The sequence below is a fragment of the Schistocerca serialis genome, chromosome 10 (genome assembly GCF_023864345.2).
Source record: "Schistocerca serialis cubense isolate TAMUIC-IGC-003099 chromosome 10, iqSchSeri2.2, whole genome shotgun sequence".
Lineage (NCBI taxonomy): Eukaryota > Metazoa > Arthropoda > Insecta > Orthoptera > Acrididae > Schistocerca > Schistocerca serialis.
In genome coordinates this window covers 158,474,182-158,618,360 of record NC_064647.1, presented here as the reverse complement: position 1 = coordinate 158,618,360, position 144,179 = coordinate 158,474,182, and the positions used below count along the sequence as shown (strand labels likewise).

Here is a 144,179-nt window from a genome sequence, read left to right as displayed (position 1 = left end):
ACAAATCAGAGTTTGATCCATAAACAACATATGATGCCAATCCTGGGATGGCCATTCTGTAAGAAACACAACTGCATGACATAGCAGAGTGATGTGGAACTTTTGTGAACATTTGTTGGCGATTATAGGTCATGCACCAGCAGATATCTCACAAAGTTATTGCCATTGCAGTCCCAACTTGAAGACATACATTGTCCCTTAGCCGGGTTCTTCCTGCAAATAAAACAATAAATCCAGACAATAGCTGTACTCTTTCTTGAGACATATACACTGTTCCTAGCTATAATACTTGCCTTGTTGGGTTAGCCGTACAACATAACGTTATAACTCTTTATGAGTAGATTACGACAGGGTTTTAAATTGGGACAATAATTATAGGAAATACTGAAAATCAGACTTTTGTTGCTCCTGCAAGTTGTTAGATAGGCAGCCTGCAGTTGGTAATTCAGTGACTGTTTTAGCCATTTAGTAATATACACTCCTGGAAATGGAAAATAGAACACATTGACACCGGTGTGTCAGACCCACCATACTTGTTCCGGACACTGCGAGAGGGCTGTACAAGCAATGATCACACGCACGGCACAGCGGACACACCAGGAACCGCGGTGTTGGCCGTCGAATGGCGCTAGCTGCGCAGCATTTGTGCACCGCCGCCGTCAGTGTCAGCCAGTTTGCCGTGGCATACGGAGCTCCATCGCAGTCTTTAGCACTGGTAGCATGCCGCGACAGCGTGGACGTGAACCGTATGTGCAGTTGACGGACTTTGAGCGAGGGCGTATAGCGGGCATGCGGGAGGCCGGGTGGACGTACCGCCGAATTGCTCAACACGTGGGGCGTGAGGTCTCCACAGTACATAGATGTTGTCGCCAGTGGTCGGCGGAAGGTGCACGTGCCCGTCGACCTGGGACGGGACCGCAGCGACGCACGGATGCACGCCAAGACCGTAGGATCCTACGCTGTGCCGTAGGGGACCGCACCGCCACTTCCCAGCAAATTAGGGACACTGTTGCTCCTGGGGTATCGGCGAGGACGATTCGCAACTGTCTCCATGAAGCTGGGCTACGGTCCCGCACACCGTTAGGCCGTCTTCCGCTCACGCCCCAACATCGTGCAGCCCGCCTCCAGTGGTGTCGCGACAGGCGTGAATGGAGGGACGAATGGAGACGTGTCGTCTTCAGCGATGAGAGTCGCTTCTGCCTTGGTGCCAATGATGGTCGTATGCGTGTTTGGCGCCGTGCAGGTGAGCGCCACGATCAGGACTGCATACGACCGAGGCACACAGGGCCAACACCCGGCATCATGGTGTGGGGAGCGATCTCCTACACTGGCCTTACACCACTGGTGATCGTCGAGGGGACACTGAATAGTGCACGGTATATCCAAACCGTCATCGAACCCATCGTTCTACCATTCCTAGACCGGCAAGGGAACTTGCTGTTCCAACAGGACAATGCACGTCCGCATGAATCCCGTGCCACCCAACGTGCTCTAAAAGGTGTACGTCAACTACCCTGGCCAGCAAGATCTCCGGATCTGTCCCCCATTGAGCATGTTTGGGACTGGATGAAGCGTCGTCTCACGCGGTCTGCACGTCCAGCACGAACGCTGGTCCAACTGAGGCGCCAGGTGGAAATGGCTTGGCAAGCCGTTCCGCAGGACTACATCCAGCATCTCTACGATCGTCTCCATGGGAGAATAGCAGCCTGCATTGCTGCGAGAGGTGGATATACACTGTACTAGTGCCGACATTGTGCATGCTCTGTTGCCTGTGTCTATGTGCCTGTGGTTCTGTCAGTGTGATCATGTGATGTATCTGACCCCAGGAATGTGTCAATAAAGTTTCCCCTTCCTGGGACAATGAATTCACGGTGTTCTTATTTCAATTTCCAGGAGTGTAGATACTACAGATGTTAAAAATAGTTCTTTTAGTTCAGCTTCTTTGTAGAGCCAACAGAAAGTGCAATACTAAAAATAGTTCATTCATGTATACAATATTTAGCAATCTAGTTAGTAAATATGTAGAATTTTAGTACTGTGTTGGAATAAATATGATCAAATCTCTCTCTTAATTGTGCATGGGCGTTTGTTACAACCATTGTGGGATATTTGTTGTTCTCTCATTCTTATGTCATTTGGGTTATGTTTTATACTTACGGTTGTGGGAGAACTCTTCACTCTCTATACCTTAGTCAGATATCAACAGTTTTGCTGTGGATAACAATATCTGGATTCAATGGGGTTTGTGTCACTGTACACTTTCACTTATGTATCTGAGATGAAATTAGGACACCAACACTTGTAAATCTCTTTAGTAACCAGATAACTTTATTTTTGTGCTGTGTTATCTTGGAAATTATATTTAAATTCATTGATAAAGTAGTGCCGCTAACTTTTTGTCTTGTGATAGAATTTTCATGAAGCCAGAAGATAATTCTTCATTTTATGCCGGCCAAAAATACACTAACATGTAACTTGCCCATCAGTGAATCAAGTAAATGAAAAAAATTCAATTTTGTGATTGAGGGTGTGTGCATTTTAGCAAATACAGTTAATTTGTATTTCAAACTAATGCCATCACTATCACAGTAATGCAAAAACATTATTGATAAATAGTGTTCAAACTTGCATGATGTGGCTAGGTATATGTGCCCAAAATGTTCTCATCCCTTAGCAAATAGATTTTCTGCCCTCCTCTTCTACCCACCTACAACCTATAATGCAATGACAGGTGTGTGTGACCAGATATATATTGTAATATTTTGACAAGGGTACGTCATTTAGACATGTCAGATTTCCATGTCTTTCATGTTTATGCCTGACAGTAATAGCTATAAAACCAAAGTTGTGATAGTGTGAAATGAATGAATATTAACCCTGTGACATTGTATTTAAATACCTTACTGATTCCTTTGAAATCATGTTTAGTAAATAGTAGCTAGTATTGTTGTTTTTAAATATCAGCTAGTATGATTGTTGGCTTTGGTAGATCTCATAACAGTTTTCAAAATTTAGAGCAACACCACAATTTCTACAGTGCTGTGCACTTTAACTCCTTTTTCTATCCTGCAATAACTCGTCATTTGATGCTATTGGATTAAAACATACAGTCAAATGGCAGAAATTGCATCAAAAACAGAAAAAATGCTGCATGACTGTGGCCACCAATGATGGAAAAATCATGAATAGTTTCTGTTGGTATTTTTGTCCTGCCTATCTCCATTAGGGGGCTCCCACCCACTCTTCCCCGTACCATTCATGAATAGTGTGGGGAAGAACCCACTGTTGACAAACCGTGGTGTGAGCTCTAATTTCTTTGATTGTCTTATCATGGTCATTTCATGAGACATACATATAAGGATTACTATGTTACCTGATGCCTCCTACAATGTACACCCTCAGAATTTCAACAGAAAACATCTCTGTGTCACACACGCTGCCTCTCTTGTAGCATCTGTTACTAGAGTTTCAAGAGCGTCTGTGTAGTGCCCTCACTCTTACTAAACAACACAGTGACAAGACATGTTGCTCTTTCTTAGCTCTTCTTTGCCTTCTATTAATCCAGTGTGGTAAATAAGGATTTCAGACTACTGAGCAGTATTCAAGAATTGTCTAACAAGTGTTTTATATGCCACGTCTTTCATGGATATATTGTTCCTATGAATCACAGCCTAGTGTCTGCTTTTTGTGCTATTTGTTTTGCGTGGTCATTCCAGTTTGGGTTGTGTCGGACAATTATTTCCAGTATTTGATGGTTATTACTGTTATTACTGTTTTCAGTGACTTTCCAGGAACAGAAGATCAAAAAGTAATGGATCGCTTTTGCATAACGTGTTACATTTATTTATGTACAAGGTCAGCTGTCTGTCGGTCATCTGCTGGTCCTGCATTTTGCTACTTGTACAGTGTTCAACCTTCTTATATGCAACAGCATCATCTGTGAGCAGCCTCAAGGAGCTTTTGACATCATCCACTAGATTGTTTATCTACATTGTATGGCCTTATAATATGCCGTTGTGGTACTCCAAAAATTATCTTTACATTTTTCGATTTTGTGCTATTAAGAACAGTGTACTTTGTTCCATCTGCTAGGAAGCCCTGAATCTCCTCAGAAAATCTTGTTTGAAACTTCGTAAGTTCATATTTTATGCACTAAATGATAGTGTGCAACTTTGTCGAATGCCTTCTGAAGTCGAGGATCGCAGCATCAACCTGTGTGCCATTGTCTGTGGTGCTCCTAATTCCATGGATGAAAAGAACAAGCTGGGTTTTACAAGATCTCTGTTTATGGGGTCCATATTGATTTTCATAGTAGAGAATTTTGTTCTCCAAAGACATCATAATGGATCATGAAACATGTTAGATACTTCTTTAACAAGTTGATGCCAGTGATCTAGGCCTATAATTACGTTCATCTTCCCAACAACCATTTTTGAAAATGTTAATGACCAGGTTTATATTTTCTCCCATTTGCTGTGCTCCATTGCTTCAGTCGTCTAAAATAAATTGCTGTTAGAAATGGAGCAAGTCTCACAGGCATCTCATCTGGTCTGATGCCTGAGTGAGTTTTGAACCACTGAAAACACTTCTATTGAACATAATTGTTGCATATGCTAATAACAGCCAAGCGAATCGGACATAGATGTTGCTACCTAGATAGGGGGCAGCACATGGAAGTTTGGCTACAGCAGCACTTTCTGGATGCAGAGCTGATCATTGTTTCATACATTGCCTAATGCATCTATTTGGGCTGGGATTACCCAAGCAGCCTGCTTCATTCTCTGCTGGATATTTCTGAAGTCTCCTTCTGTTGCTTTAAGATTTGTCTCTGTCAAGAAACACATTATTGTAGAAGTAAAAATTAGTTTCTGACGTTGAAGCTTCTCTGTCAGTTAATAGATATTACAAATCCCGAGATATGGTTTTTTTTTCTACAATAGTTAATGATCTGATTTTAGTAACCAATTCCAAAGGGCACTGTCACTTTCTTTGGGTTTGGAAGAACTATCAGTTTTAAGTCTTGTTGAAACATAAGACTAGCTTTCCATCTGCTGGTGTAAATGGCTTAAAACTGTTGCTTTCTTTTTCCAGCACACATGCCAGGCAGCAACTAGAACAGAATATTTTTCCAGACAGCCCATTGCCAACTTGGAATGTAGTTTCTAATAGACTCATAAATTCATGCACATAATCCATAAACTGTGTTTTGTTAGCTCCAAGTTGTAAGATAGAGATCATACACCATGTCATTTGGTGGGGACATTTGCCATTTTTCCCTTTTTATAGATGTTGGAACTTACCTTTGTGGATGGCAGTCAGTGGACAGTCTGTTCGTGCCAAAAATTATTATGAAAATTTGTTGATCACTGGTTCTCAAGGGTTCTTCAGGCTGGATCATCAAGGCTTCATGTAAAAGTTCTGTTAGCAATGTAAGTGTAGTGCAAAAGTGTTGTGAAGAGCAACTTTCTTGGTTTGGATTATTTAACCTATATATGATGTTTTTAAAATTACTTTGTAAAGCAATCCCTTAAAGGAATATTAAAGTACAAATATATGTTGCTGTACTGCAATTTCAGTAGAATGCTAGAGGAGGCACCGAAAATGATTGTGACATTATTTGGAGCTTTCCTGAACAAAATAATTTTGAGTATTAGGCCTCATTATTATAGACACTAAAACAATTAAATTACTGAAATTTTGATTAACTTTGCAGTGGTCTTCTTCAGTGTGCTTAGTGCTGGATACTGGTGAATGTCTTCCCCTATATACTGTCTGTTTCAGTTATTAGTGGCTACTGATGTCATATATCTGGGATGTCATTGGACAATTTGAAAGCTGGTTGCTATTAAGGGGAATAGTGTATGGTAGGCTATTGCCCATGGTGCTCTGGTAGGAGGTTTGTATGCAACTCCCAAAGCAACATTTCATGTAAGTGGATGTAACAACAGAGACATACAAATAGTTATAAGGTGCAGTGATACAGAAACTCTTCCTTTTGCTCACTTATATTATGCGAGAGTCATTAGCGACCATGTAGGCAATGTTCTGTCGTGGAGGAATTAAACCCATATTGCATTGTGGTGTTCAGATCTGAAATCTATTGAGGCCCATGAAGGATCCTAGAGACACTCTTCACGCTGCAGGCATCTACGAACTTGAAAGTGAATGCAGTGAAGTTTGTTTTGTGAAATTGGGAGACCTATTAGCATTCACATTTCATAGCTTGAATGTTACATACGACTGGGGCAGCGGAACAGATCAGCTGTAGTTGGACACCACCAGGAAGGTGGCCATCATGTCAGTTTAAAGAGCCTCGCGTGCATGCTTGGCAGCCATAGACGTAGCAGCCTAAAATGAGGGGAGGTTATCAAAATAATTAAATGCTCTAACAGCATGAACAGAGAGGATGGCTACAACTTACCTACAGCCTGCCTGCCAATGATTCCAGCAGAAGCAGACAAGATGTGTTCGCCAGCCAGCAGCACCACTTGACCCTGGCTTAAAATCATAAACAGTGGCTACTAGATAAACAGCTGTGTCTCTTCACTGAAGGAAAATACGAGGGTGGTTTGAAACATTCTCTGAATGGAATAGAAAAAATTACTTAAATCACTGAAACTTTTTTAGTTTTCAATGTAATCTCCTTGTAGATTAGTGCACTTGGTCCAACGATGTTCCAGTGCCTTGATCCCATCTCCATGATTTACTTCCATGCCTGCAAAATAGTTGTCAACTCCAGCTATCAGTTCTTAGTTTGGAGTGAATCTTCATCCACGAAGAAAAATTTTCAGTTTTGGGAAGAGATGGAAGTCTGACAGAGCCATACGAGGTGAATAAGGCGAGTGTGGCAACAATTCATACCATAGTTCGCGTAATTTTGCCATGGCGACGGCACGTGTGTGCAGGCACGCATAAGGAGCCGTGGCACCCATCTTACAGATAATTTTTTCATTTCTAATTCTTCAGATAAAATGTGATATGCCCTTTTAGATGACATCTGGCAAGCGGGAGCAATTTCACGCACTTTCAATCGGTGATCCTCCACGTCCATTTTGTGTACTTTCGCAATGATTTCTGGAGTAGTGACACCTCTTGGCCGACCTCTGTGCGGATCATTGTCTAAGCTCTCCCAACCAAATTTAAATTCATTTGTCCACTTGGCAACAGTGGAATATGAAGGAGCAGAGTCCCCAAGTATATTCTGGAAATCGGCGTGAATGTCCTTTGCTGCTATACCTTTCTTAACGAAGTACTTAATCACAGCTCGAATCTTGACACTCCCACCCCCACCCCTCCATCCTCACTATGCAGGAACAACAACAGAGCCACATCTCTTCCAAGACGCCACAGCTCTGTTCCAAGAGCAATGACATGGCATGTGTTTACAGTTAACAGTCCATGAATATCACGTGAACAACTCATTGCGCTAGCGCTGATCTCTCTTGGTGATGCCGAGAACTTTTCAAACCACCCTCGTACTTCCACTGGGTACCAGCTGCTGATTTCCTGTTGCCATGCCTCAACCATTCCCCCCCCCCCCCCCTCCCCCCCCATAATCTTCAAATTGTCCAGTGATGTCCCAGCCATGTGACATCAGTAGCCAGCAGATAACTGAACTAGACAGCATGGAGGGGAAGACTTTCACCAGTATCCAGCAGTTAACTGCCTTGAAGAGAACTGCTGCAAACTCAGTTGAAACATCAGCAGTGGTGATGTAATTTAATACTCAAAATTATTTTATGCAAAATGACAGTGGCCATTTAACCCTATGAACATGTATCCTTTGGAAGAAGAATGGTAAAAAATTCCCTTGAAAACGATTCAGGACCTTCATTTATCCATTCTGATATGTCTGGAAGCTGTTTTAAATGATAAATTTACTTACACTGTATTAGATGTGGTAATATAGTGTGTTTTTGGTGTTTCCATATTTTTGTCCAGATCCTATGATGTAATTATATGTAATTTATTTGGTTAGTGATTCCAACGACTTTGCTTTCCCTGAAAAATCTTCACAACATTGAAAAATCCTGCAGTATGCAATGAACCAAACGTACTATGAAAACACAGAGTAATACAACAGCCCATAGAAGAAGTACATACACAGTTACATTTTTGCCATTGCTGTAGGAACAGCTCAGCAAAGCACCACAGTGTCGCACTTCCATTGCATTCGGTGAACTCGTACACCAGGTGCCTATTGTCAAACTATTCCTCAACAACCCTACCTGTAGTACTGCTGTGTGTCACTGTTAATGAACAACTAACACTACAGGAAAAACAAACCCAAAAGAGAACTGTCCAGTGTTGATGTTAAACATCCCTTTGTCTCAACACATACTGATCGTACAGAAATAAATGAGGTATTGGTAGGAAGGTCTTTTAACTGGCTTCTGACATTATGTACCAATGTTGCACCAAAGCTTACTATATGTGGAAGATTGTAACATAAGGGACTTTTTAACTACCACAGGCAAAAGGGCATCATGGATGACCAGCATTATACCTATATTTTATGTAGCTAACTCACTAATTACGGAAAGGAAACCCCTTTGTCTTATTACAAGTACCAAGGACTCATTAACTGGATAATTTGTATACAGCATTGTTGTAGATAATAACTGTGGCCACTGCCATAGTCCACCATCTCTTTCTGTTGTACAAACAGACTTTTCTAAACTAATATACATTCTGAAATGACAAACATATTTGTCATTGTCACCTCGAATTGTGATTTATTTAGTGCTGCTATGGTCTAAAGTGCTTACATAGAGTATGAAGTGCAATTAAAATCTCAGAATACAGTTAGAGAGACCTTAGTTACATGCCAGGTATTAAGCGAACACTATGTTCTAATCTATACATTCACATTTATATAAACTTTTGGATTTTATATTCGTATTTCTCATTAAACTTCTCTTCTGCCTCAGGAAACATAAATATTAAGATTGAAAGTTAGAAAGTATAAGCATTTGATGACAGTCGTATACCGTCATGAGCAGTAAATTACACTTATTTACTTGTTTTTTTTATTTATTTTATATTTTTTGCTCATTAATTATTGACACCGGGAAGACTACTGTAATACCACAGATAAACTTAAACATCACATCATCTGACCCAAGCATACCTTTTCAGTTGACAAGGAGACAATTGCTTATCAAGATTGAATATGCTATCACTATAAACAAGTCACAAGGACAAAAGCTTCAAAGAGTAGGACTGTATTTACCAAATCCCACCTTTACACTCGGACAGTTGTCTGTAGCCTTCTCAAAGGTAACTAAATCAACTGATATTTTTGTAGCCCTAAAAAATAAAAAATAAAAAGTAAAAAAAAAAGAAATCGAAAAGTACATGAATATTACATTCTTACATCAGATACCCTTTACACAGAAGCATTATAAAGCTCTGTAAAGAATTTTGTTCAAAATTATGGGCATGGAAATGTACAGGCTGTTTGGAAATGCCCGTTACAAAATTACAGGACTTGCAGAGGGGAATTAACATGCAATAGTGTGCATTGGAACCCATGTCCAGACGTGTACCATTTCCTTAGTACAACCATTTGAAAACATGATGGTAACACGTCCACTTTTACAAGTAATTGAATATAATAGAGGGAAACATTCCACATAGGAAAAATATATCTCAAAACAAAGATGATGTGACTTACCAAACGAAGGCACTGGCACGTCGATAGACACACAAACATGCACACAAAATTCTAGCTTTCGCAACCAACGGTTGCTTCGTCAGGAAAGAGGGAAGGAGAGGGAAAGACAAAAGGATGTGGGTTTTAAGGGAGAGAGTAAGGAGTCATTCCAATCCCGGGAGCGGAAAGACTTACCTTAGGGGGAAAAAAGGACGGGTATACACTTGCGCGCGTGCACACGCACACACACACACACACACACACACACACACACACACACACACACACACACACACACATCCATCCACACATATACAGACACAAGCAGACATATTCAAAGGCAAAGGGTTTGGGCAGAGATGTCAATCGAGGCGGAAGTGCAGAGGCAAAGATGTTGTTGAATGTCAGGTGAGGTATGAGTGGCGGCAACTTGAAATTAGCGGAGATTGAGGCCTGGTGGATAACGGGAAGAGAGGATATATTGAAGAGCAAGTTCCCATCTCCGGAGTTAGGATAAGTTGGTGTTAGTGGGAAGTATCCAGATAACCAGGACGGTGTAACACTGTGCCAAGATGTGCTGGCCGTGCACCAAGGCATGTTTAGCCACAGGGTAATCATCATTACCAACAAACACTGTCTGCCTGTGTCCATTGATGCGAATGGACAGTTTGTTGCTGGTCATTCCCACATAGAATGCGTCACAGTGTAGGCAGGTCAGTTGGTAAATAACGTGGGTGCTTTCACACGTGGCTCTGCCTTTGATTGTGTACACCTTCCGGGTTACAGGACTGGAGTAGGTGGTGGTGGGAGGGTGCATGGGACAGGTTTTACACCTTCATGAAATCCTCCCCACTCCACCAAGAGTGTCTTTCCGCCGTCCACCTAACCTTCATAACCTCTTAGTTCATCCCTATGAAATCCCCAAACCACCTTTCCTACCCTCTGGCTCCTACCCTTGTAACTGCCCCTGGTGTAAAACCTGTCCCATGCACCCTCCCACCACCACCACCACCTACTCCAGTCCTGTAACCCGGAAGGTGTACACAATCAAAGACAGAGCCACGTGTGAAAGCACTCACGTGATTTACCAACTGACCTGCCTACACTGTGATGCATTCTATGTGGGAATGACCAGCAACAAACTGTCCATTCGCATCAATGGACACAGGCAGACAGTGTTTGTTGGTAATGAGGATCACCCTGTGGCTAAACATGCCTTGGTGCACGGCCAGCACATCTTGGCACAGTGTTACACCGTCCTGGTTATCTGGATACTTCCCACTAACACCAACCTATCCGAACTCTGGAGATGGAAACTTGCTCTTCAATATATCCTCTCTTCCCGTTATCCACCAGGCCTCAATCTCCACTAATTTCAAGTTGCCGCCACTCATACCTCACCTGTCATTCAACAACATCTTTGCCTCTGCACTTCTGCCTCGACGTGTGTGTGTGTGTGTGTGTGTGTGTGTGTGTGTGTGTGTGTGTGTGTGTGTGTGTGTGTGTGTGTGTGTGTGTGTGTGTGTGTGTGTGTGTGTGAGGGAGAGATTCTAGCTTTCGCAACCAACGGTTGCTTCGTCAGGAAAGAGGGAAGGAGAGGGAAAGACAAAAGAATGTGGGTTTTAAGGGAGAGAGTAAGGAGTCATTCCAATCCCGGGAGCGGAAAGACTTACCTTAGGGGCGCGCGAGAGTGTATACCCGTCCTTTTTTCCCCCTAAGGTAAGTCTTTCTGCTCCCGGGATTGGAATGACTCCTTACCCTCTCCCTTAAAATCCACATCCTTTCGTCTTTCCCTCTCCTTCCCTCTATACTGACGAAGCAACCGTTGGTTGCAAAAGCTAGAATTTTGTGTGTATGTTTGTGTTTGTTTGTGTGTCTATCGACATGCCAGCGCCTTCGTTTGGTAAGTCACATCATCTTTGTTTTTACAAGTAATTGGTTAGACATAACCCAGTACATCACTTGTTAAACAATTCCAATAATTAATAGATGAAGGAGTTGCTTCTGTATGTGTTGACAAGCATGGTAAAGTACAGCCTCTTCCAATTTGGGTGTGCTGCATATCCTAGGAGCACCACACTCGTGCCTGCTGACAGTGATGGTACCCTTTGTCAAAGCTATTGTGTAATTGTGGCAAAATGGGTATGCCATGGAATCCGACATAGTGCAGAACTATTTTGATAAACGCGATGAGCGCATTACTGTGAGCTTTGCCATGCAGATGATCATGTTGGTGTATTCTGCAAATGTGTACTCAACTTTGTTGGTCTAATGCTCATAGACAGGTGAATGAGGCTCAAACAAGTTCAGAGAGGTAGGATAGTTGTCAAATGACATCAGCCAATCCAATGTAACCAGCCCCCATAAATTGATGATAATTATTTCAGTGTTCTTGCATGTTTGATCATGTTTTCTCTTCATTCCCACAACTACCGTTATCCCAGTGACTACACTTGTTCCAAATATGTCGTTATTTAGATCTGTAAAAGTGCAAAAATTTCACACAGGGTCCTCTGGTGCGGGGTTAAATGCAAAGAGTAAAGTTGATGTCACTGATGTGTGAATGATCTGAACAAATTTATTCCCAAACTAGACACAAAGCACATACTGCTAACATATGCACCATTGTACAAATGCAAATGATGCTAGAAAATCAGATGAAATGCAGTTACTCTGTAATGAACTGCCAGAAACTACACCTCCCTTGTACTAATCCTCAGAAAATATCTCTGAAGAGCCTCTGAAATTTTGTCAGATTTCAGGTTCTCCCGGTATTGCTGACTAGCCGCATTGCCTGGTGTTCCCCAGGGTATTGAATATCAGTCACACATGTGTTGTTACCTTTTGCGATAAGTACTGTATCTCAATGTGTTTCTGGAGAATTTGTGTTATATTGTGTTATGTGTTACATTGTTTCAGCTCAATTTTCCCCTTTTTCAAGTAGGACTGTGTTTGAGTATGACTCGAACTGTTCGAAGTGTTAATGTTACATTTCAGGAAGTCTTGGATTCTGTTTTGATTGGCCCGTGATCTAGACACTTGTGTTGGTAGTGCATCGACAACTTGCTTCAGCATTTGTGTAAAATTGTGGATTTTAATAATAAAAATAGCTGTGAAATGTGGACTAAAATATTTGTAAGGTATGTGTCGTGTGGAGCAATGGCAAATAATCAATAAATAAAAGTTTGCAATCGTGTTTGTCAAATTCTTGGGCTTTCACTTATCTTGCGATCTAGTGATGTCTGATGGTACTATCTCCAAGATAAGTATTGCCACTGTAACAACCTTTCCCCTTTGTATATATTACATACATATATGTTTAAAGTCGGATTACAAAATCTTTAGTAGACAGTTATCTTCTTCTTGTCTTGAAGGTAAAGTGTGCAAAATTTCGTAAAGATTGGAATAAAACTATAGATTTGTATGAATTACAAACAGCCAGACACTCTTCTTTGTACATATAGATAAACGTTTGAATTTACAGTTTAAAACATCATTTCTGAAAATTTTGCTTTTCTGCATACAGAACTGGCACCTCCGCCAGGTCTTCGTGACATTCTGAAGAAAGAAGGACCGGAGGGTTTTGCCAAGCACGTCCGTCAGCACAAGGGGCTCCTGCTCATGGACACAACATTCCGTGATGCCCACCAGTCCCTACTGGCAACTCGTGTACGGTCGCACGACTTGCTGCGCATCTCTCCGTATGTGGCCCATCGTTTCTCTCCGCTTTTTGCAACTGAGAACTGGGGCGGGGCTACCTTCGACGTGGCGCTCCGCTTCCTGCACGAGTGCCCCTGGGAGAGGTTACAGGACATGAGAGCTGCCATGCCTAACATACCTTTCCAAATGTTACTGCGAGGTGCCAATGCAGTTGGGTACACAAACTATCCAGACAATGTTGTGTACAAGTAAGTTACAGAATGAAATTTGATAGTACTTCATAGTAATAAAGTGAACCCTCCAAGCCAATAGTTCCTGTGCTTATGCCAAAACTACTGTACTTTACACTGCCAGTGGTAAAGGGATGTGACATTGTATTTAAACTGCTACTTTACAGGTCTTATTTAAAGATAATATCTGCAGGATTTGTGAACAGTAAACCTTAATAATGTTTCAAATATAAGTTATAAGTTAAAATGAACTTCTAGTTGAGTAAATATAAAATGCTCTTCAAATCAATCCTACACTACAGTGTCTCACTGCGAGCTTTCAGCAGTTCTGTTCTGAGAAGTGGTGTGAAGAAGAAATGGCTCTCTTATTCTTTCGAATTTTGGTTAGCTGGCACCTGCATAAAACGCAGACTAGCGTAGGCATATAAGGCATTCATGGTAAAGACATGTTTACTGGTTCAGGCCTAAGAGTTAATTTGAAGCAGCCGTAGGAAAACCAGAACAAAAGGGAACTGAAGCATTTGAGATGAGGTGCTGCACAGGAATGTTAAAAATCGGGTGGATTGGACAAGGAATCGGAAGATTCTCTGTGGAATCTGTGAAGAAAGGAACATATGAAAAACACTGCCAAGATGAGAGTATGGTATGACGTCTCTTAAGGTATAACCTCCAAGGTACTAGAGGAAACTGTAGGGATAGACAGAGATTAGAATACATCCGGCAAATAATTGAGGATGTGGGGTACAAGTGCTACTCTGAAGTGAAGCGGCTAATACAGGAGAAAAATTCATCACAGGAAACATGAAGCTAGTCAGAAGACTGATAATGCAAAGAGACAGAGGGACAGGGGAGGGGGGGAAGGCGGCTTTGTCCAAAAGGTTAAATATTTTAGCAGTCTTTTTCATTTTAGCATTCAGCATCTAATGTATCCTTCCCACAATGTTGTTATTCTTTTCTGTCTAGCTGTATAACAACTGAGTCAACAAGTGGATTAACTGATCAAGAAGTTGAGTTCAGTGTGTTACCCCCTTCGACACATCTCTCATTGTGTTTATATATTGCCAAAAGTGTTGGCTTATTTTGGATATTTTCAATCTCTTCTTGTCATATGGAATTATCTTGTGGGGTACTACACCTAAAATAAATAGTGTGCATTCGGCAGAAAACAGTATGTCTTGCAGAAGCCTTTGTAAGGATCTTCTAGTTCTTACATTTAATTCCCAATCATTTACTCGGTAATTTGTTTTGTTGCTGATAGTAAAAATCAGTTTCAACTGAACTCAGGTGTAAACACTCACAATATGAAACGCAAAACAATTTTCGTGTAGACTTAGCCTCCTGCTCTAAGATTCAAGTTATGTACTCTGGTGGTAAGGTTTCAACAAAACCCTTAAGCAACAAGTGGAAAATTGTGACCTTTTCAAAACAAAATTAAGTATTGGAAAGTTCTGTTAGCTACATAGTAAGTACCTGTGTTTGCTGTAAACTGTATGACAAGTAGTAATGTACTGTAAACAGACTTCTAAAAGGTGCATATTTTCTTTAAAAAATGGTGTTGTGATCAAGTAAATATTAAACTGCCAGTACTAGATAAAGAGCAGCTGTTTAGTGTAACTAAGGAGAAAGTAACTCTTTCCAAAAAGTGGCAGTGCTCTTTCTAATGTACTTGGTTAAATTTAGCTCTGAATAGATTAAGCAGTATTGCTCTATTGTTAATAGAGTATTCAGTATTTGTCTTTTGTAAATGAATGCTTCACCTTGCTCCACATTCCTGAAGGTTTCCCCTTTTGATGACATATATGGAACACAGTGAATGAGGCACGGATCATTAAAACCATACCCAGCAATCACCATATGAAGTAAAAAGTTACATAGCACATGGGGTAGATCAAGGTGTTTAGTGCAATATTTAATCCTCAAGGTGAGAGACTATTTGCAGTTCTATAATTCTAATACCTTGTGCAATATGTTTCAAAAGTGTGCATAAAAATTCAGTGGTCATATCTTGGGTTCTGTTGGCCACAGAGTTAAGAGGTCAAATGTTTTGGATAGCTCTGGTTAGCAAACATTTGTATATCTTTAGGAAGAATGGGCATACTCTAGCTATCCCACAGCACAGGCTCAAAATTGAAACATCAGATGCTTCTTGCAGCCCAGGCAAACTGAGCAAATTAGTTGGTTCTTTTGCATTAGTTGGTGTCTAGGGTGAGCCTTACACAGCTTTCAAAAGACTGTGTCTTTATGGGTGGTTGCTGAGAAAACACTGAAAACCATAATTTTTTGGTACCAAAAGTTCCAGTTGTGGGGATGGCCACTTCTATAATTTCTGTTTGTGGCAAGCTTTTGCCATATGTTCTTAAGACGATGTTACCAGGGAACTTTGAAACATATTTCAGTGTCATTATCTATTACTGAGATCCAGACATTTATAGTTACCATGCTTATTTCTGTAAAACATGCACGTAAAATTCAGCGTGAAAGTGTAAATGTAGTTTTAACTGATGTACTGAACACATAGCAAGAGTTCTGGGATAACTGAAAGGATTCTGCGGTCACCAAACTATGTTTTAGTCACTATTTTTTCACCAATAAAACTTTGATGATGTATCGTCTATTTATAATGGGCACTTCACAACTATCGGACTGTCTTGATGTGGAAGTTAATCAATGGGGTCACCTGATGATGTGAGCACCTTACAAAAAATTGTTTTTTTTGTACAAAATGCTTTATATTTGCAAATCAAACACCACATTTTTCCCCCATATACTGTAGGTGTAGCATATAAATGTTGTGCATTTCTACATAAAGTATTCTAAAGTGAACTTGCATGGGATGGGAGATGATTTTGAGTTAATCTTATATTATGCATACTTTTTTGCTTAAATGGTTCAAAGTATATAAATAGCTGCCAAAACTTTACTGACTTACGGAACTCATTTTATATAACCAGCACACCCTGATGTAACAGGGAAAAGAAGGGACCAGCTGGAAAAAAAGAAAATGCTACTGTCTGAGCCCAATAAAGGCGAGTGTGTTCTGGAATGAGGTGCCTCAATCCTCATTCCACCTCTGTCACTCAGAGAGGAGATTGACAGTGGCAGTAAAAGAGAGGTAGAAATGGGTGGAAGTAGAAGCAGTGGGAACAAAAGAGGGAGATGAGTGGAGACCATACATGTGCTTGGATGTGTCGGATGCTTTTGACATCAAAAAAGTTGCCACTTTCCCTCATCATATTGAAGTTTACTGGTTTAGGGGTCAAAACCATTTACAGGGACACGTCTGGAGTAGTAGTAGTATTGGTTGAAGAGAAAGACAGCAGACTGTGAGAGATAAAGGAAGAGACAATGGAAGTAGGAGAGAAAAAGAATGGGACAAACAAAACAGCAGTAGGATAGAGAGACAGTGAAAGGGCCAGGTGGAGGAGACGGTGGTAAGGAAGAGCGAGAGAAAAGGATGAAAACAGTGACAGTGAAAGACACAGATAAGAGAAATTGCCATTAGGAGAAAAAGGAGACAGTTGGAGAGAGACATACAGACAGTGGCATTGGGAGGGAGAATGTTGAGAATGAATGCTTCACTGCAAAGAGGGACTTGGTAAAAGCATTTAGAATGTTCTGTGTTAAAAGAGTGTGAACTTGTTCGCATGTCAAAAGTTTTGTGAGAAAGGCAGAATGAGGATTGAGGCAGCTGGTTTCACTCTTTTCAGTCGGTCTTTTACAGAGGAGTGTATTTGCCTTTTTGTGTGCTGACAGGAGCATTTCAGCTGGTTGACATATACTTAATCTCTACCGTTATGTCATATGTAAAAGGTGGGCTGCCATAAGTTTCTGACCCCCTTCTCAGCAGTCTAAATTGTTATGACATCGACATTGTTTTGCTCAGGTTGCTGAGTAACAAATGAAATAAATTTTTCGTGTGTGAACTGTAGTCTACTTAGCGGCATAACAACAGTGTACGTGGCGGCATAACAACAGTGTATCACCTGTTATAATGGTTTGGTGTAGATATGGTGCATTACTTTTTGTGTCCTTTGCAGGTTCTGTGAGATTTCTGTCCAGAATGGCATGGATATTTTCCGTGTGTTTGATTCCCTCAATTACCTCCCAAATCTGATCTTGGGAATGGATGCAGTGGGGAAGGCCGGTGGTGTCATAGAAGCTGCGATTAGCTACACAGGTGATGTCTCAGACCCGAACCGCACGAAGTACAACCTGGATTACTACCTCAAGCTGTCAGACGAACTTGTCAAAGCGGGGACACACATACTGTCAATAAAGGTAGGTGTAGCAGTTTTTCTTCTCAGCTCTTCAGTCTCCTCATTTGATACGTAGTAGAATAGTGAGATTTAGAAGTACGATGAGCGCTTTGTATCATAAATTCAGTTGTCAACACACTATGCTTTGGAAATTAATTAACTTTTGCTCTGAATTTGAAACATTTCTTTTGTCCATCCTAGGAGCTTTTGTGGCGAATACGTGAAATCATAGCAACGTGTTGTGTGCCAGACAAGTTACGGAGTGTACTGCTCCGCAAACTTGCTCAGAAGCACTTATTAGCTGACCCTACTTCATCTTTAGTGCTACTATATTATTAAATAAGTTACAAAAGGGTCATCAGCCTTGCTCAGACCCATGAGACATTCTTTAAAAATTTGTATTGTTCTAAAGTATAGTTAAAGTCCTGTATCTGTATAGCTACTTTCTGAAAGATTCAGAAATCTGACTACCGGACTGGCGTATTATACTGCTAACAGGCCTACAGAGCCTTAATCTGGCTTCTAGACTTCCTCTGACAAGCTCCATAACAAGATAACAGTTCAAAGTCAACACAGTAAAGATGCTCAGCAACACTGCACTAAAGTTTCTGTAGGAACAAATGGAATAAATTGGTTTTAGTTTAAGCTTGCTGGGCTCATTTTGTTCGCTGACAACTTCCATCTTGACTCCATGACCTAGTTTGAGATGTGTGCGTACTTAGCACATGCACATTTGTGAAATTTCAACGCACACCTAGAAAACTAGAACTAACTCTAACAGAATTCGGGACCTACAGGTTGATATTGGCAGTGCACTTGACTGATTACTGAGGATTACTCTCCCTCTATTTAAAATACCGTCTTCACCTTGCAGTGCATGTGGTCACTCCCTACAAACCCAGAGAGAGCTATTGGCCAACTTTTCAGTCGTTCGAGTTCTGAGCAGCTCCAGAGAACTCTGTTTTTAGCCTTTTCAGCCAGTCAACTTCAGCAACAGAATTCAGCACTTCTGTTGAACTTTTTCTGTCTCCGCTAGCACACTCTTCAGCAAAGAGCTGCTTCCTCTGGGGCTTTTCAAAGCTTACTTGAAACAGTTCCTGGACAACGCCAAATCACTGGTTCTTGAACTGAACATAGTAGATAGGCTTATGAAAAGACTGGCCAGATATCTCCAGGCTGGACAAAAGCCTCTTTCCCATAGATACCGGAAACTGGCTCTGGTGTACACTGGTGTGGCCAGGAAGTGGAATGTTACAAATTATCTGAAATTAGTCGCAGATTGTTTCACAGATAGTTTGGCTTCTTTCTTAGTAATGGTGGTGGTGGTGGTGGTGGTGGTGGTGGTGGTGGTGGTGGTGGTGGTGAGAAAAGAAAATAAGACAATGACTTTCTCACCCATACCACATACCACCCAAGGCGCACGCACTCTGTCACAGTGAGTGAGTGAGTGAGTGAGTGAGTGAGAGAGAGAGAGAGAGAGAGAGAGAGAGAGAGAGAGAGAGAGAGAGAGAGAGAGTGTAAAATTTTCCAAATTGTATAATTAACAAGTTATTCTAGTAAAAGTAGACTTTTTGATTTTTTGGAATAATCAGAAAAATCTGGGCTAGAAAAATACGGCACTGAATTTTGATTATAATCACTACGTAAGACTGGAACTTCCTAGTTTGCAAAAATTTTGAATACAAATAAATTTTGAATACAAATAAATTTTGAAACACATAGGCTTTTAGAAAAACTAAGATGTTTATTGGAAAAGGGAGAATGAGGGCTTAAGTGGCTATTTCACTTTAGAAACAAACAGCAATTTGCTTACTGGATACTTCAACTTCACATGATTTAAAATATGAATTGTAAATCATGAGTATTCTTTTAAATAAAAGATTTGCATAATAACTGAATGTACTGCTATATTCAGTGGTCTGGAAACTATCCTGTGAACAATAACTGTAATAAAATAAAGCAGAAATCATAAGTTATTTTGTATAATTGTCATACATGCGCTATTAACAAAATTAGAACAAGTAAACAGTACAAAATAATATTGTCAGGAGTGGTATAACAAGTAGGGTAGTCCTACCTTGCTGTGTTAAAAGTAGAAGAACCTGTTGAAATTTTTGTGTATTTCATAAGCTACTCTCTAGCCATTGGTATGCTTGCTCCCTTTGGCTTGCAGTTTCACTCCATTTAATATATAGTGTGGGTACGAGAATCTCTATTCATTGTGACATCAGTCCAATAAGTACTGTCAGTGGCTGTAAAAGTACATTTGTATGGTTACAGGACATGGCAGGACTTCTCAAACCCTCTGCAGCCAAGCTCCTAGTAACTGCATTACGTGATCGACACCCCGATGTGCCGATCCACATCCACACGCACGACACTGCCGGAGCGGGAGTGGCTTCAATGCTGGAGTGTGCAAAAGCGGGTGCAGATGTAGTGGATGTTGCCGTGGACTCCATGTCCGGAATGACGTCACAGCCGAGCATGGGTGCCATAGTAGCTGCACTACAAGGCAGTGACCTGGACACGGGTAAGTGTTATCGTTGTACAATCTGAAAATACATTATACGGGTGTATGCTCATTAAATAAGTAACATACACGTTGGCAGTATTGAGGACTGGACAGTGCAGCAGTAGTGAACATGTGGGTTGCTATTGAAAGTGTGAAGAGAGTATTTTGATTCCTGTATAGCATACTCTGCTGTTAAGTATAAGTAAAGTGAGCTACAAATGGTGTTAACAGATATCATGTTGTGTGACAGTTAAACATAGAAGTTTGCACATTCCATGTCAGAAGTGTCACATGAAAGGAATGTTGTGCTTTAAGTGAAGGATGTGGGCTGTTAAATGAATTGTACTGCAATTGTACATCACCAGGGTGGTCAGACTGTGTTTTCACTCTGTCTATTAAAAATATCAGAGCCAGTGTCGATATTCTTATTGTATTGGTTATATTGAAAACAAGACATTTATGTTTGTTAGCCATTTATACTAGATCGGCATCTGTATGAATTGACAGCAATCAGTTCATTAATGTGCACATTTGTGTTCTACCATTTCCCAAAACCTGTGACAGGCAGATATTTAAGTCTTTAAATTGTATGCTGGTATATGATCCCTTCCCTCCCTTATTCTAATCACATCTGATTTTATTCTCATGAGGAGGTCCTGTGGGAATAAAAAAAATGTCAAGCGCCTAGGGCCTCCCATCGGGTAGACTGTTCGCCTGGAGCAAGTCTTTCAATTTGACGCCACTTCGGCGACTTGCACATCGATGATGATTAGGACAACACAACACCCAGTCCCTAAGCGGAAAAAATCTCCGACCCAGCCAGGAATCAAACCCAATCCCTTAGGATTGACATTGTCACGCTGACCACTCAGCTACTGGGGGCGGACCCTGTGGGAATGATATAACAGGACATAACACTTGGAATATGTTCTGAAGAGCCACGGATATCCCACAAAGGACATCTAAAGTGGCTAAGGGAGCGAACCGGAAAGTCTCGTGGACATTTTGGCTGGTAAACAGTGTGGTGGTGGGGCCAGCCACACTGCACTTGTCAGACAGGCGGTGTCAATGGGTGACGCTGGTGGCGGGTGGCTTTTGCAGCAGGGAGGTGACGCCGATGGTGTGTAATGGGCTCACGTGTTCCGTGGACCTCAGCAACGACATGGATGCATCACACAGTTTCTTCGTGTCTCAGTAGCCGGCTGCGAGTTAGCAGGCAGCGATGGAGAAGCTGGGCTGGCTGTGAACGCAAATGGGGCCGCCACGTGTGGAATATGAGCACGCACTGTGAGGCACAGTTCGGTGTACTCGGCGTGCCTGTATTGGTGTGACAGGCAGGCAGTAGACTGTGTCCTGGGCGCTGGAATGAACAAAAATTGTGTCTGGAACGGCATCATAGAAGATGCACTGCAGCATCCAGGCTTCTCTCGCAGTGGAATAGCAGTGGCGAATACTGACCAACCACACATCACCAAACATAAGCCAGAAGTAAATGGCAGCCCTATGACCCGAGCGGTGAAAACAAATCCCACTCCTGATGCCAAAGTACATGTGCAGGAAGAGGGAAGGAGGTTGTTGCATCTGACTTATGATGACAATGTACAAGAGGTTGAGCGGTCAGGACTTATGAGCAGGCATTCAGGGCAGATGTTAAATGACAAAACAGGAAGTTTGGTCAAAGAAAGAGAATACATATTTTGGTGTATGGAATATGAAGGGAACACTTAGGGAGAAAGTTACCAGGTGTAGGCCAGTCTAGAAGGTTGAACAATTAAATAAAGTTGGTAACAGGAGGGGAGGGGTATCATGTTAGGTTGCATTGGTGCTGGTGATGGGATGCAGAACCAGAGGCTACGCCTTCCCAAAAAGTTAAGATCTGGATTACAAGAGAGAGAAGCAACCGTGTTCTGCTCTGCCGAGCCCTCCAGCATCCACACACATGACCTGTATCCCCCCCCCCCCCCCCCCCCACACACACACACACTATTGGCTAAAACTGGTGGGGTGGGTTCGCAAGCAATTTCAGCAAAGGGCTGAGGGTCTCTCATGTCAGCTGCTTTAATTGGGCAGAACTGTCTTGATTCTGAAAGGCAGGCAACTTGTCATGTAGGCACAGCCGAAGTTGCTCTGAAAGAAAACTTGCAAAGATTTCACTGGAGCCTTTGAAGTAATTTTTTAAAACCAATTTCCTAAATACTTGTTGACTGGGTGATCTTGTGGCTGGAGAGTACAATAGTGGGAACAAGTGTTGTTCAATGATGAGTTGAAATTTAGTCTGTGATCACCTGATGGTACAGAGACGGTCTGGAGAAGGCCTTTTTAGGATGGTTCTGTGATGGTGTGGGCAGGAATCAGTATGACTGCAAAGATGGATTTGGTCTCTGTGAAGCATGGGTGACTACCAGCACACATCAGTATGAGGAGGGAATCCTTTGAAGCAGGTTGTGGCTCTCACTCCCTTTGTTGGTGATAGTCTTACACTAACACATGACAATGCACTAATGGCCACCCACATGTTGCAAGAATTGTTAAAGGGTTCTTGGATGAAGCGGAGATTTGTACTATGGCTTGGCCTGCTCAGAGCCCTAATTTGAATCCTGTTGAGAGCATGTATGGGACCAGATGGTGAGAAAGAACCTTCAGCACTATTCAGAGATGCTACAGGTCCTGCAGGAGATCCTCCCTAAAAAATGGCAGACGATTCCCCAAGAGGACATTGCAGCATCAATCAGGAGCATTCCTAAAAAGTTAGATGCCAAAATTGGTGCAAGAGGAGGTGATACATGCTTTTGAAGATGTCGAGAGCTGTGTGGAGTGAAGTGTGTAGTGCAGAAAAGCAAAACAGATGTGAAAAATGCTGAATGGCAATAACACACCACCTCCAATAAGGCCATGCGTTTGCAAAGCATGGCACTGTTCAAATCAATTGTCAGGTTGAAGAAAGCTTTGGACATACAGGTACCAAAATGTTTAAAAAACACTAATTTCAGTGGTGGATGTAGCTTTGGATAATTTAGGTATAAAAAAAAGTTTGAGACATGCTACAAGAGACATCCCATTCTGCCTGTCTCTCCCCTTTTCATTCCAAGCATGCTGAAACACCCAACTACATCCACCTAGGAAACAATGAACATAACAAGCATATGATACTGAAAAGAATAACTGTTTTGCATTGGCTGACACAGACCTCTTGACTCACTGAAACGTCAATTGCTACCTTATTTTAAGGAATGTGATAGTAATTAATTAATATTGTAATATTAATTGTGTTATTTTGTTTCCTTAATTAATTGTCATTTTTCCCCTCTTCTATGCAGGTCTTGATTTGAGTAATGTGAGCGAGTACTCTGCTTACTGGGAGCAGACACGTACACTCTACGGACCGTTCGAGTGTGCGACAACCATGAAATCGGGGAATGCAGATGTGTATTTGAATGAGATCCCTGGTGGACAGTACACGAATTTGCAGTTCCAGGCCTACTCTCTTGGCCTTGGAGATTTCTTTGAAGATGTCAAGAAGGCCTACAGGGAAGCCAATATGCTTTTAGGAGATATTATTAAGGTGAGAGTAGAGAACAATCTGTGACTTCATTCTATTCAGTCTTAGTTGTCCCTCTTCTCCTACCTGCATATATTTAGTTGTTCACTAGATCTAAGTTTAGATTGAAGGTATATCACGATAATATGAGGGTTGGAACTTAAATAGTGGCAACTATTTATTCACAACCGATACAAGAGTTACATGCTTGCACCTGTTACTGTCCTTCAAAGTAGTCACCAGCATTGTGCAGAACCGGTTGCCAGTGATGTGGAAGGTGTAGTATACCGTTAGCAGAGCTTGTTCTGTTGATGGTGCGAATGGAGCGGTCTAAAGTTGTGGTGATTCTTGTGTACAACTGTGGTGGTGTTATCCTAATGCACTACGTTCCTCCACAGCAGACCTTCAATGCACAGCATTACTGTTCGTTTTTGTAGCACCACCTGCGACCAGCTTTGTGAAAGAAGCAGCAACTCTCTCTGCGCAACTCGCCCATCATTTTGCACGACAATGCACGGGCACGTACAGCGCAAGCTGTGACGGCTCTGTTCGATCGATGGGACTGGGAAGTACTGTACGATCCACTATACTCCCCGGGCTTGAGTCCTTGTGACTTTGATTTGATTCCGAAGATGAAGGGACCACTTCCTGGCATTCGTTTCAGAACTGTTCCAGAGATTCGACAGGCAGTAGGCAGCTCCATTCGCACCATCAACAGAACAAGCTCTGCTAATGGTATACTACGCCTTACAAATAGCTGGCAACAGGTTCTACACAACGCTGGTGATTACTTTGAATGACAGTAACAGGTGCAAACATGTAACTCTTTTGTATCAGTTGTGAATAAATAGTTGCCACTATTTTAGTCCCAACCCTCGTATTAAAGTGATGTAGTGGAGTCACAAGGTCATTATGGGAAGTTATAGTTTAGTGAGGAATGGAAACCATGGGAGTTACATGCTGTTTCAGCCCTTAATGTTGATATTGATCTCTTAACCTCTTAGTCTGTTGTTTTTTAGCTTACTATGGGATAGTGGCCAAGTTTCAAATTCTAAAATTAAAATAGTGAAGAGACAGTGATATCCCCAAGATGTGAACAACTTGCTTCTCAAAAGGATTGTGGTGTTTTGATATAACCCTTTAAGTAGTTGTAATCAATTTGTGTAGTCCAAAGATCAGAGGAGACCTTGAGGGGAGTAAGAGGGACACCACTGAACATTTTAATTTCCACTGTCTATACTTTTACAAATAAATTCATAAAACTTTGTCAGCATGACCACGAAGGATTCAGGATCCACACTCATAGCAGTGGAAGTTCAAAAACATAACAAAATAAATTTTTTTGCATGTGAAATTTCATCATTTTTTCTCTTACTATTGGCTGTATTTGCTGCTATTGGTACACTTTTCTTCATAAGTAAGAGAGATTCTTCGATGAATTTTACACAGCATACAAACCATACTTACAGGTGTATGAAACTCTAAAATTTTCCAAATCTATTAAAATCTGAGTTTTTTTTCTAAACATGAAGTTTAAAATGTAAAAGCTCATTCATTGAAGAATCTGCCTTACTTAAATTAAAAAAAAAAAAAAAGCGTACCATAGCAACAAATGCAGCCAATAATAAGTAAAACAGATGAAATTTCATATGCAAAAAAATTTATATTGTTACGTTTTTGAACTTCCACTGCTATGAGTGTGATTCCTGAATCCTACCTGGTCATGCTGACAAAGTTTTATGACTATATTTGTAAAAGTATAGACAGTAGAAATTACAGTGTCCTGTGGTGGCTCTCCTGCACAAAGTTGGCCTATTTGATGTTCTACTCCCCTTAAGTAGTCATTGAGTGTACATAATAGTTTACGTAACTTTCTGTGGGTCGTAGAAAACTGAACTAATCAAAGCTTTGAGACTACATTAAAAAGGTCATCCAAGACTGGTGGCAGGTAAGTGAAGCAACGATAAACTCAAAACTTTCTAGGGCAGTTGCTGTTGTATCATTGACACTAGACAGACAAAGTAACCCATAGAGTGAGTTAACCATGGACTAAAACTATATGAAAAAGCTCCACATTATATTGGCATGAAATTTATAAACAAAACCTGGAAGGAAAAGTGTGACCCAAATCTCAAAAACATTGAAGACCTGGAAACGTATGAAAAGTAAATCCTCCTATAGTGTAAAAGATTTCTTTTATAATAACCATGTAAAATAGTTTGTCTAAGAGTCTAACACCGTATGTGGTGTCTCATAGATTTGTTTAAAATGAGAACTGTGTAAAAGAGTATCTGTCTGAAGAAAGAACAACGTATGTTACACTAGCAACCTTAAATCAACATTATTAGCCTGTCCCAAATCACCTATGTCACCAACTTTGAATCTATGAGGCATGGTATGTGATAATGAAAAGTCTGAACTGATTAGATTTACAATAAATTTTGATAAATATTTGTATTCTGTAAATTCAAATGTGTGCTAATATCGGAAGGACTTGCATACAGATATTACATATACATGCTATCCCAGGAGGAATGGTCAGTATTCAGGTATATGAAAGGCATGATCATTTGGAGCAAAAAAGTGTAATAAACATTGGCTCTAGAATGCATAACTAGAGAGCTATGAGCTCTTGTTCATCTTCACTACTGTGAAACATGTCTCAGCTGACCAAGTGCTCATAAATCTTAAGGTATGTGTTTTAAAGCCTATGTTTAATAGGCTTTTTGGCTTCGAGTGATCATTCCTGCCATGTCCTTGAATATTTATCATTTGACCTGGAACCCCCTGTATTCATTACTTTTGATCATAATTACCATGGCAGTTGAAAGATGTGGTGTCAGTAGCACAGTGTACCAGGTTTACCCCATCACTTTTGGAAAAAACGGGCCACCGATTGTTGAACCATCCCCCCTCTTACATTGTTGTACAGATGACACATTACATCCCAGTCTAGTTATCCTAGTATTAAGGTGGAAACACTGAACTACATTAACTACTAAAATTTGACTTACATTGTTTCTAAAGTAAAGGAAGTCCATTCCTTGTGTCAAAGTACAAAAAACTAATTTGTTAACCAACTTGTGAAGTTATTAGAGACTTGTGCTTCCATTTGAAACTAAAGAATGGGTAACATAATTTCAATTTCACAGGTTACACCGTCATCGAAAGTGGTTGGTGACTTGGCGCAGTTCATGGTACAGAATAAACTGACTGCGAAGCAGGTGGAGGAGAAGGCTGAGGAGCTGAGTTTCCCCAAATCTGTTGTGGAGTTCTTGCAGGGCTCTATTGGAGAGCCCCATGGGGGATTCCCTGAACCTTTCAGGTCAAAGGTGAACTACTCATTCCTTTTTGTACATTTGGACAGTAAAGTATTTTAGTTGTCATTCCTGCGAGTACACCATAAAAACTTCAGTGAAGTTTTATAAATATGAACTATCAAATAGATCCTTATTTAAAGATTTTAATTGCTAAAAGTATGCAGTTTTAATATTCAAGCAATGGAAAATCCAGGATGGAATAATGATAGTATTATAAAAAAAGATAGATCCCTACTCACCATATAGTGTAAACACATGCACGCGCGCGCGCGCGCGCGCGCGCACACACACACACACACACACACACACACACAAATACAAAATATCTTTTGCAAAAGCAGAATCTATGAAAAAATAAAAAAATACTCTAAATTTCATTAGTACAGGTTATGGAAAAATTAAGAGTCAGTCAGTTTAAAAATCTTGGCAGTAAAGCAGAAGGACGAGGCTAATAAACACATGCAAGGAATATGGAAATGGTCTTTCAGTTAACTAAAGATGAGTTCAGTAAGAGATCTATCACTTCTCAAGTAATGTTACGCCACTATGTCACAGTAATAAAACTGTAATGTTTCTATGCAACCAAATGCCTGCACATTCACCAAGATGGGAGAAATAGAAGACATGGAAATCATAAGAAAAATATTGGGGCAAGTAATACACCACAGCAGTACAGGAACAGGTGCAATTGTAGAAGAAAATTGAACTACTAGATGTAATGTGAGGAAATATACAATTATGTTTTTGACCATGTGGTCCAGATGAATGAAAACCAGATATGAAAGAGAAGTTTTGAACATGTCGACCACAAAAAAATCTCCCTGGTGCAAGTGCCTCCAAGAAATCAGAAGTAATCTGAAAGTGATGAAGATTGAAAAACACAAAATTCTGAATAAAGAAAAGATTCAAAAGAAGGGTTTTTATTCTTGTCTACTGAGAAAACCATAAAATAAATTGAGAGCAAAGTGGTCAGCAGTTTAGAAACAGTAGCATTGTTATCGAATGGAAAAATTATTGGAAAATTGGAAATTAAATCAGAAGTAATTACTTATGTGCTCCATAGGAGGCCCAAATCGACGTGATGATGATGATGATGATTAGTTAAAATCAGAACTAAACTTTCAACACCGCTACCCTCTTGTGTGTTAAGTGTTTAGTGCAGTATTTTAATTGAGCAACTGTTTCTTTGCAAAATGTTACATACAATCTGGCAACATTTCTTTTAATCATAACATGCAAACTTCTAACTTGCTCTTCACTTACAAGAAAGATACCATGAGAAAAAGAAATAAATCACGTCAAAAATGTGCAGCAGTGAACAAATTAGTAATTATGTGAACAAGGAGGTGACAAAGTGGTAAAAACAAAGCCAGTAAGTTTTGTTACATGAAAGAGAAAAGAGTCACTTACAAAAAAGGGAAACTTTGAGACTACAGTCCACCGAAATAAGATGTCTAACAGCTTTTTAGTGGTGCATTAGGGAAGGCATTATAAGGAAGAAGATTTGACTTAAGTTCTTATTTGTAATAACTGCACATTGTAGAAGATGGATGGCAGTTCTAGCAAGCCCAAAGCCAATTGGAGAAGTGTTAAAAGGTTTGCATGCTCTTTGAACACAGCCTAAATTGGCTGTGGGCTGGAGCAGGATTACTACCTGTTTTCCACAAATGAAGTAGTGCTCAGTTATTACAAATGAGATCTCAGGTCCAGACTGTGGCTGCGGAGATAGGAGTTCAACCACTAAACTTGTCAGCCAACTTTTGAGCCATCAACTTTGAGTAGCATGCAGATATCAAGTTTTTGACAGCAGGGGTCCACAAAGACAAAGCTAATAGTGGGCTCTGTGAAAGGTTTCCTATTACAGCTCTTGTTGGATGATAATGACTATTTTTTTCCCAACAGGTTCTGAAGGGAATGCCACGAGTCGAGGGCCGTCCAGGAGCAAGCCTTCCACCGATGGATCTCGACTCTCTCAAATCAAAACTGAAGGAGAAGTTCCCAGATATCAATGACAATGATGTCATGAGTGCTGCCTTGTATCCTCAGGTCACTGAAGATTACCTCAAGTTCCGGAAACAGTTTGGCCCAGTTGACAAACTGGATACTCGAATTTTCCTCACTGGTCCAAAAGTTGGTGAAGAGTTTGAGGTAAGTGTCCAATTTTCAGAGAGCTAACTTAGTATATCTTACAAGGTGAATAGTTTCGGATTACGAAATAGCTCAAATTGTATGTATATTGTAGGAAAGTTCTTGTAGAATGTCAATATTTTTGATTATGCTCTTGAGGATGTGAAGAAATATGTATAGCATGCCTTGGCCCTGAGTCCAGATCATGAAGATTTCATCAATGAGCCTGAACCAGGCTAGGAGTTGGGAGTTTGGGGAGGCTAGGATGGTTTCCTCTAAAAGGCCCATAAACAAATTGGCAAAGGTGGGTGCCATGCAGATACCCATGGCTGTGCTGCTGATTTGTTTGTAAGCCTTCCTTTCAAAGGAAAGGTAGTTGTGGGCCAGGATGTATTTAATAATGTGTATAAGGGAGGAGTTAGCTGGTTTGGAGTCTGAAGGACATTAGGAGATTCTTTTCTCCCATCTGCTTCACCTGGTCCTCCTCTACGTTCCTGGATGTTGACCTCCACTCTCGATTGCTTCATCCACACCTCTATCCACATTAAACCCACTAATCACCAACAGTGCTTGAATTTCTACAACTGCCATCTCTTCCACGGCAAAAAATCCCTCTTACATAGCCTAGCCATCCATGGATGACACGTCTGCAGTAACGAGAACTACTATGCTCTGTATGCTGAAGGCCTCACAAAGGCCTTCACAGGCAGGCTTGAACTTGGCACATCTTGGCTGTAACTTTTACTGGTCTGCGATCCTAAGGCCTACAGAATGCTGGCTAAGTTCTGAAAATGCATCCCAGCGAGAGTATAACGAGAGTATAACGAGAGTGCCTCATGCCACTCACCTCCTACCCACCACACAAATATCTTCCGTGGACCAAATTGAAACCAATAGTGGGTTAGATCCGGCCCGTGGGCTGCCAGTTGGCCACCCTCGATATAGAGGATGATCACCGACAGTAAACCAGACATCAGATTGTTGCAGATATTGCAGCACTCGTGTGTGGTCTGAAGAAGAGGTTGCTCTGTGTGTAGTTGAACTTTCCGAATTCAAAATTTGATTACATAAAGCTATTTCTCACATTTTGACATAGTTATATTACACACTGCCGCATTACACGCTGCAGTTCGGAGCCATCTAGAGACAGAGGACTGCAAATATGTAGACACAAAGAATAAAGATGTAGAATGCTAATAACATCTGTTTTATTTTAAAAGCTGGCAGTTTTCACATAAAAAATTTGGTGGCATTACTTTCAACAAGCCCTCACATGAATAGCTCATGAGAGTTAGGATTCTGTTTTGTCCTATTTAATTATTATTAAAATTATAATAAAATTAGTTGTGCACTTGTTTCTTCATTTTTAAACGAAGAGAGTGCAGAAAATTTCATACCTCTAATTTTTATGAAAGAATTCCTTACTTTAATGTAATCAGATACACAGCTTCATATTTTATAACTATTTTTATTCAGTTTTAGTTATTAAAGCTGGAAAGCTGAACAAGCTCAACATTATTGAAGCCCGCTATGATTTGGGCATGTAGTGATAGTCGAGGATCACTAGTCACAGTTCCTCCTGTAAAATAACAGGTAGCTGCATATGAAGCAGTGAAAAAAGAACTTGAGTCAGTGGGGATACACTACTGGATACACAGTATGTGTATCCAGAGAACTTCCTTTGTCTGCCTGAAATTACTAATCAGCTGTAAAATAGGTGAAGTCGTTTCAAGGCCGCGGTGATCTAGCGGTTCTAGGCGCTCAGTCAGGAACCGCGCGACTGCTACGGTCGCAGGTTCGAATCCTGCCTTGGGCATGGATGTGCTTGATGTCCTTAGGTTAGTTAGGTTTAAGTAGTTCTAAGTTCTAGGGGACTTATGACCACAGATGTTGAGTCCCATAGTGCTCAGAGCCATGTGAACCATTTGAAGTCGTTTCAGTGAAGGTCAGAGGAATCAAGACTCTTGTAGGTGTGCTGTAAATATGTGCACAGCTGTCCAGTACTGTCATTGAGATGATGATGATGATGATGATGATGATGATGATGATGATACGAATACCGTGCAGTGTCTGCTATGTGGTATTAGAAATTTTGGTTTGCCAGTTGTCCATGTTTCTCACAACAGGTCCATAAAAAAAAAACTGACATTATTTTTAAGTGGTTTGACTGGAACTGTTTAAGATGTGTGTAAACTATTATTTCAGTTGGCAGAGTTTTCATGCTTTGATAATGACCTCTGAATTTGTAAATCATAAATATAATGAAATTTAACTCATCTATTTTTGGCACAGGTCACGATAGAAAGAGGAAAGACATTAGGCATTAAGACTTTGGCGATGGCTGAGGACTTGACACCAGCAGGTGAAAGGGAAGTTTTCTTTGAGATGAACGGTCAGCTGCGGTCAGTATTCATAAAGGACAAAGAAGCTGTAAAGGTATGGAACAGTATTATTCTCCTGGTTCATTGTAAATTAAACATTAATAAATTACAGAGTACATGTTCAAAATTTGGTGAAGATAACACAAGAAGTTTGAGAGAATTTTGGTGGTGGTATTTTGTTACTATTAAAATACAATTACTGAACAGTAATAGTATTTTAATATTAACATGGGTTTATTAAAAGCACACAGCTCAGAATTTCGCTGTTTCCTTGGTGTGCTTGTTTTTCATAAGATATAATGGGATTCTTCTGAAATCGCCATGATTTTTTCAGTAGAATATTTGAGCTAAAGTACCTGAACCTTTCTGAGTAATTTCTTGTAAACCTCTCCCAAATTCTTTACATTTCAGTTGATATAATAGTAATAATAGTATGAACTGTGCTATGAGTAGATAGCTGTATGTTTAATCAGTAAGGCTAGTGAGAAATTACTTCCCCCTGAAATGGTAAACTCACCCTTCATGAAATCTTCTACTCAGCAGAACAGTTCCGCAAGAGAGGCTTGCATAATTTACTTTTCTATATGAAGATGGTATCTGCACACATTTGGGACATGTCCGAAAGAACACACATCATCAGTGACCATTCAGCTCTCTTAGAATGAAATGATGATTAAATCAAGACTCTAAGCTGTCGACAGACGTTGATATATATCAATGGGAACAGTTGAAAATGTGTGCCCAGACCGGGACTCAAAACATGGGATCTCCTGCTTACATGGCAGATACTCTATCCATCTGAGCCACCGAGGGCACAGAGGATAGTGCGACTGCAGGGATTTATCCCTTGCACGCTCCCCATGAGACCCGCATCCCCAACTTAATGTTCACACACTACATTCGTAGTGCCCCTGCCCATTACACGAATGTAGTGTGTGGAGATTAACTAGGGAATGAGAGTCTCACGGGAAGTGTGAAAGGGATAAATCCCAGCAGTCACACTATCCTCTGTGCCCTCAGTGGCTCAGATGGATAGAGCATCTGCCATGTAAGCAGGAGATCCCAGGTTCGAGTCCCGGTCGGACACATTTTCAACTGTGCCCTTTGATGTACATCAAAGTCTGTCAACAGCTTAGGGTCTTGATTTAATTATCACTTCAATTTACTTTTAAGTGTACTTTCTTCGTGTTTGGAATGTTTTTGCCTTCTAGGTTGTTGTAGGTTTTCATTTTCACGAAATAAAGAATTTGGTACATAATCTTGTGTGAAATTTCTTCTGCAACTGCCAAACTGTTGAAAATGAAACGGAGGCTTGCATTGGAATATTCCGCGTGTGGGGAAAAAACAGGCAGAGAACCTCTTAAAAACACAACAAATTATGGCCTCATTGACGTCAAAATGAAATGTGATGAACACAATTGTTGTTTCACAGAGATGATGCCGTTTTCTCATGATACAAGGGAGTCAAAAAGGATTTTAAAACTTTGGAATAATACAGAAATTTCCTGTGATAATTCACAGAATTGGTAGACGTTGTTTTGTAGCAAACAATGTCAAGTTTCACATAAGTGTCAAGTGTCATTTTGGTTCAGTGTGACTACCATTTGTGATGTGGCAAAAATTTCACTGGTAATAAATTATTCCCACACTTGTTGCAGCAAATTGGGCGTAACTTGTGCAATGGCACAGTAGATTTAAATTTTCAGGTTGGCTACGTTGTTTGTTAGTGGAGGATCACACACAAGGCCTGTGATGAAAGCCCAGAGGAAGAAATCCAATGGTGTCTAGTCTGGGGAGCGTGGTGGCCATGTGGTTGGCCCTTTACGGCCAATTCACCAACCTGGGAAGTGATTATCAAGGAAACCTCCAACTTCCATGATGAAATGAGGTGGTGCGCCAATTCACCAACCTGGGAAGTGATTATCAAGGAAACCTCCAACTTCCATGATGAAATGAGGTGGTGCACAGTCTTCTAGTAGTAAGCCTTCCCATCTTGGTCATCGTTATCGATTTGTGGAATTAAAAAGTTTTCAAGCATATCCAGATACACAGCACCAGTGACAGTTTTCTCCATGAAGAAGAAAGTGCCATGCTCTTTCAGTTCGCTAACTGCACAAAACACATTAACTTTGGGATTGTCACAAACATGTTCCACGGTTGCATGTGGATTTTTGCTGCCCTATGTTCTGTAGTTGTGTGTGCTCACCATCCACTGAAATGAAATGTTGATTCATTGGTGAAGATTATTGTGTTCAGGAGAGTGTCATTGTCCTCTATCCAAGACATCATTTCTGCTCGGAATTCCTCACGAGTAACCTTACCTGCATGACTTAGGTGTTACACCACTGTGAATCTCTGTGCTTTCGAGTGTACACATCTACGCAGTACTCGCCAAACAGTCTTGTATGGAGTGCCAGTCTCTCAAGACGCATGTTGCGCTGGTTTGACTGTGGGCAAAGCTCTCCCTAACCTGTTCGACATAATCAACACTATGAGCCAACCTGGTGGTTCATCATGTTACAGTGAACAACCTCTCTTAACAAAGTTCTTATGCCAAGAATAAGTTGTAGGCCTCCTTGAGGGTTCTTGACCGTATTTGGTATGAAATTTATGCCTAACAGTTGTTGCAGAGTTTGTTTTATGAAACCAGCATACTGCGCACCAGTGAACGTAGCCATTTTAACTGTTCACTGTGCTGGCTCTCCTGGTGGCAGTATGGGATATTGATGCACTGTATGAATCAAACTTGAGGTTGTTTGCTGTAAAATGCCATGCCTACGGATTTTGTAAGTTATCTCAAGAAATTTCTATGTCGTCCTAAAGTTGTAACATCCTTTTTGACTCACCCTTTATATTTTAAAGTATTTTATACTCCAAAATAAAGCTATAAAAAAGGATTCCACTGTTGGTTTACTGCCCACATTTATTTTTAGTGCTGTTGCTTTACTCAGTGAAGGCATATTCAATCTGTTCCTGTATCTCACTCTGTAATATTACTGACCTTAAAGGACTTGTAAAGATGTCTTGCTTCTAGTTCAGTTGATGCAAAATTGGTGTTTTAACAACTTTAAATAACCAAGATAACAATGTTTGCATTTAGATTTCAATCACTGTCTATTTTCATAAAACACTTCCTTGGTAATAAACCACTGTTAACAATATCTACCAATTTTACAAAATGTCGGCCGTGTCCAAAGACTTCATGGAGTCCAATTTAAATACACAAAAAGCCCACCAAGAATGTTCTAAAAGCAAAAATTTTATATTTGAGACATTTTGTTAACTGACATGTTTTTTCTCCTAGTATAAGGTGGTCTCTGACATTTAATATAGAAAAATTAGAGCTACAGAATGATGATTCTAGAATTTTGAAAGGTTTCCAGTATAGATTTGAGTGATTACACAACATTTTTCAGTAGTAATATTTTCTGAATTAAAAAATTTAGAAAGGGAGATGGTTTTCTGTATGTAGAAAAGAAGTAAGGCATCAGATGAAGTATATCAACCCTAAACAATTAGATGTTAGTGAGGTTAGATATTGAAGTGCGTGTTGATTCTCCAGTCTTAAGTGTCTAATGTTTTGTTAAATAAATGTTTCCACACAAAATAATTACACTGTTGTCATCAGTCAAATGCGAATTATACTCTGAACAACTCAATTTTCAAAAATTGACCTTGTAAAAGATTTTGCTGTTTCATGAATGTATGGTTTATGTATTAGGTACAAGAAAACAAAGATGAAAAAGTAGTACTTGTGTTAGAAACAATTTCAAAGGAAGTGTAGCTATTCAATGTCACTGTGTTTCTAAATGGTTAAAAACTAATAAATTAAAGGAGGCTAACAAAACATGCATTATCTATGTATCTTCTTCTGCCTATACGTAAACAGTCTGAAAAGCTTCTAAGACTGTTGCAGGGCAGGTTGTGCTGAGAAATAAGTGTTCAGAAAATAATTTGATTCGGAGTTAGCCAATTGGGCTGTTGCGTGCGCAAAGCCAAGTGGCCTACCAGATACAATCGATGTTAGTTGCTCTCATAGCTTAAATAATAGCACACGAGAAGCTCAGCCTTTGCCTTGGGTTTGATCCTTACTACTGTCCAGTGCCAAATCACACTCTTGTTTGGTTTTAGGAAATCAATTGGAACACCTATTTCTTAGCACAACCTACTCTGCAACATCTTTACAAGCTTTTCAGACTGTTTCTGACCACTCTGTATAAAGTCCCTCAGTGCAATTTCTGTTTGTATGTTTGCGCTAATCGCAGGAACTACTATACATATTTTGATACAGTTGTCACTAATAGACTGATTCATGAGGAAGGTTTCTGTATATAATTTATAATTATTTCGTGTGAAATTGGCTGAACTGTGATTAACTGGAGTCCCCCACCACTGTGAAATTGATGACATTGCAACATAGCAGTCAATACCGTACCACCTCGGAATAGCGTGAGGCCTCCCTAAATGCAGTGTCAGGCAAGTGTGAACTATCACCATGGGAGGCTGGTGTGAACTACCGACAATTTGCTAATTGACCTGCGATGCAGGATGTATTGGATAATAATTGGGTGGACTGCACAGTTTTGGTGCTGCATTTAGGCTGACAGTGTGATGTTGTAGCTAGCAGTTCCCATCATTGCCATGAAGTGTCACTTCAAATGCTGATTAAATATGGAGCACATAGCATTTGTGCCTGCTGAGGAGATTCCTGTGTGCACTGCTTAAATCGTGTTAGCTGTATGACAGTGATGACATTCAATTACCTGATGTTGTTCTGTGAATTTTAATTCTAACTCTGCAGTGTCCTGTAAACAAAATTGTCACTATGCTAGACGAGTAATCTGTCATAGATGCTTAGTGCTCTTCGCATGAAGCTAGGGTGGGTCACTAACATTAACATAAAATTCTCATATTGTTTTCTTACAAGCAAAATGTAAATGGTGATTTGTTTCTAGTGCTTGTAGGGAGACTTTGAACCTACCAGCTACTTATGTCCTTCTGGAGTAGCACACAATGTATGTAAAATAAATTCAGTTGTTAATATCGTCTGTACACTATGGTTGCCTATAAATTTATCTTGTAGAGCTGGTCTTGCTAGTTAGTCACAGATAATGATCTTATTTGCTGTGCTCTGATCCTCTTATCTGAAGATTTCCTGAATCGGATGGAAAAAGCGTTCATTCTCCTTTATAGCTACATAAATTGTTCATAACCAGAATTCCTCTATTTAAACCATTTATTGTAAAAACGATGCGTGATACGGTGCACATTACAATAAGCACTAGGCTCCTTCTCTCTGTTCCGTACACAAAACAGTGAATCAATTTGGTTTCATTTTATGTCACGTTTATTGCTGATACAGCATCTTCGGTTATTCCTTGGCAGACCACCATAACACCTTCCATCGTGGGCTGCACGGAATAACATGTCCACCACAGCAGGTGGAGACGCCCATTCACCAAATGTGCCCACGGGAAGTGCAACTCCTGCATGTATTCTCACCTCTGCATATACAGAGGCGTAGTGGCAATGTTTTGCTTCACTCTAGGGCACTTCAATTAAAAACAAGACTCTTTCTCTCTCTATTCACATGAATATCTTCATTTCTGAAGAAACCTAACAGTGTACCTTGGTGTTTCCTGATGAAATGTCATGTTACATTACTGTGGTTTCTCCTGACAAATTATGTTTCACAACTTTGTCTGTAATTTTGTATGATGAAATCGTACGCAATACAAAGCTGTTGAAGTAATAAGCTACTGAAAATGGATCAGTCAAATGAACACCAATCATACAGTTACACAAACAAAACTGTAATGCTTATCGATTTTTAACAAGAAAACAGTGCTACGTTTCTGCTGCTGCTGTCATTAATCAGCGAATATGTTCATCATTGTATTGCTCCCACTGGCCCTCAGCCTCTAAAAGTTCATTTGTGAATGCTTCATCTCTGTAACTCTGTGGTCGTCATGTCTGGCTGCTGTGCAAAAGATCCGGATTCAGTTTTCGGCACTGCCAGGGATTTTTGGTGGGAGGAGTGGAACAGCGTGCACTTGAGCCCAGCGATGCCAACTGAGGAGCTACTAGAGTGAAAAGTGCTGGCTCCAAGGCTTAGAAAGCCGGCAATAGCCAGGAGAGCAGTACTCTGTCCACAGACTTCTCTGTACTGTATCCAAATGACCCCGTTGGCAGATGATGACACGGTGGTTGTTCGTACTGGCTGGCCCCTCTGAACCAGAACGTGGAGCTTTGCTCACTTGCATTTTTCATTAAGTGGCCCTGAGATTGTACCGAACCTATGTTTTTACACTGGCTGCTTTCATCTCTCTCTCTCTCTCTCTCTCTCTCTCTCTCTCTCCACCTCCCCCTCCCCCCCTCTTCCCCCTCCCTCCCTCCCTCCCTCTCTCTCCTGTTCACCTTTTTAACTTGCACAACAAGCAGTAGACAAGACAAGCAAGCAGCACTTGACTTTATAAATAAATTAATCCTTCTTGTTGTATTTACCTCTTGCTTGCATAGAGTTTCCACTAAATAATGAAATACCAAAGTAACTACATAAATGTTCCCAAACATGTTTCTGAAATGTTGGCATTTTAGGACACCTACACCACCTGAAAATAAAGAGCATTGTGCCACTTTTTGTGGAAACATTGGAAACATTTTCATTTACGATATAGTATTTGCACAAAAATGTTTTTCCATTAAAATGATTTTCAACTTACATGTGTTCTCTATGAACAGGAGCTGCACATCCATCCAAAGGCAGACAAGTCTGTGAAGGGACAGGTGGGAGCACCCATGCCGGGCAGCGTCATTGACATTAGGGTGAAGGTCGGCGACCGTGTGGAGAAAGGTGCGGCGCTAGTGGTTCTGTCAGCCATGAAGATGGAGATGGTGGTCCAGGCACCCATATCAGGTGTCGTCAAGAAGCTGGACATCGAACCTAACATGAAGCTCGAGGGAGATGACCTCCTTATGACGATAGAGTAAGCTCGCTGCCATTGTGTGCCAAATGGACACACCCACTACAGGTGAGAGGGACGTTTAGCCTCTGTTAATCAGAACATTTGAAAAACTGGCTGTTTGTAATTACAGTAGAGTATCATCAGGAATTGGAAACAATTGGTAATGTGGCATGTTTGCAGTTTATGCATTCATAGGAATGTGAAAGAAACACACACTGAATTATTGATAAATGTGTACATACTTATTTTGTGTCGCACATCTTACAAATAACATGGAAACACAAGAGAACTGATTGCATATGTGAAAAGTTCTTAATTACCTATGAATTGGGCCCATGAGCTTAGAAAAAGAAGTCAGACTTGGTTTACCTTCAGAGAAAATTATAGAATCAGCCCTAGTCCATTTGGGTACAAATTGACTGTGTGGTGCATCCATAGTTGCTGTGATAAACTCATCTGAAGGAAAGAACTCATTCCAGGCTTTTTCTATTGTAATCTCCTTGGCAGTATCTCCCACCTTCCTGTTATAATGTTTGAAGCTTTCAGTGATTCCCTGGGCCTTAGAGTGGAGGTTTGAAGTAATGGGGGAGGCATAAAAAAGTTAAGGTTCCCATTTTGTCTTTCAAATTAAAGGTTCAAAGGCTTACTCATTGCCGTTAACAACAAAAGTCATTTCCAGAATTCCCAGATGCAAACAGATGGTTTTTGACACTGGGTCTCATTCAGCATCATACCATCCAGTAAAAATGGTAGTCTCCATCCATGAATTCTTTTCGGTTTTGCCAGTGACTGTCAGTTCTTTTAATCCCTTACAACATTGCATACTTGTAGATTTTGCTACGATTGGTAAAGGTACTGTGCGTACCAGTGCCAGTGGAACATCTATATGACGTTCGCAAATTTTGCTGACTGGAGTATTTTGACTGACCAATGTTTTGATTGATTGCTGTTTGGATAAATGATTACTGTATCTACAGTGGCGCTCTTGCAGAGGAAAGCTGTATGCCTGTACAGTAAATTATTTGCTTTGTCACAAAGTATAAGTTTGTTTCCCGCTTTTTTGAACATCACTGCTACTTTTGAGCAGAGGATGTGCACTTTTTCTTGGCTAATCATCTCCCTAGTTATCAGTCCACAGTTGTATACTTCATTCACTAGTGTGTGTGTCCAGTCACAGCTGATTGGGGATGGGCTAAACTGATTACCACGTATGAATTACTTGATAAATAGGAGGAGGAAATGTGATAGCTTGGAGGTCAGTGTCCAGGAGGGTGGCATACATCAGTCTGAGGAGGACCAGGGGAAGCAAATGGAGGAAGAAGCGTAGGGTACCTTGGCCCTGGGTCCAAATCTCTTAAGATCCTGCTTCTCCGATTATGGGGTTTCAGATGATTTTGAAATATGTGAATACAGTTGCGGGAACTGAGTGACATTGTGATATTTTCATGCATGTTAGAATTAGATATTGACCATTGTTACATCACAGAACAACACATTAGGGCTTGTTCTTATGGCTCTTAAGTCTCTTGGATGTTAATCTTCACTATTTTTATCCAGCTAATTAAGGTTTTTTCAAAAGTAAATGGTGATTTTTTATTTATTTATTTATTTATTTTTACATCACAACACAGCCTAGTTTACTTGCGTACTTCATTTGCATTTATTACCTTAACCATATTGATGATCAGCTTTTAGTTAGCGACTTTGACAATTATATCACACAAGTCAGCAACTCACGAAGTATGTGAATGAATGGCCTATCAAAATTTCATAAGTGTCAACACAGACAACTAACATAATAACTGTGCCCATTAAATGCTACGTGAGACCTGAATAAATAAATGGATACATTAAACAATAGAAATTCCAGGTTGGAATATCAACACTAAAGATGACACCTTAAGTTGTAGACAGGCACAACAAAAGGGCTGTTAAACATTGAGCTTTTGGCGAAAGCCTCCTTTTGAAAGCAAGGTGTCTTTGACGAAAAGCTCAATGTGCAACACTTCTTTTGTTGTGCCCAACTGCAGCTCAGTGTGTCGTATCAGCGGTAGTAATGCTCTATCTTTTCTTGATGTTGCTGAATGAATACACTGATCAACTTAGAGTTGGTACTGATTAAAGTATTAAAGTTTGCTTCTAACTGACCAACACAAATGTTTACGTTTTGATTACTGGCTGATGACTGCGGCTTATTGTGCAATACACGTAATACAGAAATCACAAAATGGCAAATATGAGGCTATTACATTTTAGATATTGAAGTAAAAAATTGGGGGGGGGGGTGCAAAATTATCATGATTAAGCTGTATTATCAAAAGAAGTAGGTACTATTTTATAAGTATTAATATACTCTGCAAGTTCTGAAACTCGCCAAAACTTTTGTGGAAAGTTAAATTTTCTGATTTGAATATTTTATGAAGTAACATTCTTTGCAGGAAAGTTGGAGATTTTTGTAGTTCGACAAACTGGACTGCAATACTGTAACAGTGGAATCTTGATAAACCTTTTTTTTTTTTTTTTTTCCAAGATTTGAACATTCCTAAATAAGATAATTTTGAACACACACTTTCTTTGTTGCAAAGTGGAAAAAAAGGGATTTCAATTAATATGTATCAGTCCTAGAACAGTTAATTACTGTCAGGATCGAATTTAGAAGACTATATGGCTTTTGTGGATCGTATATTTAGAATTTTTCATGAAAAAAAATATATATCTATGAATACTAAATTACACTGTTATCATCAGTTGTCTGAAAATTATACATTGAATAACAAAGTTTAGTTTACAGCAATTATACGTTTATAACAATATCAAGTACTTCTGGTGTATGCACTATGTTTAGAATAGAAAATTATTTAAAAGTGGGGTTGTAGTAAATTATTCTATTCCATCTTGGTGTACATTTCTTTTCTGTGTCCTGTAGATATTCTACACGTATTCTGAAACTCTGGATTTATGAATAATATACTACCTGATTTGAGGTATCTGGACACCTGTTAGTAGACATTAATATGGAATTTGCTCATCCTTCACCTTTATGACTGCTTGAACTCTTCTGAAGACAGTGAGGTGTCTGAATGTCTGTCGATGAATGGCAGCCCTTTCTTCCCCGAGAGCTGAAACCGGAGAAGGTAGTGTGGTTGGACACTGGAGTCTGGAGTCGAGTAATCGTTCCAAGTCGTGCCAAAGGTCTGCCACTGAGTTCGCATCAGGATTCTGGGCCGGCCAACCCATTTCAGGAATGTTATTGTTGACAAATCAAAGCCTCACATATACTGTTTTATCATAGTAAGCGTCGTCGTGCTAATACAATCGAGCATCATTTCTGAACTGTTCCACTACTGTACATAGTGTGTAATGTTGTAATAATGAGTTCATTTCTTTGTGCTTTTAGCAGTAAGTGGATCACACCCTAATCGTGAAAAACACCATGATACTGTAACACCTCCTCCTCTATACTTCATTGTTGATACTACATATGATTATCCACGCATTCACCACTCTCGTACCTTTCCATCAGATTGGAAATGAGTGATTTGGAGTGATGAAAAATGCTATACCCTGCGACAGTCATCCACTGTCCAGCGCTTGTCACTCCTTACATCTTGTCAAGTGTCACTTAGCACCGACTGCAGAAATATGTGGCCCGTGAAGAGCTGCTCGACCATTGTACCCCATTATTTTTAACTCCGTGTGCAGTCATTGTGTTAGCTGTACTGCTAGTAACACTTTGGAACTCTCACGTGATTCCTTTCAACGATATCGTGTTAATTTTTGCAATGTTAGACAGTCCCAGTCTGTGAGTATGTGAGGGCTCCCTGATCTCGATTTAACTGTGCTCATTCCTTCATGTCGATACTTCACTATCACATCAGCGGCAGCTGACTTGGGCAGCTTTAGAAGGGTTGAAATACCCCTGATGGATTTACTACACAGCTGACATCCAGTGACGAGTCCAGATTCAAACTCACCGAGCTCTCCTGGCTGACCCATTCAGCTGTCACTGCTTCTCTACTGATAACACAATACTCTCCACCTCCTTTTATGCTGGCAGCTCCACCACGTACGACATTTAGAGGTCAATTCTCCATCGAGCAAGGGTGTCCAGATACTTTTCGTCAGATAGAGTATACTTTAAAAAACTGTAATTGTAAAAGCAGAGATAGTAAAGATTTTCACAATTTCCAACCCATGATCACTTGTCAAGTTATTTTCTAGTTAAATTATTCAGATTCTAATGTATACTAATTATGTGTTTCAGGGCTTACTGACAAACATCTTAAGCTAAGACTTGCAACAGGAAACATCTGTCTGAAGACTAGAATTGCTGTCGTAGTGGTGGTGTGTCAAAAAACTTACCGTATCACAGAATGATTCCCATTTGTGGTATCTGCAGCCAGACAACTCCTTGTAGAAACTTATTCGGACCTTAGGGCTGTTTCATTTTTAAATCCGCCGAGGTACCTCGTTAAGCAGTTTGGTCTGCAGGTCGTGTAAATGTATATAACAATTCTTACGGCTATATTTGCGATGCTTCCATTGAAAGTCTTTCAAAGTTCGCTCTGTTGGTGAAAATAGCACATAGAGTTATAAGATGTTGAAATGGTTGATGTGGTTCATAGGGCGCTAGTAAAATTTTACGACTGTTACGTGTTTATATGCGAGAGTTTGTAGCTGGTTACCATAAGCGCAAATAAATGGTGTGTATACTTGAGATAAAATGTGCTGGTAACTCTTACTGTCAAGTGTTAAAGTGAGTGAAACTGTAGCTGGAAGAATATACTGCTTGACTGCGTGTGTGATAATTTGTGGGCCTAGCATTTTTACTTTTATTTTTTTTTTATGCTGCCTTGTAACTGAATAGGGACTATTTATTGTTGTGAAAAATGGGTGTAATTTTCATGTATGTTTCTTTGGTCCTTTTTGATAAATATTTTTACTTATATAAGAAAAGATATATAGTATAGTATTTTTCCCCTTAAAATCTGGATTTTCATATTACAGGCTAGTGTCTGGGAAGTACAATTGTTACTGTTGTGAGTCTTACATTTTGTACTGTACTAAGCTCTTACTTCAGAAAAATATGGGGAAGTCAGAATGTCAGTGGCTGTCCCATTTTAAGTTAGTTTGTAAAGGAAAGGGACTGTCATACTATGATACTGCTGCTGTTTTTGTGTTCTCTAAAGTAATTGGTAACAATTTTTGGAAAATCTCGAGCACTCACACCGCTCCCCATGTGTGTGTGTGTGTGTGTGTGTGTGTGTGTGTGTGTGTGTGTGTGTGTGTGTGTGTGTGTGTGAAAAAAAACTCCACTTCATGGTACAAACTGGAAGTAACAGGAAAAACATGTAAAGTTATTTACAACAGGTAAATGGGAAAACGAATAATCATCAGAAAGATGAGCTGTAAGAAATGAACCTTTTACAGTTACAGAATGCCAAACAACAGCAAGTCAGCAGTTTCAGAAACCAGGGCCACCACAATTTCTTCTGTTGTGAGATTGCTATAATTTTAGAGAGATGCTTCGTGTCAAATTGTAACACATCTCTGTAAACAAAAAAATTGGTTCTAATGTACCATTGGTTAATTTTGGGTTGAATGTAACTGAAGCTGTGATACATAAGTAAAAATGAATAACATTCACAAGGCTGATGAACAGATAAGTCTGTTGAAATAAATGTTGGATGATGATACAATCTATCTCATTGTTATGAATTCTGAATTTTACATTTGAAATGTTACTTCATTCTTAAATTATTTTTCACTGTATATACTTCATTCATTTACTGTAACCTTCACTTTTTGAACACCTGCACTTATAAATTGTCCATTCAGAGTTAATTATGGAACTGTATAGTGTTCTGTTTAAAATTTGAAAAATAAAAATAAATCTATTTGTATTAAGTGTTTTTCTTCTTTTTATCATCAGCATGTTTTAAATTTGTTGCTTATGTTTTATATATTCTGCTTACCTGTAGTTTGTTGTTGCACTTAGTTTTGAAGCATTGTGAAGTCTCCTATCTAGTCAAATTGAAATGATGTCCTCAAAACTGATGTGACATAGGGTAGATCCAGGTACATGTAGATGTTGTAGACTGGACATGAAATAAGTTTTATAGGTGGCGCCTCCCAGTATATTTGCACTATACCCTAGTTGGTGGTTCTCGTTTCACACTTCAGTCCATACAGGTAAATGAAAGTACATCATCTCTCTTTTTAGCATGTGAGTAAGGAGAATCACCTGACTGTTAAGCAGCCTCATGGGTTTAGATAAAGTTCACAGCGTCAGAATATATATAATGACAGAAACATGACTATAACAGTGCACACAAATCAGCTCAAAATATTATCACCATAATTTACAATACTGACACGTAATTAACATTTGCAGATCTTCAGTTCTTTTAAATTGAGTATTTACTGCTTTGACAGAGATTTTAAGACATCAAGGTATTTCATATTCCTTACACACACACACACACACACACACACACACACACATTGCGCTTATGACATTGAGGTGCAGAATTTCATCTGAACCGACACATTGTGAGCATCAGTCATCAGTCTAACCAGATTCAGACTTTCACATGAATTAATATGCTGGTCACAAATTTTTAATATGGACTGACATACTTGTTACCTGTGTATCAGTCTAATGTGATCCGACATGTAGACGTTTGCAGTGTGCTTGTCGGATACAGATTTTTTTTCATTAGTGGCTGAGGTGTTACCTGAATGCTTGCAAGCCACTAGCTGACTACTTTGTGTTAGGGTTGACAATTTAAAGACAAGTGTAAGAACATGTGAATTCTGAAACTACATTATGTTTTGAAATTCGGCAAGGTTAGACTATACTGTTTTGCATGGATTCCATGACCATACTATTGTTTGGTTTCTGTAAAATGTTTCAGGTTAGTAATTCACAACAGCTCATGAAACATTATTATTACCCGGTTTTTGGAATCCCATAGTTATGAGTATGACATCCATCTTGAAATAAATACTTAGATTCTAAAGTACTCTACTCAAAATCTTAGTTACTGACTGCATTAATTAATGAGAGGTGTTGTCTGATTCAGAAAAATTACAGCAATAAAATTGTGTTGTCAAATTTCAGAATCTAGCAATCATTAAGGCAACATAGGCGACTGAAATTTGGAGGGCTGTAACTTTTAATGTGAATTATTTCACAAGTTAGTTAATTTCAGATAATTCCAAATATGTTCTTGGAAAGTTGGGAGTGCTGGCTTCCCAATGAGTGGTAACATTAACTCCTCTGCTCATTACTCACTCCGTGTTTTTCCATTCTATGACATTGTCATAAATAAAATTACCTATACTTTTTAATTACTCTGCCTTTAAATAAACAAAGTGCGTCATTGTAATCAAGAAGATAAATATAAACAGAGCTGTACGTTTAAATGAGTGTTTGTGAAAACAAAAATTTCACATATTCCTGTTCATGTGGTATATGAGATGTGCACCTGTATTAGATACAGAATGAAAAAAGTGAAAAATTTTAGTCATTCACCTTGTTACGTCTCACAGCTTTGAAGCTACTGCAGGACACACTTCACTGTTTTCATTGTTATTAACCTCAGCACATTTAGAAATTAAGCTGTTTTGTTAATTTTTACTTAGCTTGCTGCAAAGCTCCAGAAAACAAGAATCACTTCATTTCTTTCTAAACGACGACGATAAGGAGAGAATAAGAGAGATAGTGGGGGACAGAAAAGCAGCAAGGAAGTATCAGAGTACTAAATGTACACTTACAGAAATGGAATGTTTTACAGATGAACACCACCTCTGAGAACTGTCAGACTTGTCACACAACATGTTACGAATGCTTTGAGGAACACCACATGTTGTGACAAGCACACGTGCAGCGGTGCAAGGCCAGAAATAAAGGATGAAGTAATTATTGAATATGAAACCAGGTGAGGGATTCGGGACATTTTTATTACGAACGAACTGTTGCTGTATCCATAATTTGTGTGTAAGTTTTATTTCGAAGTGCCTAAAAAATAAGAAACCATATATTAATGATTCTGTAAACGCAGAACTACTAAAATCCATAAACAGATTTCAATTGCCATCATTTTGTGAGAAATTAATAATTTATTCAATACGGTGGTGGCCATTAAAAAGATTAAAGTTTAAATGGACCATCTTCTCGATCTGAAGACACACACAATACAGAAATGCCCATTGTTCCCCAGTTGCTTGACCACCCAGCAAGTCGACACGAGAACTTTTTTCAGCCATAGGCACACTAGTTTGAGATGTTGGCCAGCTAACAAAACCCTGGACCACCACTAATCCAGCCAATTCTGCAACATCATTTTGGAAGGATGACCAGTTGCTGTATTGCCCATGACCACGTCCTGGCCGTAGGCACACTCCACCATGCTGCAGTAAAGTTTAAGTGTTCGTTACTCAGTGCAAAGTTTCGCTTAGATTCAACCACAGATTTGATTCTTTGGCGATCGTGAGTACTTTGCAATACAACAGGAGAATGGCAGCAATAGCTGTATGGTGAGGTTCACCAAAGTCAGCCGACTCCCCAGTTTGGCGCCTAAACCTAGTTCTTAATGTTTCATAATTTCTCTCAGAAGTGTTCTCAGTTAAGCCTGTGTAGGTACTGGTCAATTCTCTTTCTGTATATCATTTTGTCAATGTTTTTATGTCGGGAGGCTGCTCTTGGTTAAGAGTGCCTTGTTCTGTATCCTATTTCACAACATATAATCTCTTTTAATCTCCTAAATCTTTTATTTATTAGTTTTGTAATTTCTACTGCCATTCCCCACTATTCATTCAAATATCAGGAGTTCCCTGCAAGTAGGGTCATTAGTCCATGCCTTCCCACGATCTGGGTTGAATATTAATGAGATCCCGATGGCCCGTCGATATTTATTCGTCCATTACCAGGGGGCAAGCTCTTGTCATTTATGCCCCCAAGAATACGAATACTGTGCCACACAGTTCAGGTGAGGTACTGCAATTCCAGTATTCAAAGCCTTTGAGATATGTTGATCAAAATTTCATGCTTTTGTGAGCCAGTTTACAGTAAAAAAAAAAGAGGGGGTGGGGGGGTCAGTCCTACAGATGGCGTGAGTACTTTTACTTGATTGTTACTGGGTGTGCCTAATGTCACTGGAACTTATGAGGTGGAATTTCATGCGAGCATGCCCAGAGTATGTGCACATGCAGCTTATTGTCATCTTACTGACCTTGAGACATATCAAATCTTTGGTGTGAGGGACACGGAGGTATCATACCAATATATTGCACAGACAGTTGGCTCTAGTGCAGTGACTGAACAATGAGTGGTGATCAGATAGACTTTGTGTGACACTGTTGCAAGGAAAGTAGGCACGTATCCTTCCAGAAGTACTGCACCACAAGAAGATTGTAGGATTGTTTGACTGGATCTGGTGAATAGACACATTACAACAGCTGAAATCCCGACAGAGGTTACAGGCAGTGTGTATGCCCAGTATTGTCAGGGACAGACTACTGGAAGCTGGGTTGACGTCAAGAGTTGTTTGCTGTTGATACTATGCCATAGAAAATTGAGACTTGCACAGTACAGAACCAGAGTCAGCTGCAAAGTCGATTGGTATTCAGTGATTAATCTCACTTCTGTTACTGGTGATCAGACTGATGTCACTCTGTCCATAGACGACCTTGTGAAAGGTCACAGGAAGTGGCGATTCTTGAGACCTGTACCTCCTAGAGTACTATAAATGTGGCATGGGGCGCTACTGCATGCAGCAACAGGACTGATTTCATAATTTTGGAAGGGCAGCTGAATGCTCGCTAGTGTGGGACGAGAATGATAAAACATTGTTATTGTCGTGCGGATCCTTAACTGGACTCTCTGGTCCTCTTGTCACTTGTAGAGCATGTCTGGGATGTGATGGGAAGACATATACATGCTTTGATAAAAAAGTAATGGAAATTTTTGTTTTTCTTAAAGAATCTTTACTCATCAACAACATAAATTTTGTTCTCTTTGAATCCTTTCACGTTTGTTTGTGCCAAAAAAGTTTGACACACTGGCTACAACTGTGTACGTTAATTTTTATAGTGTATCAGCTGCAACAGAAATATTTATTTTCAATGGAAACCTCACGTACACTTCTGTGAACGTTCAAACTTTTTTTTCGTACACAAGTGCTCCCACATGTTTGGGCATTACTGTAAAAGTAAAAATATCAGCAAGTGCATGTAGCAGTGTGCAACAGTTTGAGACCACCAGAATTCATGGAAGTAGTTGTTAGTTACATCCCACAGGTACAGTTTATTATTATTATTATTATTATTATATGGCCCAAACTCTTTGCCTTTGAATATGTCTGCTTGTGTCTGTATGGAATGACTCCTTACTCTCTCCCTTAAAACCCACATCCTTTCGTTTTTCCCCCTCCTTCCTGACGAAGCAACCGTTGGTTGTGAAAGCTTGAATTTTGTGTGTATGTTTGTGTTTGTTTGTGTGTCTATCGACCTGCCAGCGCTTTCTTCTGGTAAGTCACATCATTTTGTTCTTAGATATATTATTATTATTATTATTATCAATATAATAGAGGGAAACATTCCACGTGGGAAAAATTATATGTAAAAACAAAGATGAGGTGACTTAACGAAAGCGCTGGCAGGTCGATACACACACAAACAAACACAAACATAATACACACAAAATTCAAGCTTTCGCAACAGACTGTTGCCTCATCAGGAAAGAGGGAAGGAGAGGGAAAGACGAAAGGAAGTGGGTTTTAAGGGAGAGGGTAAGGAGTCATTCCAATCCCAGGAGTGGAAAGACTTACCTTAGGGGGAAAAAAAGGACAGGTATACACTCGCACACCACACACATATCCATCCGCACATACAGACACAAGCAGACATATTTAAAGACAAAGAGTTTGGGCAGAGATGTCAGTATAGACGGAAGTGTAGAGGCAAAGAAGTTGTTGAAAGACAGGTGAGGTATGAGTGGCGGCAACTTGAAATTAGCGGAGATTGAGGCCTGGCGGATAACGAGAAGAGAGGATATACTGAACGGAAAGTTCCCATCTCCGGAGTTCGGATAGGTTGGTGTTGGTGGGAAGTATCCAGATAACCCGGATGGTGTAACACTGTGCCAAGATGTGCTGGCTGGGCACCAAGGCATGTTTAGCCACAGGGTGATCCTCATTACCAACAACAAACTGTCCATTCGCATGAATGGACACAGGCAGACAGTGTTTGTTGGTAATGAGGATCACCCTGTGGCTAAACATGCCTTGGTGCACAGCCAGCACATCTTGGCACAGTGTTACACCGTCCGGGTTATCTGGATACTTCCCACCAACACCAACCTATCCGAACTCCGGAGATGGGAACTTTCCGTTCAGTATATCCTCTCTTCTCGTTATCCGCCAGGCCTCAATCTCCGCTAATTTCAAGTTGCCGCCACTCATACCTCACCTGTCTTTCAACAACTTCTTTGCCTCTACACTTCCGCCTATACTGACATCTCTGCCCAAACTCTTTGTCTTTAAATATGTCTGCTTGTGTCTGTATGTGTGGATGGATATGTGTGTGTGTGCGAGTGTATACCTGTCCTTTTTTCCCCCTAAGGTAAGTCTTTCCGCTCCCGGGATTGGAATGACTCCTTACCCTCTCCCTTAAAACCCACTTCCTTTCGTCTTTCCCTCTCCTTCCCTCTTTCCTGATGAGGCAACAGTTTGTTGCGAAAGCTTGAATTTTGTGTGTATGTTTGTGTTTGTTTGTGTGTCTATCGACCTGCCAGCGCTTTCGTTCGGTAAGTCACCTCATCTTTGTTTTTATATATAATTATTATTATTATCATTAGACATGATGATGATCTCTCAATTGACAAAAGATTGCAGAATAGTCCCCGATCTGGATCTCCCTGAGGGGACTACCAAGGGGGAGGTGACCATGAGAGAAAGACTGAATAACTAACGGTAGGATAACATTCTACAAGTCAGGTCTGGAAATGTCAGAAGTTTGAATGTGGTAGGAAAGCTAGAAAATCTGAAAAGGAAAATATGTTGGTGCAGTCTAGATCTAGTGGGGTCAGTGATGTGAAATGGAATGAAGACAAGGATTTCTGGTCAGATGAGTATAGGTTAATATCAACTGCAGCAGAAAATGGTATAATGGGAGTAGGATTTGTTATTAATAGGAATGTAGTGCAGAGAGTGTGTTACTGTGAACATTTCAGTGATACACTTGTTCTCCTCAGAATCAACAGCAAACCAACACCAACAGCAATAGTTTAGGTGTACATGCTGACATCACAAGCAGAAGATGGGGAGAGAGAGAGAGAGAGAGAGAGAGAGAGAGAGAGAGAGAGAGAGAGAGAGAGAAAGTATATAAGGATATTGAATGTGTAATTCAGTATGTAAAGGGAGACGAAAATCTAATAGTCATGGGGGACTGGCATACAGTTGTAGAGGAAGCAGTAGAAGAAAGGGTTACTGGAGAATGTGGGTGTGCTTACTGACTGACCCCATGGCACTACGGTCCTCTGAGTATCTTGGCCTCTTCAATCACGGACTTCCAGTTGCCTCGGTCTTCAGCACACAGGCGCCACCACCTCACTCCCACTGCTCTCAGGTCAGCTTCCAGCCATCTCACATGTGGTTGCTCTCCTCCTCCTACCAGCAGTATGTCCCATTATCAGCTTCTTCGGAAGCCTTTCTTCTATCAACTGCAGGACACGTCCAAACCATCTTAGCCTTCTCCTTTTGAATGAGGTTACCAAATCAGGTGCTTTGTACGGAGTCCTTATTTCTTCATTAGTGCTACTTCTCCATTCCTTTCCTCCTTTTACAGGACCAAAAAGTCTTTTTCAGCACTTTTCTTTCCTAGATATTTAGCTTCTTCTCCAGAGCCTCTGTCAGTACCCATGTCTAACTGCCATACATAAAAAATGGTTTGATCATTGTTCTGTAATGTGCCAGCTTTAATTTCCTACTTAAGTTCTTACTTTTGAGCATGGAGTATAGTGCTCTATATGATCTGTTGGCAGCCTTAATTCAGTTTACTTTATCTGCCTCCACTTTGCTTTCTGATGTTATTACTGAGCCAAGATATATATGAGCTTAGAACAAGAAATGAGATAGGAGAAAGATATAGTCTGCAATAAATTTCAGCTAGTAATAGCCAATAACCTGTTCAAGAGTCACAAGAAGCAAGAGGTATACTTGGAAAAGGCTGGTAAATACAGAAAGATTTCAGTTAGATTACACCATGGTCAGGCGGAGATTCCAAAATCAGATACCAGATTGTAAGGCATACCCAAGAGCAGATATAGGCTCAGATTATAATTTAGTAGTGATGAAGAATAGGCTGAAGTTTAAGAGACTAGTCGGGAAGAATCAATGTGCAAAGCTGCAGGATAGAGGAGTACTAAGGAATGAAGAGGTACGCGTGAAGTTCACTAAGGCTGTAGATACTGAATAGGGATGTGGAAGTGGAAATTGATTAATAATTGCTTGAATAATTGGAAAAATTGATTGGAAAGAATAGTTGAGAAAATATTGAAAGTAATTTATGAACCTGTGCACCATTTTGGATGAACTTGAACTGAGACCAATATCAATAGACCTTGAACATCATTACATTTGTCCGGCCCCGGTAGCTGAGTGGTCAGTATGATGGAATGTCAATCCTAAGGTCCCGGGTTCGATTCCCAGCTGGGTCAGAGATTTCCTCCGTTCAGGGACTGGGTGTTGTGTTGTCCTAATCATCATCATTTCATCCCCATCGACGCGCAGGTCGCCGAAGTGGCATCAAACCGAAAGACCTGCACCAGGCGAACGGTCTACCCGACGGGAGGCCTTAGCCACGCAACATTTCATTTCATTTCATCATTACATTTGAGGGCAATAAACATAATTTGCATTACATACTGCTGCTTCCAGTTCTGTGCAGTACCAAATAATCACCGCACACCATTGAAATTGTTGATTTGTCTATAAATTCTTAAACAGACGAAGCACAATAATTTTAGTAAGTAAATAAAGTTCAATAGGTGCCTGTCAAGTCTGAGTCATTACCTTAACATTAATTCCTTTATGTTTAGTCTTGAGTGTGCTGATTTCAGTGCAGGAACACTTTTCCAGATATGGCATTAATTATTCTTGTTTGCACCCATGTGAATAAGTAATCCTTCTCTAATAACTTTTTATAATACCTTTACTGAACAGTTACAATACACATTTTTAACAATTCTGGTACGACGGATCCAAGCATACATCTGTATGCTCCCACTTCCTGAAACAAAAGGGTGAAGATATATGAATTAATAAACTGAAGAGCATATTTCTTACTTTGTTTCATACAGATATTTAACGATGTATCAAAACATTATCCTTGCCACGAAACAACTCCTTAATTTACTTTTGGCTGTGTCTTTGGTTTATAGCACATTCATTTTACATATAGCTTTCATATAAGAAAAGAAAAGAATGAGAAAATAATATGATTCAATACAATTCCCCCCCACTGTGCACTGATATCATACAGAGGTGCACAGTGGCTGAGCTTATTTCCCTTTTTGAGGTTTGATAATCCTGGCCAGTGTGGGCATAGCCTTTATTTTCAGCCACAGTGGCCTGAGGAATTTATTTCACCTCATCACTCTCACGTACTTAGTGGGGAGACCAACAGTACTTCCAACATCCGTTGACGTTGTTGAGCACAGAAAATTCATGTTACACGAAGTACTGCCACTTTTAGCTGACCATGCGCACACCCGCATATTGTTTTAACAAGCGTACACTTAATGCTTGGCAGCCATGTTTTGTATGTTTTTGCACTTCATTTTTTGAGTGTGTTTCATACAGTTGCATTACATAAAGATTCTGTAGTGTTCTTTCGACATACTGTACATATAACATAATAAAATACAAGTACAATTACAAAATACACTTACCCTATTCATTTGCTGGCATGCCATTATCATTGCTCATATAGAGCACTTGCCTGCGGAAGGCAGAGGTCCCGAGTTCGAGTCTCAGTCCGACACACAGTTTTAATCTGCCAGGAAGTTTCATCGCTCGTATACATTATAGTCTGTAACATATTCTCTCCCCTTTTCAAATATAGGGTCATTGCTTGTCATTTGGTTTTAGTACAATTTGTCAGACTTCATTTTCATTAAATTATTTGATTCCAATTGTATGAGTACACATTTTACTTTCATTTGGCTATACAAGCTTCATATAACATTCATACAATAATACATTTTGTTTTCATTTATAGAATAAATTGACATACATTGCATTTCAATTTACAGTAACTTCTTGTCGGAGTGTATTTATCAATTCAAAAAGAATCAAAGAAGTAAACAATAGTCACTACAATAGATAATACGTGCCACTCAGATAACTACACATGGCCTCACCTCTAGCATTCTCCAGGAAGGATCTACACACTACAGGGTTGTGGAAATTCCACAGAAATGCATTTACTTGCTCAGTTATGTCTAGTTAATAGACTTAACTGTGACCCAAGAACAAAACAGTTTGTTGTTTCTAAGCACAACTCAAATCGGACGATACCAATCGTATCAAATACTTATTCAGATTTTAAAAGTGCAGCTCAGTATTTACTTATGTACATCGTATGAAGGATAACCATTTCATGTGCTGAGGTTTACAGAGTTGTATAATCAATACATTACATATAATGAACACAAAACAATGTTTACAAAAGTAAAAAATGTGCATAACAATTTCAATGTAATTCAGGTGTTTGAGCTTTCATGGTTAGTCAGTGCTCACAGTAGTTAGGTTTTGACCCTGATGAATTCTTCTCGGGTTATCAGCCAAGTGGTGGCATCATCTTGTCGCAACGTTTCAATGAGTTTCGTACCCATCATCTTCTGGCGAAGTGGCATTGCGACAAGTTGACGCCACCACTCGGCTGATAACCTGAGAAGAATTCATCATTGGAATACGCCAAGAAAGACTGTGATCGCAGGTTTTGACCCCTTGATTCTTCAGTAGTACTCAACCTTAGTTCAGCATTGTGGACTGTTCTCTTCTTCACATACTTTCACACTATCGCATTCGTATGTATCATAAACGTACAACTATATTTATTTGCGGTGTGGTCCTTTCTTATGTTTATATGGAACCTAACACTCTACAAGCTTATATATTTTTGCACTTTAGGACGTGCTGATGCATCGTTCCCTGGAAGAAAAAGAACTTAACACTAATTTAAAATTAAATCTTCATAGATAAATGTATAGTGGCTCAATGGTTACTAATACAATCTTCACGTATTCAACCATGCATTCATTCACTTCAGTGTGCAGTCATGCTATCACTAAATTTATTTAATGTCATGTGTGCTTCTCTACTTACTTTATAAATCTGCAAGATGAAGTGTATTAGAGGCATGGTGCAACCTGATTCAGTTTGCCACTTATTCTGGGCTCGCTTGTTTACCTGCAGCAAGGCTTTTCTCGTCTATCAAGTATGATTAGTCCATGTGCTTTCAATATTTAAATTTGTAAATATTGCACAGATACAGGTATAATGTATATAGTAGCCTTGCTTAGGAAAATATCTCGTAGTTTAGCATTCCTTTCCTGCGTATATAGTCCCTTAGCTAATCTTTTTGTGTGTGTGTGTGTGTGTGTGTGTGTGTGTGTGTGTGTGTGTGTAGATAGTTGTAGGAGTTGTAGTAAAGACTTTCTCTTAATTTTCTATGTCTCTGTTTATTTGATAACCTTTACAAATGTTAGTATGTGCTGTAGCTCATCAGATTTGTTTGTTTTGGGTGCGCCAACACTTCCAGCTGTGCCTGTCTGGTGTGCACGCGCATGTGATTTTTTGACTAGCTTGCTGCCCAATGCGCATGTGCTGTGTCGCTCTGATACCACTTGTGTCGCGGCGAGTTGTGTATTGCATTGCACACCACAATGCATTTTAAGAGTTCATTTATTTAGTTACAACTGGGCTACATGCAAGGTGAAGTGTTGCATTTAGAGTTTTGTCATCTCTAGACACATAAAAGCAAAATTCTTCTTTGTTGCAACCACTCATCTTATTTTTTACACGTTTGACAAGCAAGAAAAAATACAAACAATAATTTTCCTTAACAACTAACAACATAAATTCTGTTAAGTGACTTTCCAGCAGCCTAAATCTAATATTATTATACATACATACAGTGTAGAGGGTATACAGCCCTTCTTTCAGTTTATAAACATTCTCAAGTCTTTTTGTGGGTAAATGACCTTGTCATTACCTGTGTTCATGTGTACCAATCTGTATGCTCCTGGGCAGGGAAGTTTAGTAATTATGTATGGTTCGGTGTATAGTAGTTTCCGCTTATGGTTCAGTTTTCCAATTTTTGTGGGTCGGAGATGTATTCTAAGTAACGCCTTTTGTCCTATATAAAATTGTGTTGTATGTTTCAGCTTTCTCTCATAAATTCCTTACCTGTATTTAGCCCAGGTTTCAAGGTTGATTACTGCTTGTTGTATTTTATCATCTAATGATAATTCCTGTATCAGTATCTTGGGCAAAGGTTTCTCCCACTCGTCTATGAGTTTGCGATGGAACATTAGCTCATTTGACGTAAGTCCACTTGGTGTATTGGGAAGGTTGTTAACAACTTGTAAGAAGGGAGTGACATATTCAATCCACTTGGTATGTTTGTGAGGTATACAGGTTCTTAGAAACCTATTGAATTCCTTAAACACACTTTCTGTGGGAGTGCTTTGGAATGAAATTTGGATACTAAAATGTGTTTGATTTGTTTATAGTCTACAAACACTTTCCATTTGCATCCAACAAAATATGAGGCATTATCTGTTAACATGACTTCTGGTTTTCCTATTCTTACAAAAGTCCTCTTTGATTCATCATATAATTGAACTGCCCCTAATGTTTTGTACAGCATACAATTTTATGTATTTGGGAAAGTGTCATACAGATCTACTATATATTTTACACCATCCTTACCACTGGGATAGGGTCCAGCCACAGCCAAAGGTATTTTCTAGAAGTCTTTTAGCCACAATGAGATGTAGTTCAATGTGTTTGGAGATGTTAGAATGTTTTGTCAGACAATATAGTTTCTTACCACCTTTAGTACTCTTCATCTAAGGTTGGGGAATTAACAATATTTACCTATTTTGTCAGTGCATTTTGTAGTGGCATAATGGCCCAAGTATTGTGTGTATACAAGATAAAATCATCCACATATTCCTCTGGCAAACACACGAACCATTTTTCTGGTTCAGGATGGTTCCTGTGGAACAGAACACCTTCGTGAATAGTGAAAAACCTTTTTAACTTTTCATCACCGTTTTGCATAAGTTTCACTCTTACCCTACTCCAGTGTGTGTCTTCCTGCTGCAGTTGCTCCATGTGTTTCCACATGGGGATATAGTACGGTCAGAGTGTGTTGTCTTCCGTCAACATAGCCCTTATTTCACCTTCCTGCTCTAAAAAATCGTTAAATTCCTCTAAGCCTTGTGGTAATCAAGAAAGAGAATCAGCTATTATGTTCTTGTTTCCTTTTATGTACACCATTTTAGAGTCGAATTCTTGTAGATACATACACCACCTGGCTATCTGTTGGAGTAGCAATTTACAAGTTAACAAAAACGATAGGGACTGATGGTCACAATATACTTTTGTGTATTTACCCCAAAGGAAATATTCAAACTTTTTAAAGGACCAAATTACAGCCAAACCCTCCAACTCCATTACTGAATAAGAACGTTCAGCTTTAGGGATGAATTTTCTCTCTTCTTCTACCATTTGAAAAAGGCATGCACCCAAACCTTGAGAAGACGTGTCGAAGCATAAGCAAAAATCCTTCTTCATGTCTGGCTGAGATAAAATATTAGCATTTACTAAGGCTTGTTTGATGTTCTTGAAATCGGGTTGACATTGCTTGTCCCAAAACCAAGGTCTGTTTTTCCGGATAATATTGAACAAAGCATCACTGTTCATAAGCTGGTCAGGGATGAATTTCCTGAAAAATGAGACTAGGCTTAAGTATGCCTTTAATTGCACCTTGTTTTGAGGAATGGGACAGTTCCTAATGGCATCAAGTGTTTTAGGATCTGGCAGTATGCCTTCCGAAGATTGTGTGTCCCAAAAATTTTACCTTTTCTTGTCTGAAATTAGATTTCTTGAGATTTGCTGTCACTCCATGTCCAGAAAAGCATTTCAATACTTCTTCAGTTAATCTTAAGTGTTCTACTCAAGTGGGTGTGGTGACTAAAAGGTTGTCTACGTATACTGTTACCTTACTCAAAAGTTTGGGTCCTAGTACTTTGTCCAGAGCAGAGATAAATACACCTGCACTTACATTCAATCCAAACAGCAATACTTGAAATTTGAAGCTCCTGCTCCCACATGCGAAGATGATATACTTCCGACTGTCTTCATGTAGTTTTATTTGCCAATAAGAGGACTAGAGATTGATTATAGTAAGAAATTTAGCATCATGGAATTTCATAAGCTGTTCCTCTAAATTGACTGGACGTGTTGGTACTGGTACAATGATTTTATCAATGTTAAGTGCATCAAGGACCAAGGGCACCTTGCCATCTGGCTCACTCATGGCCAAAATAGGATTACAGTAATAGGAAAATGATGGTTACATTATGCCATATTCAAGCTTCCTGTTAATCTCTTTTCTTACTGTTTCCCTCTTTGCTAATGGTATAGGGTATGAAGTAGAACAAAAAGTTTCATGAGGATATACTTGTACACAAAATCCTTAATGATGCCTGGTCTTTTTTCAAATACATGTATATAAGCAAGTATCAGTTCCCTAAGTTCCATTTGCTGTTCTCGAGACAAGCACTTTAATTCACTTACCTTCATGTTTATTGTGTCGACGTTTACTTATTCTGTGCCGACTGTTCATTGTTGTATGTGTGGGATTTACGAATTGAACCTCAAAGTCTTTAGTAACTTCAGTTTTATGTCTGTCAGTACTTTCCCTGATTAGGTCAATTGCAAATAATTGGTTACTTACTGTGAAATGATATTGGCTGTTGCCTATATCAATTTGCACTTGGTATGTCCTAAATGTATCCATACTGATTAAGCAGTCTATTATTAACTTCTCTACTGCCAAAAAATTGCATCATATAGAAAACTGTCCTAATTGGATGGGAATTAAAGCTTGTATTTGTATTTTGACTGCCTTTGATTTCTGACCAGTCACAGCCTGTACCTTGCAATTTTGTATTGGCAGTGTGGGTGAACGCCCACATTCTTCAGTTCTTGAAAGAATCCATGTGACATCAAATTAGTCATAGCACGTGCATCAAGCACAATGGGTACATTAAGATAAAATACTTTGGCTTAATAATAACTTGTACCTTGCCCTCTGTCAAGCTTTTCTGTTTATCCTCACTACTTTGATACAGATCATCTTTCACATCACTACCTTGATCGTATGTGATGAAGCAAGTGTGGATCAAGCTCATGCCCCCACTCTCCTCCCAGGTCACAAAACTGGGGCCTGCTGTGACTGGTTCATGTTTTCTGGCATTGCGGTGGCATCGGTCTTTGGGTTAGGAGTAACTTCTAGTATATGGACTGTTGGTGTTTGATTTCGCCAGTTAGTATCCTGTGAGGTTCTCAACTCAAATTCTCTTTTCCTTTGCGTGTTATTCAGCATATGTGCGTTATTTTGCTGGCCGAATTCTGCTGTCTATGGATCATTTGGCTGCCTGGTATTGTTTTGTGTTTGCCAAGCAATTGGCTGATTATTGCCGTTAGCTAGTGTCTGTACATATTGTACAGGCTGGTCATATGCTGCTTGTCCATCGTAGTTGTTTTTGTTAAATTTTTGACCATTTCTTTTGTATTCATCCTTGAATTTACAGCTTTTGCCTTTGCCATTGCCATTGTGATTACCGTTACTGTTACCATAGGCCTGTGGGTTTAAGTTGCCATCCACGTTGTTCTATGAATCTGTTGTTCACTTGTTGGTCCACAAATCCCTGTGCCACTCTATGCATATTAACAGGCTTGAGTTGTATTGATTGCTCTGCATATATCAAATCTATTGAGTCCAGTACAGATACAAAGTATTCAGTATCGTGTTATGGAATAGATAATGAGTTTTTCCCTAATGTGGGCAGGTAGACAGCTCTTTGAAATTTTCAGCACATCTATGTGAGATACGGGGTTTGTCCAGTATCTTGTTTTATTCAAATATTTTTCAAAAAAGGCCCTTAAGCTCCCATGTTTGCTATTGAATGGAGCTGGGTTGAATACTTCATGTCTGAGCCTTTCTTGTATGAGCTCAGACCAATATTTATCCAGAAAGGCTCTCTCAAATTGTTCATATTAGTGGCAATGTTCCGCCATGTCCGTAGCCCATAGCAGAATGTCAACCTGTGTGAATCCAACAACAAACCTAATTTTCTGGGCTTTGGTCTTGGTACAAGGTAAAGCATTTTGAAACACTCTGATAAAGACCACAGGATTTGTTCTTTTCCCTTCGGAGGTAAATACCAGAAATTGTCAATCCATAAGTAATCCTTCATCTGCAGGTAATTTTGACAAACACACCGCACTGTCAGTGAGGTGTGTTTATGTTTGTTTGTGGCATGGCACATGGCAACTGCACTTGCTCGACAGGTACAGCTGCCGGCAAGTGTTGTTGCATTCTGAAACCATCGTTATTTTCCTTTGACAGACTAGCCATGTACTATATTGTGGGTAACCAGTGAAAGTACCCGATTTCTCTAAAATCATGTATTATTCATTAAGATTCAATGTACAGTACAGTGACTGTAAAATATTAATAATAATGAGTTGATTTTTGCTGTGTAGAGAAGATCTTAACTCCATTTCATAAATGATCTCAGAGTGTAATAGAATAAAAGAAATGAATTACTTTCAATATGAAATTTTGCTTATTTCGGTAATGTGTTCTACAAACAGAATGAAGTTATTAATGTTACAACACAGTATTGACTAACACTACCATTTGCACTATTAATAAATGCTTGTGCTTTGCTGAAAAGCCTATATCTAATTAAATTTAGATGAAATCGTAGGCAAAGTTTGGCTTGTCCCCTCGGAAAAAAAAGAAGAAGGAAATGCCATGAATCTATGGTGTTTACCATTTCTTGTCTGGCTCCCCTTCTGTAAACAGGAATAATTACAGCAAAAATGTCCTGGTTTGATGGAATTACTACCCTTCTCTTTAGACAGTTTACAAAATGACTTTATTTCCAAAGTTACTTATTTCTGCAACAAGACAATCACTGTTTTTGAAAATAAGAATAAGTTCTCACTTGTTCTATGTGATCTAGGTAAAGCTTTTGATTTTGTTCCTTAAGAAATATTGTTTGAGAAGCCTGGAGTACATAATCTGTCATACACATAGAGTGAATGTGTGTATTATGTATGTAAGTAAGTAAGTCTGTGATCACCTCCAAAACCCTTGGATCGATTTCAACCAAATTTGGCACAGAAACAGTAGGCATCATGAATATCAGGGGCTTATAACCTCCTAGCTCCAACAGGAGAGGAGATAGGGGCAAGAACATATTTTTCTGTCTCTTTCATATAGGCTACCCTGCACGACAGGCATGCTGTGCGGGAACAGTATCGACTTGCCAAATCAACCTGCTTCGCAGGGCAGCCTTCATGTCAGAGGAAAGAAATGGTTTTCTGCTCCCCAACATGTAGGCTGCACTGCTTGACATGCGTGTTGTGGGAGTAGTATTGGCCTGCATTATTGAACTGTATTGGAGGAGCAACACATGCCATTGAACATAGCTGGGGACAGGTTGAGATGGACAGAGAAGGGGATGGATAGAGCAAGGGGGTGGAGGAAATAGGAAATGGACAGAGAGCGGGGAGGAGGGAGAGATGCATGAGGCAGGTGGAAATTGCAGAGGGTTAGTGGGCAGGTGGAAAAGGAAGAGGACAAGGCAGAGATGGAAAGAGAGAGGATAAGGAGGATGTGGTCAGAGGGAGAGGGGAGGAAGATAACAGTCAGGGATGGAGGAAATGGACAAGGACAAGGGGAGGAGGAGATGAAGAGGCAGAGAAAGGGGGAGGAGGGGATAGAAAGATAGAGTTGGGAGGATGAGGTAGACAGAGGGAGAAGAGGTAGACACACAAAGGGGGAGGAGAAAATATGTTATATATACTTGTGTTGAATGCATAAGTGGGCAAAGATGTAGGGAAAAGGCTAGTAAGTCACTAGAAGTAATAGCTTCATACTTAAGGAACAGAAAACAATATGTCTCAGTGAGAATTATAATTCTCTGATGAAAATTGTTGAGACAGGGATACAACAGGGATCAATTCTTGGAGCATTCTTTTACATGATTGCGGTCAATGATTCACCACATCATTTTCCCTGAGCTATGATCTGCTATGGTAATGATACAATGATAATTGAAAATCATGAAGACAGCTCACTATTACTAGAAATGTCACTGGAGTTACTTGATGCTGCCATGAAATGATTCTACTCTGTCAAAATTCTGTTTAACCCCTGAAAAGAACCATCATTTTCTGTTAGAACTATTGAATTATATAGAAAATAGCATGATTAAACTTCTAGGATTCCATATTGACACCAAACTGACCGGGTGAGAACATATCAGTTGTATCTGCAAAAAAAATTTCAAGGGTAACATACCAGATATGGAAACTGAGAGATTTAGTTACTTCAGAATACATAAGACTGACTTATTCTGGACTGTTCCAGTCTCACATTTATCATGGACTGCTCACATGGGAGCACTGTACACACATAGGTGATATATTGAAGATAAAAAAGAAAAAACTCATAGAAGAAATGTATAGGGTTGGACAAAGAGATCATTGTCGACCTATACACCAGCACAGCACAAAGGGAAAAATTAAAATGGGTATTCCAAGAGACAGACTGGTAAAAGTGAGGCAAGCACCAGCTCCTGAATAACAAGTGATTTGTATTTTGTTGTGTTGTGGACAGCAGATGCACATTAGCCTTTACCGTTTTGACAGGTCCATAATAAAAATATGTTGAATTCAGAACTGTTGCTTCATTGCATCAATAAAGTAGGGTGTAATGGAAAATACTGACAAATTGGTGATCCTGAAAATAATGAGTACAAAGTCCTGGGATACTATACAAGGAAATATGGTGACTACACATCAAGATGACAGACGAATTCAGATGGAAATGCAGCTGGTACGTCTGCAAGATGATTTGCAGAAACATGTATATATTAAGCAGCACCATGAGTGACAAAACACACCATAGATTTGGCAAACAATAGATAATAGGAATAGGATGAGATAAATCTTAGTCCAAGGATGAAGTTACAATTTCTGAAATTCCTTCCGGGGGGGGGAGGGGGGGGGGGGGGGGGGGTTGGAAGGCAGAGTTATGGTTCATTGTGTGGGATTTAGCATTTGTGCATAACAGTAACAGTGTTGCCTTAATGATCACACACAGTTTGCGATAACAGTGAAGTTTCATGCCCAGGCAGGCCCAATAGCCACAGATACTATATTGAAGTCTTCTGAAGAATGGCAGTATCTATACTTGAGAGCAGTGCTAATCAGCCAGTTGCACAAATCACTGGAACAACACGTACGACATGCATTGATCCGTAGTGAATGTACTGGGGATAGAACTCCTTCAGAGGGTAGGAAATGTCTGACAGTATTACGGTGCAATTCCCTGTCGCAGTGAAGATGGCTGTAGTGATGTGTGAGAACACTGGCATTAATTATTTAATCATACTAACAAACATGGTGTATTCACCAATAGACCAAGCAAGTGGATCGATGGCGATGAAGATTGCCAATGAAATTGACTCACAGGAGGCAGCTGCTATTTGGAAGAAGCAACAAATAGACATTAGTAAGTAGCTTATCTGTTTGAAAATCCAAAGAGGTGCACTGTAAGACCAGGTGTTGGTAATGAAAGTGGACAAGAGGACACCCTCCCCCACTGGAGTGAAGAATATAGGAAGAGAATGTTTCAGAAAAATCAAGCAGGTGAGCAAAGGAAACTAGAGTGGCAACAATATACAGCATGTTGTTATCACAGACGTTTTGGTGAGCAGACCAAAAGGGGTACGCCCATACATACCTGCACGAATAGTCTCAGTGACAGGCTGCAAAACTCTGGAAAAGTACCAAGTTAAAAAGTAGAAAGTGACACGAGACCTGAAAAAGTCAACAATCATTCGAACAAAGTTCAACAGACGACATCGAAATTAGTCCAGTAATCAATGACGACTCACCCATATCCACAAAGAGCCAGTCAAGCCTACTTATGTTGTTGTGACAGCTGTATGTAAGCTACAGAAAAGCAAGCCATTGCTACCTAGTCGACTCGGGTCAGATGTGAGCATGTTACCAGTTGACCAAGATAAGAATGCAACGACTGCCGCAGCCATTCATCATAAAGCAGCCAACAGAGTATCCATAATGACATATGGAAATTGTGAAGTGGAAGTGGACCTGGGCTTTGGCAAGAAGTGCAAGTGGAGATCAGTGTTCACAGCTGTGGTAGAACCTGTATTAGATGCAGAATTCGTAAGTCAGCAACAACTAGAGATAAATCTCAGCAAGGTGCAAATTAAAATGGATGAGGAAGTCCTAAGGGGTTCTGTAGATTAAGGCGCCATGTAAAACACGAGAGATGAGATCAAAAAGTAAGGGGAATTTTTGCAGGATCTATACATCTTATTTTAGTTTTGCCTTGTTGGTAAACATGTTCCTGATGCATGTGTGACGCCCATGGCATAAAGTGACATGACTCGATCATATTTGATTTATCTTTGTCTATGTTCTCTTGGCGCACTGCATTTGTACTGCCATGTTGTATTTGCTTACTTCTGTGCTAAATAAATGTGTATTAGGTGTCTTAAGTGTGTTATTACCGCACTATGATACGTAATACCCACAGTGGTGTCCCAAACATTATTGTTGTGTGTTCATGAATTATTTTGTGTTTCTTTTCATCATTAATGGACTTCGTGTGCCAGCCCACATTGTCTTCGGGACAATGGATCTACCAATGTCTTTCTGTGCTAGTACCTCACACGCTATTAACTGTGCTTGCATATTTACAAGTGTACCTAATGTGCATTTGGTTAAAAGTGAACAATTACCTACACCCAGTCATGACAACGTCCACTTAACATTAACTGGCACAACATGGCCACCATCAAGTGCAACTATGCAGCAATGGCTGCTACATGGAGGGTGCACTCTGCTTAGTGACATTGTGGATGATAATCCAGTGAAGGACATTGTGGTTCATCCCTCAGCTACGCAGTCTACTTCGGTTTGGTTTGATGTGCCGACTAAGTTCAAGAACTGTAATTCGGACATTCCAATGCACGGAGTCTCACATTCTTATATTCCTAACTCCGCAACACTCCACTCGAGTGCCATCTCTGTGATGCCGGTTGCCTCGACTGGTTTCCATGTCCATTGCTCCATGGTCACACCAAAATCGTCTTCCACCTGCTTTCGTAACAGCACCGAACATTCTGTCCACGCCGGTTACTGGATCAGACCCTCATGGCTGTACTGTGACTTCCTTTTGCCTGCTGTTACAATGGCACTGGCCCTTACACACACGCCATGTTCACCATTGGGCCTGCAGTGGGGACAAGTTGTGCCGTTGACTGCATCGGCTCACTTCACATCCTGTGCTGCTTGCGGCTGCCCTCCAATGCAGACCTCGGGGGATGCACCATCCACTGCTACTGTACTCCCGGTGTCGGGGGCTTCCTGCCCCCTTCACACAGATCTTCACCTATCAGTGTGCTGCATCAACATGTGTTACCTGACAGGTTTCTTAAACTGCCTGCTTTGCGAAAGTACAATCCTAAGACTTGGTTCGCATTGGTGGATCACCTACTGGATATCCATGGGATTTTGGACGACGACACACATTTCATCTGCCTGGTGAGCCACCTCCATGCTCATCTGGACCTCATCAGTGATCTGCTCCTGTCACCACCTGCCTTCCCCAAATATTTAAGGGTGAAGGCATTGCTCATCGAATGCCTTTCTCACCCACCAGTGGAGGCTATTCACTACTTATTCATGACGAGCACCTCAACGACCTCACACATTTGCAGCTCTGGTGGCACCTTAGTGCATTAATTGATGATCAAGCACTACCAGACACCGTGTTTTGGACTTTGTGGATGGTCAAACTGCCGTCGCAGTATACCCACAATATCTATATGTACTGTACCTGCTTGTCACCTCCGGATACTCTCCCACAAGCTTGTGCACATGTCTGCCCACCTTTAAATTGCTGACATGTTATGCATGATATTGGTAGGCTAGGTTATGAATAGTATCGAAAACCACTTTGCTTAACCTCTCTGGCACAAGAGACTTTAGTCTGGTTTTGGAAACATCAAACCAAATCACATTTTTAGCCCCTAATAACTGCATCTGTTTCAGCTGTAGCTCTGTTGATACAGTAGTCAGTAGTCCGTGCTGTGGTGAATTGCTTGTAATCAACTGTGCATAAGATAGCTTCGATTTGTGAGAAGAAATCAGCTACTACATTCTCTGCCCCTTTTATGTGCCTTATGCCTGTGGCGAACTGGTGGATGAACTCAACCTGGGATAACTGTCATGGCAAACTATGGTAAAGGCAAATGTGATAGATTTATGGTCTGTAAAGATTATGAAAGGCCTGACCTCGATGCGTAGGCAAACGTGTAGCATGGCTTCATAAATGACTAATAACTCCCTATTGTATGCCCTCCACATGGCTTAAGCCTCCATTAGTTTATGAGAGAAAATACCCAAGGGGCTACCAACGTTTCAGTGCATCAAGAACTTGATGGACCAAGAAAAGTGTTTTTTGGTGGATAGCTTTTACCATTCCGAAGGCTCATAGCATTTCCAGTGTCCATGGCAGAGAGCATTGGCTCATTGCTTCATTACTTGACAGAGTTGCTGTCAGTGGTGCTTGAATTTCTGATGCTCAACAGTAGATGTCAACAGCAAACAGCTCACGACTCCCAGAAATCTTTTTAATTGTTGATAATCCATTGAGCGTGCTTGCCTTTTGACAGAAAAATCCCTACTGCCAAAACTGGTGCCTGGGGAATGGCACAAGCTTTTGTCACAGACCACACTTTGGTTCTTGTACTGTTGTACTGCATTTGCTTATTCTATTAAACACTGTTCAGAGGTGTTCCTCATGCAGTGCCATTGTCTAGAAAATGGCAGAATATCAACAAGATACACAAATCAGAAATTGAGTTCTCTGAATTCTTCATCTACAAATGATTGTCATGCGCTCTTAAAATTGAATGGCATACACAAATGTTCAAAAACACCAAATGGAGCTACCATCACAGTCTTGGGTATGTTTTCTTCCGCTGCTGGTATCTGATTGTAGGCTTTCTTACAACCTGTCACGCTAAAGACTGTGGCATCCACCTGCTGTACAGAATAGCAGCCTGTAATAATACGTGTCATTAACACGTGGTAATCTCCACAGGACCTCCAGGTGCCAGTTTTCTTCCTGACCGGATGCAGTGGTGTTGCCCACAGGCTGTCTGCACTGTGTATACTCCCTGCTTGCAGCTTCTCTTCAAACTCTGATTTTGCTGCATTGAAACAATCAGGTGCTAGTCTCCTCAGCTACTGAAAGACTGGCTGGGCAGGTGACATGTTAATATGATGGACTGTGTTGTCCAACAGTTTTCATACTTACTCGCTGCCTGCTTGTATGTTCTCCCGCATAAGTGAACCGCAGTATGGATGTATGAGGAATGATCAAAAAGTATCAGGAATTTCTGTTTTGCTGATAGAATCTTTATTTATTCATCAACATGACCTTTGTCTGCTTCAAAGCAATCCCTCTCAGGTATAATACACTTCTGTGAGAGCGTTTTCCATCTTGGGAGCACTTCTGGAACTCACTATTCGTTATGGTGTTCAGCTACTACAGCAATTCTGTTTTTATCTCACCAGTGGTCGCAAAACGACGTCCTGTCGTGGTTCTCTTCAGTCTTGGAAATAGAAAAAGTCACAGAGGGCTATGTTGCAGTGGCTGAGATGACATAATGGTTTTTTTTGCCAAAAAATCACGAATAAGCACTGTGGTGTGAGCAGGAGCATTATCGTGACACAATTTCCGCGGGTGGGATTGCTACAGTTCTGTTCATTTTCTTTCGATTGCTTCATGCAAATAACATGTAACTTCCAGACAGTATTCTTTATTGACTGTACAATCATAAGGCATGAACTCATGATGTACTATCATATTGCACTCGAAGAAAAAAAAATGATAATATAGAACTTGTTGAATTTTTTCAGTCTTGGCTCTTCAGGCAGTTGCAGTTGGGCCTCTGTTTCGTTATTATATCCGTGGTCGCTCATGTCGGCACCAATGATGTGTGTCGCTATGGATCGGAGGAAATCCTCTCTGGCTTCCGGCAGCTATCTGATTTGGTGAAGACTGCCAGTCTCGCTAGCGGGATGAAAGCAGAGCTCACCATCTGCAGCATCGTCGACAGGACTGACTGCGGACCTTTGGTACAGAGCCGAGTGGAGGGTCTGAATCAGAGGCTGAGACGGTTCTGCGACCGTGTGGGCTGCAGATTCCTCGACTTGCGCCATAGGGTGGTGGGGTTTCGGGTTCCGCTGGATAGGTCAGGAGTCCACTACATGCAACAAGCGGCTACACGGGTAGCAGGGGTTGTGTGGCGTGGGCTGGGCGGTTTTTTAGGTTAGATGGCCTTGGGCAAGTACAGAAAGGGCAACAGCCTCAACGGGTGCGGGGCAAAGTCAGGACATGCGGGGACCAAGCAGCAATCGGTATTGTAATTGTCAACTGTCGAAGCTGCGTTGGTAAAGTACCGGAACTTCAAGTGCTGATAGAAAGCACCGAAGCTGAAATCGTTATAGGTACAGAAAGCTGGCTTAAGCCTGAGATAAATTCTGCCGAAATTTTTACAAAGGTACAGACGGTGTTTAGAAAGGATAGATTGCATGCAACCGGTGGTGGAGTGTTCGTCGCTGTTAGTAGTAGTTTATCCTGTAGTGAAGTAGAAGTGGATAGTTCCTGTGAATTATTATGGGTGGAGGTTACACTAAACAACCAAACTAGGTTAATAATTGGCTCCTTTTACTGACCTCCCGACTCAGCAGCATTAGTGGCAGAACAACTGAGAGAAAATTTGGAATACATTTCACATAAATTTTCTCAGCATGTTATAGTCTTAGGTGGAGATTTCAATTTACCAGATATAGACTGGGACACTCAGATGTTTAGGACGGGTGGTAGGGACAGAGCATCGAGTGACATTATACTGAGTGCACTATCCGAAAATTACCTTGAGCAATTAAACAGAGAACCGACTCGTGGAGATAACATCTTGGACATACTGATAACAAACAGACCCGAACTTTTCGACTCTGTATGTACAGAACAGGGAATCAGTGATCATAAGGCCGTTGCAGCATCCCTGAATATGGAAGTTAATAGGAATATTAAAAAAGGCAGGAAGGTTTATCTGTTTAGCAAGAGTAATAGAAGGCAGATTTCAGACTACCTAACAGATCAAAACGAAAATTTCTGTTCCGACACTGACAATGTTGAGTGTTTATGCAAAAAGTTCAAGGCAATCGTAAAATGCGTTTTAGACAGGTACGTGCCGAGTAAAACTGTGAGGGATGGGAAAAACCCACCGTGGTACAACAACAAAGTTAGGAAACTACTGCGAAAGCAAAGAGAGCTCCACTCCAAGTTTAAACACAGCCAAAACCTCTCAGACAAACAGAAGCTAAACAATGTCAAAGTTAGCGTAAGGAGGGGGGCTATGCGTGAAGCGTTCATTGAATTCGAAAGTAAAATTCTATGTACCGACTTGACAGAAAATCCTAGGAAGTTCTGGTCTTACGTTAAATCAGTAAGTGGCTCGAAACAGCATATCCAGACACTACGGGATGATGATGGCATTGAAACAGAGGATGACATGCGTAAAGCTGAAATACTAAACACCTTTTTCCAAAGCTGTTTCACAGAGGAAGACCGCACTGCAGTTCCTTCTCTAAATCCTCGCACAAACGAAAAAATGGCTGACATCGAAATAAGTGTCCAAGGAATAGAAAAGCAACTGGAATCACTCAATAGAGGAAAGTCCACTGGACCTGAGGGGATACCAATTCGATGCTACACAGAGTACGCGAAAGAACTTGCCCCCATTCTAACAGCCGTGTACCGCAAGTCTCTAGAGGAACGGAGGGTTCCAAATGATTGGAAAAGAGCACAGATAGTCCCAGTCTTCAAGAAGGGTCGTCGAGCAGATGGGCAAAACTATAGACCTATATCTCTGATGTCGATCTCTTGTAGAATTTTAGAACATGTTTTTTGCTCGCGTATCATGTCATTTCTGGAAACCCAGAATCTACTATGTCGGAATCAACATGGATTCCGGAAACAGCGATCGTGTGAGACCCAACTCGCTTTATTTGTTCATGAGACCCAGAAAATATTAGATACAGGCTCCCAGGTAGATGCTATTTTTCTTGACTTCCGGAAGGCATTCAATACAGTTCCGCACTGTCGCCTGATAAACAAAGTAAGAGCCTACGGAATATCAGACCAGCTGTGTGGCTGGATTGAAGAATTTTTAGCAAACAGAACACAGCATGTTGTTATCAATGGAGAGACGTCTACAGACGTTAAAGTAACCTCTGGCGTGCCACAGGGGAGTGTTATGGGACCATTGCTTTTCACAATATATACACTCCTGGAAATTGAAATAAGAACACCGTGAATTCATTGTCCCAGGAAGGGGAAACTTTATTGACACATTCCTGGGGTCAGATACATCACATGATCACACTGACAGAACCACAGGCACATAGACACAGGCAACAGAGCATGCACAATGTCGGCACTAGTACAGTGTATATCCACCTTTCGCAGCAATGCAGGCTGCTATTCTCCCATGGAGACGATCGTAGAGATGCTGGATGTAGTCCTGTGGAACGGCTTGCCATGCCATTTCCACCTGGTGCCTCAGTTGGACCAGCGTTCGTGCTGGACGTGCAGACCGCGTGAGACGACGCTTCATCCAGTCCCAAACATGCTCAATGGGGGACAGATCCGGAGATCTTGCTGGCCAGGGTAGTTGACTTACACCTTCTAGAGCACGTTGGGTGGCACGGGATACATGCGGACGTGCATTGTCCTGTTGGAACAGCAAGTTCCCTTGCCGGTCTAAGAATGGTAGAACGATGGGTTCGATGACGGTTTGGATGTACCGTGCACTATTCAGTGTCCCCTCGACGATCACCAGTGGTGTACGGCCAGTGTAGGAGATCGCTCCCCACACCATGATGCCGGGTGTTGGCCCTGTGTGCCTCGGTTGTATGCAGTCCTGATTGTGGCGCTCACCTGCACGGCGCCAAACACGCATACGACCATCATTGGCACCAAGGCAGAAGCGACTCGCATCGCTGAAGACGACACCTCTCCATTCGTCCCTCCATTCACGCCTGTCGCGACACCACTGGAGGCGGGCTGCACGATGTTGGGGCGTGAGCGGAAGACGGCCTAACGGTGTGCGGACCGTAGCCCAGCTTCATGGAGACGGTTGTGAATGGTCCTCACCGATACCCCAGGAGCAACAGTGTCCCTAATTTGCTGGGAAGTGGCGGTGCGGTCCCCTACGGCACTGCGTAGGATCCTAGGTCTTGGCGTGCATCCGTGTGTCGCTGCGGTCCGGTCCCAGGTCGACGGGCACGTGCACCTTCCGCCGACCACTGGCGACAACATCGATGTACTGTGGAGACCTCACGCCCCACGTGTTGAGCAATTCGGCGGTACGTCCACCCGGCCTCCCGCATGCCCACTATACGCCCTCGCTCAAAGTCCGTCAACTGCACATACGGTTCACGTCCACGCTGTCGCGGCATGCTACCGGTGTTGAAGACTGTGATGGAGCTCCGTATGCCACGGCAAACTGGCTGACACTGACGGTGGCGGTGCACAAATGCTGCGCAGCTAGCGCCATTCGACGGCCAACACCGCGGTTCCTGGTGTGTCCGCTGTGCCGTGCGTGTGATCATTGCTTGTACAGCCCTCTCGCAGTGTCTGGAGCAAGTATGGTGGTTCTGACACACCGGTGTCAATCTGTTCTTTTTTCCATTTCCAGGAGTGTATAAATGACCTAGTAGATAGTGTCGGAAGTTCCATGCGGCTTTTCGCGGATGATGCTGTAGTATACAGAGAAGTTGCAGCATTAGAAAATTGTAGCGAAATGCAGGGAGTGGCAACTGACCCTTAACATAGACAAATGTAATGTATTTCGAATACATAGAAAGAAGGATCCTTTATTGTATGATTATATGATAGCGGAACAAACACTGGTAGCAGTTACTCTGTAAAATATCTGGGAGTATGCGTGCGGAACGATTTGAAGTGGAATGATCATATAAAATTAATTGTTGGTAAGGCGGGTACCAGGTTGAGATTCATTGGGAGAGTGCTTAGAAAATGTAGTCCATCAACAAAGGAGGTGGCTTACAAAACACTCGTTCGACCTATACTTGAGTATTGCTCATTAGTGTGGGATCCATACCAGATCGGTCTGACGGAGGAGATAGAGAAGATCCAAAGAAGAGCGGCGCGTTTCGTCACAGGGTTATTTGGTAACCGTGATAGTGTTACGGAGATGTTTAATAAACTCAAGTGGCAGACTCTGCAAGAGAGGCGCTCTGCATCGCGGTGTAGCTTGCTCACCAGGTTTCGAGAGGGTGCGTTTCTGGATGAGGTATCGAATATATTGCTTCCCCCTACTTATACCTCCCGAGGAGATCACGAATGTAAAATTAGAGAGATTAGAGCGCGCACTTAGGCTTTCAGACAGTCGTTCTTCCCGCGAACCATACGCGACTGGAATAGGAATGACAGTGGCATGTAAAGTGCCCTCTGCCACACACCGTTGGGTGGCTTGCGGAGTATCAATGTAGATGTAGATGTAGATGCTCTCTGCCATGGACACTGGAAATGCTATGAGCCTTCGGAATGGTAAAAGCTATCCACCAAAAAACACTTTTCTTGGTCCATCAAGTTCTTGATGCACTGAAACGTTGGTAGCCCCTTGGGTATTTTCTCTCATAAACTAATGGAGGCTTAAGCCATGTGGAGTGCATACAATAGGGAGTTATTAGTCATTTATGAAGCCATGCTACACGTTTGCCTACGCATCGAGGTCAGGCCTTTCATAATCTTTACAGACCATAAATCTATCACATTTGCCTTTACCATAGTTTCCCATGACAGTTATCCCAGGTTGAGTTCATCCACCAGTTCGCCACAGGCATAAGGCACATAAAAGGGGCAGAGAATGTAGTAGCTGATTTCTTCTCACAAATCGAAGCTATCTTATGCACAGTTGATTACAAGCAATTCACCACAGCACGGACTACTGACTACTGTATCAACAGATCTACAGCTGAAACAGATGCAGCTATTAGGGGCTAAAAATATGATTTGGTTTGATGTTTCCAAAACCAGACTAAAGTCTCTTGTGCCAGAGAGGTTAAGCAAAGTGGTTTTCGATACTATTCATAACCTAGCCCACCAATATCATGCATAGCATGTCAGCAATTTAAAGGTGGGCAGACATGTGCACAAGCTTGTGGGAGAGTATCCAGAGGTGACAAGCAGGTACAGTACATATAGATATTGTGGGTATACTGCCTTCATCAGAAGGCTGTCGCTACATCTTTTCTGCAATACACAGATACACTCAGTGGGCAGAGGCAGACCAATCAGCAACATATGGACAGAGACAGTAGCAAGAACTAACACGTATGTCATGTCATTTGTTGCATGTTACTACAGATCAGGGGCGACTGTTTGAATCGACTCTATTCCTGGAGCTGTCGAAGTTGTGTGTGTTCCTGTGCTATCACACAACCAGCTACCACCTGGCAAATAACGGAATGATAGAGCACTGACACAGGACTCTGAAAATTGTGCTTATGTACCACAAAGACTGTTGAACATCCGTTCTGACACTGGTCTTATTGGGTCTCCACATTGCATGTAGGCTATATATAGGAGTGTTGATGGTGGAGATGGTGTATGGTGAGACGTTATGCCTACAACCAGAGTTTTTTTTTGTGCAGCAAGTATCGATGCTGACAGAACTGCTATATTTACTGCACTAATAAAGGCCCAGGTATCCAAGCTACACCCTTCACTGGTATCACGCCAATGGAGAACATAAGACTTTCTTAACCAGAGATCTGAAAATGTGCTCACGTGTGGTGATAAAGATGGAAGCGGTGCACCCACCATTACAAGCCCCATACTCAGGTCCATTCAAGTTTATAAAACGTGACAAACATGCAATACAGATACAATATAACATTGAAGCCACAAATTGTGTCACTAGAATAAAGTAAGCCATCATATCTGCTGATATTGGACACCACCATAGCTAGTGTAGAAAATGAGAAAGCTGCTACTGCGATGTCGAAGTAAAACAGTGGACAGACTGGGCAAGCAACCATCGCTCCGAGAAAAAAGTCAGAAGAAATGATGAAAGCACCAACAACGTATCTGGGTTGGGCTGATGGGTGTGGTACAAGTACTCGCTCATTCCGCTCTATGTAGGCTGTGTGGGAAGCACCGACTCCAAAATAATGTGTATTTGGCTGGTCTTTGGACAGCAGGCACATTAACAAATATTATTTACTCTTATAGTAAACTGAGTAGTTTTGACAGTTCCATGGTTTATCGCTGCTGAGTTGCTGTCAGTTAGTCATGGTTAACAAAACTACATTGAATTGGGAATCTTTGCTTCACTGCTTCAGTGTAAGGTGTAGAGGAAAATACTTACAAAAGCAACCCGTTCCCCCAGCGTCAGCTCTCTAAAAAATCTTTAACGAATTACCAGCCTCAGCATGGCCCATGTCTTGTAAATTATTATTTTGTTAAGGTATAATCTGTTGATTGAAAATCCATTTTTAATGTAAAAGAATTTTGTGAAAAATATGCTAAAATTTGAAATGTGTTATAAGTTTCTGGAATTGTTATGTAATTAAGTGTATGACATTATGTTTGGGAGATGAAGTCTATTCCGTTGGAAAACAGTTCCCCAAGGAGTCCCACAAGGTTCGATATTGGGTCCCTATCTGTTTCTTTTTTACGTAAATGACCTACCACTTGCTATTGATGTTCATTCAGTCTTATTTGCTGATGATACATCAGTTCTAATTGAAAATGAGGTATCTGAAAATATTCCAGAAAAAGCCAAAAACACTTTAGAAAAACTTGAATCTTGGTTCTATCAAAATGGACTAAAACTAAATGTAACTAAAACCAAAATGATGCAATTTGAAGCTAAATCAGTAGAAAGGAGTGAAATAAAGATAACTTGCAATGATCAGGATATCACAGAAGCAAACCACGTGAAGTTCTTAGGCCTAAATCTTGACAAAAATTTAAATTGGAAGGTACACATAGATTACTTAGCAAATCAACTGAACAACTTAGCATTTGCAATGTGTATTTTGTCAGGTGCCACAAACATAGATACCAGAAAGATAGTTTATCACTGCTACTTTGAGTCAGTTATTCGTTATGGCATAATCTTCTGGGGAAATTCAGCTAATGTCACTAGGCTCCTAGTATTACAAAAGAAAGTAATTAGAAACATGTGTGTTGCAAAAAAACGGGAATCCTGTCGACCACTGTTAAAAAATTTAAAAGTACTATCGATCCCCTCACTTTACATATATGAGATGGTGGTGTTCCTATATAGAAATCAACATACACTAGACAATTTCCGTTTTGACCACAACTACAGCACTCGCCACAGAGATAACTTCAAACTTCCAACACATCGTTTAAAACTTTATGCCCAAACGCCAGAGTATATGGGGTAAAAAATTTTCAATAAAATAAAAGGCAGTAATATATTTAAAATGGAGATTGGTTCACTGAAAAGATTGCTCTTTACTCTCCTAGTGGAAAAGTGTTATTATTCTATCGATGAATTCATTGAGGACAGCTTCACAATCTGAACACAGGGATTGTAATACATTTATTATTTTATGTACATGTGTAGCTGTAACTTAGAAATGTAAAATATAATGTAAACTTTTGTAGTTCTCTTAAAAAAGTGAAAAAAGATTCTTTTGTAAACCTTGACATGTCTCCTGTACATCAAATCAAATGATTTGAAAATTGTATGTAATGAGATGAATAAACCACATAACATAACATAACATATATGATCAACGACAAATATGAACAATGTCCTCATGTTAGAACGTAAAACATAAAAATATTTAGATAGCTTAAATTGTTGTCTGAAGGTGCAGTGTATTTCAAATTGAGTATTATGTATTCACATACCTGCGCTCTTACAGTTTGAAAGTCCAGAGGCGTCACAGGACTCTTGTTTCCACAAGCAAATTCAATGGCGCCACTCAACGAGTGCAATTTTAGTTGCATGTGTAATGTTCGATATAGGAAATAGAAGTGGTATATCTTCGATTTAGTAACTGTGAGTTTGTATACAAAAACTGATGTGATTGTTTACATAGTGTTGTGGCACTTTGAAGCATTTGCTAACTGATACATATTGTTATGATGTGAAGGTTACCTGTTAATAAAGCAAGTCTGTGTTGGGACGTCGTGAAGATGGATAAGACGTCAGATAAGAAAGAAGATAGTTCTGTCAAGTTGAATTATGTCTGTAGGAACATTGTCGACTGCAAACAGGGAACGGTGAGAGCTGTGCGTTTCAATGGTAATGAAAATTCCTTCTTGTATTAGTACACAACTACAGCAGTACAATTCTGAAGTACCACTAAGTGGGATCAAGTGAAGCTACAGTTCTGTAGGAGGACTTCTTGAATTTCTGGCTTTCAATGCCTTCTTACATTTGTGTGGCAATGGAGATATACTGACATTAAGGGAAATGCCCGTTCTGTGTTTTAGTACCACTTTTCGTTCACGTAATATCTACTTCTGTAAAACTCTTATGTCATTTCTGGGATTGCAAGGTAACTTTAGTAGCTGATACAGTAGGTTCTGAAGGCCTTGAATCTGAGCCTCCAATATTCGAAGTAAAGAAGACATTTACTAGAGAATCAGTTCACAAACATTAACCGTCTCTGACTAAACAGTGACCATTGATTTCCAATCGGAATACTATGGAAGATAAAAGTTATTAAAAACCTTTGATTATTTACATATTACATCACATTTTTATTGGTCCTTTTGCTCATTTGTTGTACAAGGTATACAATATGATATTGGACAAGTCATTGTGACTTACAGTACATACTTTTAACTCATACAAGAATATTTACATTGATTTAGGGTTAATATTATCACAACTGAAGGTTCAGCTTCCAGGGTGTTTTCCCCGATAGACTGAAATATGCCATTGTAAAACCATTACATAAAAAGGGGGACACGTCGGATGTCAACAACTACCATCCAATCTCTCTTCTGTCAGCTCTATCAAAAATTTTTGAGAAAGTAATGTATTCAAGAGTAGCCTCCCATATTTGTAAAAATAAAGTACTAACAAAATGTCAGTTTGGTTTTCAGAAAGGCTTTTCAACAGAAAAGCTATATACACTTTCACTGATCAAATATTAAATGCTCTGAATAACCGGACATCACCCATTGGTATTTTTTGTGATCTCTCAAAGGCCTTTGATTGTGTAAATCATGGAATTCTTTTAGATAAGCTAAATCATTATGGTTTGAGGGCGGCAGTGCGCAAATGGTTTAATTCATACTTAACTGGAAGAATGCAGAAAGTTGAAATAAGTGGTTCATGTAATGTTAAAACAACAGCTGATTTCTGAATCTGGGGGGCTATCAAGTACGGGGTCCCACAGGGTTCGGTCTTAGGTCCTTTACTGTTCTTGATATACATTAATGACTTACCATTCCACATTGATGAAGATGCAAAGTTAGTTCTTTTTGCTGATGATACAGGTATAGTAATAACATCCAAGAACCAAGTGATGTAATTGTAAATGATGTTTTTCACAAAATTATTAAGTGTTTCTCAGCAAACGGACTCTCTTTAAATTTTGATAAAACACTGTGTATACAGTTCCGTACAGTAAATGGCACAACTCCAGTAATAAATATAGACTTTGAACAGAAGTCTGTAGCTAAGGTAGAATTTTCAAAATTTTTAGGTGTGTCCATTGATGAGAGGTTAAACTGGAAGCAACATATTAATGGTCTGCTGAAATGTCTGAGTTCAGCTACGTATGCTATTAGGGTTATTGCAAATTTTTGTGATAAGAATCTCAGTAAATTAGCTTACTATGCCTACTTTCATTCACTGCTTTCGTATGGCATCATATTCTGGGGTAATTCATCGTTAAGTAGAAAAGTATTCTTTGCTCAAAAACGTGTAATCAGAATAATTGTTGGAGCCCACCCACAGTCATCCTGCAGACATCTATTTAAGGATCTAGGGATCCTCACAGTATATATATTCACTTATGAAATTGGTTGTTAATAATACAACCCAGTTCAAAAGTAATGACAGTGTGCATAGCTATAACACCAGGAGAAAGGATGATCTTCACTATGCAAGGTTAAATCTGACTTTGGCACAGAAAGGGGTAAATTATACTGCCACAAAAGTCTTTGGTCACCTACCAAACAGCATCAAAAGCCTGACAGATAGCCAACTAACATTTAAAAATAAATTAAAAGAATTTCTAGATGACAACTCCGTCTACTCATTGGCTGAATTTTTAGATATAAATTAAGGGAAAAAAAAACAACTTAAACATTAATGTCATACAATATTTTGTGTAATGTAATATCTTGTACAGACATCTTTTATTAACCTGACACGTTCCACATCATTACGAAGTGTAGTATTCATGATCTATGGAACAAGTATTAATCCTATCTAATCTAATACATTATATTTAACCCAAGTAATTCAATTTTTTTTTTTTTTTTTTTTTTTGCAATAATATTTTATGTTTCAAGATATTCATCTATACTATAATAACATATTTGCAATAAATATTTATGGACAGCAGTTTTAAATTTTGAACTGTCTTTTATTTTTTTAATGTTTGTGGGTAGCTTATTGTATAGTCTGTTTCTTGTTTGCAGTGGTCTGTTCTGTTTTAGTGTTGTGTGTGCATGTTGAACATGTATGGCCTGCTTTCTCCTTGTGTTATACAGGTGGTACTCTAGTTAGTTGACACAAGATTCTTGCTATTTTCTAAGAGTTTCCTTACAAATATGATTACTTGTAAAATGTACAGACATGGTAGTTGAAGGATATGTAGTTTCTTGAATAACGGCTTGCATGAGCTTCTTGATGCCATATTTTCTATGGCTCTTACAATTCTCTTTTGGCATATAAAACAACTTTTGCCAGCAGATGCATTTCCTCAAAAGATTATGCCGTATTGCGGTAAGGATTCTGCCTGGGCGCTGTAGGCTATACATCTTTTAGTGTCTCTTTCAGTGTGCAATCAGAAAGAATTTTGATAGTATAGCAAATGGTATTTAATTTATTAGTAATGTATTTTGTATGTTGGACCCATCTTAGATCTTCTTGGATCCATATCCCAAGAGATTTTGTAGAGCTTACATTTCCTAGGGTTCTAGTAAACGACTCTACATCTCGTGCTAGTGGATATTTATTTTGCACTTTGAGTGTATGCATTGTCACTGTTTTTCTGTGTTTATTACTAAGTTGTTTCCAGAGAACCAGTCTGTAGTGTGGGTGGTACAATTTTTAATCTCATGTAGTAATTTTTCTATGGTCCTTCCTTTTATTATCACATTTGTGCCATCTGCAAATTTTATGTAATTATGGCATGGGCTAGTTGGTTCCAAGTCATTTACAAAGAGTACAAACAGAACTGGTCCTAGAAAGGAGCCTTGTGGTACACCATACACATGATCTGCTTTTCTGTGCAATAGGATTTTATCTTGTTCCCTTCTTGGATAGTATGCTCAACTAATTTCTCTCTGTTTTCGAGATATGATTTTATCCATTCATAGGCCGGGCCCCTAATACCTACATATTCAAGTTTCTGAAGCAAGATGTTGTGATTGATAACATTGAATGCAAGAGGTCTAGAAATATGCCTGAGATATGTGCTTTATTGTCTATTGCATTTAATGCTTCATTTAGGAATGCAAAGATTGCTGTCTCAGTAGATTTAGATTTCCGTAATCCATGTTGAGTATTTGAGAAATAATTATTTTTTTTCTGTGAAACTGATTAGTCTTTTATAATAGATTTTTTCAATTATTTTGGAAAAACCCAAATAATGGTGAGATAGGCCTGTAGTTTGATACTTCTGTTTTTATCCCTTTCTTGAACAGGGGTTTTATTTTCGCTATCTTCAATTTTTCTGGGAACACCCCTTCTGATAGAGACCAGTTACAGATGTTGACAATGGCTTGGCTACAAGCGGAGCACATTTCTTCAAGATATAGTCAGGGATATTGTCAGTACCAACAGAGAATTTGGGGTTCAGTTCTTTAATTATATTAAGTATTTCCTTTTCATTGGTGGCCTATAGAAAAATAGATTTGTTATTTATAGTACATCTGGATTGATTTATAGGAGTACACTGTAAATTTTGATTTAAGATCTGATCTCAAATGCTTGGGGACGTGCTACTAAATATGACCTTCGAGTGCTGGCCGAAGTGGCCGTGCGGTTAAAGGCGCTGCAGTCTGGAACCGCAAGACCGCTACGGTCGCAGGTTCGAATCCTGCCTCGGCATGGATGTTTGTGATGTCCTTAGGTTAGTTAGGTTTAACTAGTTCTAAGTTCTAGGTGACTAATGACCTCAGCAGTTGAGTCCCATAGTGCTCAGAGCCATTTTTGACCTTCGAGTGAGTGATAGCATACTATTTTTATTTATTGTTACTACAGATATTAGATGTTACCTAAACTGGTTACAGCTACGACCATTGTTTGTTGGAGAAAGGTTTCAGATAGATCAAAGAGGGGCCTAACATGCAAAATGTATAAGCAGTAAGCTAGATATCACATTTCATAAACATAATTTTTTGCTGCACGGAAAAAAAAATACTGTCAAAAATGTGTACTTTGCTCGGACTGAATTGTTATTGCGATATGGTGTAATTCTGGGGAAAGTCATCTGCCCACAAAACCTGTTTTAGGCCTAATTTCCCAAAAGAAAATAGCAGGAGCCATGGTAAGTGCTACATCCATAAGCGCATGCAGAACTTCATATCCTTTGATTACTTTGCCTACACACCTTGCAAGTAACAGTCATTATCAGGAAAATCTTAAAAAAATAGCTGTGATCTTTTATCAACAAACCAAACAAATCATTCTTATGACGCATGGAGATAACAGGAAAAATATAGCAGTGTGTGTGCTGCCCCCCCCCCCCCCCCCACGAAACAAAATGAGCCAAATGTTTAAAAGGATCAACAGGGGCACAGTAGTGTACAGTACAAATATGCAGCTAGGTTATTATAACTGAACCATAATGTATGTGACACTGCAGGTGTATAAAAAGATACTGCTAGTGTACATGATGCAATTGTCATTTATTTTACTGTGACAAAAAATATGAACTGTTTGTAATGACAATGATGGAATACTTTGCTGAGTTATGTGACTTTCTTCCTGTTAGATTTTGCACTGATCACAGGGCAGCAAACCAATTGCCATTTTTATATTCAACAACAAAAAATTGTGTACGGACTGCCTCTGCCAACTATGTATCACCGAATGCAGAAATTAGTATGGGTACAGTAACAGCACATGTGAATTCTTGAAGAAACGTTTTTATGACACATGGAGAAAACAGGACATATCTGATCAGTACACACACAGCCTGTAAACAAAATGAGCCATTGCAATAACAAACAAGCTGACAAAAACTGCAGACCAATATCCTTGACATTTGTTTGCTGCAGAATTCTAGAACATATCGTGAGTTTCTAATATAATAAATTTCCTAGAGACCGAAAAGCTCATGTCTACGAATCAGCACAGTTTTAGAAAGCATTGCAAAGTGAAATCCAGCTTGCTCTTTTCTCACGTGGTATACTGCAAACTATGGATGAAGGACAACAGGCAGAGTCCATATTTCTAGATTTTCAAAAAGCATTCAACACAGTACCCCATTGCAGACTGTTAATGAAGGTACATGCATACAAATAGGCTTCCATATACTTGACTGGCTCAAAGACATCTTAAGTAACAGAGTTCAGTATGTTGTCCTCAACGGCAACTGTTCATTGGAGGCAGGGTAATCAGGAGTGCCCCAGGAAAGTGTGGTAGAAATGTTGCTATTTTCTGTATTCATAAATGATTTGGCAGACAAGGTGGGCAGCAATCTGCAGTTGTTCGCTCATGACGCTGTGGTGTACAGGAAAGTGTCAAAGATAAGTGACTCTACGCTGATAACCTAGACAAAATTTCCATTTGGTGTAATGAATGGCGGGTAGAAAAATGTAATTTGATGCATATAAGTAGGAAAATCCCCTGTCGGACACAGTCATGTTATGAAGTGATGTAAAATGGAATGAGGATGTGAAGATTGTGGTAGGGAAGCCGAATGTCGATTTCAGTTTATTGGGAGAATTTTAGGAAAGTATAGTTCACCTGTAAAGGAAACTGCAGATAGGACACTACTGCAACCTATTCTTCAATACTGCTCAAGTGTTTGGGACCCACTCCAGGTCGGATTGAAAGAAGACGTCGAAGCAATTCAGAGGCGATCTGCTATTTCTGTTATTGGTAGGTTCAATCAATATGCAAGAGTTACACATATGCTTCGGGAGCTCAAGTGGGAATCCCTGGAGGAAAGAAGACATTTTATCTTGCAGAGCACTACTGAAAAATTTAGAGAACCAGCCTTTGAAGCTGACTTCAGAACAATCCTACTGCCAACAACATACATTTTGCATAGGGACTATGAAAGATACGAAAAATTAGGGCTCATATAGTCAATTTTCCCGTGCACTATTTGCAAGTGGAACATGAAAAGAAATGACTAATTGTGGTGCAGGGCACCCTCCATCATGCACCGTACAGTGGTTTGCGGAGCATGTATGTAGATTTATATGTACCTGACAACTTCAGAATTATGAAAGGTAATTCAGAACTTAAAATAGCAGTCTATAATTACTCGTTACTGTAGTATACATGAATGTTAGAAATCACTAAGATTGACGAATTGCAGCATGTATTGTTTGAGCAGTGGTTGTAGTAAACAATGCAAGCTATCAATATAATTCTTCATAGTACAATGGCATATGTTACGTAGATGGCATATGCGATGTTTTGCTTGTAAATTTCATTTGTGTGTTTACAATATATTGTTTAGTGCTTGTGGCATAGATCACGTTCCTTGCATGACCTATAAAGGTCTATTAGAGATATTGATCCATTGCTGGGGCTGTAGCTTGGACTGTGTTATGTACTAGAACCATATAGGTCTCCTGGAGATAGTGAGTTTACTGAAGATCACAGTACTGTCATCAGCACTGGATCAGTTATTTATTTTCCTGCAGTCAACGTTATTTGATCAGAATGATTTGCGGTGTAGCAAAAGGTCTTGGTTAGGTTGGAAAGTGATAGTTTGACAAGCAAGTGCTATGACAATTTTTTCTTTTTTAATACCTTGTGTATTCCTTTGTTCATTCATGTCCATGATGGAAACCTCATCTGGTAGTCTCAAGTTTTTATTATAATTGTATAATAATAATAATAACCTCATACATCTAAGCAGACATATTGTGCCAGAGCGACACAAACATCCGGCAGTAGACCCGATTATTCCAGATGTCACCATGAATCCTGCATGGCTGTTCATAAATCCATAAGAGTATGAGGGGGTGGAGATCTCTTCTGAACAGCACATTGCAAAGCATCCCAGATATGCTCAATAATGTTCATGTCTGGGGAGTGTGGTGGCCAGTGAAAGTGTAAATTCAGAAGTGTGTCCCTGGAGCCACTACATAGCAATTTCGGACTTGGGGCATCGCATTGCTCTGTTGGAATTGCCCATGCCCCACATCATTACAGAACCTCCACCACCTTGAACAGTCCTCTGCTGACATGCAGGTTCCATGGATACATGAGGTTGTCTCCATACCCATACACATCCACCCACTCAATACAATTTTAAACAAGACTTGTTCAACTAGGCAACATGTTTCCAGTCATCAACAGTCCAGTGTTGATGTTAACAGGCCCAGGCGAGGCGTAAAGCTTTTGTGTCATGTAGTGATCCAGGGTACACAAGTGGGCCTTCAACTCTGAAAGCCCATATGTTTCACTGAATGGTTCACACGCTGACACTTGTTGATGGCCCAACATTCAAGTCTGCAGCAATTTGTGGTAGGACTGCACTTCTGTCATGTGGGGAGATTTTCTGCAGTAGTCATTGGTCCTATTCTTTGCACGATCTTTTTCCAGCTGCAGCAAAGTCAGAGATTTGATGGTTTACTGGATTCCTGATATTCACAGTACACTCGTGAAATGATCATAAAGGAAAATCTTCATTTCATTGCTACATCAGAGATGCTCTACTCCATAGCTCATGTGCCAACTGTAACACCACATTCAAACTCACATAAGTATTAATGACCAGTCGTTGTAGCAGCAGTAAGCAATCTTAACAACTGTGGCAGGCATTTGTTGTCTTATATAGGTGTTGTCAACTGCAGTGCCATATTCTGCCTGTTTACATTTCTCTGTATTTGAATACGCATGCCTATACCAGTTTCTTTGGCACTTCAGTGTATATAAATAGTCTAATAGATAATGTCAAACTCTCCACGAAGCTGTTTGCCGAGAATTTTTTCTATTAGCAACATTACAATGCCAGAAGACTGTAGCAAAATGCAGGCAGACCTGCAGAAGGTCAAGATTGTTGCAAGGAATGGCAATCAACCTAGAACTTAAGTTAATGTAACATATTGCACATAAATATGCGAAGTGACCCGATACTGTTTGATTATGCTACTGACGATAAATTTCTGGAAACAGTAACAACTGCAAAATACCTGGGAGTAACCTTCCAGTGTGACCTAAAGTAGAATGGCTACATACAACTGTACGAAAGAAAATGTCATGCTGAGGTTCATTGGAAATGTCTTAATGTAACTCATCCACAAAAGAAGTAGCTTACAAAACACTTGTTTCACCAACACTTTAAGTATTGTTCACCAATCTGTGAACCGTACCAGGTTGGATTAATAGAAGAAATAGAGAAGACAGAATGGAGAGTGGCACATTTCATCTCAGGACCATTCAGTAAGTGCAACAGCATTACAGAGGCATGCGGTGGCCCGGTGTAATGTTTTCATGGACTTACTTGTTGAAGAATGCTGGTTCTGCTTTCTTGCAGCGCCGATGTCTTCTGCTAGCACCGGATGCTTCTCCGAAGATTTCACTCCTAGGAAGGGGGAATTTTCACTCTCTCACTCTAAGCAAAGAAGGGAAAGCAGAAGGGCGGAAGGAGTATATAGAGGGCCTATACAAGGGCGATGTACTTGAGGACAATATTATGGAAATGGAAGAGGATGTAGATGAAGATGAAATGGGAGATATGATATTGCGTGAAGAGTTTGACAGAGCACTGAAAGACCTGAGTCGAAACAAGGCCCCCGGAGTAGACAACATTCCATTAGAACTACTGACTACCTTGGGAGAGCCAGTCCTGACAAAACTCGTACCATCTGGTGAGCAAGATGTATGAGACAGGCGAAATACCCTCAGACTTCAAAAAGAAAATAATAATCCCAATCCCAAAGAAAGCAGGTGTTGACAGATGTGAAAAATACCGAACTATCAGTTTAATAAGTCACAGCTGCAAAATACTAACGCGAATTCTTTACAGACGAATGGAAAAACTAATAGAAGCCGACCTGGGGGAAGATCAGTTTGGATTCCGTAGAAATGTTGGAACACGTGAGACAATACTGACCCTACGACTTATCTTAGAAGAAAGATTAAGGAAAGGCAAACCTACGTTTCTAGCATTTGTAGACTTAGAGAAAGCTTTTGACAATGTTGATTGGAATACTCTCTTTCAAATTCTGAAGGTGGCAGGGGTAAAATACAGAGATCGAAAGGCTATTTACAATTTGTACAGAAAGCAGATGGCAGTTATAAGAGTAGAAGGGTATGAGAGGGAAGCAGTGGTTGGGAAGGGAGTGAGACAGGGTTGTAGCCTATCCCCGATGTTATTCAATCTGTATATTGAGCAAGCAATAAAGGAAACAAAAGAAAAGTTTGGAGTAGGTATTAAAATCCATGGAGAAGATATAAAAACTTTGAGGTTTGCCGATGACATTGTAATTCTGTCAGAGACAGCAAAGGACTTTGAAGAGCAGTTGAATGGAATGGACAGTGTCTTGAAAGGAGGGTATAAGATGAACATCAACAAAAGCAAAACAAGGATAATGGAATGTAGTCGAATTAAGTCAGGTGATGCAGAGGGAATTAGACTAGGAAATGAGACACTTAAAGTAGTAAAGGAGTTTTGCTATTTGGGGAGCAAAATAACTGATGATGGTCGAAGTAGAGTGGATATAAAATGTAGACTGGCAATGGCAAGGAAAGCGTTTCTGAAGAAGAGAAATTTGTTAACATCGAGTATAGATTTAAGCGTCAGGAAGTCATTTCTGAAAGTATTTGTATGGAGTGTAACCACGTATGGAAGTGAAACGTGGATGATAAATAGCTTAGACAAGAAGAGAATAGAAGCTTTCGAAATGTGGTGCTACAGAAGAATGCTGAAGATTAGATGGGTTGATCACATAACTAATGAGGAGGTATTGAATAGAATTGGGGAGAGGAGGAGCTTGTGACACAACTTGACTAGAAGAAGGGATCAGTTGGTAGGACATGTTCTGAGACATCGAGGGATCACCAATTTAGTATTGGAGGGCAGCGTGGAGGGTAAAAATCGTAGAGGGAGACCAAGAGATGAATACACTAAGTAGATTGAGAAGGATGTAGGTTGCAGTAGGTACTGGGAGATGAAGAAGCTTGCACAGGATAGAGTAGCATGGAGAGCTGCATCAAACCAGTCTCAGGACTGAAGACCACAACAACAACACTCTCTCTCTTCTTATTTAAAAAATGCGCTACTCTTGGAATATCATTCATTACACCCGAACATATTAATTTCCACTTTGTACACAAAAACAACTAAACTTTATGACGTAAACGCACACATTACCGGGCACCCGAGATCAGTTAATTACACATTTTTGAACACAATTAGTACATAAGCTTTTATTGTGGCTGATTATCCACGTCCAGTCCATGTACTCTCAAGAGCAGTTCAACGTCTACTAAACAGTCACAACCTCGAGTCACTCCATTTGTTTTTCAACAATACAAAGCTACATTACTCCTTGCTGCCGGCCACGGAGCTTCCGGGCCGTATGTGTTTATTCTTGGCAGGCCGCGCTGAACATTTGCCAGTGCCAATGAATTTTCTCCCTTCCAGTTTTGCCTGCACAAACAATAAATGGGTGCAGTATCCCATGCTAATCCTTACGCCCTGCTTTAAAATAACGCGTGTTCGAAACGGTTGGAACACAAGTGTCTCCAGACTTTCATAAAATTCTGGGGGCACTACATATCCCTCCCTTTAGCTCGAACACTCGTTATTTTGCACATAACATATGTTTTAATATTTTTTTTTTTGTTAACACTTATCTTGTTACTTTGTACTACATAAAAACATTAGGTACAAAAACTCTCTTCCACCTCCAGTATTTCATTAAGCTGTTGGTAATATCGTTCATAGATATAGTAGTATGATAAACTAATAGTACAATAAGTATTAGCTATTTCCAATAGATACAGCCTTAATAACTAAATATGTTTCGTCCATGGTTATAACTTTATTTCTTTTCTTCGCGCTATTCGGTCTGCACTGTCCTATTATTCATCAGAAACTTATTTGACTTGGTACCTCTGGCATAATATCTATTTCTTTTTATGTCCATTCATATTACTTTGTACTACTATAGCTATGAACACAGGTGGACATACACTTCGTCCCCCCTTGTTCCTTTAGCTTGTTTGACTTGATACCTCAGGCTTAATATCTATTACTTTGAGATATGCAACCGTCATTACTTAGCACATGTGCTTGAACCCTTCCTGAGCACTACCTCCCCCTTATCTGTGACGGTTGTTACATCTCCCTGTGTATTACTTGTCTGCGTCTTTGTATTTAATTGTTTGGGTGTGGAAGTGTGATCGTGCGTCCTGATTCTTCGGCCTACTAAGGCTCTTAGTTGAAGATTTTTAGAAATCACGGAAAAGAGAAGGACTTCAGCGATAGAAGTATATGAATGTGGACAGAGGGAAAGATAGATTGGTACTCTTAAGAGAAGTAAGAAAGAAAATAAAAGAATTGGTTACTAAGATCGAAGAAAGAAAGAAGACAGCCCCAAAGACAGGAAACCCTTCCCACCCCCCTTCCCCAGGATCCCCCCTTTGACGGTACTTAAGTGAGAAGCCGGAGGACATGTGATGTTCTGCGTCTCCTGCAGAACGGACGTTCTCACCGTCACCTTTGAAGTCCCCGAAGAAAAGATCTTAGCAACTCCCGTGGAACAGCAAATGATGAAGAGCCAGTCACACTTGTTTGCGAGGGTTGTATGAAGGGCGTGGTGTGTAGGTCGTGTCTGTGCCTATGCTACCCACCCCTTTCAAAATTAGATATGAATCCTCCCCAATCACATCACACTTTACAAAAAATATAAAACATTCTATAAAAATAGAAATTATATACACTATAATTAAATAGTTATTCAGGTAGTCACTTCACTTTATATTTCATACACATGTTCAGTTTATGTCATCTAGGTATCATTCTTCCGAAACAGTACCACCATATTATGTCTCCTGTTAGAATGTTACCCTGTTAGTTTTGTCTCATGCTTAGAGGTTGCTGTTTATTGTGACTCCTTAAATTAGTCATAATCGTGTAGTCATAATTGGTCTCTTTTAATACTAATATGATAGGAGAGTTTAAGGGCTATAAATAGATTACAGGATAGTCGAAGATTTGAAGGGAGTTTGGTGTAGGAAAACTAATGTGGAAGCAACACCGAACCCAACTTGGGAACCGACAGACGTCAGTCCGCCCGTCAGCGTCCCTGGGGGTTTTGTACATATCGCTTTATATCCTTAACATTATACATTCCCTTTTCCTCTCCCGTCACAGGATCTACTAAATATAGGGTTTTTTGGTGTACTATTGTTGAATATGATAAGGTCCTACATATTTCAGAAAAAATTTGTGTTTCTTTTTTCGGTGTTGAACTTCGAAGGTCTGAGATCAACTTCTCTTGTGCACTTGAAGACCAATATTTTTCCTTAAACTTTCTCTGAAAATCTTCCCAGGATGTGAAGTTTTCAATGTTTACTGTGCCCCATTCTGAAGCTTCACCCTCCAAATAACCTACCGCAAACTCTGTTTTCTTAGCATCCTCTCAACTTTTAGGTATGGCTTGGTTAAACCGTTTTAAAAAATGGGTGGGGTGTACCTCAGGAGAAGCGCCAGGCGGGCGTGGACTGCGAATGAAATGCCCGACACAGGACGGGCCTCAGAGAGCTGCCACAGATGGCGACCAAGTCGGACGCGGACATCCGTGGGAACACCAGAGAAGTGCCAAAACCTCAGGAGCAGCACTAGGCGGGTGCGGACCACGAACGGAACGCCCGACACAGGACGGGCCTCAGAGAGCTGCCACAGAAGGCGACCAAGTCGGGTGCAGAGGTCTGAGGGAGCACCGGGGAAGAGACAACACCTTACAAGCAGCGCCAGGCGGGCACGGATGGCAAAGAGAGCACCCAGTGCCCTCTGGGCATAAATACTGGACAAGATCCTCCAATACGGCAGTCTCAGGTAGCACCTGAAGAAGGCAACGAGTTACGTGGACGAAATATTGTGCCAGAGTGACACAAAAATCCGACAGTAGACCCGATTATTCCACATGTCAAGATCTCGCCGGGAAAGCCTGAAGAGTTACAGGATTCATGGTGTCAGTTCCCTCCAGCACTACTTCAGACACCCCCTCCAGCACTACTTCAGACATCAGTTGAGTCCATGGCATGTCGTGTTGCGGCACTTCTGCGTGCTCGCCGGGGCCCTACACGATTTTAGGCAGGTGTACCAGTTTCTTTGGCTCTTCAGTGTAGATTTTTAACAGTAATGACCGTGGAAAATGGCCTGTATAGTTGAATGAGATAATTTCTTTTGGGGAATTTAGTTGTAGGCATGGTTTTAATTGTTTGTTGCAGATTTGGCAGTACAGGGCGTTTTATGCATGACTGTTATGAAATAAAAACGAATGTTATTTTAAATATTATGTATGAGGGGGGATCTAAAAATAACCAAACTTTCTGTAAAATATGTAGTTTATTTTAGGAAGCATCTTTTAAATTCATCCTCTGCAGTACCTGTCAGTGCAGTTGTGACATGGCATTTTACGTTGGCGACATTGGCAAAATACTTTCCTTGCAGGCCCTTTTTTATCACGGGGAACTGGAAGAAGTATGAGGGCACTAAATCTGGTGAATAGGGCACTTATGTCAAGTAGTTGTCTTCATTGTGATCAAAAACTGACAAACACCTGAGAGCTTTGTGTGTGTGTGTGTGTGTGTGTGTGAGAGAGAGAGAGAGAGAGACATGTCTCAGTGAAAGCTGCATTAAGGTAAAACTGCGAATGGTAATTAAATCAGTTGTGACTCTTTAGACCTACCCATGCTACTTTGATAACTGTGGCAATTATAGAGTTGGTACATGCAAACAGAGTCCCGACCAGAGATGGGAGGGACTCTCTTTATTTGATCAAAACCAGTCGATCGGCTTGTCCGGTCTGTTTGCCTCCGTGACTGTGAATAACTGGGCTGATTGCATGGTCTCTGTACCAATAACACATCTTTCAGATGTCTGGCTTATCAACTATCAATGGTAGGTTCAGTGCCTACCATGGTTGTATTGGGGAATCAGGGTTCAATTCCGGAGAAGGTGCCCGAGAAGTGGCTACTACATCCAAGGCAGGCAGCAGGTGCCTAAATTACCCACTCCCGGCACGGGGAGGTAGTGATGAAAAATAACGGTATGAGACTCGTGCGAGGCCCCATAATTGAAATGAGTACACTCTAAATCCTTTGATGACTCTCTATTGGAAGGCAAGTCAGGTGCCAGCAGTTGCAGTAATTCCAGCTCTAATATCGTGAATTTAAGTTGTTCTGGTTAAAAAACTTTTAGTTGGATTTGTGTCCCACATTGTTAGTTCATTGCCCATAGGTGTTTAACTTGCGTGTATCGTGGGACGTCATGCCAGTGGGATGAGCCAAAGGCATGCAGTTGCCTCATGCATGACCGTGTGCCCCGAGGCGGACCGCTTTGAAAACTTAGCACAGTGCTCTTTATTGAGTGTTGAGGTGGGCCGGAACATTTACTTTGAACAAATTAGGGTGGTTAAAGCAATGAGCCCAACTGAATACTTTGTGCATGGAATGATGAAATAGGATCTTGGTTCTATTATACTGACTTTCGGAACCCAAAGTAATGATTTATCGGGACAGGCGGGGTCATTCGTATTGCGACGCTCAGCCTTTCCAAAACCTCCAAATGAAATTGTTACTTTACTGCTTGCTTTTTGGGGATGAAATCAGAGCGTATGATGCCTTTGATGTAAGAGAGAGAGAGAGAGAGAGAGAGAGAGAGAGAGAGAGAGAGAGAGAGAGAGAGATCAGCATCAATTTACATTCAGTTTCACCTGATGAGATTCTTTTGGACAAGGCAAGCATGCGAATTTTGTGGACTTGCCTGTTGTTTACTTTCTGTATTGTGACTTGTAGCCTATGATGATTTTGTTGAAACAACTAGGATCATCTTTGAATGGGTCTTACATTTCACGAAAAAGCTTAAATGCACAAATCCCTTTGACCCCCATTGGGAAGCTTGGACACGAACTTAGCTACCACTCTTTGCGTTACCAAATCAACATTCAGTATCTGCTGAATTGTGCTCCATGATAACCCTGACAAGCCTCTAAGTTCGTTGATCATTCTGCATTGATCTACTGATGAGCTTACAGATTTTGCTGAAGTGTTCCTCGATTCAAGCATTTGAGTGAAAACTAGAACAGTGCTGATCTCCAATGGTGATTTCCTCCTTTTTAATTAGAAAAAGCTATTTATAGACTTGAGTTTTACTAAGAGTGCATTCTTTGTATGCTTTTTGTACCAATACAGTTTCCGCTGCATATTTTCCGGGGAAAAAACAAAGCTTCACGGTGAGACATTATTTGTGAGAGTCAGTTATTTCTTCATATTGTGAATGCACTGCAGACATACACAAAGAGCTGCCACAAAAACCACACTTGTCATCGGGTGCCATCACTGGGCAGACTGACTCAGAAGAGGTCCTACAACAGCTCCCAAGCAGTACAACATGGTACTATGAGTAGATCATGTACAGTTTATGATTCTGGTTACTTTTGGGTCCTTCCTCATAATATTAAGCCATTATTGACAATCATGTATGCAGATTAAGTAGAAGTGCTGAATAGTTACTAAATCTTGTGTTTTGGAACTTTTTCAGTTGATGGTTCCTACTGCTTGACATGTGGTGCAGATCGTACTTTAAAACTGTGGAACCCCCACAGGTCACTACTACTGAAGACATATTTGGGACACGGAGGGGAGGTCTATGATGCAGCAGGGTCTTGTGACAACAGGTATTGCTGTGCTGTAAACGACTGCTTAAAATGTAGAAATAGGAATGTATGAGTTGTTTGACTAACATATCTTTCAAACAGCAATGATATATACAGGATGAAATTGTAGTACAACTGAATGTGCAGTGCCAGTGACTGAAACTTTTGATGAAGAAAATTGTAGAAAAGTGCTGTGAGCTGCTACAACATCATTGATTTACTCATTAATGTAATAAAATAAGCAACAGCTTGTCAACTGGTTTAAATCCTTGTTAATCTGCTCTGTTTTTTTCCAATGTATTTGTTACGTTTTTACTTTTATTGTAATTTATGTTCAGATTAACTTTCATACTTGCTGTATTAAGGTCCTCCATCATTAATGTAATAAAATAAGCAACAGCTTGTCAACTGGTTTAAATCCTTGTTAATTTGCTCCGTTTTTTTTCCAGTGTATTTGTTACGTTTTTACTTTTATTTTAATTTATGTTCAGATTAACTTTCATACTTTCTGTATTAAGGTCCTCCATTTATTGTTATTGATTTTTACCTGAACTGGGGACTAACTGTACAATGCTATCAACAAAATCAAGGTGGTTGAGCTATGTTCCATTAACCCACTTTTCTTGTTTGTTTTCCCAGTTTGAGGATCTAAAATCTTCCTCTTGAGCTCTTGAGCATAGTTTTGTCTGGCTCTTCCTGTAATACTGGTGTTCCCACTATTCTGATGATGTCAGTAATGGCTCGGTAACACTCCCTTCATCCCATTGTAATGGCATATTGTGTTACATCTCGTAGAAAGTCATGAATCCATTCACAAATCTGGTCTATTCTGTGATCAGCAGAATCATCTGGTAGGGAGCTAGAAATGTAGATCAAGAGACTTTGCTAAAGTCTACACAAGAACATAAGCTTAAATTAAGCAATACATTCAGTATCTTATCAATTGCTGATAATACGGATAAAACAAATTAAGGAGTAAAGGCAACAATTCACCTAGTAGTTGAGGTGCCGAGTCATCCTAAACAATATTGATAACATTTCTAGCTTTCAAACAAATACCTTGTCATGTTCCTCTTCCAGCGCACTCCTCTTCATCACTGTGCACTGCACACGACTCCCAGTGGGTGCAGTCGGAGGGAACCACTGGCTCCACATTCCAGTCGCATGTGCCTGCTGTGTCTGACTCCTAGCCATTAGCCACCCTTCTGACCAACCATGTCTCTCACTCCTGCCACCTTTCTCTTCCTCACCGGTCCTCCTGCATATTGTAGTCAACTGGGACAATGTAACCGTGTATGTGTGTACTTGTAGCTCATATGCAAATGATTAGCATTTCAGGACAACCCTACAATGTTGATAGATATAACACCCACTGCATGTGCACTGTCCACAGGTTCATACTTGAAAAGTCACAGAAGGGGTAACAGCTGTCAGAGTGGAGGTACTGTCGGAGGTTGGTACACTCGGTATGGACAGATGTATCTATAGAGACATGCGAGAGGTGGAGAGCAACATCAGGGAAGGTAGCTTGATAAGTTAAGAAGCACCTGGTGAAACCAATTTGGGAATAGCTGTTGAGGTTGTAGAGGAAAGAGCAAAGTTTGTTCATGCCGTGAGTCCAGGTCATGAAAATGCCATCAATGAATCTGAACCAGATGAGAGGTTTTCGGTGTAGATTGGTTAGGAAAGATTCCTCCAGATGGCCCATAAATAAATTGGCATAGCATGGTGCCATGCAAGTAATCAAGACTGTGCCATGAATTTGTTTGTGGGTTTGGTCTTCTGCTCTCACCACTCCCCCTCTCAAGTCTCCCCTCTCTATCTCTGTCTCACTCCCCCTCTCCTCCTCTCCCTCCCTCCCTTCCTCTCTCTCCCCCTCCCTTTCCTCCCAACCTCCCCTCTTTTCAACCTCTTTCCCTTTTTCCCTTCTCTCTCACCTCCCATTCTATGTCTTCATCTTCACCTTTTTCCTCCTTCCTTCTCCCCCCCCCCCCCCCACCCTCAGTTTTCAGTTTTTCCCTTTGAGTCCCCCCCCCCCTCTCCCTGCACCTCTTTTTGCTGTACCTTCTGCACTCTTTTCACCCTGTTGTGCCACCACAGGGTCACCTGTCCAAAGACCTGCTTTTACCCTCTCCTTGCATCCTCCCCTGCCCCTCCCCACCTCCATCTGCTAAGCCAACTGCTTTCAATAATTGAGTATCAGTAAATGGTCTTGCTGTGGTCATAGGAGTGTGCATTTGGGCTTCTGTGTGGTTGCGTATGTGAATGTGTGTGCTTTTGCTAGAAAAAGAGCAAGTGCTTGAAAGCTAGTGTGTATGCTGTTTCCTGTTACACATTTCTGTGCTCCATATATTGATCTGCTGTAGGTGAGTGGTTGCCTTTCCTTCTTTTTACATATACTTAATTGCTAGTTGTTTGTAAGACATTCATCATATGCTTTACTGTAGAAGGAGAAATGTCTGCCATCCTATGTTGGAATTTGACACCGAGACTGCAGTTCATCATTCTGTAAAATTGCTGCTTGTGTTGATTGCACTGGAATCAGTGGGTTCAGAGGGACTTTATTGAACCCTATGCCAGATCTCATTGGGCCTGTGATACTAGCACCCATGAGGCTAGACATATCGTTAGATCGGCCAGGCAGGTTTGAACACCCATATCACATACCGTGGGTGAGGTAATTGGCTTGTTAGCCAAATGACAACTATCATCATGGACAGTGTGACAACCTCTGATGCACCACAGATTAATAGCATGGTAACCATTGTTCTGACTTCTCTTCTAACAACAGACGAGGCTGACGTTGGTGTGGCCAAAAGCACTGGCGATGGAGTGTCACCACATCATCCATGCAGACAAGTCCTGGTTCTACTTTCAGCATCATGATGGACGTATCTGTGTCTGAAGGCTCCTGGGACAGAGATCAGCAAAACACAGCTTGCGAGCCACATACAGCTACATGTCCCCGGAAGTGCGGCATCCGGACACTCGCATGCATTTCCAGTAAGATAAAATGTCAGTGCGTATCACCGAGTCGTATCTCTGCCTCATGTACTGTTACAGAATTAAATTTTAATTCGTTTAGTTTTGACATTGGTAACTTTGAAATGTCATTGGTGGATTTAAAAAGCAGAGAGGATTTCAAAAGCAGAGAATTGTGGAAGCCAAATTTGAACATCTTTTTGCTGATATAGAAATATAGGAGAAAATCAAATGTGAACTTGGTTCACGGCACAAATGGTCTGCTTTTAAAGACCTGGATAAGGAAGGTATATTGATTTTTAATGTGATGAGTAGTATTCACTGCTCATATAATCAGCTGAAAAAAACAAGCATTTGCGTTTCCTTTCTTACACGGGTCTATATATTCATGTGAACAATAATTTTCAAGTATGAACCTCTTCAAGAGTAAATTGAGAAGTCACCTTATTAGTGAGAATGTACAGTCATGCCAAAGTTGAGAAGAATCATCATCACGTCCTCCTCGCCGTGTCCGGTGAAAGCGACTCCGTCAAACGTTTAGACCGTATTGTGGTGAGCTCGGATGTGGCTTACAAAACCGAGCTTTGATTTGAAGATCTGGTTGCACGAAGTGCAATACAGTTGCCCAGTGGAGTTATATGTATAACTCCATCTATATATATAGATGTAATTATGCTCGGGCTTTGATGTGCGGAGATTTCGTTTATCGTCCAGGTTCTTTAGGCGGATATGCTCGAATTGTTCCACACACTTGTGTACAGTTGAGCGCCTATCTTGATTGGTGCAGTGCAAGCTCCTGCCAACGTTTGCTGAGAATGCCACAGGCTGTGAGGTGGCGTTTGACGGTGTCTTTATATCGCAGGTGTTGGCCACCTTGCCGCCGCTTTCCACACGAGAACTCTAAGTAGAACACCGCTTTGGTAAGTCTACTGTCGTCCATGTGTGTGGTATGGCCACTCCATCTCACTTGGTGTTTCATTAAGAGAGCTTCAATGCCAGGCAGTTTCACGCGACGCAGAATCTCCGTTTTTGGAACACAGTCTTCCCATTTCATGTGGAGAACTGATCTCAGACAGCGAAGATGAAAGGTGTCTAGCCTCCTAATGTCAACTTTATAACAGCACCAGGTTTATGAGGTGTAAAGTTGGTAATATTATTGCTCTGTAGACTGCAAGAGTAACATACTATGAAAAGGACAGTTGCTAAGCACCATAGAGTGGAGATGTTAAGTTGCAGATAGGCACAAGAAGAAGACTGTCAAAGAAAGCTTTCGACCAAACAGACCTTCATCAGAACACACACACACACACACACACACACACACACACACACACACACACACACACACACAACTCGCCCACTCATGACCACCCATGCCTGGGCCAGACTGCGAGCAGTAGTGCATGATGGGAGAAACAAACTGGGTGGTGTGTGACTGGAGGAGGCTGGGGCTGGGGGGTGAGGGATAGCAGGGTAGGGTTGGGTGCAGTAAAGCGCTGCTTGTGGTAGCATGCAGGAACGAGGCGAGGAGAGGGTGGGCAGCTAAGTGCAGTTGGGGAGGTTAGGTGGAGGGCAAGGGAGGGGGGGGGGGGGGGGTTTACAGCGGATAAGGAGAGTACAGGAAAAAGAATGCATATGTGGAATAGAGGGGTGTGTATAGTGCTGGAATGAAAACAGGCAAGAGGACAGGGAGATAAATGACAATGACTAATGGAGGTCAAGGCCAGGAGGGTCACAGGAATGCAGCACGTATTGTAGGGAGAGTTCCGACCTGCGCAGTTCAGAAAAACTGGTGTTGTTGGGAAAGATCCAGATGGCACAGGCTGCGAAGCAGTCATTGGAACGAAGAATGTCATGTCTGGCACTGTGCTCTATAACTGGGAGGTCCAGCTGTTTCTTGGCCACAGTTTGTTGGTGGCCTTTCATGTGGACAGAGAGCATGTTGCTTGTCATGCCCACATAGAATGCAGAATGGCGGTTGCAGTTTAGTTTATAGATCATATGACTGGTTTCACACGTAACCTTGCCTTTGATGGGGTAGGTGATGCTTGTGACTGGACTGTAGTACAACATCTGTTGTAGACATACCCAGGATGGAATGTAACAATATTATGAGAAGGAAAGTTGCTACTTATCATATACCAGAGACGCTGAGTCGCAGATAGACACAACAAAAAGACTCTCACAATTAAAGCTTTTGGCCATTAAGGCCTTCGTCAGCAATAGACTAATACACACACACACAAACACACACACACACACACACACACACACACACACACACACACACACAACTGCAGTCTCAGGCAACTGAAACCAAGCTGCGAGAAGCAGCACCAGTGCATGACGGGAGTGACGACTGGGTGGGGGTTAAGGAGGAGGCTGGGACGGGGAGGAGAGGGATAGTACTGTGGGTGTGGCAGACAGTGAAGTGCTGCAGGTTAGACAGAGGGCAGGGGATAGGTGGGGAGGGGGGCAAGTAGCAGAAAAGAAGTGAAATAAAAAGACTGGGTGTGCTGTCGGAATTATGGCACTGTAGTGCTGGAATGGGAACTGAGAAGGGGCTGGTGGGTGAGAACAGTGAGTATCGAAGGTTGAGGCCAGGAGTGCTACAGAAATGTAGGATGTGTTGCAGGGAAAGTTCCCACCTGCGTAATTCAAAAAGCTGGTGTTGGTGGGAAGGATCCATATGGCACAGGCTGTGAAGCAGTCATTGAAATAAAGGATATTGTGTTTGGCAGTGTGTTCAGCACCTGGGTGGTCCACTTGTTTCTTGGCCACAGTGGCCATTCATGCGGACAGACAGCTTGTTGCTTGTCATGCCTACATAGAATGCAGCAGAGTGGTTGCAACTTAGGTTGTAGAACACGACTGGTTTCACAGATAGTCCTGCCTTTGATCAGTTAGGTGATGTTAGTGACTGGACTGGAGTAGGCGGTGGTAGGAGGATGTACGGGACAGGTGTTGAATCTAGGTCTATTACAGGGGTATGAGCCATGAGGTAAGGGATTGGGAGCAGGTGTTGTGTAAGGATGGACAAGTATATTGTGTAGGATCGGTGGACAGTGGAATACCACTGCGGGAGGGTTGAAAAGGATAGTGAGCAGGACATTTCTCGTATCAGGGCATGACGAGAGGTAGTCGAAACCCTGACAGAGAATGTAATTCAGTCCTGGGTGGTACTGAGTTACGAGGGGAATGCTCCTCTGTGGCTGGACAGTGGGACTTTGGAAGGTGGTGGGAGACTGGAAAGACAAGGCACGGGAGATTTGCTTTTGTACAACCTTGGGAGGATAATTACAGTCAGTGAAGACTTCAGTGAGACCCTCAGTATATTTTGAGAGGGACTGCTCATCACTGCAGATGACCACAGGTGGCTAGGATGTGTACAGAAGGGACTTCTTGGTATGGAATGGGTGGCAGTTGTCAAAGTTGGGGTATTGCTGGTAGTTAGTAGGTTTGATACAATCGGAGGTACTTATGTAGCCATTTCTGAGGCGGAGGTCAACATCTAGGAAAGTGGCTTGTTGGGTTGAGTAGGACCAGGTGACGCAAATGGGGAAGAAACTGTTGAGGTTGTGGAGGAATATGGATAGGGTGTCCTCACCTTCGATCCAGATAGCAAAGATGTCATTAATGACTCTGATGCTGATAGTGGTCCTGAAGTGCCAGAGAGGTTACATTTTTCATCATTTCCAAGACACACTCCTGTGGGTCAAACAAGCCTGTGATTGTTCATGCTGCTCTTCTATATACACATTGAGTCTTTGCTTCTCATCCCACCTGGTAAGTGTCCCCAACCTTTGGTTCTGGGCGACTTTCCCTAAATCTGTCCCTTTTCCTAGACCTCTCCAGTTCTTTTTCTTCACCCCTCTTCCTTCCCCTTTAACTCATCTGTACGAAGAAGGAGCCACTGGCACCAAAAGCTTGCCTAATTGTAACCTTCTTTTATGTGTGTGTTCTCCTGCTGTTCAGTGAGTAGATTTTTTATCCATCCAATTAAATTGTATATACATTCAATATCTCCCATTAGTTATTTCTTTTGAGTCCTACACACTTAAGCAATAATCAGAGATGAGCCACATGAGTGTTTCCTTTGTAGACTGTCTACATTTTCCGAGTATGCTACCAGTGTACTGAAGTCGGCTGACTGATATGCATACAAATTAGTCTGTGTAGTCATTGCATTTTATATGCCAACAGACTTACACACTCAGGTATTTGTACGAGTAGAATGATTCCAGTTGCTAGATCATTAATGTACAACATGAACAGCGGAATCTCTACTGACTTCCCTGGGACAGGATTGAATTTACTTCTACATCTGTAGCTGATGATTTTTGTATTGTGAGCATTAGGCCGTGGTCCAAGGCAGAATTCTCTGCCTAACAGTTTGATTTCCAATGCTGGAGACATTAGTGGAGTCTATAATGATTCAAAAAGCAGTTACAATCTCGAATAATCTCAACAAGCCGAACTGTTTATACATATCCAACCAAGGGTCTGTTCATGACGTCATCTTACTGCTGCCTAAGATTGCAAATCTGCTCCAACATGTGTCCTGGAGCCTGTAGGGGGAATAGTTGGTGCTGCTTGCTTTGTTTAGCATTAAGGCCAACAACTTGTCTACTTTAAATCTTTCTTCTATTCTATTAAAGCTGTTTTTGTCCTTTTGAATTTAATTGGCCTCTGTTCATCCTAGTATAGTAATGGTTGTATCTAATTCTTGGTAAATCAGTAGCATCAGAGAAGTGAACTTGGTGGTTCCCTGGTCCACTGCATACTTGTCTTGGGAGCTTGCATTGTGTGATTATTTCTATTTGTGTCAATGACTCAACAATGAAGATAATTTGGTGTCCCCCTTGTCTCAGTCAATCCTAAATTTAATCACATTTTTTAATATCCCATATAATTATAATGTCATTGATAAGTGTCGGTGTGATACTGAGTCAAATGCCATTTTCATACTGTCGAAGTAGTTATTCGGAATTCCCTCGTTTTACTTGCAGTCAGCTGTGCTCTGGAGGTGGTGATCGCATCGTGGTGCTGTGGGATGTGGCAACAGGAAGGCCCCTCCGACGTCTCCGTGGACACGCAGGTCGCATCAACTGTATCCGCTTCAATGAGGAATCCAGTATCATTGTCTCTGGATCACAGGTAAGGAAATGTTGCAACTGTGGCCTGGTGATAAGCTCCTTTTCAGAGGTGCAGTGAAATTAATAGTTATCAAGACATGATCCAAAAAAAAAAAAAATGTATAAGTTTCAGTTATTGTGGTTATTATGGGCTGTAGTGGCCGTTAACTGAAGGCAGATGCTGACAGGTGTATTACCAATGTATCAGTTTAATAACTTTGACCTACCTAGTGTAGACTGGGACGTTCGTGGATTCATTGCAGGTGGTACTGAAAGGCAGCCTTGTGAAGTACTTTTGAACACATTTTATGAAAGCAGTCTTGAGCACCTAATTTGACAGCCCACACGCAATGGAAATAATGTAGACTTTGTAGCTACAAATGGGCCTGACCTTATGGATAGTATCAGTACAGAGAGATGGATTAATGATCAGGATCTCATCATAGTGATGATGGTTTCTAAAGTTAATATACCCACCGAGAAGTCTAGGAGAGTACTTTTGCTGGAAAGGGCAGATAAAACAGTTGTTAGCATCCCACTTAGACAATGAATGGACATTGTGTAGTTCTAATATGATGGATGTAGAGGAACTATGTGATAAGTTTGAACTGATTGTAATCACGCTGTGAAGAAGTATGTGCTGAGTAAGTGGATTAATAATGGGAAGGACCCACTGTAGTTTAATAACAAAATTTGAAGAATACTGAAGAAATGAGGATTGTTACACTCTCAGTTCAAAAGAGGGCTCCCAAATTTGCTAGTCTACAAGAAGAGTCTGTTCCTCATGGAACAGAACAGCTACCACCATCATACCTTAGCAAAAGATCTCACAGAGAACTTGAGGAAGTTCTGGTCCTATGTAAAATTACTTAGTGGGTCTAATCCTTCTATCCCGTCACTCATTGACTAGTCTGGTGTGGCAGTAGAAGATCACAAGAGAGAAGCATAAATTTTAAATTTGATATTGGGAAAAAAAAAATCATTCACACAGGAGAATCATTTGAGAGTCGCACAGACTCCCACATGTAGGACATGCTAATAGACATCCCTCGCATATAGTAGCAACTGAAGGAGTGGAAAAAAAAAGTCAACAGGTTTGGATGGAATCCCAGTTCACTTTTACAGAGTAATTTACTGTGTTGACCCCTTACTTACCTAGCATTTGTTGCAAATGTGTAGTCCAGCACAAAGTCCCAAGCATCTGGAAAAAAGTGTTTGTGACTATTGTACATAAAGAGGCTAAAAGAATGATCCCCAAAATTACAAACCAATTACCCTGAGACACAAAAACTTCTGTCCACAAATTTGTACGGGTTTAGAAAGTATCACTTATAGGAAACTTAGCATGCCCTTTTCTCGCATGATGTCCTGCAAACCGTGGATCAAGAGTTCCAGAAAGCATTGACATGGTGTCCCACTGCAGGGTGTTAATGAAAGTGTGAGCATACGGACGACATTCTCATATACGTGAGTGGCTCAAAGGCTTCTTAAGTTGTCCTAGACAGTGAATATTCATCAGAGACAAGGGTACTGTGAGTGTGCCAGGGAAGTGTGATGGAACCTCTTTTATTCTCTATATAAAAAGAGAATGAGTGGAAGGTTATGTAAACTTGTACCGAAACAAAACAGCAAATACGAACTGCATTGTTCACTAAGCAAGCAGTAGGTGAGAGGTGAGTGCGACTGCTCAGAGTGAAAAAAAAAAAAAAAAAAAAAAAAATTCGTCGCCACTAGTACAGTTAACTAAGTCACAGCTGCAAAATACTAACACGAATTTTTTACAGACGAATGGAAAAACTGGTAGAAGCTGACCTCGGGGAAGATCAGTTTGGATTCCGTAGAAATGTTGGAACACATGAGGCAATGCTGACCCTAGACTTATCTTAGAAGAAAGATTAAGGAAAAGAAAACCTACATTTCTAGCATTTGTAGACTTAGAGAAAGCTTTTGACAGTGTTGACTGGAATACTCTCTTTCAAATTCTGAAGATGGCAGGGGTAAAATACAGGGAGCGAAAGGCTATTTACAATTTGTACAGAAACCTGATGGCAGTTATAAGAGTCAAGGGACATGAAAGGGAAGCAGTGGTTGGGAAGGGAGTGAGACAGGGTTGTAGCCTCTCCCTGATGCTATTCAATCTGTATATTGAGCAAGCAGTAAAGGAAACAAAAGAAAAGTTTGGAGTAGGTATTAAAATCCATGGAGAAGTAATAAAAACTTTGAGGTTTGCCGATGACATTGTAATTCTGTCAGAGACAGCAAAGGACTTGGAAGAGCAGTTGAACGGAATGGACAGTGTCTTGAAAGGAGGGTATAAGATGAACATCAACAAAAGCAAAACGAGGATAATGGAATGTAGTCAAATTAAATCGGGTGATGCTGAGGGAATTAGATTAGGAAATGAGACACTTAAAGTAGTAAAGGAGTTTTGCTATTTGGGGAGCAAAATAACTGATGATGGTCGAAGTAGAGAGGATATAAAATGTATACTGGCAATGGCAAGGAAAGCGTTTCTAAAGAAGAGAAATTTGTTAACATCGAGTATTGATTTAAATGTCAGGAAGTTGTTTCTGAAAGTATTTGTATGGAGTGTAGCCATGTATGGAAGTGAAACATGGACGATAAATTGTTTAGACAAGAAGAGAATAGAAGCTTTAGAAATGTGGTGCTACAGAAGAATGCTGAAGATTAGATGGGTAGATCACATAACCAATGAGGAGGTATTGAATAGAATTAGGGAGAAGAGGAGTTTGTGGCAAAACTTGACTAGAAGAAGGGATCGGTTGGTAGGACATGTTCTGAGGCATCAAGGGATCATCAATTTGGTACTGGAGGGCAGTGTGGAGGGTCTTGTCTAAACTATTTATTGTCCATGTTTCACTTTCATGCATGGCTACACTCCATACAAATACTTTCAGAAATGACTTCCTGACACTTAAATCAATACTTGATGTTAACAAATTTCTCTTCTTCAGAAACGCTTTCCTTGCCATTGCCAGTCTACATTTTATATCCTCTCTACTTCGACCATCATCAGTTATTTTGCTCCCCAAATAGCAAAACTCCTTTACTACTTTAAGCGTCTCATTTCCTAATCTAATTCCCTCAGCATCACCTGACTTAATTAGACTACATTCAATTATCCTCATTTTGCTTTTGTTGATGTTCATCTCATACCCTCCTTTCAAGACACTGTCCATTCCGTTCAACTGCTCTTCCTTTGCTGTCTCTGACAGAATTACAATGTCATTGGCGAACCTCAAAGTTTTTATTTCTTCTCCATGGATTTTAATACCTACTCTGAACTTTTCTTTTGTTTCCTTTACTGCTTACTCAATATACAGATTGAATAGCATCGGGGAGAGGCTACAACCCTGTCTCACTCCCTTCCCAACCACTGCTTCCCATTCATGTCCCTTGACTCTTATAACTGTCATCTGCTTTCAGTACAAATTGTAAATAGCCTTTCGTTCCTTGTATTTTACCCCTGCCACCTTCAGAATTTGAAAGAGAGTATTCCAATCAACATTGTCAAAAGCTTTCTCTAAGTCTACAAATGCAGAAATGTAGGTTTTCCTTTCCTTAATCTTTCTTCTAAGATAAGTCGTAGGGTCAGTATTGCCTCACGTGTTCCAACATTTCTACGGAATCCAAACTGATCTTCCCCGAGGTCAGCTTCTACCAGTTTTTCCATTCGTCTGTAAAGAATTTGTGTTAGTATTTTGCAGCTGTGACTTATTAAACTGATAGTTCGTTAATTTTCACATTTGTCAACACCTGCTTTCTTTGGGATTGGGATTATTATTTTCTTTTTGAAGTCTGAGGGTATTTCGCCTGTCTCATACATCTTGCTCACCAGATGGTAGAGTTTTGTCAGGACTGGCTCTCCCAAGGCTGTCAGTAGTTCTAATGGTATGTTGTCTACTCCCGGGGCCTTGTTTCGACTTAGGTCTTTCAGAGCTCTTGTCAAACTCTTCACGAAGTATCATATCACCCATTTCATCTTCATCTACATCCTCTTCCATTTCCATAATATTGTCCTCAAGAACATCGCCCCTGTACAGACCCTCTATATACTCCTTCCACCTTTCTGCTTTCCCTTCTTTGCTTAGAACTGGGTTTCCATCTGAGCTCTTGATATTCATGCAAGTGGTTCTCTTTTCTCCAAAGGTCTCTTTAATTTTCCTGTAGGCAGTATGTATCTTACCCCTCGTGAGATAAGCCTCTACATCCTTACATTTGTCCTCTAGCCATCCCTGCTTAGCCATTTTGCACTTCCTGTTGATCTCATTTTTGAGACGTTTGTATTCCTTTTTGCCTGCTTCATTTACTGCATTTTTGTATTTTCTCCTTTCATCAATTAAATTCAGTATCTCTTCTGTTACCCAAGGATTTCTACTAGCCCTCGTCTTTTTACCTACTTGATCCTCTGCTGCCTTCACTACTTCATCCCTCAGAGCTACCCATTCTTCTTCTACTGTATTTCTTTCCCCCATTCCTGTCAATTGTTCCCTTATGCTCTCCCTGAAACTCTGTTTGCAGTCGAAGTCCCGGTCACGGTACCAGCTGCAGTCACTTGTGTTGTGGTGTTTACGGCAGCATATACTGATAGCAAACTTTTTGTTGACCCCTCTGTGATCAGTCGAAGTCAGCTGAGTGTGTTGCTCCATAATGTTTACGCTCATTGCCAACCTTAGCTATGTAACAGTGTTGTGTGCTGTAACAATACGTAATAGTTGTGGATATAGTGTTGATCCGTGTGCATTGTTGTGGATTGTGATTGTTAATATTGTTTACAGAAATGAGCGAAGAGGCTGTACCTGGGGCTTATAGCAACTCGCCGTAAACTTTCACATCCCTTCTGCATTAATTCTTTACCTGTTTGTTTCTCTTATATGCTGTAAGCTGGCTGTTCTGGGGTAAGGCGGCAGGGCTTGTCTTGGCAGCCAATGTGCTACAAGCTTATAGCAAGCTTCTGCCCCCTTCATTCTCCGAGCAGGGGCCAAGCAAAAGTGTGCGATTAATACACAGGATGGTAATTCCCTAATCTGGCTAATGGAGTGGGACCTCACAGAATGTTGCAGGGAGCCGTTTATTTGTTCTGGAGTGGCAGGTGTAAATGGCAAGGGATTATGATGTGCTACATGCAGAATATGGCAGTCCCCTCTTGGGTGGTTGGATATGGCCAAGTACAACCTTGATGATGAGTTTACCTGCCCTCATGTTCCCAAACAATCTGACATCAGGCCAGTGCCACATCCGAGCCCCTACAAATCTAGATATTGCATGACTGTTCATCTGACCCAGTGTAGACCCACAATGAGGCCCCTTTCAAACATTGTCAGGTGCCGATTACGCTGTCTCACACGAGTTCGTGCCCTTCGCAGTGATCACTCAACGTCTGACACTGTTCACGCCCCTTATGTGCTCCACCTGCCTGGTATTAACAGTAAACACAGACAACAGTTATGCACTCTCGTGACTGTTCTATGTGCCACAGAGGATTGCATCTCTAATCACTTACATAGTCACCAATGGTGTGTACATGTATGAAGTTCTATTGACACCTGTGTCTTCTGGTTGTTTCACTTTTTATTTCAGGCAGTGCAGCACTGTTAACCAAAAATGTTTGGAAGTAACATCTAGAGCACAGACAATTTTGTTTACCTCTGTTCTGTAGCACAGCCTCCTGTGACCAGATATGGTGAAGGGGTCGTTACACACTAGCCCATATGCAAAAGGCGTAGGCTCAAATCCTAGACCACTCTGATGTGAGAGATGATTCCCCCCTCCCCCCCATCCTCCTGAAATGAACTATCAGGTCATCTCTAATAACACTAACGTTGAAAATGTTAAAACTTTCACTGTTGACCCTATCAAATGTCTTTTAAATACAAAATCACATATATTGTTGTCTCAGTGGTCCTCATTGTGTTGTGAGGGACGTGTAGCTTCTAAAACAACTGGAGGATCGTGGAAATGCAGTTTCTAAATCAGCTGGTGAGTTATGTTTGTTGTATGGAATCAAGTTGCTGGAGGGCAGCAGCTGTTTGTTTGTTGACAGTGATGTCGAGAATGATAATATCAATGATTCATACAAGACATTGTGCGTGAAGAATTGTGCCACACTTCAAATGAGTGTTTCTCATTTGAGTTTGTAAAAATGTTTGTTGAAACAGTTGTTTACATTATTTCTGCAAAGAGTGTGTTTCAGAGGGTATAACACCAAAAAATTATACTGTGTGAAAATAGTATGTAATAATTTGTACTTATGGTTTTAGGATGCTGTTTTTCAATTACTGGAAGTAGTAGATTATTAGGAGTAGCAAACTTTTACACATTTTGGAAAACATAACATTAATTAAAAATATTAAGAGAAGAAAACTAAACATCTAAGAAGCTGGAAATATGAAATCTAGTAGAAATAGTTTCAGTCTTTTATAAAGAGGTAGTAACACAGGTAAATGTTGGCTATTGATCTTCATAAAACATATTGAAAATCCACAAAAATGACTGGCACTCTAAGAAATAGAAATGTTTGCATAGCCAGAGTCATCCCTTTTTATCTTTCTGTGTCTCTCAAGACACTTCACTTAGCATTAACACAATGGTCTGATCGAGACTTGGCAATTTCCTTCACAGGACTGCACTGTGCGTTGCTGGGACATCCGTTGCCGGCAGACACGCGATGCGGAGATGGTCTTGGCAGAATCCTCAGATGCTGTGACATCACTGTTCGTCACTGACCACGAGATAGTGACAGGATCACTGGACGGAAGGGTACGGCGGTACGATGTACGAGCCGGCGAACTTGTCACAGACTGTGTTGCCCGTGAGTTGAAGGAAGAAGTGTTTAATTGGCTCTTAATATGTTGTTATGTTGTTATCAGTGCTGTATAACTCCACATTAAAAAATATGATTTCTTATGCGCTGATCTGCATCTACACGTTTCAAATGAGTGTTAAGTGCATGATGGGATGCTTCTCATTTTCTTTTTCTTCTTTAATATTAATATGAGTCGAATGCTTTGTGCCTGTCAAGAAATACTGCATCTACATGAATGTATTCATCCATGGATTTCAGGATGTAAGAAAACCATAGTTTCACATGACCAGTGTTTTTGGAATCCATGTTGATTGGCGTGGAAGTCATTCTGTTTGAGATACCTCATTACATTTCAGTCCAGGATATAAGATTCAGGAACAGATGTATGTATTGGATAGTTGTTTTAATGTCGCTTCTGCTATCCGTATTGTAGACAAATGTGACTTGTGCTTTTTTCCAATAGCTGGACACAGTTTCTTGTTTGTGGGATCTTGTATGATATATTATGTTTTAAACAGGGGCTAATCCAGCTTCAAATTCTGTATAGAATCTTACAATTATGCCATCAGAACCTGCAGATTTATTCAGTTTTACAGTGTCTTTTACTGCCCTTAACACTGTATCACTCATCTTTGCAATGGTTCAAAAATTAAACTCCAGGATCTCTTTTTAAAGGAACATTTGAGCAGAGTTAAGCATTTCTGCTTTCTTTTTTTACATCTTTACACCCTTCTTTTGCTTCTATTATACGCTAGTCACTCTTTCTATAGAAATTTCTTTCTTGGGTTCATCCCATCATAAACTGTTCTACTAGGTACACATCTGTGAAGTGCACAGGCAACTTTTCTTTTAAACTTGAGCCACATTCCTTTTACAGGCTTCTCTCCAGCGCTAAATGTTTTCAGTTCCTCATTCATGTATGACTCTATTGCCGCTTTGCCTAGTTTACTGAGTATGCAAATCTTTCTACTTGTTTAAGTTACCCTTTGTTCTTTGTGATTCATTGTTGCTACATCCGTCTCATGGTCAGCAATACCTGTTTCAGTGTGAATATCCCCCAAGACAACAGGTCTGTTGTTCCCATTACATCTAATATAGGGTACAGCAAAGCATCCTCCCTAATTTAAAGTTTAAATAAAAAACAGATGGATGAAAACAAAGAAATTGTATTAACATGAATGATCTCTATACAGTGGAAATTTTTCATTTTTTTTGAACAATATATCATTCACCTGGTGTCGTCAGCTATCAGTGCATTGTTGAACGCAACTTCGGAAAGACTGCATCACTGTAATAAGCATTTCTTGCCAGATAAGACCAGTTTCTTGTCTGTATCCTGGCAAAAGTCCTCGGCTTTTGTGTGAACACCTCAGCCTAAAGATGCCGCCATACATAAAAATTGCAGAGCTTAAGGTCCAGTGATAGTGCTGGCCAGGGGATGTCATCATGTGAAGAGATTAAGTGTCTGGTAAACATCTGTCTCAGCACTTGGAGAGAAATCTGAACTGTGTGAGCAGTGGCTCTGTACTGCTGAAGCCATACTTTGTCAATCTGCAGTTCCCTGAATCTTGCTGGGAAAAAAAAAGAAAAGTGTTGATCACGTGTGTATTATTGAGAGTTGACTGTCGCATTAGCACCATCCTCTTCAAAATACTAAGGACCAGTTATCCCAACTCTTCCAAGTTCGCACCATACAGTAACGCGGTTGTTATGTAGTGGTTTTTCTTGAAGTTCACAATGGTTCTGTCCACTCCAATAACAGAAATATTGATGATTAATGAATCCCAATAAATAGAAATATGCTGAATCACCACAAAGGACCACGGCATCTTCAGGTACATTTTCTCGAATGTTTCGCATGACCTCACATAATTGTCATAATCATGCTCAGACAATTGTTGAACAACAACCGTTTTGTTTGGATGAAACCGCAACTCCTGTTGCAAAATTTGATGCACACTTCAGCTGGATAACTGATGAGCTATAGTGTATTTTCGAGCATATCTCTCAGGAAACTGCTGAAATAAACACCATACTGCATTAATATTTTCTAGAGTTTGAATGCTGCATAGCCTTCCTCCCTTTTTGGGGTTCCATACCACAACCAGTGAAAAAGGATCACTTACAGGATAACTTTTTGTCCATCTTTCTGTCTGCCTGATTGTTCAGAACCTCTTTTCTGAGGAACAAATAGAGGTGTTAAGTTATAATTTATATCACATGTTAAGGTCTACGGTCCCTTTGCAATGTAAAACAAGTGAAGCTTATAAGTCAAAGCAGTCAAAAGACACTCATTTATGTACCATTTCTTGATATTCACAAACTTGCTCATCACAATCTACAGGGTACTTTCTGTTGACCTAGAATCACGGTATTTGCCAAGAAGTAAGGTTTCATATTACAACCAAATGAAAAAATCTGAAAACTGTTAATTTGTAAGTAAATCATATGAAGAAAAAATTTTTTGTTACTTGCTATCACACACTATGTCTGTTGTCCATTTGTTGAGACTCCTTTTTCTCAGAAATAGGTAGACATATCAAGTTGAAATTTGTCACATACTGAGGTCTTTGGTTTTTTGGTGGTGTAAAAATGTTATGCATCTAAATCAGTGCAATCAAAAAATATGGCTATTTATGTCACATATTTCGATTCTTGCAAACTCACTCATTAAAACCTAGGGTACTTCCCCTTCACAAAAAATCACAAGAGTTGGTGAGAAAATAACCGTTTACCAAAAATGATTCCAGTATGTTGCACATTCTTCATGAGTCCAAGGCATGGTTGGGAATTTGTTTCAGATTACAATTTGTACTAATTGACATCAGTTCTATGTATTCATTGTTCTGTTTAGTCCTTGTTATTGTTGTTTTTATACTGCTGATCAACCTATTGCTGTGGAAATGCATGTAAATAAAACTACCCCACTCCATAGATATCAGGTGTTATTAATACAGTTTCTGTATTGTGATCCATCAGTCTTTTTTATTTGAACTTTGAATGAGGGAGGATAGTTTGTCGTACCCTTTTTGTTTCCATCGTAAGTGGGCTTGTGGATCATAGTACGATTCTAGTCCTTGTAATGCTTTATCACTACCTCCTACTATGGCAAGTGTTAACCATGAATTACCAGTTACAAGTTCAGTCGTAGTACAAGAAAAATTAATCTTGCATCCCACAAATGTGATAGGACCAGTCAGTAGTTCTTCTTGAGAAACATTATTAGGAACAAAACTGAAAGTGTCCACTGTCTTGTACACTGGCAATCTGCTCCTTCTTCTATACATTCTCCTCCTGTACGGCATGGCTGTGTGCTCCGTGCGGCTGCCCCGAGTCGAATGAGCCTGCTGCTGCCTCAGAACAGGATGTACTTCCTGCCCCCCACCCGTGCGCGCAGCACCAGCGCGCCTTATCAGTCCCCGATTGCGCAACGGGCAGTTTGATTTTCCAGCAACACGGGCCTAGTAATACTAGGGCCCGTGTTGCCCGGCAGCCTCGCTCAGCGGCTAAGTCCGCTTCAAGGTCACACGCCTTACACAGCAGCATAAGGCAAATTCACACAGCCAGTTTGATTTTCCAGCAACACGGGCCTAGTAATACTAGGGCCCCTGTTGCCCGGCAGCCTCGCTCAGCGGCTAAGTCCGCTTCAAGGTCACACGCCTTACACAGCAGCATAAGGCAAATTCACACAGCCAGTTTGATTTTCCAGCAACACGGGCCTAGTAATACTAGGGCCCCTGTTGCCCGGCAGCCTCGCTCAGCGGCTAAGTCCGCTTCAAGGTCACACGCCTTACACAGCAGCATAAGGCAAATTCACACAGCCATGAAAATTACTCTAGGACTGACATTGGAGCAGGAGCACGTGGAGGTGTGAAACAGAGTTGTCGTGTCCCGTACATAACACATGCATAATCTTACATTTTATTCAGCTCGCACATACTCGCAAGCTGTTCAGTTTAAAAATATAATATTGGCTTTGGTGTGTTCTGGAAATGCAGTCTGTGTTTTTGTCTTAGTTTTATTTATGGAAACAAATTATTAAGATGGTATACGGACAGTCTGCAAAAATACATTTCTTGACATTGTTATTGATTTCTCTCTCTCTCTCTCTCTCTCTCTCTCTCTTTCTCTCTCTCTCTTTTAGAAACCTTTCTGTTGTTGAGGTTAGGTGAACACATGAGAAGAAACTCTTCGAGTACACCATATTTTCATGTGCTCCAAACTGGAGCTGTGTCTGTGTTTTCTAACTCAAGATAATGTCAGTTAAATGTGACACACAGTGGTCCACTCAAGTACTAAGTTGTCACTCACGTGGTTTCATTACAAGAAATGTATTGCTAGATTTATCGTTAATCTATTATTCAGTTTTTTGATCTGCCTACTTATTTCTAACGTAAGGAAAATAAGATTTATGCATGTTTATTGCGACAAGAAAAATTATCTTAAATAGGCCAACCAGTATTGAGAGAGGGAAAAAAAAAAAAAAAAAAAAAAAAAAAAACAGTGTCTCAGTATTGCAGCAATTATATTACAATCAGTGATATTTACTTTCTTGTTAAAATATCAAAACTGGCCAAGTGAGCGACTTCAAACTTTTCCGCTCACAACTTTCTACGAACTTGCTTCTGACATTTTTTAGTACTGTACAACAAATAAAATCGTGACTTCCGGAACTGTAAATGAAAAGATACACTGTCACATGGTGCAACAGATGCTCGCACAGGACCTTAATAAGCCTGAGACTGAAGCGTAATGCAGGTGTAAAGTATTGTGGTGATTGGGGTGAAGGCATAGCAAATACCAGTGTTTTCTGTGATTACAGGTCTTATTGGATTGGCAGAATGCACGCCGCACCTTCTGCGTGGAACTCACCCTACTACTTCCTCCGTAGCTGTCAATCCTAAAGTAATTTTGAACAGACTGTTGGTAGTTCTTAGAGAAAGTATTTAGTATTATTTCACAGTCTGTACTGCCGTGCCTACCACTCATAAAACTAGTCGTCCCAATGAGTTGTTGGGTGACCTTCAATGTTTTTCTCTACGGTTACACCTAGGAGTGAGTCTGGTGGTCAGTAGAAGGAACCAGTTAGAAATTTGTGCTGTTCTTTGATACTTAGTCTTGCCCAAACAATCTAGCATGCAACTTCAATTTTTATCTCGGTAGATTTGAGTTTATCCTATCCTTTCTATTTATGGTTTTACCCCAAAATTCTCACTGCTGTCAGTTTCAGGTTTTAGCCAGAACACTGTAAGCTCCACTGCTTTCTAGCACTGCTTCAAATACTGGGACTTTGTTGCGAATGCTTTGGCAGCTGATCATTGGGATTTTAATAGTATTTCCTGGGGGAGGGGGGTGGGTCATTTCTTTAATGATGAGATGCACTTCCACTTAAATCGATTTGTGAATAAACAGAACTGATTTATCTGGGACAGTAAATCATTGCACTGTTGAAGAGAAGGAAATGCATCCACACTGAGTGACAGTTTGATGTGTCTTTCAGATGAGTGGCATCATCAGCCTTTACTTTTTGGAGATGTGGCAGGACAAGCTGTGGCAGTTACTGGAAACCAATAGTGTTTGATGATAACTGTTTGTGGACTCATTCCAGTGGGACAGATGTTCAAGAACTGTGGTTTTAGTAAGTTGGTGCCACTTGTCATCTGTGCAAAATTTTATCTGAGATTATCTTAAATGACTGGTGTGTGTCAGTAAACCCCAAACATCCCCAAGTTAAAAGAGAAAATTTGACATGATGTTGGCAAAATGCAAGTGGAGTCTTGGCAGACACTCAAAGTGAATTTCGTGGACAGATCTCTTGTATGCCAGTGCGAAGGAGGAAGTCATATGACAAATATCATTTTCTGTACCTGCAGTGGGAATGTGTAATGAACATGTTTATGTATTTTGTTAACATCTTTTGAAAAAATAAATAAGTAAAACTCAGAATTTGATCTTAATCACAGTGATTAATCGAGAGGCTGAGGATAATTATGCATTCTAGTAAAATATGAAGCTGATGCCTGGGTCATGGTTGCGACTAGAAGCTGTAAAGCAGATGACCATTTTAGTTAGAACAGACAGCACAAGGATAGGATTTCTTACAAAGCACCTCAGGATTGTAACTCTGCAGTCCCTGCACTTATACCCCTCGTGGAATTTTATATGAATAATATGGAGTCAACTCACAGTGAGCTGTCTCATTCAGTCAGTGAATGCAAGATGGGAAAACAATTTGTACTACTTTAACCATTGTACAGAAGGGAGCACACTATTTTGTAAGTATCATTTTCAATAGGCTTCCAGCAGAACTGAAAAATTTAAGTGATTAACATGAGATTTCAATATCTGAGTTGAAACACTGTCTCGTGGCACACTCTGAGTGAGATGATTCAGTGGATTTCCTTCCCTGCTCAGAGCTTCTGATCTGTTTCTAATGACAGTGTCATTGACAGGAAGTTAAACCCTAATCTTCCTTGCGGCTCAGTCTTTTATTTTGCAGGAGTTTCTCACAGTAGTATAGAATCTTGCAGTGTAGTAAGTAGTAGTATATATGTCCTTTTCCACTTCCGTGGTTGGTAAAAGTTTATTCGATTATACAGTGTTCAACAAAAAAAGTAAAGTGTCCCAAAGGGGAGGAGCAAACAAAATGGAATTTCACAACTTGAGAAGCTGTGTGATGTTATTTCAGTTATAACAACATCGACTCAAATTTACAAAGGATGTGGGAGTATGAGCCCATTTATCATGGTGACGCAAGAGAAACTTTTGAATTGGAGTGGCACTGGACCTGTACTGCACTAAAGTAGCTGTTAAATGTGCTTATAATATGTCCTGGAACACTGTTTCATGTGCATCGATCAAAGGAATACATTGTCGTCGATTCGCAAAAGATTGCCCCATATTTACCACATGGCACCTTCTGCGATACTACTTAGGTTTGTTTAAGCAGCTACCAGACTGCTACTTTCAAGCACTAAAAACAGGCTTTAGTGCACATGCGCTGCTGTGATGACATAAAAATCCTTGTTTGGTCATTGCACTGCTGAAACGCTTCTCGTCCCATTTCTGGTTAGAATGCTGCGCATAGTGATGGGTAAACATCTGATTTTCTTACCTTACTATTAACAATGTAGTGTAAACGTGAAATAGCCGAACACAGGACCTGTCATAGCTTCGAAATGACTGATAACGTGCCACGAACAAAAGACGAGTCACATGAAATTCCCCCCACCCCCCACCCCCCACCCCCCCTCCTTCTAACAAAGACAGCTATGCGCATGTGCAAATGTGGCACCTTGGCAGCACCAGAAAGATTTTTTTTTTAAGTAGATTCTGGCTGCTTGCTCTCACTGCTTATACACCAAACAGCCACACTCCAACTAGCCAGAAGCGGACAGACGCGCTGCTTATACGCGATTTCAGCTCTGCGCATGCACATCTAGCTGTCTGCCAGTTGCTTAAACAAACTTCTAGAAAATACTCATATATTACGACCAGACTGGCATGTCTGTCTGGCTGCAAAGCTGTTACAACAGAAATATAAAGAATTTGGCTGCAATTATTTGCAAATCTCGCTCAGTAAAGTAGACTGATGTTCTTATACAAGGGGGCTTTTCCTTCCTCTTCGAGGAAAGCCTTATTGTTATCTCTCAAGAAAAATTTGCTCTGTCTCCCATAAAGCGTCTTGGCTCTGCATTTTCTTCACAATATATTTCAATTGTGTCTTTAAGGGGAATGATCTTTGGTTCTTTTAGATGAGTTTTCATTCCATTTCTCTTCCTGACTAATTTGACTTAACGTCTTTTCTTCCCATAATGAAATTTCATAGTTTTCCAAGAGCAGATTTATTTGTTTTTCTTCCTATGAAGAAGTTATTTTATTCATTTACATAAAGAAGTTATTTCGAAGTCCTGTGTGAAGAAGCTCATCTTCTACCACAATGAGTAAGGACAATTTCTCCTCTTGGGCGTCTGTGTGTGTGTGTGTGTGTGTGTGTGCCATCATCATTTCATCATCATCGATGTGCAAGTCACCGAAGTGGCTTCAAGTAAAAAATCTCTACCAGGAAAATCCCCGCCGGTACTTCCATAAGCACTTTTCATTTGTGTTGCACCCGCCTCTACTCTGGATGTGTGCACTGATTCAGTTGGGATGGCTGTTACAAATCCATTGTGTCCTCTCTTTAGGCAAGCTGCCCTACAGCTATTGTAACTGATCCTTAATATCCTGGATACTGGCAGTGGTACGGAGTTAATGTCCGAGCTGTTCCCAAACGTTCTATGGACAACAGATGTGGCAGGCTTACTGGCCACATGATTACCTCAGGATTACACAGACAGTTTGCAAAAAAAATATGTGCCATGTGTGGATGAGCATTGTCCTGTTGAAAAATGACACCACAATACTGTCTCGCGAGGATGCAGGATGCCAGTGACATACTGCTGTAGTGCCAGAGTTCCTGCAATTGCTACCACCCATGACCCAACATCGTACCTGGAACTCCCCGCACCGTGATGCCGGGAGTAGCACAGCTGCACCCCTCTAAAAAATTAGAAAAAATGGGACCCTGCCCGGATCATTACCGTAATCCACAGTGACAGTCATCTGGCATGGCACAGAATGGCGATTCGTTGCTGAACACAGTTCAACACCATTTGTCAGCAGTACATGCTAGAACTGTTGATATTTTTAAAAATATTGGGAATCCGATATATTGATATTTTAAAAAAATGTCATTATCGGCTCTTGATATATTGAAAAAAAAAGTATTAATTTATCGGCAGAAAAAATATTGACATACCTGCCTATAAAAAATATCGGCCACATATTGGAAGTATAGTGCCAGTTTTAGAGCTGTATATTTAAATATTGATTTAAATTAATGATATCAATATAATAGAGGGAAACATTCCACGTGGGAAAAATTATATATAAAAACAAAGATGAGGTGACTTACCGAACGAAAGCGCTGGCAGGTTGATAGACACACAAACAAACACAAACATACACACGAAATTCAAGCTTTCGCAACAAACTGTTGCCTCATCAGGAAAGAGGGAAGGAGAGGGGAAGACGAAAGGAAGTGGGTTTTAAGGGAGAGGGTAAGGAGTCATTCCAATCCCGGGAGCGGAAAGACTTACCTTAGGGGGAAAAAAAGGACAGGTATACACTCGCACACACGCACATATCCATCCACACATACAGACATCTGTATGTGTGGATGGATATGTGCGTGTGTGCGAGTGTATACCTGTCCTTTTTTTCCCCCTAAGGTAAGTCTTAACGCTTCCGGGATTGGAATGACTCCTTACCCTCTCCCTTAAAACCCACTTCCTTTCGTCTTCCCCTCTCCTTCCCTCTTTCCTGATGAGGCAACAGTTTGTTGCGAAAGCTTGAATTTTGTGTGTATGTTTGTGTTTGTTTGTGTGTCTATCAACCTGCCAGCGCTTTCGTTCGGTAAGTCACCTCATCTTTGTTTTTATATTTAAATATTGATTTATATATTATATTATATATATTATATATTATATATTATATTATATTATATATATATATATATATATATATATATATATATATATATATATATATATATATTATATATTATATATTATATATTATATATTATATATTATATATTATATATTATATATTATATATTATATATTATATTATATTATATTGAGGAAGCAGTAAAGGAAACAAAAGAAAAATTCGGAGTAGGTATTAAAATTCATGGAGAAGAAATAAAAACTTTGAGGTTCGCCGATGACATTGTAATTCTGTCAGAGACAGCAAAGGACTTGGAAGAGCAGTTGAATGGAATGGACAGTGTCTTGAAAGGAGGATATAAGATGAACATCAACAAAAGCAAAACAAGGATAATGGAATGTAGTCTAATTAAGTCGGGTGATGCTGAGGGAATTAGATTAGGAAATGAGGCACTTAAAGTAGTAAAGGAGTTTTGCTATTTGGGGAGCAAAATAACTGATGATGGTCGAAGTAGAGAGGGTATAAAATGTAGGCTGGCAATGGCAAGGAAAGCGTTTCTGAAGAAGAGAAATTTGTTAACATCCAGTATTGATTTAAGTGTCAGGAAGTCATTTCTGAAAGTATTCGTATGGAGTGTAGCCATGTATGGAAGTGAAACATGGACGATAAATAGTTTGGACAAGAAGAGAATAGAAGCTTTCGAAATGTGGTGCTACAGAAGAATGCTGAAGATTAGATGGGTAGATCACATAACTAATGAGGAAGTATTGAATAGGATTGGGGAGAAGAGAAGTTTGTGGCACAACTTGACCAGAAGAAGGGATCGGTTGGTAGGACATGTTCTGAGGCATCAAGGGATCACCAATTTAGTATTGGAGGGCAGCGTGGAGGGTAAAAATCGTAGAGGGAGACCAAGAGATGAATACACTAAGCAGATTCAGAAGGATGTAGGTTGCAGTAGGTACTGGGAGATGAAAAAGCTTGCACAGGATAGAGTAGCATGGAGAGCTGCATCAAACCAGTCTCAGGACTGAAGACCACAACAACATATTATATTATATAAATATTGATTTATTATTAGTTGTTCTGTAAATAAACAAGCAAACAGCCCACCTATCCCCATTAGAGCAAGAATTGAATGGAATATGATGCACAGTCACACTTGGCGATGACCACTTTGCTAACAATGGTAGCTGCATGTAAGTGGCACAATAAAAGGTGTCGGACAGATCCATCGTTCGGTTTTGTCTCGTACCAGATTTGTGTGGAACACTTCAAGTTGACTTCCCTGTTTTTCCATTTCTGCAAACACCAGCGACATAGCATTTGTAGTGTCAAAATTGCACAGTGGAGCTAAATGTTGCAGTTTCTCTCGGTAGCACTGATGACAACAGCATTTCCCCTCAGACGTCTCCACCCACCGCAACGACCAACATTGTCATTTAAATTTTTGTTCATCATTTTCAACAACTGCTTTTGAAGAATATCGACCTGAAGAAACAGCATATATATTAAAAAAAGATGCTGTGACTTACCAAACGAAAAAGCGCTGGTAGATAGACACAATAAAAAACACACAAACACACACACACACAAATTTCAAGCTTTCGCAACCCACGGTTGCTTCATCAGTAAAGAGGGAAGGGGAGGGAAAGACAAAAGGATGTGGGCTTTAAGGGAAAGGGTAAGGAGTCATTCCAATCCCGGGAGCGGAAAGTCTTACCTTAGGGGACAGGTATACACTCGCGCACACACACACATATCCATCCACACATATACAGACACAAGCAGACATATGTCTCGGCCATCCACACATATACAGACACAAGCAGACATATGTCTGCTTGTGTCTGTATATGTGTGGATGGATATGTGTGTGTCCCTTTTTTCCCCATAAGGTAAGTCTTTCCGCTCCCGGGATTGGAATGACTCCTTACCCTCTCCCTTAAAACCCACATCCTTTCGTCTTTCCCTCTCATTCCCTCTTTACTGATGAAGCAACCGTGGGTTGCGAAAGCTTGAAATTTGTGTGTGTGTTTGTGTTTGTTTGTGTGTCTATCAACATACCAACGCTTTCGTTTGGTAAGTTACATCATCTTTGTTTATATACAAAAACAGGAATTTCCCAGTCCAGCTTCTGCTAGTCTCCAATCAGTGATGCCGGATGACACAGAGTGTTGCAGGGAGTCCCCTACTAGTTCTTGGCTGACAGGAGCAAATGTGACGTGGTTACCATGTGCTTTGAGCACAATACAGCATTCCTCCTGTGTGGTAGTCGGATGTGTTTGACAGGAACTTTGACTCCGAGTCTCCCCGCCCTCACATTCCAGTGCAGCCTGGCATTGAGCCATTGTCATATCCGAATGCCCACAAATCTGGATATTGCACAGACAAATGGGAGGCCCAGAAACTGTCAGGTGCTGGTAGTACTGTCTCACTTGAGATCACTCAGTATCATATGCTTTTAATACCTTACCAACCCTGGTAACAACACTAAATACAAACAGCATTAATGCACTGTGATGGCTGTTCTGCCTGTCACAGGGAATCACCTACATACCCACCAATTTGGTGTATGTGTACAAGTTATACTGATGTCCGGACATGTCTTGTGGGGGGTTAGGTTAGGATTTTTTTTAACGTCCCGTCGACAACGAGGTCATTAGAGACGGAGCGCAAGCTCGGGTTAGGGAAGGATGGGGAAGTAAATCGGCTGTGCCCTTTCAAAGGAATCATCCCGGCATTTGCCTGAAATGATTTAGGGAAATCGTGGAAAACCTAAATCAGGATGGCTGGAGACTGGATTGAACCGTCGTCCTCCCGAATGCGAGTCCGGTGTACTAACCACTGCGCCACCTCGCTCGGTGTCTTGTGGGGAGCTTCATCTTTCGGCAGACAGTGTATTTAATAGTTACATTAAAATGAACATTCCAGAGTAAACATTTAGCAAACTATACATAATATGCAAGATAATATCTTTGTCTTTATTCTCATTTCATTTGTCTTCTTCCTTATGGAGAAGTAGACGACAAACACAAATTTCACTTCTTGACCACCATTAGTACTCATCAGACCAGATCACAGACACCATTGTAATACTGAGAGAAAGGATTCATTTAATTGTAAGAGGAGACACACAAAATAAATGATACTAAGATGATCAAACAAAAAAAGATAACCAGATTGGTGCAATGTGAAATTAGTTCATTTGTATTTCTAAATTTGTCCACAGATAATCTTATCAACCTCTGTCTTGGTATTGAGGTTTTAGAATTCCCAATCTCACTAAGTGTTAAAAAAATATTTAAAGAAAAAAGATAAGATAAGAGGAAGTAAGAAAAAGAACTAAGGGGCATAATAATGATATTTGTTGTATATGCCGTTGTAAATCATTTTTGTGTTTTTATTTTATTTTGATGGTCTTTTTTTTGTGCTTTTCAAATTGCTGTATCAGCTTTCTGTGAATTTTGTACTGACTTTTTTTTTGTTCCCTGGAGAACTGCTACTGGTGCATATGTGCTAATGTCAAGTTTGAAAGCTTCTTTTGACTGAATCAAGTGCTCCCATTGTTACAGAGCCGGTGACATGTGTCAGTCAAACACGGGACGGACAGTGTGTCGTGGTGAGTGGCGCAGATTCTACGATCAGGTTGCTGGACAGGGACACGGGGGAGCTTCTCGGAGAGTAAGTATTGCGTCACAAGTAAATCGAATCAATTACAAAATGTAAGGTTCTGTGACTAGTAGATTTTGTTTTCATGGAGAAATAGTTACTACTTGGTAAATGGTTGTGAACAGTTATCTTGATGGGTGATTCATACCCGTGTAACAACTTTTCTGTAACTGTTTATGGATCATGAAGCAATTTGGGAATCTTGCAAAGAGCTGATTGTTAGAAATGAGAATATTTTTTTGCTTTTAGAAATTTCTACATTTTGGTGACCTGTGGATGGGATTGATGACATACTTACACTGTCTTATGACATCTGTGCAGCCAGAAAGAGATAGAGGCAAATCTTTTTGAAACATTGTACCAGCTTCTTGAAAAGACTACATGGTGATGATGATGATGATGTTGATGATGACGACATATCACAACACAAATTGTGGCTTAAAACTGTGATTAAGGGATTTGAAATGATAGGAAGCTTAGATCTAGAAGTGGTAAGTGTGGAAAAGAAAAAAGAAATCTAAAGCTTTTAATAATATTTATTTGTTTCAACAGCATTTTAACATCAACAAAAAACAAGTCACAGGAGGTTTTATAACAGCCACTATAAAATCATGAATAATTCCAAACTTGACTATGCCAACATTTACCAAATACTTTAAGCTTCTACATATGACTTTCAGGTATGGTAAAGAGTAAGAGAATGAACATTAACAAGTTCACAAGTTTCAGAAAAATAAGTTACAAAAGAGCTAAAAGCAAATGGTGCATTGATGTCAGGCTGCCAACTTGAGCAAGCTCATACATCACTCGGTTCTTTTAAATCTAATGTCTGCAAATTACGCACCAGAAGATCTTACAAGGGTCTTACAACTTGAAATAAACCATAGAAATATGCATACCTCAGCACAATAATCTTGAATTTAAAAACTTACCATAGCAGTTTAAGTGGAACAGATAATAAGAAGCAATCGCCAATTTTAAAACATGAGGTTTTGCACAAAAGCACATAATGGGGGGGGGGGGGGGGGGGGGGGGAGCTTATAAATCGATAGGCATAAGACTTATACCAAATAATCAGCATTAAAATACAATTTCTGTTTGCCTTTTTACAGTAAGCTTAAAATAGCTTGGAATTAAAGTATTAACACTGAATGCTGATCCAGCTAGAGGTCTACGACAACTGTTATTGTCACTGCCCACAGCTAAGCAACATTGTACATGAGATCCCCGACTGAATGTTGCTGATGAACAAGAGATTTCGAGAATGCGAATGGCCCTTTAGTTACACGTAGCAGAAGTATTAAACTTTTCTTGGTATGTCTGTGTGTGGCTGTAAGTAAATGCCAGCAGCAAAGTGAGAAATGTGCTGACTCTGAAGATGCGGACCTGTGACCATGAAGGCAGAGGAAAACAAAAATTCTTGAATTGTCATATGCACACCATTTACTTGATATGCCAATCCCAACTGCACGTAAGCCCTGACACCAATTCTGCGACAATCGAGGCAGCCAAAATGAAAAACGTGCTGACTCCGAAGACGCAAGCCCACAGTCGTGAGGGTGGAGGGAACCAATAATTCTTCAAATGGCAGATGCACACTGTTTCCACAGCCACAAACAACATGATAAATCAGTCCTCTGTCCGTGGTGAGAGACCCCACTTAGTCTGTCAAGCAGCAGACAAACATTCAGATTCTGAAGGAGCACACACGTCAGTTAAATGAACTCTGCAAGTGACTGCTCACCCTCTCATGAAACACCGACCCACCCATCACTTGGAAACAGAAATCAATTGTAACATGCACGTGGCTCAGGATGGTTGAAAGAAAGATCAGTGTGGCAGGCCAAGATACGAGAATATAAGACATATCATCAATGATGCCAGGATGCCATAGGTATGCTGGAATGGAGAGGATATTTGGTAAAGAATGTATTGGAAAAGTGCACCAAATCAATCTAAAGGTGGATGGCCGTAATGTCTGGATGCTTACTCTGATGTTGTCTTGCGTAGTTTGTACTTCAATCTTCGTAATATTGATCTTAAGACCAAATGTGGAGTCCAGCTGGGGAGTGCCTTGCCTCCACAGCTGTTAATCATTGTGATGGATGTTGTTATGAGAAAGATATGGGAGAAATAGGGACCTGAATTGAAAACAATGTACTGCGTCATCCAAACAAGACACAGCCAGGGCAGTAGCACTACAGACACAATGGTGCGAGCTGGTGCCAGTGCCATAGGTCCACACCACTTACCTAAGTGCCATGGCCGGTGCTGAGGATGAAGATATCGACTTGCCTCGGCCAATTGCTGACCGGACGACAAGAGGCAAAAGCCTACTCGGAAGATAGAAGAGCATCTTTTGCCCACTTGGTTATAGATCATTGTCCAGGGCTGACTTAGACAGGGTACGTCATATAGTGAACTCTTAAAAGTGAGCAGACAGTTTTTGTAAATTGCATTTGCTATGAACTGTGAAGTTTATGTATGATTATTTACATTTAGCCATTGAGGACCTTTTTTGTGTAAACATGCAGTATTGCAGAGTTCATTATTTGACAAATCACAAAGATAAGTAAAATTTGTGTGACTTTGTTACTAATTTGTTGGAGTGCTGTAGAACCTTCGTTCTCCTATGCTGTTACCTGACCCTGTGGCATAGCTGTGTAACAGGGGCAGAGAGAAACTGTCTTAGCAGTGTACTGCACCAGAAGCCATTTCACGAACTCACTAACTTTGCCTACTGTAACAACAGTGCCAGCTTGGCCTTCAAAGCAGTAGTGACGAGGCCTTTACAAAACGGGTGACGAGGGTTTGCAAAACTGGTGATGAGATTTTACAATAAAAAAATGGTGTTTGCTGATGATGATCGTGAGCTTACTGCAAAAACCCATTATGCGAGGATTTGGTCATTTTTGGGTTACTTATACAGTACATTCTGTAACAGAAGACGAGCATCTTTCATCTAGAGAAACCAGTTGAGTGCAATTCTCACTCTAAGAAGTTGAATAATGTGGCAGAAATCTGTTTATTGCGTAACTGAATATTCTATATAGCAGGAATGCAAGGCAGACAAGACACTTATGTATTCCACATTTGATTTACAATCTGTCTTGCAAATACCTTCAAGTGAAATTAGTCAGATGTATAATCTGTACATACAGTTAGTCAGATGTATAATCTGTACATACAGTGTTACTGTCTATGAATTTTCTGAGACAAATGATGCATTCTGCTATGCATGGACTGATCTAAACTGAAAGAAGGATAGTTCAGAAATAAGCACTTGCATCATGAAGTATATTAAAGAGATTCATCCAGATGTAAAACATCTTTTATTCTTCTTGACATATGTGGGGGTCAGGACAGGAATCAAAATATAGCTGCAGTGTTCTTGTACTTGGTTATAAACTTACAATTATCCACCGGATTGTAAAGAAGTACATACATTTGGGAAAGGACATCCTTTAAATACAACACATATTGACTTACAAGATCTCCATCCTGAGATTCCTTCAATAATAGAAAAGAAAAAGAAGTGACTGATACAGTTTGCAAAAAGTGAGGCAATCCTGAGGAATTTCATTCTTTGTATAAGTCTGTTCCTACTTCATCTGCGACCCATGACACAATTCTGAAACTGGTATAGAAGACAGCAGCAGCAGAAATGCAGGTGTATAAAGTACAGAGGAAAAAGTAAGTATTTAGTGGTCTTACAAAACGACAAGTTATAGTGATTGCAATTATATGTTTTTATAAAGTATAAAACTACAAAATCAATTTTCTCAAAACTACTCCCTTTCTCAGGAAAATTCCAGGACAGGTTCTTTTATTTCTGAGTTTACAATACTAAAAAGGAAATAGGATCAACAAGAGCTGTGCAGGGATAGAAAAAGTTGGCTGAGGCTCATCACCGGCATCTGGAGAACTGGAGCTGTGACCTGACAATGACGAATATCATTAATGAAGACCAATAAATTTTGCCTCTAAAATACTGTACATTTATAAGCACAACAGACAAAAAAATTACTCAGCGCCAAGTGACAGCGTGCTAATACTGTATAACACTTCAAAGCAGGGATACCACATCTGGCTGAAGCCATTCATTGATGATTAGATCCCACAGAGCATCAAAATTGTGCAGATGTTGATGGCTATGGTCAACCCTTTGATTGCAGTGTACCAGTGAACTTGTCATGGTGCACTGCTCCCCTGGTGCTGAGGACATGTTTAAACATGTCCCTTAAGCACTATTGACATGTTCAGGCGTCCCTTTTCGCCAACCTCAATACTGCAGACGAGTTACTTCCATATATTTGAGAATATAAAAGTTTTGAGTATTTATCATTCAATATATGTGCCTTTTTGCGTGCTACGATTTTCACAAATCCTTGTTTTGCCATTTATGAAATTGACAGTTGTTATGACCAAATGATTCGTGATGTGCAAGGACAGAAATGGGGTGTTGAGTGTGACCACCCAGCAGATATAAAAACCAATTACTCGAGAACAAAATGAGGTATGATTCTGCTCTCAGTATTGCTCAATGTATGAGCTAAAATCGACCCTACACCAAGTTTACAAAATGCGTTTTTACCTCAGCAGAGTCATTAAAATTTCGTGCAAAGGTTTACTTCATTTGATGCAATGAAAAGAAATTCAGTCCTTCATTGAGCAAAGATATTAGACTGTAAGATGTGCAAAAATCAAATTTTTTCGTCAAATAGTTTTCGTATAATTGGATGAGACGTATTCCATAGCAGTCAGAGTGCCATCTCTCGGCAGAGTAGCAGACTTTAGTGAGCAGTACAGTGACAGCAAAACAGCGCTCAGCAGGGGACACAGAGAGCAGCAAAAGAGTTAATCTGCTTTTCCCAAACCCTTTTTATAGGATTAACAGGCCAGTGGAAGTGATAAAAACCCGAGTGCACGGTGCACGACAAACTGGGACCGAATGTATGTGGCCCATGGACACAGCTGTAGTCGTTTTTGGAAGGGTGGGGTGTCCACAGCATAATCACGTGGACGTAGAAGAAAGGACTACAATGGGTTACTGAAACTGTTGAAATAAACTTCCTGGTTCATGTGCATGGTAACCTGAATGAGAAGGCCTAAATCACATTATGAGAAACAACACCAAAGGATCACAGAATCATCCCCAACCTGAGCTACCTGCTTTGCACACTGCTCGCTAGAAGCGTATTGAACTGTCGAGGTACTTGACACCTTGTGCGACTTGAAAAGAGGTGAAGTCACAACTCATTGTACAACTCTACATGCCACCAGTTTCTGTGTTATTATGTGCATTGAATACAAACAGCTTTAAGTGCCACTGTGGCCAAGCGTCAATTGTGAACTTGTCATCCAGTACATTACAACATTTTTACAAACTAGGCATACTGGACAGTTTGAATGGATACTTTGACAAATCAGGCAGTTTCATTTGCAGTGTGGTCATGGACACATCCAAACACAGTAGCTCTTTGATGCCATTTCGTCACGTCTCCACGTCAATCCCTCTTCCTGTGCCGTTTCCATACAACCAACAGGCACGTACAAACCTCGTCACTGCCATGACTTATATAACTGGTGGAGGGTGACTAGACTGCCACGTACCAGTTGTACACCATCTACAGCACTTCAAAGATACCAGTATATGTTTTTAACTACTTCACTGCTACAGACCTGCTCTCTGCATTCTGTGCCTGATGCAGATTTTATTATGGCTGCTTGCCAAATGCTGCTGCCTCTGCCGAGAGATGGTGTACCGACTGCATTGGAGTACTTGATCATCTGATTTTAAAGAAATTATTAGGTAAAAAAAAAAATTTTTTTTTGCACATCTTATAGTCGGATATCTTTGCTTCATAAAGCACCAAATTTCTTTTCATTATTTCTCATAGCTAATGTGCTGCATCAAATTAGTAAACCACTACATGCATTTTTTTAAAAAAATGCAGATTTAATAATCCATTTCGTAAATGTGGCATGTGGTTGATTTAAGCACTCACATTGCATTGAACAAATTGGAGATAAGATACCAAAATTTCATTTAAAGTTGAGAGCAGAACGGCATCTCATTTCATTTTCAAGTTATTAGGCTCTACATCTGACTGATGATTGCACATGATGCACCTAGTTCTGTCCGTGTGGACTTGCTGGCTGCTATGAAATACTTATCATCTGATTTTAAGAAAACTACTACGGGGAAAAAATTGAATTTTGCACCTTTTACAATTTGATATCTTTGCTCAATAAAGAATTGAATTTATTTTCATTATATGCCGTAGTTACTGCACTTAATCAAATCAAGTAAAATATTATGCAACATTTTTACAGAGTTTTCAGAGGTAAAAACACATTGCGTAAAGTTTGCAAGTAGTTGATTTAGCTCATACATTCAGTGAATTTTTTTAAAAATTGAGGGCAGAGCAATATCTCATTTTGTTGTCAAGTTATTGGGTTTTATATCCAACCAACAGTTGCTTGTGAAACACCCATTTATGTCCTTGTGAATTGCAAATTATGTGATAATGATAACCATCCCACAGCTCCTGGGGTATTCTGTAGCAGGACGCATATACACGTTTACAGCAGCAAAAGGGTAAAGAGAGTGACTAATATTTTGCCTGGTTATCTCGTCTTTGACTATATTTTCACATTCACTGATCATGTGACATTATTCCACAATGAAAGAAAAAAAAATTAATAAAGAAGCGAAAGGCAGCCACTCACCTATAGCAGACTGATGTATGGTACACCAACACATGAAACGGAAAACAGTATTCGCTAACTTTTGACTTTTAACACTGCTGTGGCTGCCACATCATGTGCTTATGACCACATCATGAATGAAGTCGTTCGATTTTTTGATGTATCAGTATGGCTGCCTCAGCTGGGGTGATATGTATTTGGGTGTGTGTGTGTGTGTGTGTGTGTGTGTGTGTGTGTGTGTGTGTGTGTGTGTGTGTGTGTGTGTGTGTGTGTGTGAACGTATCTACTTTCCACTAGAAAAAGAGATAGAGCCTGAAAGCTAATGAACACAGGTTACTGTTATGTGTGTGTATGTGTGACACATCAGACTGCTATAGGTGAGTCATTCTGTTATCCTTATTTTACATATTGTCTATCCAGGAATTTCCACTATTGCTAAACAAAAAAGAAGAAAGATAAGTAGAAAAAGAAAAGCCATATTTGTGAAACTCCGTGCTGTCTGTGCAGTTGTTTATGAGGTGTGTTCAGACACCAAGTGTACTAGATTATTATATATATATCTTTTTAAAAAAGTACATTTGAAAAAATTACAGGATATTGTTGATAAACTGGTTGACTATTTTTTTTTCCACAAAATTGCCTTCCCATTCAGTGCGTGCGGTGAGCTGTGGCACAGGCTATCTGACCAGCTCCTTAGGAACCTCTTTCTGCATCTGCTCGTCAGCTGAAAACTTATTTCCAGTTATGTGTGCTTTCAGTTTGCTGAAAAGATGAGGATCTGTGGGTGCCAGGTCTGGGAAGACGTGTGTGTGAGTGTTGGGGGGGGGGGGGGGGGGAGGGGGGGGGGGCAGGGTTCGAAACATCCCAACCAAATGAGTCCAAGAGAGCCTTGGTGGTTAAGGCTGTGTGAGAACAGGTGTTGTCACACAACAAGCACACTCCTCTTGTCAGCATTCCCTCATTTTGTTTTGAATGCTCCTTTTGAGGAATTTTTTTCCCCGTGGGGAGGGGAGGGGGGCGGGGGGCCTTCTACAACATCATTGTGCAGTGTTGGTCTCGCCCTGAAACAAAAATTTGACCAAACACTAGGCCGTAATTTTTCAACCCAAAATTGTCGTTTAGAATTTTTTAGCAGCTGGGGAATTGGTGGGATGCCATTGTGATGACTATCTTTTGATCTAAGATGTGTAATGAGCCACCCATGTATCATCTCCAGTCACAGTAGAGCTCAGAAAATCCTCACCTTCCGATTCAGGTTGTTCAAGAGCTAGTGGACCATATTGACCCGATTATTCTTGTGCTGCTCTGTCAGCTGTTATGGGGCCCACCTTCCCCATAGTTATCGGTATGCCATAGCTTCTCTGATAGTCTCGTATAAGAGAGTTCTGGAGTGGTGTAGAAACACTGCAGCAATTTCATCCACTGTCAATTGATAGTCTTTGCAAACATTTTCCTCGAATTTTTGCACCAACTCATCAGTTAAAATGGAAGGTCTTCCACTCTTCTGTTCAGCATAAACATTTGTTCTGCCTCCACTAAATTGCTTACTCCACTTAAACATACTTATTCTGTTTATGACACCTTTGCCATACACCGTTTTGATTCAAGACAAAAGTTCCTTTTGCGAGTAGGGAGTGGATCATATCACGTGGCTCACACTTGTTAGGATTTCTTACCGACATGTTTCATGCAACTGGACACATCATGGTGAGTTTATGTACAACAATGTTTCTGCGATGCTCATCCTGGTCAGGTGTTCCCCACTACCACTCAGTGTTGCCGACTCTCGACAAACAAAAAAATCACAGCTCACGATAGTCACGGTACACTTACGTTCTGAACATGCCCAGTATACTCATTTTGTTGCAGGTACCGTGGCCACGACGTGTCTGGCTTTACGACGGAGAGCTGTGTCGATAATACGGACCGCCACGTGCTGTCCGGGTCAGCCGACGGCCACGTGTACTGCTGGGACTTAGTGCGTGAGAAGCTGACGGAGACACTGGTGCACGGAGAGGTGAAGGGCAGTGCTAGTGTCGTGTCTTCCCTGAGCCCACACCCACTGCGGTCTGGTCTGCTGTCAGCTGCCGGAGGCACGGTCAAGTTGTGGGGGCCGGAAGAAAGCCCAGACGATGCAGACGAGGTGTGACCCGTTGCGAGGGTTCTACACTTTTGATTAAACTGATTTCTGTTTTAAACTGATTCTGATTAATTACTACCCTGTACATAAATGTTTAATATTTAACTGAGTACCTAGCATCGGGTTTCTCAGTGTCAAAATCAGTGTTGACGGCAGCACTGTACGTGTACAAAACCAAGTTCATTAATATTAAACTCTGAGATTACCAATTAATAAAATAATTTCCACACATTAAAATACTAATGTTGATTTTGTGGAAATGACAAGAATATCCATTTATTTATTGAAAGTGTGACATATTGTGTGAGAACTATAATATGGCACATGGACTGCCTGGTTCTGTCCATTAGCAGTGGGGAGACTTTGTGCTTTAGTGATCTGCAGGTGTTCATTGTCAACTGTGCAGAGTACTATTAGCCGGTGTTGACTGCATTGTCTTTTTTTGCTGAGCTGTGCTGCCACGGTCTGTGTGTTGTTGTGCTATTTTTTGTGATTTTTTGGAAAATGATTGAGTTAGTTAGTGGCCTATTGCTGGAGTTACCTTCTACTCAAAGTATGGAAAAGGAAGCCAGTTATCAGGAGCAGTTCTGGAAAATGGTGTTGAAAATGGTGAAGTGCTGTGATGCTGAGAAAACTGAAAAGGAACTGTTACCTCTTACAGTCGTCCCTCAGAGAGATGACTTAGACTTGCAAGAGTCTGCCTAGTGTTGCTATAATTTATGAGTGTGCAGGAATCACCCAGATGTATCCGCAGGAATTCCTGACAAGAAGCAGTTAATTTCAGTTGCAGTTCAATTAAACAGTAATTTGAAACACCTCTGCATATGATCCTAATTACATTAAAATGCGTCCTCTTGTTACTGGCACAGCACTTCATATAGAAAGACAGATGTATATAATGACTAGTAATACATTTTGACGTAAAAGGTAGTGCCCACTATGCATAAATTTCCTGCGGTTCTTCAACAGAAAATGGACTGGAAATGGAGTACCATCTCCCTTACCCAAGTGTTCGATTGAGAAAGGGTGAAAAAAGATAACTTTGTTATTGGAACATTGAACACTGGCAACCCCAGTTGTTCGTGGAAATGAAAAACATTAGGAAGGCTGGCACAGAAATGTTTTATTTGGATGAATCCTGGATGGACAATAACCCAATGTGTGGTAAATGCTGACGAAAAGAAAGGTGTGGTTATTACTGTGTGGGGAAGCATCTACAAAAGACTAATAGATGAAAGTGTGGATTCTAAAACAGGATTCATTAGATAAGCACAGCTAAAGTTTTGTGCCAAATCTACCCTGGAAGACTACCAAGGGCAGACGAATTCTGCTAATTTTGAAAAATAGTTGGACGAACTTGTGCCTCCAAATCTTCCTCCCCTATCCATAATAATCATGAACAAAGCTCCTTATCACAACAGTCAAGCCAACAAACCACCCATGAAATATGATAGGAAACTACCAATAAGAGAAGAGAAAAATACAATATGATGAGAACACAACAAGCAAGTGCCACAAAGTAATTTATATGTCGCCATACAATTTTGCCTTAAATGCTGTAGAGCTAGTGTGAATAAAACACAACATTACAAGTGAAATGTTTTCTGCAAATCTTTTGAATCATGCAGGTGGTTGCTTTCACGTTGTTACTGAGGAGGACTGCACAGAGTGTTGCAGAAAGGCATAATAGCTCAAGAAGGAGCACTGGAGGCACGGCGATGTAATGGATGTAGCCTTATTGTCAACATTGTCACTTCAGACACTAGTGACAAGTATGAGAACACACTTATAGGCAAGAATAAAACTGTTAAGTGTACCGGAGCTTCAGAGAACTAGAGTTCTTTGTTCTAGTTTTATTTCTTTGTTCATGTTTTAAGTTAATAATGTTTTGTTAAAATGTGTGATATCCAGTAAATTTCAAAAAACAGTAAGTTGTTTTGATAGTTGTACTTCTATCTGTCACATTTATTTTGACAACTGATACATAATTTTCTTCAATTAATATCTTTCTTTAACATGTCAGTACAAACAGTGATCTCAGTTTCGATAACATGAAGTATTTAACTGATCATTACCTCTTGTGTATGTTGCTACTTTTGTGGCAGCTCAAAACACAGGTTTGTGCTGACATACTGCGTGCTTACATTACGTGGCGGCAGAGCTCGTTCCCCACCTGTCACCGCAGCAGACCCTGTGTGCTCTCCCTTCATCCCTGCTCACTACATGCCAAGTACAGTTCACGAGCAGTACACAGATGTAAGCCTCCACACAGAACACTACTGTAACCGCAGGAAAAAGCCAAGTCTAATTACAGTCGTTCTCAGGCAGTACGATGGAAATAATATGTAAACATTAAGTGAGTTAAAATGTAAAGCTGGGCGCCGGGTGTGGCAGAGGGGTCATAAAGAAACAAGACCCAGGGGGATAGCCGAGGCGGAAGTCCTACCTGTCGGGCAGCTGCGAGTGGTAAGAAAGTAAACAGACTCCAAGTTATAAAGAGACAAAAGAAGCTCTGTGTAGGGACCTGTGATAAGCAGTCGATTTGGAGTATCAACAGAGAGCACTTCTGGTTAGAGAGAAAAGTCTGGAAATAGAGAGAGAAAGAAAGAGGGCCCTTGGTGGAGACAGCATTACGTCATGAGGAGCCAATGAGGGGCTCAGGACACAGTGCGTGACCATATAGGGAGAGGCACCTCCATCCCTCCACCCAGCTTCTGAAGGAAAATAATGAAATTAATGCTTAAACAATACCAAACAAGGACAAGTGCACTCGACACTACGTCATGCCAAGCACTGGCGGGGTCGAAGGGGGAAAGCTAACAAAACTCGGGAGCACGCCGCTCTGGGGCTCTCGAGGTTAGGCTCCCGGTAATGACAGTAGTCAGTGTGGATAGCAGCGACTTGGGCTGAGGAACAGGCTGTAGGCAGGCAGCCGGAGATAGTCGCTGATGTGCGTTTAGGCGGTGGCCCCAGGACTCTGGTGTAGGGTGCTAGTGTGGGCAGCAGTTTCACTGAAGGGCTACTATCAGGCAGTCGGAATGGTGGTAGTTAGCCGCCGTCTCTGTGAAAGACTTGGCCATTCCGTGGGTACAATCACCAACACAGTTAGGGTGATCTGTATTCATTCTGAATTAACTAGAACTTGTGTAATGTTCAGAAGAGTTTATTTCCACCCACTTCCTAGCCTTGTACCTTCACACCAGGGATTTCAACATCTTAGCCAGATCAAAAGTATCCCTCTCACTAAGGTCAACCGGCTAAATCCCTTTCACAAACCGTGTTGCTCAATCGCCAGCAAACTCCACGCTTGGGATGCAACATAAATAAAACTTTTGGTACCAGGTATGGGGTACCACAAAGGCACATAGACAGTTAGGAGGTATGAGTCAGTAGATTTTGCTACAGCGACTGTGGCAACCTGCAAGAAGTTGTGGCGGCTTGCAACTTTCAGCGTTAGTAGCCCCACTGCGGCAGAGGCCAGAAATGTAGTCCTCACAGGTGCAGGGCAATGCAGGACAGTGGCAGCAAGATGCAGAGTGACGAGGCACAGGGGTGCCGAAGCAGCCAGCGGTTCAAGACCGAGGGTACGGGCCGAGCAGCGGCACCCAAGGTGAGTGACGTTGTCAGCATAGCCCAGCAGAGCAGCAGCCGATGCATCGCAGCAGCGCGGGCACAAAGACAGCGTGGAGCAGTGTGGGACAACGCGGATCAACAGACCAGACAACTCACCACAAGAGAAGTGGGACTTATAAATTTTGTATTAAGAATATTGAAGAATATTGTAGCTTTAAATTTTGAATATAGTTAAGTTGGTAAGATGCCCCAGACTAACGAAGTTCCGTCGTCCCCTAGTAGCAGTAAAATGTCAGTTAAGGAAGCATTGTGTATTGTGTCGAAAGTGTTCGAAGGGAATAAAAGGGATCTCAGAGAATGTATTTAGATTGTGGATTCGGCATTTGAGCTTGTAAAGCCGGAGCAACCTGAAACATTATTGAAATTTGTTAAAGCAAAGATAACTCGTGAGACTAGATTGAGATTGCAAATACGTGACTGCACGGGTACATGGCAGGAAGTGAAATGTGTTTTAGAAGAAAACTATGCGAGTAAGCATGCCATAGACTATTAGACGTGCAAGATTTATCAAGCGAGACAGGGACAGAGAGAGCCAATTGCGATGTGGGCAAGTCGAATTGACGAAATGCAGAGAGATTTTAGGGAGGCAGTAAGCAGAGTCACGGCTAGAGATAATTTAAAAGGTGCAATAGAACTGGTCGACTTGCTATGAAGAGCCCGCTTTATACAGTGTTTAAGCAGTGATAGAATCCAAACAATAACGAGAAGTAGAGGTGATGAAATTACGCTGGCAGCAGCTGTGGAGTTATCCCTGCCAGAGGAAAGTGCAATACTGTCCATGAAAGAGCGGGGACTAGCCCCAAGGGCAATCTTTAACCGTGGAAAGGAAACGGTGAAGAATGCAAGAGTGATTAATGAATTGAAATGTTTCACATGCGGGTTGAGAGGTCCTATTGCAAGTGTGTGCAGAAAGAATAGGCCTGAGGGTAGAGTATCAGCAGTGACGGGTAAAGGATTCACAAACTTTTTCTATGGGTGCGACAAGCCGGGGCACACAGGCACAGAATATCGGGTGAGGTTAAGGGAGGTTCATCCGATAGATGTAAGAGACTTCAGGGGAAACCATAGAGAAACCGATGGAGGATTACGGGAGTGGAGATGTCCACCCACAATGTATTTTACCAGGGAACTGTGGAGTCCCATGTACAAGGGTGAAAGACATAGCCTGCTTCAAGTGTAAGTGGCAGGGCCACTATGCTATAGATTGTCATGAAGGTCCCTGGCATGCCTGGAGAAAAGGTAGGGTGCCAGTATCTGGTAAAACTGGCAGGGGAACTAAGAGGAGGCAGTCGGGCCTTGTTGCGATAGGTAAACCAACAGTTAGGGTAATCGACTTTGAAACAGAGAATAATGTTTTAGTATTGTATTGCATGGAGTTAAAGAGGTATTTCAAGTTATTGATAGACACAGGAGCACAGTTGTGTTTGCTCAAGAGAACAGGTATCCCGATAAAAAGTGCACTTAGAATTAATGAAGCAGAAAGGCTTCGGCTAAAAGGCCAATGAAGCCATCAGTTCAATAGGCACAGTACAGATACACTTAAATGTGGACGGTACAGAAAAAGTAGGACAGAAATTACATGTGTATGGGAGAGGACTAGATATTCCGTGCGATGGATTGATAGGCAGAAATTTCTTGACAGAGCATAGAGTCAAGCTAGATTACACAGGATTCAGAAGTAGGTGGGGAAATAGGGCCCCGAGAGGAAGGAATAATGTTATTGAAGGTGGATAGAAATGTACCACAGGGAATCGAAAAACAAATGATTATTCCAAGGCAGGAGATTGCACAGGGGGTGCATGTACCTGAATCTTTAGCAAAAGTGTGAAAGTGTAAATGCATAGTGAGTGCATTGAACTTGCCAGAGGACAGAGTTTAGTTAGGATACATCAGGTTAGTGACGGAAGAATTAGAAAGACTCATAAAAATACACAAAGTAAAAGGTAGCAGGGATGTCGTAGGAAAGACAGAAAGTCATGCTAGTGTGTTGCAAAGGCAATTAAGAGTGGATCACTTGAATGCTGTGCTCTAGTAGAGGTTTGCACGGAGTAAAGAGATGTATTTCATCTACCAGGTGACAAATCGTCCCATACTTCCACAGTGAAATACAGAATACCAATTGCACATGAACATGCGGGGAAGGTAGTAAATGCAAGACCGTATAGGATCCCTGAACCGCAAAAGGAAATGCTAAAGGAGCAGATAGAGCAGATGTTAAGAGATGACATAGTTGTCAAAAGTACAGATTACACACTACTCAAGTTATTATATGGAAGAAAGGTCAACATACCAGGAGTACTGCAGCAGGAAACACAACAGTAAGCTATGATTATGAATCGTATGTAAATAGGTTAAGAGCGAGAATGCAAGAAGCCCACAGAGTGGCTAGAGACACGATTATAAGGAGTAAGAAAATCAGTAAAGGACAATAAGACATGAAGAAGAATTCAAAGTAATTCAAGGTAGGAGATAAAGTGTTACTGCATGATGAGTCGGTGAGATGTGGTAGATCCCGGAAACTAGATTCGCATTGGAGAGGTCCATTTGAAGTATTGAAATAAAAATTAATAGAAATAAGGAAACAAAAGTACATGCCAATAGGTTGAAACCGTTCTTTTAAATTTCAGGTATGGCACTCAAGTGGAAAGTTGTGCAACTTATCATAGTGGTAGCCACATACAACATCACTGCATCAGAGTAGGCAATGAACAATTTTCAAGTGACACAGTTTCCGAGCTCCTCAGGATTGTACTATGATAACGTAGGACAAGTAGAAATATATAGTACTGCATGGAGAACTGTTACGTATGTGAATCTAGATGCAATAACAGAGGTTTCAGAAGGCGGAAAGGTATGGTAGAACAGTGGTACAAAAGTGCCGAGGGACATTAAAACAGATAAACATAGGATTAATAGAGTGTAGGTTACTAGATCAACAAGTAACACATCATGTGGAAAAGATCACAGGTCAGCAACGATTAGTACAACAGCTGACGAAACATGAAACTAGAAGGAAGAGAGGAGTATTCAACTTCATTGGACAAGTAAGAAAGATACTGTTCGGAACATTAGACAAAGCAGGTGCAGCACACTATAAAGAAAGAATAGACACTATGGAGAGAAATTCAGAAGGGTTACTGAGTTTAACAAAGGAACAAGTGGCAGTGGTAAGGGCCACATTGGCAGGAGTGAACAGGACAGTGTATACGTTAGAATCAAACGAACATGTTCTAAAAACAGGCATGCAAAGATTAGAGCGGTTCATGAGAGAATATGTGAAAGATACAGACATGGGTTTTAAACTTGTAGCGTCTTTTGCCACAGTGACAGAACAGGTATTACAATTAGCACCAGTGTTTGGCCAAATTGAGGAAGAATATGAACAAATGATAAACACTATTGTAAGTCTGCAAAAGGAAATAAAGGGAATACTGCAGCCTTACATCATTAACCCAGTCCAGATTGTAAAATACTTAGTTCCCTGTTCCTTTAGCTGAATCCTCAGGTTACCTATTACTAAGAATAATTGATTTAGATGTTTTCATCTCGGGCAGCATATTAGGGTATGTAATTAACATTCCCTTGATAGGTAATAATAATTTTAACCTGTATAGAGTACTTCCATTACCTAAAGAGATCCCAGAGATGAAAGGGAGATACGTGTACATACTTCCAGGAAAAGAATTCTTACTAATAGATGAATCCAAACTGCAATACGTGAAATTTTCTGCGGACCAACTAAAATGCAAAGAACTAAGTAAGAATAGGTGACTGTGCAGACAGTCATTTGCCTTGCTATCAACATTTCACCACGGAGAGTGTGAAGCCAAGTTGGTGCAACTGATGAAAGAAATTCCAGAAGATTGTGTGCAAAAAGTGGTCACACTGAATCAGAGTCTTTGGACACATCTGAATAGTAATGAATGGCTATACGTAGTTCCTAAGGAAGAAGGACTAACAGTACTATGTGGAAAGGAACCACCAAAGGACCTAATAATGAAAGGGGTAGGCAAAATAAGTTTCTACAGTAAATGTAAGGGATATGGAACCAGTGTGTTCATACAGACAGACATAGTAATTCACAGTAATGTAACAAAGAAAGACATAATACCGCAGATTAATCTAGAATTCGATTGTTGCGTTGTAAATGAAGAAAAGCGAAATGTCTCAATGTTAACATTAGATTTACCATTTGATCATGTAGTAACGCAGTTGGACGGTTGAAAAATTGCAGGAAAAAGATTGGATGATGTACAGAGAATGGCAGAGATACAGGAGGAAGAATTGAAATATTCCTGGTATTTCACACACTATTCCGTAACCACGTATGTGTCAGTAGCAATAATTATCCTTGTTGTAATAACATGCTGTTATAAACAATGCAGATATTGCAAAGAGTGTTTTAGAAGCATATGGAAGTATTTTGAAGATAATGATTGTTGTGGTAAAGTATGCAATAAGAAACACCATTGTGTACCAGTATCCAGAAACTAGTTTAGCTAGAAGACAAAGTAATAAAGGGGCTAAAGATGTAGTAATTTATGAAAGGTGTGGAAAAGGCCAAGAAGAGGCAGCCTTATCCAGAAACAGATGTTAAATAACAGTAAATGATAAAAGTATGTATACCAAAAGCGTAATTAAAAAAAAATTAAACTAAAAGTTGTCTTATGAAATGTGTAATGTCACTGTATCAGTGTTTAATGTTCTTGTCCATTCTTAATGATGTTGCATTTGCAATGTAATTGTATGTATCATTGTTTAATGAAACTGTATTTTGATATAATTGTATGTATCAATGTTTAATAAAACTGTATTTTGAAATAATTGTATGTATCTGTGTTTAGTGAAAACTGGATGTTATCCATGTATAATGTATTTTTTTTTTTTTTTTTACCTGAGGTTTAATGGACTTGAGTTTACCAAGTGTGTAATGAAAATATAACATGTCAAGTGCTGGTGTAACAAACGAATGTAAAATCTGTAAAGCATGTAATCAAAAGGAAAATAAAAAAAGTCACAATTGACACTACTCTGAGGAGTAATGCCAATTTCCCTGGCGGGGGAGGTGTTGTAACTGCAGGAAAAAGCCAAGCCTAATTATAGGCATTCTCAGGCAGTACGACAGAAATAGAAATAGTACGTAAACATTAGGTGAGTTAAAATGTAAAGCTGGACACTGGGCAAGGCAGTGGGTCACAAAGAAACACAACGCTGCTGGATAGCCGAGGCAGGAGTCTAAACTGTCGGGCAGCTGCGCGTGATAAGAAAGTAAACAGCTACCAAGTTGTAAAGAGACAAAGGAAGCTCTGTGTAGGGACCCGTGATAAGCAGTCAATTAGGAGTGGCAACAGAGAGCACTCCTGGTTACAGAGAGAAGTCTGGGAGTGGAGAGAGAAAGATAGGGAGCCCTTGGTGGGGACAGCACTATGTCATGGGGAGCCAATGAAGGGCTCTGGACACAGTGTGTGACCATATAGGGAGAGGCACCTCTATCCCTCCACCCAGCTTCTGAAGGAAAATAATGAAATCAATACTTAAACAATACCAAACAAGGAAAAGTGTACTCGACACTGCGTCATGCCAAGCACTGGCGGGGTCGAAGGGGGAAAACTAACGAAACTCTGGAGCACGCCGATCCGGGGCTCTCGAGGTTAGGCTCCTGGTAACGACAGTAGTCAGTGTGGACAGCAGTGACTTGGGCTGAGGAACAGGCTGTAGGCAGGCATCTGGAGATAGTCGCCGATGAGTGTTTAGGCGGTGGCCGCAGGACTCTGGTGTAGGGTGCTAGTGTGGGCAGCAGTTTCACTGAAAAGCTTGTGTCAGGCAGTCGGAATGGTGGTAGTTAGTCGCCACCCTGTGAAACACTTGGCCATTCCGTAGGTGCAATTACCAATTCTTTCTGAATAAACTAGAACTTGTGTAACATTCGGAAGAGTTTATTTCCACCCACTTCCTAGCCTTGTACCTTCACACCAGGGATTTTAACATCTTAGCCAGGTCAAAAGTCTCCCTCTCACTAAGGTCAACCGGTTAAATCTCTTTCATGAACCGTGTCGCTCAATCCCCAACAAAACCCACACTTGGGACGCGATAACACGAACACTACCCAGTTATATTCTTTTGTAGAAAACAGATCTGGGTATTTATTATTTGGTTCATATCATGGAACTACCCTGTCTCCTATAACTTTTGCAGAGACCCACTTTGATTGAGGACAGAAGCCAGTGGTTGCAGTGAAATGTAGTTGAATGTGTACACATTTGCAGTGTACATGGATCACAGGATGATACCCCAGTAATAGGTCAAAACTGGTACCATTTGAGTGACCCGAGATTGAAATACACAATAAAAAATAAAAAAAGCAACTTACTAAATTGAACAGTGAAAAATCTGGATTAGAATAACATTAATATAAATTAGGGTTGATATTACTAAATGGTTAAAAACACCCGGTTCCCCATTGCAGGTTGCATCTCTGATGGCTTCCAGATGCATAAAACTTTTATTTTCAATATGTCATATAATTATTGACCAATTAGAAATTGATTAGAACACATTCTAGATCACAAAAGCAGGCGTATCACAAGGTAACTGGTATTGATCATCGCATGAAAATCTTCAGAACATCAAGACCATATTGCTGAATAATGGCTGTACACGGACCAATTGATTAATTGTCATTCAGCTGTTCCTACTCTGTGTACAGTTATTGCCCATCAGTACGGTTTTGAAAGTCTGAAAATGATCATGTGATGATTGAAACCAATCACCTTGTCATAAACTTTCATTTGCACTCTATGCTGTTTTATTATTAATTTCAGATATTCTGCTCTGATCACTGATTGTCTCCAGCAAAATATTATTGACTAATTTAAAAAGTTCTCATAATCTCCTCTACTCATTAAGAAGTATAATCTTACATTAAAGGTTTAACACAATAAAACAAGTATTAAAGTTGGAATCAGTGTTTGTCTTGAGACAGCATAACTTACTGCATGCAAATTATCCAGACTATATTCCTCCAGTATTTGATAATGAGAGCACTTAGTGAGTTCCGACAAACTTTGCACACAATTTCAGACTTTTCAGAACTTGTTCCCAATGACACCCTCCCCCCTCCCCCTTGCTCCATCAGTCACAAAAACACACACACAAACACAAATAATGAAAGGAAAATAAAGTTATATTGTTTATTACATTTTCACTGTTCATGCAATATAACTCCAGCTCCAGACGACTTTTTAATGTAATGCTTCCTTATGACTAAATCTATTTGCAAAATATTTTGCAGACAATATCTGCCTACACTACTGAGTGTAGCTGCAAAATTATATCATTGTATGTCTCATAGTTCAGGAGATACAATGTTGTAAACAGTAATATGCATTCAAAATTTGTTTTTCTTTAAATGGACTACATAATTATCTGGGCCATGCTCATTCAGTGTTTGATAATGAGAGAATTTATCAACTAACTACTACCTTTACACATAATTTCAAACCTCTCCTAAACTTTTTCATTAGCCAGTGTGTGAATGGTCCAAAAATAATAAAACTAACATAATTGTGGTTCTCAACAATGGAAAATCCAGGATGGAATGTAACATGTTCGAGTGTATTTTTGCAAAATTTTTTCTGATGTATTTCTGTTTTATTTATGTATTTTCACTCTCTGCCATGGATCCTTGCTCCTTCCACGTGCGTCAGTATAGAAAAGTTTCCTTATCCCTAGCCAGAACCCAGTCCCACATACTGTTCCTGCATTGTTGCTTGGCTCATGGAATCCCCCCATATGGCCTTACCATCAAATTACCCATTTCTGGCTGCCACCCTTCCCCCCGCACAATGACCTCCATCTTTTCAGATTCCGCCAGTTCTTAACTCTCACCAACCTAGTCCTGCATAGCAATATCAATCAGACCGACCTCCTTGAGATACCTCCTCTCCATCAGTAAAATTCTCCTGCTATGCAATCTAACATTCTTGGATCCCATATCACAAATTGAAATCCTCTCCCTCCGGGAACTATAGCAACATGCACAATACCTCAAAAAAGCTCTCCACTCTGTACAACAACCTCCAAACTTTCTCCACATCCCCTCATACCTGATAAACCCTGCCTCGCAGACCAGCTGTATTTACCTCACACTCAAAAACTCCCACCCACCACCATACAGAATCAAGAACCTTTCCTCCTAAAATCTTAGCCCCACAGAAGTATCAGTCTTTTCCAAAGGCCTCACCTTGTGCCCCACTTCCAAATTTAATTGTGCTGAACTTGTTAAAGACCTTCTCTCCTTTTCCCTGTCCCTACAGTGGAAACACCCAACCCTACTAATCAGACTCAATCAAAGACTAATGTTGAACACTGCCTGACTCAGTTCACTCCTCCATCCAATCATGATTCACTCCCACTGCCCCCAAACCACTCCTGCTAACTTCCAGAATTTCTTAACCTCGAACCTTGCCTCTCTATCATTCCCCAAATCCCTCAACATGTGAACTAACCTTACATCAGTGGAAAGAAATCCAATCCATTACCTAAAAGCAGATCCCAGCCTTATAATTCTACGTGCTGACAAAGGCTCTGTCACTGTTTTTTGAACCGCAAGGATTACCTGGCAGAAGGACTCTGCCAGCCGTCAGATTCAGCCACCTACAAACCCTGCCACAATGACCCCATTCCAGGAATCCAGCAGGATCTCCAGTCTCTCCTCAAATCCTTAGGCCTGTCTCAGACCATATGTCCAACCACTGAGAATGCTTCGTTTTGGCCCCCACTGAGAGAATCTCACTCTTGTAAACAAACACCTTCAGCCTATTACTTGTGACCTACCGTCCTATATAAAAGATACCGACCATTTCCTCCAACAACTTACGACAGCTCATGTTGCTTTACCACATGGTGCCCTACTTGTCACTATTGATGCCACCTTCCTTTACATTAACATCCCTAATGCCAATGGCCATACCACTATTGAACAGATTTCAAACCTACAACCTCCTCTCCAATCAGCATGATCAACTATATCCTCACCCACAATTACTACTACTTTGAAGGCATTACCTACAAACAGATCCATGGTACAGCTATGGGCACTTACATGGCACCACCCTGTGCCATTATGTTCCTGGGCCATGTACAGCAATCCTTCCTAAACATGCAGAATTCTAAACCCCCTCGCCTGGTTCAGATTCATTGATGACATCTTTGTGATATGGATTGAGGGTGAGGACATCATATGCACATTCCTCCAGAATCCCGACACCTTCTCCCCCGTTCGCTTCACCACATACGAAAAGCAATAATACAGGGAAAGAGTGTCCTGAATGAAAATACAACACTGTGCAACAAAACACTGTTTGGAACGCACACACACACACACACACACACACATTCAAAATCAGCACCATAACATGACACCTCTCACTCAGTGTGTTGTCAGAAGTGTCTGCGCAGATCACATTTCGCCACATTTTGTGTAAGTGCGTGTGAGGTGAAGTAGTGAGTGGAAATTTGTGAAAAACTGAGTGAAAGCAATGCACTAAACAACAGCTGATTGAGACACCAACCAGGGACACGAAACAGGCCAGAAAATGTAAGTACAGAAACGTACATAACCTCTACCCTCAAAACAGCTCTCCACAAATACACAATAATTTTCTTCATGGTTAGTTTGCAGATGACATGCTGTCAAAAAAACGACAAAAACAAGCACTAAAATCGATGTATAATAATGCAATTCAGTTAGCGATGCAATTTTAAGGTGAGTGTCCAAACAAATTGCAAATATTGTATTTCTTAGGCCAACAGCAGTTAAATCATTACAAATGTGATATTGTACTTCACAGAAATAAAAATTTGACCCACGGAAGATGACACATTGGTATTGAAACATGTCTGGGTAAATGTAAAAATAAACTAATTGTGTTTGCATAAGGCTGATTTCCAAAAAACACAGTTTTTAAATTGCAAACATGGAAGAACAAAAAGAGGAGCTTCAAACCTTACTACAATGAGTGGTCCTCCCCCACTCAACAAGCCACCTTCCTAGATGTTGACCTCCACCTCAAAGATGGCTACATCAATACTTCTGACCATATCAAACCTATCAACCACCAGCAATACCTCTACATCGACAGCTGCCGTCTATTCCATACCAAGAAGTCCCTTCATACAGCCTAGCCCCCAAAGGCCGTTGCATCTGTAGTGACAAGTAGTCCGTCTCAAAATATACCGAGAGTCTCACTGGGGCCTTCATAGACCGTAATTACCCTCCCAACCTTGTACAAAAACAGATCTCCTATGCCGTATCCCTTCAGTCACCCAACACCTTCTAAAGTCCCACTGTTCGGCCACAGAGGGGCAGTCTCCTTGTGATTTAGTACCACCGAGGACTGGAGCAACTGAATTGCATTCTCTTCCAGAGTTTTGACTACCCCTCATCATGCTGTGAAATGGAGAATGTCCTACCCACTACCCTTCCCACCCCTTCCACAGTGCTATTCTGCCACCCACTGAACCTACACAATATCCTTGTCCATCCCTACACAACTCCTGCTCCCAACATCTTGCCTCATGGCTCATATCCCTGTAATAGACCTAGATACAAGACCTGTCCCATACATCTTCCCACCACCACCTACTCCAGTCCGATCATAAGCATTTCCTAACCCATCTACTCACTATACAGTGAAACCAGTCATGTGATCTATAAGCTACGCTGCAACCACTATGCTGCATTCCACATGGGTATGTCAACCAACAAGCTGTCTATCCACATGAATGGACACCGTCAAACATTGGCCAAGAAACAGCTGGACCACCCCCTTTTGCTGAGCGCGCCACCCAACAACACAGCATTCTTCATTTCAGTGACCTCTTCACAGCCTGTGCCATCTGCCTCTTTCCCACCAACACCAGCTGTTCTGATTGCACAGGTGGGAATTCTCCATGCAATATATCCTGTTGCATCTCCCATCATGCACTGCTGCTCACAGTATGGCCTCAGCAACCAGAGACTGCGACGTGTGTGTGTGTGTGTGTGTGTGTGTGTGTGTGTGTGTGTGTGTGTGTGTGTGTTTCATCTCTGATGAAGGCCTTGTTGGCCGAAAGCTCATTTTCTGACAGTCTTTTTGTCATGGCTACCTACAACAAAGCAACTCCGCTTTATGTTGAGTA

General features: G+C 40.6%; 2 protein-coding genes across 6 annotated transcripts in view; both read left to right on the top strand.

Moving 5' to 3' along the window:
• The window catches only part of LOC126425294 (pyruvate carboxylase, mitochondrial), a 417,925-nt gene extending 373,378 nt beyond the window's left edge, over nt 1–44,547 (top strand). For all 5 annotated transcript variants that reach the window (XM_050088273.1, XM_050088271.1, XM_050088272.1 and 2 more), the window contains 9 exons: nt 13,182–13,563; nt 17,583–17,823; nt 20,082–20,331; nt 23,631–23,875; nt 27,004–27,183; nt 29,074–29,319; nt 31,591–31,734; nt 38,421–38,710; nt 42,909–44,547. In XM_050088273.1, coding sequence (XP_049944230.1) covers nt 13,182–13,563; nt 17,583–17,823; nt 20,082–20,331; nt 23,631–23,875; nt 27,004–27,183; nt 29,074–29,319; nt 31,591–31,734; nt 38,421–38,669 — 1,937 coding nt within the window. In that variant the 3' untranslated portion in view covers nt 38,670–38,710; nt 42,909–44,547. The remainder of the gene's footprint in view (nt 1–13,181; nt 13,564–17,582; nt 17,824–20,081; nt 20,332–23,630; nt 23,876–27,003; nt 27,184–29,073; nt 29,320–31,590; nt 31,735–38,420; nt 38,711–42,908) is intronic.
• A 31,662-nt stretch (nt 44,548–76,209) lies between these two features.
• LOC126424836 (WD repeat domain-containing protein 83) lies at nt 76,210–131,218 on the top strand. Its single transcript, XM_050087643.1, has 6 exons — nt 76,210–76,445; nt 92,293–92,428; nt 100,399–100,546; nt 107,167–107,356; nt 120,418–120,526; nt 129,095–131,218. Exons 1-6 carry the CDS (start codon nt 76,337–76,339, stop codon nt 129,372–129,374), a joined length of 972 nt encoding a protein of 323 aa, XP_049943600.1. The 5' UTR covers nt 76,210–76,336; the 3' UTR covers nt 129,375–131,218.
• The last annotated feature ends 12,961 nt before the right edge of the window (nt 131,219–144,179 follow it).

What these genes read in the sequence shown, in the direction of transcription:
- LOC126424836 (XM_050087643.1), top strand. Translation starts at nt 76,337, where the DNA reads ATGGATAAGACGTCAGATAAGAAAGAAGATAGTTCTGTCAAGTTGAAT. An exon ending in GAGAGCTGTGCGTTTCAATG is followed by an intron (nt 76,446 to 92,292) that starts GTAATGAAAATT and finishes GAACTTTTTCAG; the next exon opens with TTGATGGTTCCTACTGCTTG. An exon ending in TCATTGTCTCTGGATCACAG is followed by an intron (nt 100,547 to 107,166) that starts GTAAGGAAATGT and finishes TTTCCTTCACAG; the next exon opens with GACTGCACTGTGCGTTGCTG.